Genomic DNA, 142,518 nt, shown 5'->3' with positions numbered 1-142,518 from the left:
GAGTTGAGAAACCTGCTGCTGCAGTCCACCTGGCTGCCATGACAGGTGCAAGGATGGGGGCACGCCAAAGAGCTTTGCCCTCCAAAGATGAGAAGACACAGAAGATGGAGCTCCTTCATCCTCAAGAATGACTGAAGAGAAAAACAAGCTCATCAGTCATCAATTTTTAGCATCAAATAGAGGCACTATATTGTGTTAATGTCGTGAAAAAAGTACTAGAGCAGGCCTATCTTATTTGTGTTTATGTTTATGTTTATGTTTATGTTTATGATGGGCTGTCTCAAAAGCTACAGTAACTCTGGATGCCGCAAACTATTCTTTGTAAATAGTTTAGAAATTGTGACTTACCGTCAGCGTTGTATGTCGTCCCTGTAGAGGCGTGTTGCTCTCGTCTGCTTCAAAGTGAGTGTGATGATGCCGGCTGGCCCTCACTGATAAAGACTTCCAACAGGATGCGTGCTGTGCACTATCTCACTTTATTTTCGCGCTAGTTCATCTCCTAATAAGCTGTTGGACATTATTTTATGACCACAAAAAATGTTTAAGTCAACATATTTAGAGGTTATTCATTCGGGAACAAACATGTTTGTCAACATTAGATTATGCAAATATTGTGGTTAGAGTGTGTATTAGTAGGATAACAAATTATCTTTAAAAAAATAAATAAATTTGCATTTGGAGTGGATCTCATTTTTTACACCAAGCACAACCTAAAAAAATGACTAACATTAAAATACAGTAGCATAGTAGCACAGTAACATGACCGGCAGATAAAATTTTAATTAAAAAATTGTATCAAATGATTCTTAAAGAGCAAAAGTTTCATAAATACAAGTGAAATGTGCTTTCGCAGTTATTATTATTATTATTATTATTTACCATGCCACTAGAGGGAGCCAACCATACTAAAAAATTAAAACAGGCAAATCATTAAAAAAAAAATATATAAGGTATGTCTTTTAAACAAGTAAAATCTCACATCTAATTAAAATTAAATTTTCACATTTTTCAAGACTTACAGACATTATTATGTGTGCCTAGTTTGTCAGGAAGAAGGAAGGATGGTTGCTAGAGATAATGATTCAGAAAATAATATCCCCACAAACTCCGTGACAGCCGGAAAGAATGGACAACTTCTTCCCAGGAACCATTTACAGAATGACAAGAAAACGTTTATTATTTGTCATGTTGTACAGAAGGAAGATGCATTTTTCCTCTGCTTGCACTCATTCACACACTGCTCTTCTTCATGGGCACAATTCACACTTCCAATTTAAAAACAAAACAAAACAAAAACAAAAAAAAAGACAGAAGCATCAACGCTACAAGTATTTGCTCCCTCACAAAAGCGAGAAAAAAAGTCAGATAAAGTTTTGATACAGGCGTAAAATGTCAGCTGTGAATCAGTGGAGCGTGTCAAGCAGATACAAGTAGCGGCAGCATGCTTATGCAAGAACCCTGTCATCATAATTATTATTTTTTATCATATTTTTTATCATTGTTATTTCGTGCATTCACAGTTAACATTTGACGAATGATAATAAGTGCAGTTTTAAACCAGCCAACCAATGACAAAAAAAAAAAGAAGCTGTTCACATCCTGAATTAATATAAATAATGCATTCATTATAATCATCAGATGAATTTAAATAAATGGAAAGCAATTGTGCATTGTGACCATTTGGAATATTATGGACACCAGAAGAGGATTAATGACACAAATACACTCCCTCACACGCTGAATAAAAAACACCATTCAAATGTAGATACCCTGACATAACATTATATATATAAAAAAAAGTTCAGCACTGTCTTTATAAATTAGGTACACTGATTAGTGATTTAAATTAGTATTTTATATTGTTTAACAACAGTTGGGGGGAAGTGGTGGGCGTCGTAGTTTGAGTTGGGGGGTGGATTTGGGCAAAACAAGCATCCAGGCAGACGAGCTATACAAAAGCACCAAACTGAACTTAAATGTGCACTGAACAGCAAAATCAAATCGATGCTGCGTTGTCGTCGTTAGTCCTTTTCGTGCATCTGCTGCTGCATTTTGGTCAGCATCTCCTGCATCCGCTTCAGCTGGAGAAGAAGTTCAAAGAAAAAGGTTTCAACAAATAGAGTCAGAACATGACAGTTCAAAATTTCAATTAATTATTATTATTATTATTATTTTTTGTTATTATGCAATGCCACCGTGAGGCAAATTCCTTGGCATTAAATGTGATTCTGATCATCACTGTCACATTACAATAACTGCCCATTGTATCGTTTCTAATGGAACATCATCACCAGTTGTCATCATCTTACCTCCTCATCTTTCATTTTGATCAGTTTTTCCGTGTCCACATCGGGAGTGGACAGCGGCAGGATGGGGATGGGACTCTCCATGCGGTTGTCCTGTGCCAGTTTACTTAAGAGAGAAAGAACAGAGAAGGTGAAGCGGGCAAATCAGAACTGAAATCCAAAAAATATCAGCAGTTATGTGACTAGGAGGTTTGTGTACAAAACATGCGTACCCGTATGAGGGGACAACAGGAACATCTTACACGATTACCTCTCAAACATTACTGAAACACTCTCATTGAAGCAGGATCATGAGAAGAAAGTACGACATTTTTTGCTCATACTTACTACTGAAATGCTTTTTTATACACACCACTGAGCAGTCTTTAATACAACTGAATTTTACGCTCATATACACTACTGAAATACACTCATATGCATTACTGAAATGCTCTCATATTCACTACTCAAACACTCATATATACTAATAAAATACTCTCATACACACGATGGAAACACTCTCATATATACTTACTGAATGTTCTCATACATGCTACTGAATTCTTCCCCCCTCATACTGCCTTTTTTTTTTTTTACTCATTAACATTACTGTAATGCTCTCATATAGTACTGAAACACTCGTGAAAAAAAAATACTGTCACATAGATAGTATGCTGAATTTTAATTTCAATTAAATCCAGGAAAAAATGGGGAAATCCAAAATATATTAAAAAACAAACTGAAAAAGAAAAGGGAAAAAAATCTAATATGCAAATACACAAGCATCAACTATAGTTTTGAGTTGTAATATCACCATTAACCACTAGAGGGCAGACATCAGCTCATGTAATGTCCTGTACTACAATATGAGTAGGCCTACTTACTACTTTTTTGCCGATTTGGAATGATTTCCAGGACAAACATGGTACCTCAATATTTTAATTTTGAGTGAGTTGATTTCTGTTAAGAAAAAATGTTGAAAATGAGTTCTTGCATTTAATGTTGTTGTTTTTTTTTTGTTTTTTTTTCAACAGTTTTGTGCCATTATGAATTATACTTTTCATGTGAGAGCACTGGAAAATAAATTACAATAGTTGGTTATTTTGTTGTTTGCTTTAAACCCTTTCTTGTTGGATGAGATAAATTAATCGTTTACACATACATTGGAAAATGTATTATGAAAAATAACATGTCCATATTTAAAATAGCATTTTTTTGTGATACATCTGGTTCGAAAATGTGTGGTACTATTTGCAGTAGCACTGATGAAAAACTGTTGCCCATCCAACATTTCATCTGCTCATCCCTGCAGTCGGGTGTATGATGAGAGCATTTCACTAGTGCATATAAGTGAAATAAATCCGAGGTGTGTATTCTGCACCTTGTCATCTCCTGTATGCACTGCGCTCTGTAGTTCTCATAGTGGACGTCGCAGGTGACGTCTTTGAGGTCGTGCATGTGCGAGCGGATCAGCATGTTCCTCAGCTTCACAAAGTCACAGTGGGATTGGTTTTCCACTGCAAAGCACCATCACATTTCACATTAGTCATTCAGCTTTTCAGAAGCGGCATCCAGATGTAAAAAAATAAATAAAAATGATGAAGGCACCTTCAACAATTCCCCATGGGTACAGTCGCCCTCGCACCCGCTGCCCTCGAGCTTCCACCACTGTGTTACTTCCAATCACCGCGAACGGGATGCACTCCTGCACACACGTACACGAACAGCTTTGGATTTGCTTTGCACCAACCCGTTTGATTCTATTATACTGTCAAACCTCTGGATTCATATTACTTTATTGATCCCGAAAAGAGTTACAACCCATCCAAGAAAAATGAAAACAACAATGGCCCACAGGGGGAGACAGAACAGGAAGTGTGGCGGATTTCCTTTCAGCGCCTCAAGTTTGATAGATGGGGAAAAAAGAAAAACATGAGGAGGAGGGGGGTGGACATGGCTCAAGCTGTGCTCCTTTAAAGGGGGGCACAGTATGAACCTGGAAAAAAACTCAGCACATAAAGCCACATACGATACAGTCCGATACAATCCATTCCACGCCCAATTTATTTGGATTTCAATATATATATATATATATATATATATATATATATATATATATATATATATATATATATATATATTAGGGGTGTGAATTGCCTAGTACCTGACGATTCGATTCGTATCACGATTCACAGGTCACGATTCGATTCGATACCGATTAATCCCGATACGAATGGTCACGATTCGATACCGATTAATCCCGATACGAATTTATAAGTCGATTGTTGCGATTTTTTTCCATTCAAATTTAGAAAATACTATCAGTAAATTTGTACATGTACACATGTACACTGTAAGATTTGTATGAATATATTTATCTAAAACTTGAGGCTTATAACCGTGAGCCACTGTACACAAACAGTTTGCAATCTGTTTCACATTTGAACAGCATTAAAATAAAAATATTAAGGCTTAATGTGCGTTCATATAACATTCTTCCATGCTCAAGGTGTGAATCCTAAAAAAAAAAAAAAAATCAAAAAAAAAAATCGATTCTGCCGATTATTGAATCGATTCGAGAATCGCGCGATGTAGTATCGCGATATATCGCCGAATCGATTTTTTTTAGCACCCCTAATATATATATATATATATATATATATATATATATATATATATATATATATATATATATATATATATATATATATATATATATATATATATATATATATATATTTCTTTTTTTTTCCCATAGCAAATATCAGAAATAGAAAGTATTTTCTTTCTGTGTTGCCGTCATAAAACTTAACTGTACAGACAATGCTGTAAGTAGCGTTTTAAAATTCTTAAAAGTCATACAAGTGTTAAGCACTGTATTGGATAGCTGTTGTAAGTCATGTATGCCCATCTTGCTGCCTTAAAAAAAAAACAAGAAAAAAAAACAATTTTAACTATTAATACAAATGTATAAAATTTCCCCAAGGTGTGGATATTTGTGTGATTTTCACATTTTCATATTCAGCTCTTTAAATTCTGTACGTAGATAATATACTGCCCACAAACAAATAGTAACTTTTGGCTCTATCGTGACATGTTTTGGACATCTGAAAACTATGAATACCACATTTTTGTTAATCACATGATCAAATCATACAATTTGGATAAAATGGGTTTCATTCTAAAACTTAGAAGTTGCATTGTTTTATATTTTCTACCAGATGTCATCATGCATACATTTTTGGGCAATAGAGTAATTTCATGTAATATTTTTAGTTTCTGAAACAGGCATTTAATGTCTTACTTCTTTTTAATGACACAATTTTGATTTGATGAAGTAGAGATACCCTCTGCTGACCATGGAGAAATTACGTTGTACTATAAGAAGTGGATGCACCCTCTGTTGACAATAAAAATGTTTTCCAACCTGCATATTGTGCAAACAACCCGAAATTTAAAGGGTTAAAAATAAAATAAAGGCATCGATACCCACCTTCAACTCTTTATCCAGTTGCTTAAACTCTTCATCTTCATCTGAGTCGCATTCAGGGAACTGATAGACTTTAATGCCAAACTTGTCGATTTCCTCTCGTATCTGCACACACATGCACAACAAGCACACTTCAATCAGAACAAGTGTTAACCACGGCGTGAACATGTGCGTGCTTGCACTCACTCGGTCCTTCAGCTTCTTGATCTCGCTGGGGGTGAGGCAGTCGGCTTTGGCGATGAGCGGGATGATGTTCACCTTTTCGTGCAGAGCTTTCATGAACTCGACATCCACCGGGCGCAAGCCGTGACCGAACGGAGGGATGAAGTAGAGGCAGCAGTGGACCCTGTTGTCCTGGATGTTCTTCCTGTTGAGGCCGCTCTCGTCTCGGAAGTACTGCTCGAACTGCTGGTCGATGTAGTCTGTGATGGGCTTCCAGCTGCGCCCGCACACACGTACGTACGTCAGGCACGTTCGCCAGCTTTTTGAGGCGCTAGCAGAGGAAAGCTCACCACTCGTTGTTGTTGACGGCGTCTCCGAAGCCCGGCGTGTCCACGATGGTCAGCTTGAGCTTGACTCCTTTCTCCTCGATGTCAACCGTGTGTTTGATGATCTCCACCGTCTGGTTGATGCGCTCTGGTCGCCATGAGGACATGAAGAAATTAGGTTTCTTTATATTGTTTTAATTTTACATGTATGTTATTGTATAGGAATAATTCATTAGTATATACATATGATAGAAATAATAGGGAGTAGGACTAGATAAGTGTGATTCTTCCTAGTCCTTGAACATGTAAATTATGGAATTTATTGTTGACAAACTTTCTTTTCTTCCTACCCGTAGGCCATATTGTGACCCGTTTAGTGACCCGTTTTGGGCTTTTTGATGGTTCTGACCAAGTCATTTCAAAATAAGATATGGCCTACAGGTTAAATTTGTATTTTATTTTTAACTTGTTTTTTTGTTACACTTGTAATGTGTTTATGTTTGTATGTTCAATACCAATAAAACAAAACAAACCAAGGAAAAAGTGAGCGCCAGGACAATAAGGGAAGGAAATAAATATAAATATAAAACAAATGTAAAAATATGAAAACATAAATAAATATAAAACAAAATAAATAATACAAATAAATATTAAGCAGAGTGAATTACACATTATATATTAAGAACACAAGAAGAATCTACCCGAATCCACTAGCGTAATGCTAACACATAACGCAAAATGGTATAGGTGATGATACATTTATTTGGCTGTGTTCTAAGTTTTAAAACTGGCTCAAAAAGTGCATCAACAATGTATGTAGACAATACAAAATACTCGCAGTAATATATTATTTATCCTCTGTGAAATATGACTACAACAGTCATGACACTCATCCTTGTTTGTGCCTGCATGAGCTGTGCATGATACTACACTGCCCCCCGGTGGCCAAGTGACATACACCAGAAGGGGCCACAAACTGTTTGTTTACATTCAATTGGATGTTTTTTTTTTTTTTTCAAGTACAATATTAGTGAGTTATTTTCCTTATTAATTTAACTATTACATGTTTTTTTTTTTTTTTTTTTTTTTTGAGGGAGGATGGATCTGATTCATGGCACTTCTATTCATTTTAGTCGGGAATGATGAGTTACAAGCATAGTAAATAAAAAAAAACATAACAAAGGAATGATGTATTTCAACTCAAGGTGTCAGTTTGTGGAACAATCTGGATCATACAACTAAATCCTCTCAGCCCATTCATATTTTTCAAAAATTTATAAAAACTAAATTACTGGAAGAATATATATAGCGCAAGGCAATGCTCTTGCATCATTTCGTTTGTTAACAAAACAGCAACTTGACTGCTTAATGTCATTTATTTTGTGTTTATTATTATTATTATTATTATTATTGTTATTTTTCATTTTATTTTATTTTATTTTATTTTCTGAACAGGAGCAGATACAACTATACCAAGTTTTATTTCTTTCTGTCCCCTTTCATTTCTTTTTTTTAAGAATGCAATAAACATTTTTAATTGAATTGGTCACAGAACAAATTAAATTCATATCTCAAGGCACCTTAAAATGGCCTAAAATTGAAACAAGACTCATAAGTGTGTGCTGTTTTTCATAAATATTGATCAGTCAGACTGCTGTTGGCATCATGAATGTGTTAAATTATGTCATGACTGAACATGCGTGTGCGCCACTAAGTTTGACCTCCTCGTAATGAAAGCAGATAAGAGCGAGCCACAGCCTGCAGCCGTGTGACATGACAAACAAAAGTACAAGAGAAAGTCACTTATATAAATAGCAGACCTCCGAGCACATCCATCAAGCAGACAGCAGTGAAAATGTAGCTGATCATTACGAGACTCACCCTCAGCATTCAGCAACTTCCTGTCCTTGTAGAGGTCGGTGAGGAACAAGCTGTTGACCAGAGTGGACTTGCCCATGCCAGATTCGCCTGATCGGTAAATAAAATCATGAAATATTTCTCACTGTGTGTAGCGAAATCAAATAACATTTGACAATCTCTTCTTCAATTGAACTACTGAAATAAATGGAAAAAAATGTTCAATGATATTCTCATGCGGCTGTTTATTCTTTAACACTGTTATTTCTACTATTTTAACCAAAACTTAGTTATAGTCCTGAACATTACTGTACTGGATCGCTACGGATTACACAGGTGTATCAAAAGAAGCATACAGTTAGTGTATTTAATGACAAAACACTATTATATCAATATAATTTTATAGGTACTTCATTTGAAAACAGATCATTGTATTGATTGAACTTGGAGAGAAGCCAAACAGACCTGCCACCATGAGAGTGAAATCGAAGCCTTTCTTCACCGACTTCCTGTGGACTTGGTTGGGCAGAGTGGCGAAGCCCACATACTGCTTCTCCTAGCAAACACAAAACACATACGGTACATACAGTTCACCTTATATGGGAAACACAGGTACATCGAAAACAAAGAAAGCAGGAGGAAGTTTTTTTTTTTTTTGCCTCCATGAATAAAAGAGAGACAATTAAGAGGTATTGTTTTGATACAAAAATATTGTAGATCAGTTAATTATTTTTGCTGATGATCTGGGTAAAGGTTCAGTCAGATACAGGAATTTATTACACCATTTGAAAGTCACTACGCTGTCCATTGTGCCCAAAATATAAAATTGCACAAGCCATTTGCAAAGGTTAAATAGAGTCAACTGTTTGTTGAAGACATTTCACCTTGAATCCAAAATGCTTCTTCTATTCTAAATTTAACATGTCTACATATGTAATGTATCTCTGGAGAGTGTTTCCCCTGAGGCTGATCACAATAAAGTTGTTGTTGCTCAACATGGCTGGTGAACAACTGTACTGCATCTTCCTGGTGGCAAAACCACCCTTTCTGAGAAACGAGACAATATTCTGGGGAAGGGATGTCACCATATTGTCATAAGCAGACGATGGTTGATAATGCAAACTTCCCGCTCTGTTCAGTCAAGGCCTCTCAAGCTTCACTATAGAAGCTTTCTTTTAACAGCTCTTCAAACCAGCTTTCTGCCTATCCAGAATTAGGACATTATTGTCCTCAAAGGAATTCCCCTTCATTTCATTTTGCAAACTAGCTAATTCTGGCTCCAAAGAAGCTACTCTCCTATGTTGTGCCATGCGTTTTGTGTCAAGTCTGCTTGGTCTCTCCAACATAGAGCCAGTTGCACTACACTGCAATGAAAAAGCAACATAGCTTAGTTTTTATGTCTGGAATTTGCCAGTGGGGTGAAATAGCTTTTGTTTGAGTTAGGCACAAGTCACTCTGTTCAAAATTGACCCTCAAATAACCAGAATGTTACATAATCTGCTATATGTTAGCACATTAGTTTGTTTAGGACATTTAACAGCACATTAGCCTAGTTCGTAGTTAGCATGATTAGCTATATGTGAGTACATTAGTTAGTAGTTAGCATGGTCACGGACGGCACATTGGCGTAATTAGTATCCTTAGCTATACTTTACTACATTAGGTAGGTTGGCCAGGCTAGTTAGCTTTATCATTGGCAGCTAGCACATTAGCCTAGCTAGTAGTTAGCATGTCTACCACACAGTCGAGAGGGCCTATAGGTTCTTGAAATCAGCTCCAGCTTGCCCGTGATCCTTATGAAGACAAGCTCGAGAGAAATGGATGGATGGTTTGAGTCACACAATGGAAACCTCCATGTATGATGAATAAAAATAAAAAAAAATAAAAAAAATGACATAGGTTGTCCATTTGGTAATCATGACTGTCGACCATCTATCTTGAACTGGGAACAAAACCAAATAATCTCTATAATTTTTTCACATTTTCTGGATTAAATATTACATTTATCTTCTTCTGCCCGGAAACAAAGATGATACAATAAAGTCCTTTTACGTCATTCTCCATAAACCATGACAAAGCCGATACACTCGCTAACACACGAAGAGCAAAAACACATATTGTAAGACACTGCACTAGATTTCTTTTCCTTGTATTTAACAGTTTAACCTCGGTAACGGCCCATGCTCTAAAATAGAAAGCTGACATTATCACTGTAAGTGGTTCTCTGAGAACACAAGTTGGCACTGCACTCTGAAAAAGTACAGTTCATCAAATCTGTGGCAAGCAGAGAAACCAAGAATTACATCACAGGCACTTTATCCATCCAGCCATTCATTTTCTAACACGCTTGTCCTCATTGGGAAAAAAGGAAGAAACAAACCTTGCACAGAAGCAAGACCAAATGTGCCCCAACAGGACTGCTTGTCAACATGTAAAAAAGCAAAGGGGTCTCTGGGTTTTTTTCTCCTACTCTCTCTGGCAGAACATCACCACATAATTTTTTTGAGTGTAGATATAAATACACACTAGGACAGAGGTTGACATTCACACTCATGCAGACGCCACATTGACCAGAACCCAAAAAACTCTTACTCAGAAGAAGCAACTGTGCAAACACACATCCGGCATTTTTATATAGAACTTGTCATTGACATGTCAAAGCATAAAGACCACTGGTGAGGGGGCGAACAACACTGCACGGACAACACAAGTTGGTCCAAAAGTCAATAAATGAAGTAACAAAGCATACTTGTGGCAGTTTATTGCAATTGGGGCAGTGTCCAGCAGAGGGTACTGTGGTGAAAAAAGGCCCTAGAACAGACATCTCGGCTTGCCCTGCCCGGAATTGAAACTCAACTTGTGCAAAACTTGCATTGTTTTACCCAAAAAGCATTGGTGGTATAATGGTTAGCATAGCTGCCTTCCAGTAGCAAACCTGGGTTTGATTCCCAGCCAATGCAATTTGCTATGTATGATATGCGCAATGTTTTGCCCCTAGATGGCTGTGTTATGCCCAAACATATTTGCCAAATGCAAATATTTTGAGGTAAACGTTACTCAGTTTGTGTCAACTAAGTACTTCATAGCTTTTTAAGTAGGGCAGGCCTACTCTTCACTCAAATACAAGATTTAAATTCATCCAATTAAAATGGCTGTAAATTGTTACCCTACATTTATTGGGTAGATTCTATAGGTTGTTTTTTATTTAAAAATAAATAAATAAAATAAAATAAAATAAAAATAAAAATAAAATAAAATAAAATAAAATAAAATAAAATAAAATAAAATACAATAAAATAAATAAATAAATAAATAACTTCTTGAAAAAAGCCCATGTCCACCAAAAAAAAAAAAAACTGTAGCTTTTCAAATATACGTACACAAAATCGCTTGTCATGTCATGAAGTTCAAGTCTAAGTCAAGTCAAGTCTTTCAAGTTTGTGCCAAGCAGGTCACAAATCACAAAGTCAGTGACACAAGTCAACTCGAATCCAAGTCACATAAAAATGCACATTTTATAGTAACAATAATAATAGTAACAGAATGTTATGCGTCTTTCAAGGGACCCAAATAGAAGTACAGAACTTGTATGATACAAATTTCATAGTGGGTGTGCCCCAGACAGCGATTGCTGTAGGTTTTTTTTTTATTTTTTTTTTTATACTATATGTAACCAAAGTACATGCTCTCCCACAATTTTCTTTCCATATAAAATCTTTCATTAGTCCAGCTTTTTTTTTACCTTCTGTCTGGCCGTTCTCACTCGTGGGCACAGGAGTCGTTCAACGAGTTTCTCCTGCAGCATGATGGAATCCATGCTATAAGTGCACCAAAGCTGCTGGCCGACGTGTCCACCCAGTCAAAGAATAATCCAACGGGATCAGGACACGACAAACGGGACGCCTCAAAACACACAAAATAAACTCCCCCTTCCAAGTGATCTTCCCTGTTTCTTCCTTTTTCTTTAAACTCCTTTTCTTTCACCGCAGCGCTCCCTCCGTCTGCCCTTGTTCAGACAGGTACGCAGGAATTCACATTGCGCCGAGGAAAATAGAAAGCCAAGCGAAGCGGAGCCAGAGGTGCCAATTTGTGGGAGGAAACCAGAGAAAGGCCTCAAAGAAATTCATTCATTTGGCGTGTGTTCCCTCCCTCTCAGAAAGAGTCTCAACTTTGCTGAGCTCAGCCTGAAATAGAGAGAGTGATTGAGAGAGAACCTGTCCGAGCAGGAAGAGGAGCAAAGAGGACCTCTTAGGAACAACACGTGAATCCACTAACATCTCCTCAGGTTGCAAGTGTGGACTTGCAGTCATATCAATAATGATCAAATTGCGAAGGAAAGTCAACCTGTCCGTCCACATGCTCAGTGATGTCACAATTTCATATTATATGCCTCGTTGAGCTGCAGTAGCACCAGTTAAGCCGGTCCCATTGAGAAACGGGATCATTTGAGATTAAATTCTAAACAAAGAATAGAAATGCACGAGAAAAGTATTCGGTCTATGCACACTTCAGTAAAACGTAAAGTAAAAGTACGAAGATTCAGGACATCAGGAGCTTTTCTGAAACTATGGCAGAACATTCACCTCTAGAAAATGGAACAAAATATCATCCCTAGTTTGCCAACAACTGGTCATAAGACGAATGGAGCAAATGGACCACGGGCTACTGAGTGGATTCAAAAACAACTTCAAACTTAATATAAGTAAATTCAAACTGATAACCGTAAGTGCTATCGTAGCACTTTACTCTGTTTGATAACTATATACAATTTAAACTAACTTACATGCACAAAAAATATGTGTCCCTCTTTTGTTAAATTTAAGTCTTACAGAGAAAAAAAACAAAACAAATGTCCTATTCACATTGTATGCTATTGCTGTTTTTAACAATTACGGGCTAGCTCGCTATAGCTAGCTAGTTGGTTCGCCATTTATGCTTTCAGAATATTCCCACAGTTTTTTGCTAACTTTGTTAATTGAGTAACGCTAAAGAGTAATGCTAAATTAGCTAACAATAGGAACTTAAAAAATACATGTTAGGCTATTAGTGATATGTATTTAAGTCAGTTTTTAAGCCAGGAAAAGACTCAACACAGTTGCCATAAATCAGTTTTTGTATCTGACAATAACAACAACAACAAAAAACAAATCTACTTAAATACAACAACATTTGAAACATAAGGACTTGAACTACTAAAAGTTGCTCAACCACTTTCCATAATACAGAAACGTATGTAACTCTTTTTAATCTATGGATTTAAGAGCTGGATTTTGTGGCAATGAAGGCCGCAGGAGATTTCTTCCAGATGTGACAGTTTTGTGTGTGAGTGGGTGCGGGTGTGGGGCTGGGCGTGGCTGTGGTACATATGATGTGGGTCCTTGGAAAGAAGAAGAAGGAAAAAAAAGCTGATCTGTTACTTTCCCACCAAGTAGCAGGCACACCCTGTTAGTAAGTCAAGTCCAGTGAGTTGGACACTTGAACTCTACACTATGGAGAGACATCACACTTTAGTTCAGGTTATGGTGGGGGGACTGTAACGTGTGCTATTAAGTGTGTGTTTTGTCTTCATAAAAGAAAGGAGCAGATGTATCCTATAATAGCACCGCAGACAAAGCCCCAAGACCTTTTGTCTCAGAGGCCAGCTGTCTCGCACATGCACACAGACACACATCTTTACATTTCACAGAAAGCAAATGTTTATTTTTGAGCGCCTTAAATGATTAATGACTTCTGAAAATGTTGCATGTTAATGAATTAATGACTTCAGTACCAAACAGAAAGATGTATTGTCTTTCATTTGTGTGCACATTTAAATGAATGTGTCAATGTGTGTCCTCTTGGACAGTCAGACAGAAGCAAAGCTCCAAAGCTCAACATGCAGCCATCATCATGTTCCTCTTGTTCATTCAATGGCATGACATTACAGGAAGCGATGCTACAATAAAACCCAGCAGTTAGCGTTGATTCAAAAACACCCAATTCATATTGAACCCCTTTCAAATGGGCCAAGTCCAAGGAGGGTGCACTTGAAAATGGGTCAAAAATGCTTCAAGCAGCTCAGACCAAAATTTCTCTTTGCAGTCACAGAAAAACACTAGTCAGAAGTAGTGTGTGAGTTCTATCCTGATCTACTTAACAGGAAGCACAGGACTTGGTTTTAAAAATTACAATTGACAATAGCGTCCTCACATGGAGGTTTCAGGCACTGTAACATGAAATAAGAATTTTATGTAGCAGAAATTTATATTTATAAATTTATTTATTTATTTATTTTTTTTTTTTTTTAGAATAAAGACATTTTCGCAGGTGGTTACATTTGTTGTACTTTTAAAATAATAAAATCATATAAATACAATTTGCATGTTTATGAAAATAAAGTGATAGAATTACGTAAATAGTTGAAATATTACAAGAATACCTGCAATTTTAGTAGAAAGAAGTTGTAATTTTAGCGGGGAAAAGTTGCATTCCTATTACAATAAATCAATCCAAATTTATTTTCATTTATATTTCATGCACAAGACAAATCCTATGTGCAACCTAAAAACAATTACAATACAAACAATAATAACATCTGAAGTCATGCAGTGATAATATTACAAAACCAGAATAAAGTCATATAATAACAAGGAAAAAGTTGCAGTTTATGTAGAGGAAAAGCTGTACAAAAATAAAGACATTAAATTATGAAAATAGAGTCATACATTTCAATTTAAAAGTCATAGTGTCATGAAATAAAGTTCGTTTTTGGTTTCTCTATTGCTAAACTAGCGAATTAATAATAACTGATGATATGTCTGAATGTACAATAGGTGATAGAACCGACTAATGTGCTTCAACAATGTGATATTTCCCACTCTATGCTAGCATTAAGCTAGCAAAGGCTGTGTGGTTGTTTTAAACATACGATGTGTCGTTCTCTTTGTTTTATGCTTCCATTGCGAATGGTAATAAACAGCTTGAAGGCTTTTTGAGGAATATTTACACATTATTACTGTGAAATTTCTGCTTGTTGAGAAGCAATTTGAGTCGTCTGCCACAGTACAGCGTACACTCTCACAAGTCACTTGTATCTCAACAAGGCAACACTCTATATCTATGTCAGGGTTCCACGGCCTTGAGCTAAGGGAAAGGGATGTGTGTTAACTGTCCCAACCCACTTTTTTCAGCACTTAGTGATAAACAGGCCCATAAACACCAAACTGGCCGCTATGCTAATGCTAATCTGACAGCGTATAATTACTGCCTTTGAGCCCAGCCTCCCCATCCTCAGGCATAGGCCTACACCTCAAGTTGAATGAAACAGCTTGAAATGCTACGCTCCACTTTAGTGGTTAAAAACATCCCAGCACTGCTTCCATATTATATTGACTGTGTACACATTACAAAATGGCAGACTTTGCTTTTTAAGAGCTCTGAAGGGGGAAAGTTGAGCTCTTGACAAAATACGGCATCTACCCAAAATCACCTCTGTGTGCTTTAGACAAATATCCAAGATCCTGATAAATATTATGTAATAATCTTCATGTGTTTTTTGGGGGGGATTTACAGTACAGCTCAGACATTTTCACAGAGCTGTAATCCGAATCTTATCAAGCAGACCAAACACGTTGGTCACTTTGGATTTTGGTTTAGCGTATCGGAAAATGTGGGTCAGCCTCCAGCTAACTCCTCAAAGCTTTTTGGAACACTTGTGACTTGCTTTCGGTAGGAGAAACCAAACAAGGGGACTTTTTAATGGCTTTCTACAAATAATTGTGTCTCTTGACTGCTGCTCCACTCAATCGTAACACAACTGTATGGTTGCTAAAATACATTTTGCAAAACATTTCCTAGTCCGGTAATATTTTTCTCATTCACTACTACTACATACAAGTTTTTTTTACATGAATTGGTGAATAAGAGAATAAGTTCCGACTGTCTGCGAGGCCATGAAGGTATCGGAATGTGATTGGTTGAGCGAGTCAGGGGGCGGGGCCAGCACAACTGAGGAAAATGGAGAAAGTGAGCAAGTAAGCTTGTGTTTACTACCCTCACACTGAGTTTTTCCACCCATGACGTGATCACCTAGCTGGGTGAAGATCCAGAGTCACTTTCAAGCAATGGCCAGTCAACGCTCCCTAAGCTGCCCCACGAGTTTCCACTTTCCATTCTGTCAAAGCCAAAAGTTAAGCAGAGCTACATTGAATTCTGCTGGATGCACACATTATCATTCACCAGCAGCGTTAGCTTCTTAATAGCGGGTTCATCAATTCAGAATGGCACATCTACGTGGATTATGTACCCAATGTTTTGGCCCACGGGAGTAAGCGATCACACATGGAAAGTTGAACTTGTCAAATACACTTGAAGTGTAACCACCAGGTCTTCCTCTATTGCCTATTGAAGACTTGCACTTCACTTGCCACTCGCACACTCTCAATCTCCACTTTGATACGAGAGAGAGTCGACATGCACATAAACGTATCGCACTCAACATTTGTTCACTTCTCCTGTGGAGACAATCATTGTGATGAGAACAATTGAATACTTGATGCGCTTTCCTCAAACAATCAATTATTCATCCTTACTCCAACACACAGCTCATCCTCTCTGGAATAAACAATCAATCATTCACACTGTATGGTAAAGAACAAATATATTGGAAAAAGCATGTAAAAATGTCACAGTTTTTCATTAACCGGTTAAAAGATCCCACAAAGATATAAAATACATTTTGTGGAAGATTTGATATAAAAAGTCAACAAATTTAAATATGCTTAATTATTTTATTTGTTAAATATTTATTTTTGGTAATGTTTTTTTGTAATTGTTTTTATAAGAATAAGAATTAAACACAAAATTAAGAACATAAAAATACAAGTTGAAAAAAAAAATCAAATTTAATAAATAATTAAAATATAAAAAAAATTGTATTTAAAAAATAAAATATAATAAATACAATAAGAATATAAACAAATATAATTAAAATAAAAGTTACATGAAAGAAAAGTTGAATACAAATAACAAAATATACAATTCAAAATCATATTTACAATTAACGTTAAAATTAGATTAAAATTTTAAAATTAAAAACAAAATGAAATCCATCTATCCATTCTCTTATCCTCACTAAGGTCGCAGTCATGCTGGAGCCTATCCCAGCTGTTTTTGGGTGGTAGGCAGTGTGCATCCTGAACCTCGCCCACCAATCGCAGGACACAAAGAGACAAACAATCATTCACACTTACGGACAATTCAGAGTCTTCCAATCAACCTCCCATGCATATTTTTTGGAATGTGGGAGGAAACCGGAACTCACGCAGGCATGAGGAGAACATACAAACTTCACACAGGAAGGCCAGAGCCCAGATTCGAACCCATGACCTCTGATATGTGAGACAGATGTGAGACCAGTTGACCAAAAATAAAATACAACCGGAAAATAAAAACTCTCCATTCACTTCAATCACAAAAAGCCTGCATGTAACTGAAAACACATTATACTGTATCTTATGTAATGTTGCAAGTTTAATAGCAAATCTCGTACAAAGACCACTTGAGTACATCAGAATCCATTCTAACCAGTGATGGAAAGAGCCCAGTGAGTATTTGCCCACGCACACAACTCACACCACACAATCTTGTGGATGGGTCACGAAAGTGGCGTCCACAAAAAAACAAAAAAACAAAAAAAAAACACTGTTGCCTGGCAACACGTTCCCACAGCACACAGGAAGTGATGACAACATCCACCAAATGTGAGCGGCATTATTTTAAACGCTCTCCGGGGGGTGCACAGTCCAACGACAGCCCAGCTGGGTCGCATGGAGATGAGAATGCGATAAGCGGGAGTGACATGAGGAAGATAGAAAAAAGTAAAACACTTCATCAAAATGTTCAAATCGAGTCCAACAGTTGGATTGGATTGAATGCTAGCAGCCATCAGACTAATCCTGGTTTTCCAGCAAAATTCATAAGCTCGTCTATGTGTGTGTGTTTGTGTTAATACCACGTGACCACAAAATGATTTGTGGATGAACTGGATTTGGTCCAAGTGTGAATTTCAGTGAGAGAGAAAATCTGTCTGTGTGGCTTATCTGCCAGGAAAGGGGCTGCAGGGGGTCATAATTCAATCAGGAGTCTAAACAGCAGCCGGCAAAAAAAACAGGATGGGTACTCGCACCTGGACTCCAAAGATACTGACACATCAAGAAGAGGTTTCAATGTGGAACAACTACTGGAGTTTAGTGAACCAAACTCAAATGTCACAAAAAGTACAATACTGTATCCTGTAAAATGAATGAGGCCATCTCAATTGATACACAAAAGTCCAGAGACTTACCAGGGACTAGTACGAGCTGTGGTTCGGCTGATTCTTTTTTGTGTTGAGTTTTTGTGTTATAAAACCAAAGCACATAACATACAAAACTCAACTAGCTTGATGCTAATAGACAATATATACAAATAAAATACGCATGTGAGATGCAGGTATTATTTTTATATACTTGGGGTTGCCATCCTCATGATTTTTTTTTGATTTTTTTTTGAGTACTGCAGTACTAATTGTACTAGTTGTACTGATTGTGTACTAATTGTGACTGAACACGTGCGACTTTAGAAAGTGGAGCCTCATCTGTTGAGTGACGTCAAAATCAACAAATGAGAGTGTAGGCAATTAATTTTTATGTTATGTATTTAAAGGTGCATTGTACCGTTTAAAAATAGTAACATTAAAGATTTTTCTACATGTACGTCATGCATACGCCACCAATGCCCAGACGAGTACGAACAGCCCTGTTTTACTCTGACTGCATCTATCAGGTTTTATCTTCTATCGTGCACGTACTCACATGCACGCCATGAACGAGCCTGACACATATCCTGCAGTTACGATTTGGGCCAGAGGTGGCAGTTGTGAGTAAAAAGAAGTGACAAACAGCACAAAGATTCTTTAAATTGTGTCTTATTTGTATTATATACAGATATACTGTATACAATACTGTACTGTATATACTGTATATGTGTGGAAAGCTAGACAGCAGCTTAGAGGTCAAATGTCATAACAGGAAGTTACCTTGCACTCTGGTGCAACGCACACACGAACCGCTAACCACAACACTGCTACATTTTAACATCATTACAAATCCCTCGAGTCACATGACTCACAGAAGACAAGAGCGTGCATATTCATATTTGTGGATGTGACCTAAATGTGCGAGCATGTTCCTCTATATTATAGCTTGTGTTGTATAAAGGGCAAGGAAGTACATCTGGTACCTCAAGCCAATGGATACCTCAAGACTCCCAATAAGGCTGTAGGTAGAACCATGTGATCCCTCTTGGCCAATCAGCAAAGTATGTTGGAAAAAATATTTGAAAAAGCAAACTTTACAAATGTAATTGTAATTGTAACGACAATACTTTTGTGGTTTTAAAATTCAGATTCAGAGTATTTCAATGATCACATATAAAAGATTAAGCGGATTTGCCACTGTGAGACTGTCATTAAACAGTTAATAGCATCATGGCCTTACTTCACCCTCATCAGCCGTCCCATAATCCCATAATCATCTGCACATACAGCAGCTTGATTATGCTTATTGTTATAATAAGTAAAGTTGTATTTGTTTGAGGAAAAAGCGCTGACATAAGTGCAGCACTTCTTACTGGAATAAATTTGTTGTCTGCACAGATGGGTAAACAAAATATGTATTTTTAAGAAATTATATTTTTGACAACATTCTATGCAATTGCAATATCATAGTTGTGATGCAATGGTTGATGCTCTTTGCAAGAGTCACATGAGCTGAATGGAATAGCGTCACATTGGCATCAATTGTTATTTATTTGTCTTTTTTTTTTTTTTTTTACTTGACCCAATCTGATGATTAATTAATTCTGTGTCAACTTGAGCCTCCTAATAGTGAACTTAATAGTGATATATTATGAATGCCTGATCAGCCATTAAGCACACAGCATTTGCAAACGAGGGGGAGAAAGGACCTGGGGGTGGGGGTCGACCTGAGGTGAGGAAGGGTGGGGGTGCAGGGTCAACAGAACCCTGCAGGCTATATAACATGGCAGCTGTGCTTCTTTTCTAAATGGAAATAAAAAGGGAGTAGGGAAAAATGATAATGGCTAATGGAGGAGAGGATGGGCATAATGGTGCTGCTCCACTTCTAAAAATGAAACCTGGCCTCCCACTATTCACCCCTCCTCCTTTTCCTCCAGCATCATTTTCGCAATGCATATATAACGAAAAAAATCCTCCTCAAAAGTGAAATTCCATAGAAAATAATGAGAAAAAAAAAGACAATGAATGCTGTATCTTACCTCGGCGGTTTCCTCTGGGGGCCACGGCACACGATGGATTCGAGGATGGAAGAAGAGGAGGAGGAGCAGGTGCAAGGATGCACAGCGACGCCCAGAAAACACAAACACGAAGAGCTTGTAGTTAATGAAACCGCTTCCTAACAAGAGGATAGAAGAAGCGCGAAATGAGGCTCACCAGTCTTGACCGGAATCCGGCTCTTGTATCGGATGCTGGCCGTCATGTCGATCGCTCAACAAAATGCGACCCGTTCGGCTGCCACACACACGCAGGCAGCAAAAGAGGGAGGGGGGGGGGGGGGGTGGGGGGGGGGGGGTGGGGGGGTGACAGAAAAGGAGGCCGAGCAGCGAGGGATGCAAGCCGCGCCCATCGCCCTAGCTCAGCCAATCAGCTCACAGAGCTGTCTACGAGCAGGAAGTGGAGTTGACTACATTTTTTTGTTCGACGATATTCAAGATGTTTTAGCAGATAAAAGACAACAAAGATACGGGTTGCTTTGTAAAAAATGAAATCTAATATATTGACACTCAAACATTTTGTTTAAAAGAAAAACAGAATCAAAAGGATACACTCAACACTATATGGTTACTAATACAATGTTAACATTCTTTATTTAACCAATTTGTTATTGTTTATGTCACTTTTTTAAGCTTATTTATTTATTTATTTATTCATTTACTATAGACATTGAATTTATTTTGGTATTAATGGTCTTACTGTCAGTGCAAATTTACAGTATGTGGCCCACAGAGTCGTGTATTTGCCATTAAATTAGCAGACTGACAATAAAAACGGGTAAACTGGTATTTTTCTGACATTATTATTATTATTTTTACCGTTCATATCCAGCCTGTGAATATTGGCATTAATTCAGGTCATTGTACTCTTATGGCACTGAATCAATTGCAATTGGACTGTTCTGGTTGTCTTAACTAGTCAGTTAATATCCAGCATTTGTCTTTCTTTGTGAATCATATCCTGTTTTAATAGGTTGTACAGTGTTGAGAACGTTTTAAAGTTATATGCCATATCTGGCTTTTATTTGGAGCAGACTTTTAAATAACGGACTGTCTTCATTTTCATCACAACCATGTCAACATCTACTTTGTCAAACAGTGAATGATAAGACTGTATCAGAGAGTGAGAAACAATATTTTTGGACTGGTCTTAAATTGTAGAGAGTTGATATTTTGGGGCAATCGTGGAAGTGATTGCCCCATGATAGCTTTGGACTGGACTGGAGAAGGACCATGGAGAGTAACAGGAAGGACAGCCTTGAAAGTGTGGGGAAATATCTTTTGTTCAACCTTTGTTTGCCCCAAAGTGCACGTTATTTCATATGCGAATTCTGGTAAAAATGCAGGCAGCGGCGTTCTTGCCTACAGGGAGTTTATGTAAATGTTTAGGCTGGGGAAAGACCAGCAAGGAGAGAGTTACATAAGTACAGTTGTAATTTGACCAGGGCATGTTACTTCAGCAGTCATATGTCAAGAGTGCTAAATGAAAACGTTCATAACCAAGAAGTAGAAATGTTTTCTGGAAACAAACTTTTATTGCAGTGGAAGTACACCAGTCAAGGTTAATGACTTGCATGACGGTAAAAAATAGTCATGCAAATGGCACATTAGTGATGACATAAGAGTCCACAAAACAATATTTTTGACATTGAAAACCAGAAATGAATATTGCTCATGTGCTGCAAAAACTGGCCAGGACCAAAAGTCCATACAGTGGTGCCTTGACTTCAACATTTTAATGTGTTCCGTGACCGTTTACTACCATGACATCACTGCTAGTGTTGTTCGTGTTATTCTCATTTTTACTTTTAGTTTAACAGTAAACTTTAAACTTGGTATACTAACAAATATATTGTTAGCATTTTGTTGGAAGAACTGTCTGTGTCAAATTTTTGCCCTCAAAACAAAAAATAAACCAACCGAGGGCTTGCTTCTACAAAACTTTGTAAGTCAGGTCACGCTTAATCGAGGTACAGCTGCATTGTCAATAGGCTTTTGCTAAACATCATCTTTTGCTTAAACACCGTCATACACCTTATAAATACAAAAATACTTGCAACATGGCACTTAAACACCATCTTTAAGTGTATTAATTTTGTGATTATTTTTTCTAGTAGCCTTAGAAACGTTCATGGCCGGATAAGGTGACAAAAACAAAACGTTTGGCAGGAAAATGACACATCATACTGTAGTGTGTATGTGACTTGAACAGAAGCAAACAGTTCACTTTTCACATGTAAAAGTGCTCATAATAATCCCAACAACAGACTATTATTAAGACTGAACAGAAAACCTTTTGGTAAACTTGAGTGTGATATTATCAGGCAACTTGACACATCATACTGTATATATACACAGTATCAACCAACCAATAGGAATCCCCCAATGAATTGTAATTCACTGTAAAGAGACTATATAAAGATTAAAATAAAAACAAAGTAAAAAGTCACACATTTATGGCAAGTGTGAAGGAAACATGGAGGTGCAGACAACTGGGGATCCTAAAAGCACTTTTGTACCGGGTGACAGCATCGTGTGTGCGTCTGTGTTTTCACTCGTCAGATTTCATCTTCATCTGCGCCTGCATCTGAGCGATCATCTCTTGCATGCGTCTCAGCTACAGGAAAGGCAAAGCACAGTACAAAGTGTTGATGATGATGAGAGGCAGTGAGAGTAAAAATAACATTTGGGAAAATACTGGAGTAAGCAGGCTATTTACTGCCATCTTGTGAGGAGAAAGGAGAACTACACAAGGTACATGTAGGGTTTTACTTTTTTGCATTGGAATTTTTTTTTTAAATATATTTTTAAAAACTCATGAAAATTGAGCAGTTAAAATGGTTAATTCATCTTGATGTTATATTTTTTATTTTTATTTTATTTTTATTTTTATTGTATTCATTTATTAGTCACAGCTTTTCTGGGTTTGGTCATGTGACACTCACAATGTACTTTGACGTCAATTTCCGTTGACAGCAGAGGGCAGTAGAATGACAAAATGGCTGCCCCATGAGATGAATGAAAAGGGGTAGATTAATCTGTTGAAATTCTTATACTCAAATGATGTGTATTTATGGTTTGTATTGTTCTATTTTTCTTGCATTTCAACAACAACAACAAAAACTCTCAGAGCAACACAAAAACTAGACAAAATAACGTCATATTTCAAGAGGGCCATTGTCTGAGTTTTTTTTTTTTTTTTTTCAAATGGAGGTCATTCCCACGATAAAAGTGGGCCAGGACTTCCGGACAGGAAGTGAGGTCCTACACTGGCTGACATATATAATGTGTATTGTTTACAATCAGCTCTGATTGCAGCTGCCTTTGTAACACAAACAGATCATCAAGGATCATTAGGAAGCTGACCGTTGCCAAACAACATGCAAGTTGCATAGGCCAAATGTGTAAACAATACAGTCCATATAAAAGATAACAGACTCATTTGACTACTGGGCATGTGTGTGTGTGTGTGTACCTCCGCCTCTTTCTGCAGCAGTATCTGGTCCTTATCCATCACATCCTCATCCACAGCTCTACGGCAAACCAAACATTCCGGGATGAAACACGGAAACAAGCAGCTCCTCGGCAGTGTTATCTAACAGAAAAGCATCTTACCTTCCGGCTCTCTTCAGCCTCTCTGAGCGGAAGTTCTCGTAATGCAGGTCCTGAGTCACCTCCTGCAGGTCTTGCATGTGCGTCCTGCAACAGGCACAGCACACGTGTGGATTAGGTTTTCGGGGACAAATTTCTGAAGTTGCTGGAAGAACATCGGGGTCAATTTCTCAGCACTCACACGAGCATGGTGCGCAGTTTGAGGAAGTCGTTGTGTTCGGGGTTCTCCACCTCCACAACCCCCCACGGGTACAGGCGACCGCGGATCTTCTTGCCCTTCACCTCGATCAGCTGGTTAGAGCCGATCACAGCAAAGGGAATGCTGGCCTGCAATTCATTGCAATTCATTTAGACTGTTATGGGGATTTTCATTTCATTTAGTTTGGGAGATAGTAAACAATTCTTGGGGAAAAAAAAGAGGCTTCAATCTGTTTATTTCCATTCCCAGTTGCAGTTTAATATCAAACTAAACATAAAACTGAGAGTTCCATTTTGTGTATCTAAAGCAACCACATAACATTGATTCAGGAATGTCCGCTAGCTAAATGCTAACAGACAATGAAAACCACCATGGTTACGCTAACAAATAGCATTGGTGAGTGTGCAACAAATATCAGCACAAAATGTGCAGCAACATACGTAGAATAATATAACAATACTCGCAGGCATATATTCTTCATCCTCTGTGAAGAATGACTAATAATATTATTGCCTCTTACTAAGTCACTAACCAACTTTTCTCCATTTGTGTCTGTATGTTTGTAGTATACTGTACTACCCTTGGTGGCCAATGTGCGCACACCAAAAGGAGCACAATGTGCTACAGAGTAAAATATTTCATTACTTTAATTTTTTTTAGAATTTTTCTTATTATATAATAGCTAACTAAAAAAATCAAACATTCACTAGCTCAAGCAATTAGAACATTGCGTAACAATCCAGTTTTTAATAGGGATGGGCGTGTACCAACAGCAGCTATTGATATCGTGCCGATACCTCTTGTGACCATTCACAATCAATAATTAGAAATTAGAAACATAGAAAATTGTGATTCATTTCAATGCTATATTGGGATGTATAGGTTTTTGTTAAAAAAATTCTGCCATTGTTTTTTTTTTTTTGTGTGGAGGGGTGGTGGGTTATTTTATGTATCAAAAGTATTAGTGATATGGGCACTTGTTATCGGTGACTAATCAAGAAGGTCTGAAAAAAGTGGTATCAACGCAATTAAAATTAGGTAGGAATCCACAAATTTACTTTCCTGTGTTTCATGACTCTATAAGTTTCACTTTTTGAATTGAACTACGGGAAAAAAAAGAAGTTTTTGCCAACATATTTAAATTTACTGAGGTGCACTTTTGCACAAACATATATAGAAGTGTGTGAATGAAGCTGAATGTGGACTTTCTCACCAGCAGGCGGAGACAAAGTTATAGTGTAGACACGCACCTTGAGGACTCTGGTCTGTTCCTTGAACTCCTCATCCTCGTCCGAGTCGGCATCGGGGAGCTGATAGATTCGAATCCCGTGTTCTGCGATCTCGTCCAGGATCTGAAAGCCAGGAAAAAAAAAAAAAAAAAAGGGTGAGCCGGCCGGGGTCATGACCACGTTGCGAACACTCCCTTCTCCAAGCCTCTCTGATCCCGAGTCAGATCAGATGTGCAAACCCAAAAAAATAAAACTAATACTCGAAGGAGCACCTACACATCCACACTAAAACACAAGTCTTTGTTTCAAGCACGCTGGCGCTCGTGGTGAAAATAACAGCTGCGGATGAGAGCCGTAAACAGAGAAGAAGGAAGCCCCACACACCAACAGGTGGGTGGGAGCACGTATGCAAGTTGTTGCGGCAACACACTTAATTAAAACCCCCGCGGAGGACACGAGTGTGCACACACAAAAGGGGGTGGAAGGTGAAAAATAAGTCGCCTGTGTGTGTGTTTTCAAATCTAAAAACAGTCATAAAGAGTCAACTTCTCACAGGCTTCCATTCAAAGCTGCTGAGGGCCGAGACGTATGAAAACAAAGGGGGCTTTCTTTACCCTGACCATGGGACACATGTCAGTATTTATTATTCTAAACATCAAGGCAGCATTTTTCTTTTGTATTCCCGGGATTGTACTGTATTGTTATGTAACGGAGCCAAGAAACGTCAAGACTTGTTTTCCTGACTTTTGGGGGCCACTTTCATGTAGGGCCGAGTATAAAGGGACTGCGGTGAGTCAGCTCCGATCCCGGGAAGTGACAGCAGGTTTTCCAACGGAGAGCAGCTCCTGTTTGCACATTTGTTATGGCTAACGTTTGTTTTCTCAGTGAGGCATATGTGCATAACGTACGTGTCTGTGTGCGTGGGAGGTTGGGTCAGGTATTGTTGTGGTGCAGATGTAAAAACAAACATGCTTTGCACAAGAGCAAGGCTTCTTCTCAACGACTCCAACATGGTAGCGCGACTTTGGTTTTTTTTGGTGAGAAAATAAACATGCTTCACACAATGGCAGGAAACAAAGAAACAAACAACAAACCGACAGTACAGTAGTTGGATGGTGTGGATTTGATTGGCTTCATTAGTGTTCTTCTTGAGAATTTTATCTTAATTCCTAGACAGTGTTATTTTAGTCTAACAATGTGCCTACCAATTTACAATACTAATTACTTTGCCTGAAAGAAAAGAAAAGCAGAATTAGGCAACAGACAGGGAGCAGAGCCGAGCTTATCTTTACATTTAAAATACCAAGGAAGTCCTCGGTTCCAGTCATACAGCTGCGATTTACGGTAAACTGAATTTATACTCAGAAATTGAGTTGATAATGGCCTCATATGAAGCTTCGCCCACTTCCGCTGAATAAAAACAGTTTAAATTGACACATGATGTGGTATGCATTCCTTCTGTAATGTTTTGGTTTAATCTGACCCAAAAAAACATCAATATAAGACATTTTTTGTTTGTTTGTTCAAAAGGTTTATGCAAGACTCTCTTCCTCTTTAATTTGGATTTCAATTTCAGTGGCAGCGGTTGGGCGTGTATGCCAAATCCATTAATCCCCCTTTTACTTCAAACTAATAACACACATGCCTAGTGATAAGAAACATAGATCAAATTCAGTGTTCAGAAAAATGTTAATTTCTTCTTCCTAACAAATGCAATGAAAGAAAACAAAAAAAAAACACTATTCAGTTGGACATCGCTCTTCTTAATGTGATTTCCCACCCCACCGTCAAAAACAAGTTTGAGATAGGCTATTTGTGGTCCCTACTCAGCCAGGATTGTCGGCAACCACCGTGGTTTGCTCATTTGTCAAGCAAATTAATCATCATCTATCATCATTGAAGCCTTTGACAATAACTTTTTAATAATGACCAAAATAAACACACGTGCTAACATTAGCTTAGCAGCTAGCTGTTCTATTGCTCTCATCACTCCAGTACAGTCAACCACCACAGATTCACGAATAAAGAAGCACATTGAAGGATGGAATCCCCCTTGGCCATGTGGATTGTGGACAAAAGCGAGAATGAAGAAATTGATGTAAGATAAGCATGACATTTTATTAAAGTACTTTGGGATCGATGCAAAAATGGACACGTGGTGCACAAATCGGCACTGTGGTTGTTTCACCGGATAAAGATACGTGCTCAGCAACATGTGGCAAGTTGTAAGGCGTGACACCTATAATCATGAACAGGTGCCAGAATCAGGGCCTGCCTTCCTCCAAATCCTTGTTGTCTCCTGCAGTTTTGCTTAATCCCTCTTGCTTCACCGCACTCTCCTCCTAGGAGTTTTGTATTTTTGTTGGCGCACAAAAGTTGGCAGCGGGGGCCATCTTGATTTTATGACCATCCTGTGCAGCTACAAGACACCCCCACTCACTCCAAGCTGTTATGCTTGGCTATGCAACTCCACTCAGTGTCGTCAAGGCAGCGAACAATGCCCCTCGAGGGTCAACCTCAATATTAATTAGAAAAGGAAGCCTGAGCTTCTGGTTAACACTGTAGCTTAATAGGAAGCATTGTTTCTGGAAAAATATCAATGCCGACATTATAAAAAATATCAGGGTGGAGGCTGATGTTTTTAGATTTAGTTCAATTCCAGTAAGATGACGTAAAAAAAAAGGCTACCTGCTAAACATAAAGCAAGGAATGGGGTGGAGTGAACTCATCATTAAAGCGATCAACTATTAAATCCTGCTGACCTGCAGAAAGAATAATATTTACGTTTTCCTTCTCACAAGCTAAGCCACAAAAACACCATTAACACCTTCTGAGGGATTACAAAAAAAGTTGACAATATAACAAAGAAAAGAGAGCAACACAGGGTGTGACTGTCATAAACAGTGACCACACATACACATTACAAAGTTGAAATCACAGTTGTTGAAGACAGAGCCGAGCCTCCTCTGGTCTGGCTGACCACTGGGAACAATACTTGGAAGTAGAAATGAGCTCGGGAGCACTCTTAGGAAATCAACAACGTTGAGAGCGAGAGCGCAATCCAACCAGGAAAAAAAAAAAAAGAAAAAGAAAAAAGAGCGCACTTGAGGAGGCAGAACTCCATCAAGCTTCACTAATTACTTCTGTAAATGTACAGAAAAGCTCTCCATCTGCTTCCAAATGCACTTGCTCCTAAGGAATGTGCACCACAAAAGAGGAAAGAAGCAAGAAAAACATAGCCCGCTGAGAAAAGCGACTACAAGTAACATTTATGTAACCTCGCAGCTGCCTGCCAGCTTCTGCGGAGCCGCTGCGGGGATGAAAGCTTTGCATCACTTTAAGATGAACTTTATTAGCATGTACCATAACGAGAAAATCAACTCTTTTGAGTGGATGCAGAGGTTATCCAAGGGCAATAGTTGTGCGCCAGCTGGACAGTAATGTGTCAATATGGAGATTCTTGTAAACTACAAACTGAGATAAGAACACTCAGCAAAGCAAGAGAAAGAATGTTATATTTTTATATGAATCACATTTCATTTTTTTTAGTGGAGAGGCATTTGTACTGTAAGCTGTGCTGCCAATGAAAAATATGAATAAGAATAAGAAATGTCTTTGTGTTCGGTTTGCTATTTGCATTTTTTGTCTTTTCTTTAATGCTATAAAGGTGGCGGCAAATCCCTGAAAGTATAACATTGCTGTCAAGAAGGTTCTTGACAGTGAGGGAATACTGTACATTGCATTTGTCACGGGTGGTACGTTTCCTAATCCCTTGCGATTGGTGAATTGCCACAAATAGACAACTTTTTTTTAATTTAGGCCTCTAATAAGTCATTACGAAACACGAACCCCCCACATAGTTCCCACCCTTCTAAACACGTGTTACACTTAATAAATTTAATTTGACTCAACTTAAAACTGCAGATTGAGGAATACAGTAAATACTTTACGAGCACTATAAAACCTTGTGCTTCTGGCAAAGTTCTTGGTCTTCCAATTAGAAGACGAAGACGAAAAAGATGACGACAAAGACAACATTGAAGAGGAAGCTATGCAGATTTAGCCTCACTCATGACGCATTTCATATTTGTACTCTACATCCGTCGATTTTTCTATGCTGCTTTTCCTGTTCAGGGTTGTGGAGCGCTCAAGTCTATTCCAGCTGATTTAAGGTGAAAGGCAGATTATACCTTCGGCTGGTCGCCAGTAAATCCTACAGCGCATATAGAGACAACCATTCACTCGCATTTCACACAGACACTCAGTTAGCCCAAAAGGTCTTCAAAAAAGCATTTTTTTTTTTTAAATAAATAGTTTGAGGTGTCACAAAAGCAAAAATATTAGCATCGTGGTCATATTGCTCTGCTTACATTTTGTTTTCACAAAAAGCTTATTTTTTTTTTCCACATTTTGGTCAGAAAACTGTGTTTTTAGTGAAATCACATTCTATATTTGATTATTAAAAATTGAGGGAAAAGTTCCAAAATACCGTTGTTGTTTTTTTTCCTGGTGAAAGAATAGAATCTAGTAATTCTTTTACCATGTTAAGTGCTTAAATTGTCACACTACACAATATTTTTTGAGTCTTGGAACATCAATGAAAATGTTCTAAAACTGCTGGCAATATGAAATCTCTGCCAGTGAATATTAAGCAGAAAAATGCCGGTGCGTTCTTTCTTTCTTTCTTTCTTTCATCAATTAATTTGTGAGCCATTTATTTTTAATAGTAATACTGTAGAAGACTAAATTGTCCATTTGTGTGAATGTGAGTGTGACCGGTGGTTTGCCTAATGGTCAGTCCAGGGCCTACTAATGAGAACAATTGCTATAAAAAAAACAAAAAACAAAAAAAACAAAAACTAAACTAAACTAAAGTTGCGTTTTCAGTCTCCACTCAACATCAGTTGGCGTACAACCCTGTTTCACTTTAGATATAAATGATCTTGTGTAGTCAGCCCCTGAGATGTCTACATCCAGGAAACAATAATGAAGTTAACTGTTGTCCCCAGGGAGTCTTTCTGAGGACCAAGGCGCCTCAACAATACCTGATGATGAACAAGGGGCCGCGTCTCTCGCATATCTGGCCGCCACCTCACTTCTCTGATCTCGTGTAATCTGGCGTCAAGTCTTGGGAAAAACAGTCGAGGGGAGGAGCAGTACCATGAGTGATTTTTGTGTCTCCCACCCATCTGAGCTGCACAGACTCACAAAGTGGCACAGTAAGAAACAATACCACTGTGTGCACAGGATTAACGATTCTTTACGCACATTCCAACTAGATCCCATCAGGGTCTGAAGGACAGTTCAGACTGGAACGGACCGGACCATAACAGCTGGATTTGTTCTAATGGAAAGTACCGAGGAAGTCAGGGCAGCCTTGGTAACGTCGAGGCGTCACATGACTTCACAGTGATCAACGTCCTCACACACCTCCCTCCCTCCCATTGTCTTGCTGTAAGACTTTGCACATTTGAGACCACCCATTTTTCCCTGTGATCAAAGAGCATGGAGAGGAACAATTGAGCTATTCAAGTAATCTTGTGCCCCGCAACCCTTGTGAGGAATAAGCGGTCAAAAAAATGGATGGATGAAGTAATCTTGTGTTTAAGGCACATTTGGAAAGGGGACAAGTGCAAGGCACGCATTTTTCAAACACAAGTCACACTCTGCTGTTCAGCACCAAATCAAAAGGCTCTTGAGTGTATAAAGAGACCCTCTTGGTGATTCCACAGCAAGAAGAAAACGGATCATTGTGTTCTCAAGAGCAGCTTGCTTAATGAAGAAAAGTGCATATTTATTGTTTTAAACCGGGGAGATCGGAGCATGCCCTGGCACGACGACTATGGCAGGGCACAAAAATAAATATGTCCGCGTGTTTCAAACAGTGGCAGGAAAAAGTGGCCTCATACATTAAAACACACAAAGGGTGACATGACGACGTGCCGAGGATTGCTGCTAACACGAAGAATGAGACAGTTGAACTGAAAATAGAGAATTGTGTGTTGTTTTCCTTTGTATGAAAACAGCTTTAGACTAGAGATGGGCTTAGTAAATGACAAATTGGTTGTTACGAATTGTTGTTTTTTATAATCAAACCGATGTGAAATGGTGTGCACTACTTGGCTACAACCAGCAGAGGCGCTGTTGATTATGTCTCGACTAGTTTTGCGTCCAAAGAAGAACTACATTCACATCATCAGCTGAGAGAAGTTAAACTACACATACGCAATGGCACCTCCTCCAGGCACCGTTAGTCTTCTCAATACAACATTGGCAGAAAAGGAGTAGTTCATAACATTAAAGGGAAAGAAAAAATAATCACTAAATACTCTAAAATAAATTGACGGGTTATTTCCCCTCATCTTCAAGCAAGGAAATTTGCCAGTCCCAACATAAACATACAGTAAACTTTATTTCTCCCATAACTTGTCTGCAAGTGAAACATTTAAGAAACACAATACACCGTTCACCTTTAAATTTCCCTTTAAAAAAAAAAAACAAAAAAACAAAAACTCAGAAATCCCACCTGGCCTTTACTAGCTCAACACACCTCACTGCTGTTGAAACAGCTTTAAGGTTCTGTTTTTGTACTCGAAAAAAAACACAGGCTGGTACGATCATCCGGGACAAAAATGTGTCCCTGAGGGGCCGTAGGATTTGTTCACACAGCAGCGCATGCTCGAGTGCTTTGGGGAGACGACATTGAGGCAGACAATGAGGGGAAAACTGTGACTGCGCCCCGGCCGGGGGTGAAATACAGCAGCTGAGCGGCCAAACGTGAGGGTGGGAGGGAGCGAGAGTCCAGCGCGGGAGGGAGAGAGTCGGTGCAATAAGGATGGGGGAGAGACAAAAAAAAAAAAAAAAAAAAAAGAAAAGGTGGCTGAGAGAAGAAAGGAGAGGGGATGAGGACATGGAATGGGAAAAGCCAGGATAGAGGAAGCAGAAGGGAGCGGAGAGGAAAAAGTACACCACTATTGTCTATTGCCAAAATGCTCATGCAAGAAAAGAAGAGATGATTTGTTCTCTAACACATGTCAAACTTTGATTTTGTACAGTAATCTTCACGAAGACAAACACAAAAGATACAGCCAAGCTGAGGGTGACGCATGTCAAAAATGCAATCCATGCGAGATTCTGATAAACACTGAACGGGTGATTCAGAAATCTTGACTTTTTCCTCAAAAGCTTTAAACATGCAGTGCAGCCTTGCATAATTTCGGCTCCAGAGTCACTTAAAAAGCGTTTGATGTAAAGTAGGAAAGAACTCTAAAAGTTTGTCCTAACTGAATGAGTTGCAAAAGTTGAAAATGACAAGTGAACTGGCAAGTGATGAACGCAAGCACGATGAAATCCTTAATGACTGTGTAAAGTTTTATACGGCTGGAAGGAAGCCGACTTCCTGGATGAGCTGTCCACTGAATGCACTTGAAGCTGAAAGATGTGTCCTTCTGCTTCAATTGGCAAGATCACCCTGCAAAAAATAGTTGTTTTACTACACGTAAAAAAGGACAGCAGGGTTTTGTACCCCATCTAAACCAGATGTCCACTGTTTTCTCAGTTGAGACAAGAACAAAAAGCAGTAAAGCTGATTGAGACCCATGCCCCACACAGGATATGACTGTAAAGGCCCCAGACTGAGCGAGAGGATCAGCCTCTCAATATAGCCTCCTCTGGGCAATTTATGAGCAGGAGACCACCGCAACCCAGCCGAAGGAAATTGGCATTACAGCAGGCAGAAGGAAAAGGCAAGAGGTAGAAGAGGGGAAAGAGGAAACAAGTCGACTGAGCGAAAAACAGTCAGACAAAGAAAACATTTGCAAGACTAAATTTTTCTTCTCCCGCTTTGTCCGTGAATCTGAGTTGCTTGAGGCAACAGGTTTTCTCCTGACGTGAGTTGTGACACATTGCAGGAAATGTATTATTGTTCTGTACAAGCTGTTTCCCCTCGCTTTAACAAGAGAAAGTGCATACCAAGGTGGGAGGTCTCACTTACTGAGGGACAAATGCCCGACAAACCCCCCCTCACAACAAATAAATATTGTGGGAGAAATTCTGCAGGTTATGCATCATCACTCTTCAAGGCTGCTGGCACTGGAAGCAGCAGAGGAAGGCGTGTTGCGCCACTCTGCTCTACTGGACATTATGACAGGATGCGCACGTGTTCGCATAAGAACCACTTCAGCTAATCTGATCCAGGCAGCAAAATGCTATTTGATCAACTTAGGAGACATTATTATGAGCATGATTTTTCTTATAAAGTAACATTTTTTCTAAACAATTTTTCCAATACAAAATTGAATTGCAGTAATCTCCTGCTATATTACATGATGACATACTTGAAAAAGTGTGTTTTTATAAGTTTAAAAGGGGAATTCAACCCAAAAAGTTACTTTAGGACATTATGTTCAACGCTCCCCCACTAGTCTAAACACGGCATTCTGATTAATATTGTGTTTGTGGACTACGAGTTAAGCAGCAAACTACACCCGTTATTATCCATCTCAAGGGGCGTCCATTTTTTGCCTTGCTGTCGGCTGAAAAGGACATCACAGTTGCTCAGGTATCAGGTAACGACCAATCACGGCTACGCTTCAGAAAGCAGGTCAGTCAGTCCCCTACGCTGTAGTGAGACATCTGCACACACTGTTGCCCATCCATTTAATGGAACTGTCAGGCTGGTGTGAACTCAGTGGGATGACCAACTGATGTTGACACATACCGCAAATGGCAACAAGTCCCGGTAAATTGTGACAGTTTCCAGTAAATTGCAATTGGGATATTTTCCCCCCTCTAGCAAAAGACGTGTCAGTCAAAGCAATATGCATCACGCGAGGCCTGATACCTGACCCGACCCTGTGTATTTTCATACATCAGTGGCTTTTCTAGGAACCAACCACATTTGTCTGGTGTCAAGTATTTGTCAATACTTGTACACATTTTGTGATGTTTTCTGCAGTTTAGGACTGAGGTCAGCAGTGGCAGGAAACAAATGTTTTGCTCGATCCAAACTGCCACAGGAAGGGTTGATGGGAGGTTACAACACAAAGCGACCCGACCAAGTACGATTCGGTTGATAGGCCCCTTCTGGACAATTGTACACAATGGAGGAATTTCACATCTGACGTGAGAACCACTCACACCTCCATTCAAACTATTACTGCCCTCCAGACAGCAATAGTGGATGGAAATCTTCCTGGCTCAATTCAAAAGTTGACTTTGAACTAATCAGGTGCATGGAGAAAAGGAAAAAACAATGGTGTGACCTTTAAGTCCAAAACTGTCAAAACAACGAACAAATGACAACTCCCGAATGATTATGAAACTCAACTTTAATTTTCATATTGCAATTTTTGAAAGTCATTAATGTGCAGTGTAAATTGTTCCTATATTGATTTTGAACATTTGACATCAAATTGTTACTCCATCTCGACGACTGATGTAATCAAGTTTACAGTAAGCTAAATTCAACTGTTGTGTGACCAATTCCACAAAATGCCGCCTCAGTGATTTTTTTAAAGCAGCCTTGCTGTGCAAAACCTTCAGCAAACCAAATTTCCTGTGAATGTGAAAAGGCTCCTTTGAGCTGGTGCCCTGATGCCTGCCAGACCACCGGCTCCGGGGCCTGAATGAGGCACAGGAGGGGAGGTCTGAGCTTTGAAGGGGTAGCTGGGGTGACTTCCAATTAAAAAGCCCCCAGGTTGAAAAAGTAATTTATGTCGGAGCGCAATCAGAGGCAGGAAAAGCCTGCGATGAATGCGATCAGCTGTGACGTGTGTATTGTCCTACTGCGTCCTTCCACCTATCGTCAGCAGGAAACTTGGGAGCGTGCAAGCGGCCGGACACTTGGAGGTTCTCCAAAAGGAAATATGAAGGACGAGCTGAGACTGGATGAAATGAGCTCATCTACGTTGTAAACACCCGCTTTGCCATACTTTGATATTGTTCAACAAACACATAAATCAGTGAAGTCCCTCCAGGAAGGCACACATTTACTTCCTCACATAAACACAAGCCATTAAATATGTACATGTGATTGTTGGTAGTGCATTAGATCAACTTTGTGCCTGTGTATCATCAGCCTTACCCGCCTCTTCAAACGATCCCTCTCCCTCAGCGTCAGCGTATCAGCCTTAGCAATGACCGGGACGATATTAACTTTGCTGTGGATGGCCTTCATAAACTCCACATCCAAAGGCTTTAGGCTGGAGGGGGGTGAAAGATGACAATATGAAAAAAGATCTCAAGAACAAGAGGGCAGAGAGCGCTTACGTGATTACACTGAATAATCTAACACAAAAGAACTGACCTGAGGTATTTAATGACGTTCGTATAAATTAAAAACACAAATCAAGGGAAAACAATACTATAAAACTATAAAGCGTAATCTTAGTGTTGTATTAAGTCAGCAAGTATTTACATACCCATGTCCAAAAGGCGATATGAAGTAGAAGCAGCAGTGCACCCTGTTGTCCACAATGTGCCGTCGGTTGAGGCCGCTCTCGTCGTGGAGGTATCGCTCAAACTGATTGTCGATGTACTGAATGATGGTCTTGAAACTTCATGGCGCCATGCGGGATCGAAAAAGAAAAGGGCGTGAGCAGGGACGACCACCATCAACATGAAACCTTGAGATTCGAATGCCCCTAAAACCTGAAATTGGACAATTTGAACTAAAACGTACACCTTTGGCAGATTGTTGGATCTAGTGATTAGCACGTCTGCCTCAAAGATCTGAGGTTGGGGGTTCAAATCTGGACTCTGGCCTTCCTGTGTGGAATTAATTGTACATCTTACCTCCAGCTTCCTTCCACATTCCAAAAACGTGCAGGTTACTTTAATTACTGGTAAAGACTAAACTGTCATTGGTCTGGCCTGAGGCCTTTTCAGAGATTCAAACATAGACCCTCAGAACTGCTAACCACTAGTCTTCTGTACCGCCTGCCAAGTAGGCAATCAAAATAAATAAAAAAGAATGAAAAGAATGGAACATAAATTATCTGCACTTAGTATTAATATGAAGAGACCTTGCAAATAGCAGTTGTAATTGCCATTTGTGCGGGTCATAAAAACATCTCTTGTATGAGACTTAACAGTGTTAAGATGTTACTTAAAACATTGTCTGTACAGTTAATAAAGATATCATGATGATGACCATTTTAGCCCATGGGAAAAATATATTCTTAAGTCGGAAGTCAATTGGCAATCCTGAACAGATTGTGCTTGACCTTGGAAGGTTCCACTGTAGCCATTTAAAACAGGGCATATCCCGTCATTAAAATGAATCAAAATAACTTTTCACATTTAATTTCCTGAAAGCGATTAATGACATATTAACAGTTTTTTGGACACATTCACAATATGTTAGTGTAACACCACTGGCATGTCAGTCGTGTGGACACAGGGAGGGGGGGATGTAGCGAAAAGGGAGTCAAGGATGAAATTTAAGAAGGGAGTCGAGGACAGGAGGTAAGGATAAGAAAGCACACGTTTCCTGAGATGTTTTCACTCCTTCCTCCAAGGCAAACAAACACACCAGTCCTGGCTGTTGATGGCGTCGCCGTAGCCCGGCGTATCCACCACGGTGAGGCGGAGCTTCACTCCCCTCTCTTCGATCTCCACTGTCGATGCCTCGATCTGCACCGTCCTCTCGATCTTTTCTGTGGAGCGGGAGAGTGGTTGGCGGGTGTCGAAAACAGAGACAGCACCCTCGTGGTCTCACAATATTTGTAAATTCCACAACGGGTTGTGCAACGTTGTCTCAACCTTTGGCTACACGCAGGTTACGTGAAATGCTTTTGTCATATAAAAAGTTTGTACAGATTGACCCTGGGGATGGGGGAGTGGGTTTGGATCATTGTTTAAAGCCCAAGTAAGGCATTCCCAGCATTCCTGTCGAAATAATGCTCAGCTGGAGACACTGTAGCAGGCATTTTGCTATTATTACAGTGTGTGCGTGCGTGGAAACGCGCATGCGTCTGTGGGAGTTTACCTGCAGCGCCAGGAATGTAGCGCTCAGGGTAGAGATCAGTGAGGAACAAGCTGTTTATCAGTGTCGATTTGCCCAAACCAGACTCCCCTGAAATCAAAGAGAGGCAACACACAGTATCATTAAAGTGTCAGAACACCTCATGTCACACATGATGGCAGTTACAATGTTTAAAACTCCAAATAAAACACCCACCTACAACCATGAGGGTAAATTCAAATCCTTTTTTCACAGACTTTCTGTGAACTTGGTTTGGGAGGTTTGCAAAGCCCACATACCCAGTTGCATCAGGGAACTGTAGGAAACAATAATTTATGTTGGGGGCAATCAAAAATATTAACAACAATGACACATTTCACCACCAACATTTTGCTCGGGCATTTGCATGTATACGTGAGTCTAAACTCAGTGTGACTCACCTTTCCTTTTTCTCCAGACTGAGACATTGCTGATGTGTACAGGAGAGGCCTGTCAAACCTGCCAGTAAATAAAACACAAGAGATTCTGTTTAAATAAACTGCTTTCTTGAACAAGTATCTTACTTTAAATGTCTCACGCATTTTCAATTTATCTAATTATTTGTTTCTTAATTCAAGGAGACAACATAAGTACTGTTTGTAGAATAGATTATGCTAACCTTTGAATTACCATTAAAGAGTATAAGGGTACGAAAGTTTTGGAACACCTGGTCATTATACCTCCAGGAATTGAAAAAAAAAAATAGAGTAAGGCTCCACCTTTGTAGCTATGAACGGTTTTCCACTCACTCCTTGCAATCTGTGGGACATTTGTCCATTCATGCAGAAAAACAATTATGAGGTAAAAGGTCACTGATGTTGGATGTGAGAAAGGGACTGCTGGCTCACAATCTATGAGTAGTTCACCCTGAGTGGGCTAACGCCATGTTGTAATTTTTAAGGTACTGTAAATTCAAGTTCATCGATGAATAGAGAAAAGGCATACGATTCATATGAAAAGTGGTTGAAATTAATTTCAGTGGTTTAGTTCTAATTTTGATGCGGGAGCAGTCGATTAGTGCACTTCTCCTGATTCATCAGTGCAATAAATGGGCCAACTCTCATTTCCAAGATGGCCGCCCGCCCGCACTGGTTAAAAAATGCCCCCCCCTCAAAAAAAATGAATAAAAAACCCAGACCTTCAGTTCAGAGCTTGACAGAAGAACTTAAGTACTTCCTTAGTTTGGGCACCAAGTGCCTCTGTATGTTACTTTAAGAGACTGTTATTTAGCATTGCCCATGAAATATTGATAGTTTTGACAGATATTGGCAATAAACTAAAATCTTAAGAAAGTGATTTCTGTCAAAAAAAGTCTTCCACACCAAACACCTTTCCCCAAACGGTGCCCACAAAGTAGGAAGCAATTATCCAAATGCTCGATTTAGTCCGTCAAATTTCACACACCTTTTAGCATCTCAAGCAGGAAGCATTAGAACATGCAAGGCACCTTTCAGCAGCTTCATGCAAACACTTCCATCCATATTGAAGATCACATTCTTGATATGAATGTACTTCGGTACTAAAGAGCTCCCTGGGCGCCAAGTTTGTTCCAAAACCTCCATTAAACTGTTGTAGTGGTCCCTGTGTGTGCCCTCCCCACTCTATGACCCTGAACAGACGACAGGGCAACAAGCCGGCATGATAAATTAGCCACATAATGACCAAGCAGGAAAAACAGGCTCCATTTTATCATCAACACACTGGCCCTTGACATGTGGAGTGTGATAAGCATACGAAGGAGGCAGACGGCTGTACGATGCCAAACAGAGATGCACTCACAGGGGTGGTGGTGGCATGGGAACCTTAACTGACCTTTCTCCACTGGCATGTGACACATCGGTGGGCACTTAGTGGGCGCATTTCACACGGTTGAACTGAATTAGATGGTGGCAGCCCGCACATCAGCATGATAGTGAGGGGACTATCTATCAAACTGACAATGCGGTTTCAGCGCAGCTGCACGGGGAACAATGGTTGTTTATTCCTCTGCTTCCCAAAAAGTCTTCCTTTAGACATTGACGTGGCAACATTAACCTCAGTCCTGATTGTTAGGGAAAGGATTAAAGATGTCTTATACATTGATCCCATTTCAGTCCACAAAATTGACAATTATTTGTCTAGCTATGTTTCACGTACGGAACACTGTCATACGTACCACAATGGAGAGACGACAAAGAAAATTGAACAGGTTGCATTTGGTATTTTGGACAATAGAAATACAAGACGTTTCTCCATCCATTTTTTTTTTCATCACGGGTGAGCTGCAGCCCATCTCAGCTGATTTTATGCACTCTGGACAGGCTGCCAGCCAGAAACTACAAGACGTTGGGTACTGAAATAGCTACCAGTTGCCATAGTTCGCTATAGTACATGGAAGTCCATGCAGTGGAAATTGGAAAGAAGTCAAAGTGGACAAGATAAAGTGCAACGCCACATGCTAAAACTAAAATCCAGAGTACTTCATAATTAAAGAATTCCACCAAAAGTAGGTTGGTTAATATCAGTATTCGGTACTATCCTAATTTCAAACATGATTCTCTAGCAAGAATGCCTGGTCTAAGACAGAAATAGCATGCGATTTCAACAAACAATTTGTATCAAACCACCTTGGTACCCACACAAACAAGGCATAAATAGCTGAGTAAATTAGTACATTAACTTCATTATTTAATAAGCTAACGTCATTTTTAAGTAGGGTAAACGATATTGAGAACAGTATCAACAATAACATGTCAATGAATGATTGTGTTTCTTTGTTCGTGAACCGCAAACTTAATGAAGAGCCCGCACACTTGGGCACCCATACCCACTTACACAAAAGTGTTATTTCTCGACCAGCTCTGTGGGAACCGGCATTATTAATAACATTTCAATATCACAGTGGTAACATTACAAGGACATCACAACAGGGCGGACAAGCAGGAGGCACACTTCATTAATAATGGCCATTTAATCAGCCGGGTGGTTCAGCTGCTTACACACCCACACACAACTATTAAGAAGCCAGACGTGAGGAGGATTAAACTGTTTGAGCCAAAAGTGAAAAGGCCACCTTCAGTGAAGCCAAACATGTTGGCATGTAATGCATTTACAGTTTTGTTTTGTTTTTTTAATTGGTTGGAGGCAGCCCAAGCAGAACTACTTACCCTCCAAGCAAGTCGTGAAGGTCCTATTGTAGAGAATGGAGAAACACTAAAATAGTACGTGATACTTATTTCAGTAATACTACATACACTACAAAAGTATAAAAGACCAATGGTCTTTTATCTGGTAACACATCATGGGAACCCCGCAGACAGTCTATTAAACAATCATACAAAGAGATGTTTGGCTCAGGTAAAGACACAGTTGTTGACAGGGGGAGGGGGTGGATTATTAATAATTACTGTCTGGGGGGGGAGTTACCGTGGCGGACAGTAATAATAAAGACATGATATTAGTCTATAAGCCAAGGTTTCAGCAACAATTACAAATATGAGCCCAGTGGGCAGGAAAAGGTTCCACAATAGACGGCGGGATGGGAAAACCTTTCAAGCATGAAGAAAGTACTGGACCTCTTTAGAACACAAACACCGAGTTTAAAGTTCAGGATGGACCCTTTATGGTTCTGGGGGCATGATCGGAAATGACTGAAACAAGTGGAGTGGAGTCATATAGCAACAAAGTGATATCCTGACACGCTCGTCCACACAGCTGTTGTCGAGCACAATGAAGAATGCTAGCGGTGATTACATTTAATGCGAAACTAAAACTTCAGCTGCAGACGGACAAAACACTTTCGTAAATATATGCTTGATGAACCACTAATGATAATATAGTGTTTCAGAAAGGTTCCAGGACTAGTGTCACAAAAAAAAGTTATATGTCAAACCTCCTTCAATACACGATGAGCAACCAGGACATCTAAAGATTCTGCAGCATTTGCTTTGTTCAGTGTGTGAGAAGCGGTGAGCTAACAATGCCATGAGCATCTGACAATTCCTGGCCAAAAAAGGAAAGAAAACCTTCAAGATGAAGGCTCCTACTTTCGTGTACCGGGGATCAGGATCAAAGGAGTTGCCTCCTCAAACACAAGACCGGGATGATGACCTCGACGGGCCGTCAACAACGCGATGTTGTGTAATGCTTTGAAGGGTTTTTATTCACAAATAAGAAGTATAGTTTATTTTTAAAACATAGGTGCTATGACAGCATAAAAATTAGACATTGTCTATAAATGTGTTTTGCAGAATAAACAAAACTGGAAAAGTCACAAGTTAACAGGGGAAGTCTGGGGAGGTGCAGGTTTCGTGAGGTCCACAAAAACAGGCCTTTTTAGGAACTGAAAACGTTTGTAAGCACTAGATGTCTTATAACGCAACAGTCTGTCAAATCCAGCACAAACTGGCTGGGACACACTCACCCTCGTTTAGTCATGCTATGTTCAGCCTCCGAGGTTATAAATTAGCAGAGGTAAATGAAGCTCGTTGCAAAAAACAAAAGAGCAAAGCACCATCGACAGAGATGTGATTTTGGCTTTTTAACCCCCCCCCCCATATGCTAAATGAGGAAGCTCTTTTAACAATTAAGATATGAGTAATTTGTAGTTGACAAGTTGTTTTGATTGGTTGTTGGAAGATTATAGTTTTCCCATATTTTAATCAGTGTTATTAAATTAATAGCAGGGAGAGTAAATGGCCAGCTTCCTCAATTATCTTCTTTAAGCATTCTGTTTAGCTTAAAGTTAATTTGATTCAGGAGGTTCATCACAGATTAGCTACCTGTCATAACCACCCATCCAAGGAATAATTCTCTTTCAAAGCTTTTGCCCTTCTTTTCACTTTTTTGTATCTCTTCAATTGGTGATCTGGAATGAGGAGGAACAGATTGTGAGTACATGTGATTTGATCTGTTTTGAAATTATTGTGTGAATCATTAACTCTTGTCAGTAATCAAAATATATTCCATATTAAATGATTTTGCTTTGCGATTGGGTTGAATATTAATCAAGTAATAAATCAAGAAAGACAAAATGTGGTTTAGAGTTTTTATGTGTGTTGTCACCTTAATCATTGATTTTTTTAAATCCTACTTTCACTTTCCTGCTTTAAAACTTTATTCTTACTATTTGAGTCATACTTTGAAATACCTTAATGATCGCTTATCGAATAGATAACAATTTCAAATAAATGTTAGCTGTGCTCCAAAAATCCTATAAGGTTACTTCGGCTTACATAAATAAAATAATACAAGCCCTTGCAGTTCTAATAAGGACAGCTAAACATATTTAGGTCTCTACAAGTGCAAACGATCATAGGGAGGGAGCCGCTGTAAAAAGAGTGTGATTAGATTTATATCCTTAAATCATTAAAGGTTACTCTTTAAGGGTGTTAATCTAATGGAAGCTGGGGCTGACATTCTAAAACTGGGGCGGTGAGAACCTAAACGAATCCTTTTCGACGCCAGCTTAGAGAGTCCCCGTCACCTCTGTAAATTCCGTGTTACTACGGTTGGAGACAAAGGGAGACTTTAACCCTTTATAACGGAGAGTTGGCCAGGTAAGAGAGATCCGACACCGTGCTGGAGCAACATTTTGACCTTGGTCCGTGTTATATATATATATTTTTTTTACTCTTTCCTAAGATCAAGGGGACATCAAGGGGACTCTTAATGACATAGACGACATCAAGATGGCCGTGACAACTGAGCCGCAGTGGATCCTGGAAAAATTCTTCCAGATTACTTCCTTGAGGAAACTTGTAGTTTGAATTTGAAATTCATCTTTTGTAACACCAGTCCTGGAATGTTTCTAACACCTCATAAAACAAATACATTTCTCAATAAGACAACAACAAAATGCTCAAAATGGACACCTTTAGTCATTCCTTCACTTTGTGAATTAAATTCATAACAGGAATGAGCTGATATTAGCGACGTCATTTAGACATGTTATCTTCCTCAGTAAGAAGTCTGGAAAACGTATTACAAACTGACTTTAAAAGCGAGATTGCACCTGTAACCCGCGCCAATGTTTTCCTGCCCTATCTGCTCGTAAAAAGGGTCGGACTGACAATAGAAAATGTTAAACGTGTTCAATATTTATGGTCGCAAATCCCACAACATCCGCATTATGACAGACATCTGGTTCAGGGGAGGAGGCTGGTGATATAGTTATGTGCACACCAAGTGCGGTCATTTTTTTCTTGTCATAATGTGTGTGTTTTTTTCACGTTTTAAAAATCGTTAAATATGAACCTCGTGATGTTTCAGATAATTTCTTTCTTTTCAAATCACTTATTCGGGCTGGTTTGCCTAAAGAATAAGCCAGTCCTCCTGCCTTGTGCGCTACTTGGAACCTTGTAGAATGGGAGGAAAAGCGTCTTTAAAAAATGTGCCAGTCTTACCCAATGTGACGCCCAATGCGAGGTTATGTATGGCGCCGACCTCCATCACCAATTTAAATGCAACTTTTCTTTTAAGAAATCTGTCACCTTACTTTTAATAGCACCAAGGCCTCCTACTGTTTGGTATAATGTAGTAGAGGTTATTACAGATACGAAGTGGCACTGTCTATTTTATTTATTTTTTTAGTTTAGGCTTTATTTAAAAAAATTAAAAAAATACAGTCCACATGTATACTTATCACTGTTTCATGAAAAATGAAAAGTTGGACGTGATAAGGCCATAGATGTATTTGCAATGTTGTTGTAATCTGATTTATGATTTGCTGATTTATTTTTAAACTTTATGCCACACTTTTGGTAGAATTTTGTGAAATTGTCATGGTAAACGTTTAAAATATAGCAATTCATAGTTTTTAATAACATTAATTCATAGTTTAGTTCCCTTAGTTTTAGTGTAATCCTTATCTATAATAACAAAACATTATGTAAAAATAAATTTGCTATTGTTTTTTTAACACATCAAAGGAAGATTATTTTTTGATTGTCTTTGTTAAAATCACATTTGTGTAAAATCACAATTAAATTACTTTTCAAAACCGTTCTGCCCTAATTCACTTCTGGACAATTTAGGGATTTCAACTGTTCAAATGTTTTTGTTTTGTTTGTCTTGTTTCAATTTTGTAGGAAGCCAGAGTGCCCGCAGAAAACCTATGAAAGCATGCTGTGAACATTAAACTCCTCACTCTTGTGGGAATCAAACCCAGAACTTCAGACTCTGACTATGTGAGACAAACATGCTTACCACTACAGTACCGTGCTGTTCTTTTCCTCCCCTTCTTTCAGTATAATGGGGTCTACACAATACGTAGCGGTTTTTCAAAAAAAACAAAAACAAAAAACAAAACAAAACAAAACCCCCCCGAAAACGAGCAGATGAAAAATAGTGTTGAATTAAAATTGGAGTTATGTAACGAGAGCATTCACTAGCGCAAGAGTACTTATTATTGTCAATATGAATCACGTTGTTTGTCCATTCACACCACACTGCCAAGTAGGAGGACGCCTCCCCTGCGTAGCTTGTAACACCAGACAGATGTCTTACTTGGCGCTCCTGTGCCGCTCACTGTTTAGGTCGCAGGAAGGAGAAAGGTCAGAAAGCGGTGAAGGAGCTCGGAGCAGAGACTCAGGACGTCTTTCGCTATGCTATTGTCCTCGTGACGGTGCAACGATCTGTGTTAGGCTCCGTCAAAAGCTAAATTGTTGAGAAAAAAAAATAAGTCAGAGATTACATCTCAGTGAGAAAGAAAAGTAAATTTGCACGTTTCCACTGACTAAAAACACAAGATGAATGATAATTCCTCAATAGTGGCCCCCTGCCACATTTCAGACAATGAAAATACATGATTGTTTCCTCTGTTATAGTGGAGGAAGACATTTACATTTGCGCCACTTTACAATCAAAGGTCAAGGATTAATCAGATGTTAAGAGGAATGTTATACAAGAGGAGATTTGCGGGTAACGTGAATGTCGATGATTTGAATGGGCTGTAGATTAGGCTTTTATGTGGTACTGATTTAGGAGCACAATAAAATGCGGTTTCCCCACCGTTGTGTATGAAGCAGGACAATGGGAAAATAAATGAGCTCTATTGAAGCCCATTTTCAAATGAGACATTGGGTAATAGCTGGTTACAGTGAGGGCAGCTTGAAAAGTGTGCGAATGACACAGCACTGCTTGTACTCATGTGTAATTTATGTACAGTACTGCATTCTCGTCCCTTGGTAGGATACCGCACAGCTATGATTAATAACAATGCATTACTAGGGTTCATTGAGGGGTAGCACGGTGATCTCGTGGTAAGCACATCTGCCTCAAGGTTCTGAGGTTCAGTTCTTGGGCCTTCCTAAATGGGGTTTTCAATGTGTACTCCACTCCAAAAACATGCATGAGAAGGTTAATTGTAGACTCTAACGTGAATGTGTCGGTCTATATGAGCCCTGCGATTGGCTGGTGACCGCTCCTTGTTATTTAGGCAGCTTTATGAACTAATTCATAAAGTGTTTAATTAGATTCACAGCAGAGGCCCAGATTTTAGATTGCCGATGATCAGATTAATTTATGGCCGCCCAAATTGTAATTACAATTAAAATTCAATTAATTGTGCAGCCCTATGTGAGTATAATGACAATTTCATTCAATAAAATATTTGTTCTCTTATTTATTTATATAAATACCAGTATTTAAGATGTGTTTGTTAAATAGTTTACGCCTGTGTGGTGATGGCCTGTGGGACACTAGTGGGTGTACTAGTGTCACTAGGGTCCACCACACCCAGTTTGTCTCTCAGACAAACACGGACGTTCTAAACAACTGAATTGTCAATTTGTCATCATTACCATTCGCAATGCGCATGCAAGTGTCTTTTTAGTTTATTTCAACCAACTACGTTGGGAAGGACCGTCCAATAAACTTAAGTGTGTTAGCATAATGACTTTAGCCAGCAACAGTTGGTACTCCGACTGTTGTTGTCATGTTGCCAGCTAAGTTCGACTGAGAACCTCCCTGCTGCTTTTTTCCTCCCCTCTCTCTCTTTCGCACACTTGGTTAACAAAAACACACACACGAAACCACCCGCATTCACAACTTACCTGAACTTTGAGATAAAGTTTGTGAACAAGAGCCTTTCGTTTGAAGCCGCTGTCCCAGCCCAGGAAAGGAGACGCGGAAGCCGCTCGCCAAGAGACCGCCCTGAGCCCTCGTCCAGTCTGGGTTCGGTTCTCGCTGTTGACGCCATTACGGTTCAGCTGCCTGGAACCAAGCATAGTTTTGCTCCAAGATGGCGGCAGCAGTGTGACAGTTTCGTTGATGATTCTTCACTTGCTTTTAATGCGTGAAATAAAACCTTTCGTGAGCGTTAAACTCACATTTTTTATTACAGATATATAGCAAAGATTACTAGCTTGATGTGCATTATAACAGCTTGGTTTAAAGTTGACGTTTTTGCTTAATGTTTTATCCGTGATTTTTATTTTTTTTGCTTACCTGCCGCCCCCCTCCCCTTTATTGCATGTGTGTATTTCATTACAAGTGTTTTTTTTTTTTTTTTTTTTTTTTTTTAAAGCTGATTTGGATAAAAGGTTTCAAATAGTTGTTAAAATTACCCCAAGCCAATGAAAAATATTATGTGTGCTTCTGAAATCGTAAAAGAAAGTAATTCCAAAATACTGTCAAGTACTATATTTGTGAAATCGGTAGATATTTTCAATAGTTTTGGATTGGTCGATTTTGAGTTTTAACAGTCAAGTAAAAGTGACATTGCATTCGAAAATGTATTTGGTATATTTGGTTGTTTTTAAAAATGTAATGTCTGTGTAAAGTACGGTAATGGATTTTTATGGAGTCAAGGATAACTTTACTTTTTTTTGTTTGTGAGCGGCAACTGAGAATGGAAATTCCTTCAAAGATACAATTCACGCCCTGCAGGCCCTCCACGTCACACGGAATAATCCACAGACTCCTCTTTGCTCTTTCATATAATGCTCCTTTAGTCTTTGATCACTTACATCATGGAATTTCGCATTTCTTTCATCATTGAGAATGTCACATAATCGCAATATTTGAATCGGCCCACAGTTATCTAATATTACAGTATAGGTTGCTATGTCAAATCAGCGCCATCACATCCTTGTTGGGATAAATCCAAATTATTGTAGGTGGAAAAAAAATAGTTGTATTACTTTTTACTCATCCATCCACCCATTCTGAACGCTTTTGTTAAAACATAAATAAATAAAGTCCCTGGTGGTGCAAATCAATTTGTTTCAGCTGGAAGCCCCCCGCTCTGTCTTTTCTCCCCTCTATTAATTGTAAGTGTTCAAATGCACAAAGCGCGCTGGACCGCTTGATTCATCTTCACAACTTCCCTGCCCTCCCATTGGTTCTCAGGAGATGCGGCGTCAGCTTATTGGAAGAAAGTTTCTACACTCACACATCCCCGCCCCGCATTAAAAAAAAAAAAAAAAAACACTCATCGGTGGTCGGGTGTTTCTGGGAGTCCAGTTGTTTTTTCACACTTGCACAAAGGAACTGAGCGCTGCCGCTTCAAAGAGATGCGCAAGTAAGAGACGACTAAAGAGACTCGTTCGACTTGTGAGCGAAAGGAAACCAATTGAGGAGAGTTTGAAAAGCGTTTTTGGACCCATTACCTGATTGGAAAAACGGAAAACATGGTGTCCGCCGGGCTGGAGATTCTGGGACTGTCGCTGTGCGTGGTCGGCTCACTACTGGTGATGGTGGCGTGCGGTCTGCCCATGTGGAAGGTGACCGCTTTCATCGAGGCCAACATCGTGGTGGCCCAGACCATCTGGGACGGCCTTTGGATGTCGTGCGTGGTTCAGAGCACTGGCCAGATGCAGTGCAAGGTGCACGACTCGGTGCTCGCCCTCAGCCACGACCTGCAGGCGGCCCGTGCGCTCACCATCATCTCGTCGGTGATGGGCGTGCTGGGGCTGATGGTGGTGATCGCCGGAGCGCAGTGCACCAACTGCATCCGCAACGAGTACGTCAAGGCGCGGGTGGTGAACGCCGGCGGGGTGATCTACATCATCAGCGGGCTCTTCGTGCTGGTGCCGCTGTGCTGGATGGCCAACAACATCATCTCGGATTTCTACAACCCGCAAGTGCCCGGCTCCAAGAAGCGGGAGATCGGCGCCGCGCTGTACATCGGCTGGGCGGCCACCGCGCTGCTGTTGATCGGGGGGGCCGTGCTGTGCTGCTCTTGCCCATCCGGCGGGAACGCGGGATACTCGGTCAAATACGCGCCCACCAAGAGAGCCACGCCGAACGGGGACTATGATAAACGGAATTACGTGTAACTCCACTCGGACTTTTTTTTTTTTTTTTTTTTTTTGGCACCTGCTTTTATTTTCTCGTTCAATAAGCTGGACCATGTTTTTCCTATCAGGACTTTTTTTTTTTCCGTATTCTTTTGGAAACCTAAAACTACAACCGACAAAAAAGGAGTACAGTTAGGTACATGCTTTTGTAAGTTTTTCTATGATTGTTTTTTTGTAGAGGAACTCATGCCATTGACTACAACACATGCTTTACCTGCCAAACTGTACAGTAACTGATTAAAAAAAAAGATTGCACTCTGTAAATGCTGACACAAAAACATGTATGGGATGTGTCAGAATAGTTCTAGGACTGAAAGACATATTTCAAACCCAAACTAGGAGTTTTGCCTTTGATTGTGTGCCAAATGATCAACCACGGTGTTGTTTTCAATATTCAGTGCGCGACAAGAGGTTCCTTTTCACAATGCCCCGACCTTTGGATATATCTTGGCCGTGCTGGAGCACTGCCCGTATTTTCCTCTTTCCCAAGCTCAAGGGAACCAGTTGATGTAAATGATAAAAATGGCCGTGGCAATGGACGACACATGAAAGAAAGTGTATTGAGGTGTGGCAGAAAAAGAATGCTGACAGACTCCTGGGGGATTACTTTCAACAGGAGAACTTGTAGTTTGGGTTTGAAATCTCTTTTATGATGTGAAGTCCTGGAACTTTTTGGACACAAATTGAAATTCTCAAGAAATCTTGTATTGTTGACATGCTGGGATTGATGACTGGGACGTTTCTGTCTTGTTATTCCAAGCACCTGCTGGCATCGTGACCATCGCAGGAAGTGTCATTTCTCAAGTTCCTGGAATTGTTTGCCTTTGTTGTTTGTTGTAGTGAAACATGTATAAGATGATGCAATATTGTTTTTCTTTTTATTAAGATTAAACTCACTATTTGTCCGAAATCTTCATCAAGAGTGTTCTTATATAGCCAAAAAAAAAAAAAAGAGCACATCTCACTGTGCATGCATCAACCTCCCCCCTATGCAGGGTGGGAGAAAGTATTTTGGTGATCTATAGAAATCCAGATGACAATACCCATTCAGCTTGAGTGGGGCTCTGCTGTTCAGCTCACAATGCTCCACGACCCACACCATCCCCTTTTCAGAGCGCACCCCACCCACCCCGGGACCCCCTCCACGCTCACAATCAGTCAGTGAAAAGGCTTCAAATTAAGGCTGCAGAGAACTTGCTGGAAACACTCTTCCTGTAAGTCACCACATTCATTAGTCGGCCTGGCTGACACAAAAGAATACAGATGCACACATGCTCAAGATGTAAAAAAAAAAAAAAAAAAAAAAATCTGTAAAGTGTTAAATATATATTTATCCCCATGTTAAAAGTGTGACTGGATTCCAAAAGCTTATCCATACTTGTTGTGCTGCTCATTTAAGCGTCTTAGCAGGTCATATGCTCTCTTCAAAGTTGAAAAATATGGCAATGCATACAGTCAGCCGAGTGGGACGTGACTCAATGGCACAGCTGGGCTTTTCACAGAAGACAGAAGGTGTTTCGTAGCTAGGGCTGAACAATTTTGAAACATAATCAAATAGTATTTCTATTTAAAAAGTAAAAGTAATCTGTATTGCAGTAAACAGTATTAGATACATAAACGTTTTAGTTTTATGGACTTAAGCTAAAACAAAGGCAAATGAACCATGAATTAATATGAACTTTTTTTCCTTTTTTTAAATCTACTTCAATTAGAGTTAACTTACCGGGTACTATATACATGTCATAACTCACGCAGACTACAACAATAATGCAAACAAATTTGAGGCTTTATCACTTTAACTTTTCATGTTTCATGAAACAATGATATTTAAAGATTTGGACCTCACTTCTTCAGCACTGAACTTACATAGAAAATATATAAATTCTATATATTGGTTGCATCGGGCCAAAATCTTGTACCCCCAAAATCATCACTTTGACGTACCATGAACATGACATCATCAAAGAGCTCAAGCCATTTCCTACACTTTAGAATGATAGATTGTAAAAATAAGTCCCAATTCTAATCATAAACACAAGTTAATTTCATTTTAGGCTATTACGCATTCCCATTTACTCAATGAATGTAAATTGAAAAAAAAAAACTTGACGATGTCTTTTTAAACTTTGACGTTAACAGTTTATCAAAGAGAGGTGGTGGGGGAAACTAGACCGTTGTCACGGCGATGGATCTTTTACACTTTTACCATATCCTGTCAACACCGGTGTAAAAAGTTTAGCACAAACGTCAAATTTTGACCTCGGAAGCGCCAGTTTGCTGGAACAATAGCAACTTAATGTCCACTTACGCAAGTCGTTAAGTTTATTACGTTGGTAGGCCGCTTATGTCATGACTTTCATTTGTTTTTCACAACTTTCATCAAGTTGTGCAAAAGATGAAAGGCACTACAGGGCACTATTCTGGGTTAATTTAGAAAAGTTATTTCAATGAGTGCTTTATAAATTAAAGGTTAAACAAACATCCATCCATTCATCCTTTTTCTATAGCGTTTGTCTTCATTTGAGGAGCCTATCCCAGCTGACTTTGAACGACTGGTCACCAGCCAATCACAGGGCTGATAAACAACCAACCATTCACCCCCGCATTCACACTAAATGGCAATTTAATGTCTTCACTGAACCAAACAAGCATGTATTTTTTTTGAAAGTTGGAGGAAGCTGGAGACCACATGATGGAGAACATGTAAACTCCACATAAGAAGGCCCAAAATGAAATTCAAACCTGGAACGTCTAGACTGAAACATTAAATGAGTGGAATTCAGGTTTAAGTTAGTAGACCCAATCAGCTGCGATGTAAAGACTTCCTTGATTGGTCTGTTTTTGTCACATTGTTAGTACCACAGCTTTGGTCACTGGCTGATGAAGCGAATGCGGTGTGTGCAACTTCATTACACACACACAAAAAAAAAGCTTCATTCCAATGAGGAGGCAAGGCAAATAGGGCCGGCGACGTCACTCAATGGACATTCTCCATGGTAACTAAACAGAATCTGCTGTTGCTAGGCTACCGGAAGCTATAATGTGGTCGTATGGATGGTCCTAATAAAAAGGCCGGCCAGAGGACATTCCTGCCATGAGTGGGCACATACGCATTGAGGACAATGGCCGGAAATGTACTTAAACCTTATACTGACTTTAGTTGAGATGTTACATGTTGCCACCACTTCTCCAATGGATGACATCATCTCCTTATGTGCACACTTAAAGCTTACTTCTGAACTTGACCTCACCTACAGCCTGGTTGTCACACAGTCCAGTTTGTGGGACAGGGGCTGAGGTGTCTCATGACATGACCTTTGCCCTCAGGTCTGTTAAGTCACTTCCCGAATGACCGGCCGTGATCCAATCAAACACGAAGAAATCGCCTTACGTTTGACTCACGCTCGTGTTTATCTCATCAGTCACAGTACTAGGTACACATGCACCATCTAATGAGCTGCGTCAAAACAATAACTGCACATCACTCAGTGGAGTGACCTCCTCCAAGGCTGGACTGTTCACAAAAGTAAAATAAATTTAGTGGTTGTTTGGTTCCCACCCCCCATCATTTTGTTCGCTAGCAGGTTAATTCCTGACTGGACTGTACTTGTTGATTCTGCAGCTGGAAAAAGGGCTTTATTGTGACTTCAAAAGGCTAAAAGAGAAAACATATTGCGCAAGCAAATCGCAGGGAGCCATATTTGTGTTTGGCTGTCAATTTACAAGGCAAGGACTCTAATAAAAAAAAGAAGGTATTTTTGAAGGTACAAACCACGCACAAATAACTTTACCCTACTTTTAGGAGTTCAGGTAAGGAATTATTTTTTTGTTACCGTTTTTTTATTTATTTTAATTATAGGCAAGAATTTTCTTCCCTCTGAATATTTACTTTAGCTAGGACTTTACTATCGTAGAGACGGAAGGAACTCTGAAAGGAAATTCCTCCAATAAAACAAAACAAACAAAAAAATAATAATAAATAGATATGTAGTTCTGGATTTTTGTTTTTTTTGCTAGCAGCTAGCTGCTAATTGGTTCATGTTGGATGACTTAACATGTTACAATTAATGGATGGTGACATTTGGATGCAATATTGAGGGACTAAAATGGCCAAAAGTGGCATGTTTATACAGTGCTGCGTCACTAAATGAAAATTTCTTAACTCGCGTCAACATGCAGGAGGTCCTTGGCACCAAAATGCCACAAGATGGCGACAAAGCATTTGAAACTTCTCAATTCATGTCAACATAGTTCCTTGACCAAGATGCCAAAAAATGGTGCCAAATGGCATGCTTTGGCTTGACCACAAAAAATAGCAAATAGCGCAGTTTGAGTGAATAACAGAAAATGGGCTCCAAAAAAACAAACCATGCAAAATTAAACTGGCAAATGCTGACTCGTAAAATATGCAGGGAGTTTATTATCTATGATCTTTGTGAAGGCGTACTTAAAAAATAAAAAAATAAAAAAACTGGTGAGTATAGTGTTAAGACTAATCAAGTATCTGTGGCTGTGATGATTCATATGCTTGGGGAAATAAAAAATCTGATTAAGTTTTTACAGATGACCTCATGGGAGCTAGCAGGTGCACTAATGGCCTAAAGCTTACTCACAAATTGCAAAGCCAAGAGTCATCAGGTGGTTCAACATGGACGACAAATGTAGCATTGTCCGACAAGTTAAAAACCCCCCCATGATGTCTGAGAAACAATGTCTGAAAGGGGGGGTTAAAATCCCCTTCACAGGTTCGTAGCGATTTACTGCATGGTGACTCATGGATTGTGTCACGGCCCACTAACACCAGCACTTCCTGAGCAGCGGACAGTGCAACAGGAAACAGGAAGGGACGTGGGCGAGGGAATGGGAGAGGTGTAAGAGTGTATGTGTGTGTGTGTGTGTGTGCGCGTGAGGACAGACCGTCAGGCCTAATTACTTTGATTTGTCTGTTTTGACCACTCCTATTGCTATTTACAAACATATAAGTAGAGTGCTACCACTGATGTGGAATACAAACTGTTTCACATGGAATGTAAATGTTCAGTTCCAGGGTCAGACTGTGAACCATCATAAAACGTGTATTTACTCTTTAGGTCACTTTAAGTAGGCCTATTGCTATGAAATACTTTAAAATGGATCACTCTCCCGATTTTTCCACTTTGAAAGTGAAGTTTTGTTATGATTGTTGTCAAATTGGGATAGCAATCCACGTTTCACTGTGGCTTTGAGTGAGTGCATTTAAAAAAAAAATAAAAAAATTAAAGGTGTGTCTTGGCCTAGTGAGTGACGTGGGAGCCGCTCAAATTAGCGGCTTATCGTTAGCCAGGCTGCATGCTGCTGAATGAGGGCCTGCAGGCCATAGCAGCTCATGTATGAATGTGTTTCCATTTTTTTGTTTTATTTTTATTTTTCCTTTGTTCAATGAAGCGTTTAAGGACAAGGGTTGTTAAAATGGGTTTTAAAGAGTGGTGCTAAGCTATATTAAAATAGGTAACAATAAATACCTTGTTTTGGCGATCGTCAATGTGCTGTTGTGGTACACGATCGTTTCAAACTAATGATGATCTATATATTAATCATTTGTTTATTTGTTTCTATGCCAGACAGTCAAAGTAAATTTACGTGAAGCCGATCTGTGTTGTAAACAAAAATAGTTATGTGCTGGAAAATATCAATGACGTCATTGACTAATCGATTTCGACTCAACTTTCATCACGTTACAATCGACTACAAAAAAAAAAACAAAAAAAAAACTTTATCTTTAGTCGTCCAATCCCTGATGCCTGGTGATCATACTTTCATACATAATAAAAAGCAGAGACGGGAAACACGCGCAACATACATACCTGAAGCAAGAGCAGGCAGACATAAATTCAACCATAATCTTAGTTTGTCCTAATATTTATAAAGTGAATGCTAAGATATTCTGGGCAATATTTAAGAAACGGGACAAATCTGCACACGTTTCCTTCAACAGGTTGATATACGGACGGTTTCATCTGCAAAATATGAGAGTGGAGAGTTCAAATGTGTGGGGAGTGAACTCCTTTCCAGACGCACAGGTGCAAGCACGCACACATCAACACACACTTGAATGGCAGCTGCCTGCTGAGATGAAGAGGCCGCCTGTCTGAGATCTGGCTAGGATCATGCAGAATTGACAATTTGGCACGCTCAGCACAAATTGTTTCAACACAAATTGGCGCGGCAGCTCACCATGCCAACATCGCTGAAGATCGTCAAGGATGTTAGCACAGGCAGGCACACTTTTTTGGATCAGCGTCGGGGAAAAAAAAACCCAAAACAAAACATAAAACTTGCCTTTGCTATTATCCAGGTGGCGGGAGGACATTAGTGCATAAATTCTACTTACTAATCTGTTCTACAAATCTAATCATCGCGTCTCACTATACATCCAGAATATCCCAGCCTGTCTTTCCATCCATCTATAACAAATGTAAGACTCGTCTTTCAGCCGGCACAGATTTATTGCGACTCAAAGCAGACAATAGCTCATCTCAGGGAATGACACGACAACAGTGAGGGGTCTCGAGGGGTTAAAGTTCACAAAAGGGCATTTTGGGGGGCTGACAGGTTGATTGGAGCTGACAGCAGTGTTTCTCAAATGAAGCTTTGTCTCTAGGAAGGTGTCTCATGAGAAAGGCAAATGTTATAGTACAAGATTGTCTTGAGTTATAAGTTCCTATACGCACATAAGAAAAATGTTGCCTAATCCACTCACTGGTAAGCATTTGAGCAGATTGAGTTACTTTTAACCAACATTGGGTTAATTATTTTTGAACCAGCAAATTGGGGTGAAGATTGGACTTGGGCGGGCTGAAGAGTTGAAGCTGGTCACCATTTTTGACAGTTTTGTTGAACACTGAAGTTAAAGTCAATTTAATGTAAGAGTTTTAGAAAATGTTGGTGTGGTGACTGGATGGCTCTCTGAGGAACAACGGCGACAAATCCCGCTCTGGGTGGATGGCCCACCCATGGAAAAATGGGTGGGTTATGTCAGGAGGGGCATCCGGTATAAAAACTGCACCAAACACATCAGTGATTTGGGAGTGATTTGCTGTGGTGGCCCCATAGGGGAAAGTTGCCTTTTATTATTCTTACAAAATATTGGTCATAATTTTAACAGTCATACTGACAAAGTGGTAACCTATTTCTTGGTAGTGTGAACTCATCAGTATGGGTATTTTGTTCAAAATTTGAACATTTTTTTTTACCCAAATCCTCAACACTGGGTATAAATAACCAAGCAATGGCTCATTAGACCCAAATGAGGTACTTTTTACATAGCATTTGATTAGTGGGAGTTTTTTGTCCATTTTATTTGTACTCGTCAGGATCACCAAAAACGTGCCTTTGAGACTTCCCCATTTCACAAAATAAAAGCCGAGAGTTTTCCATTCAACTTCATGTTCATTGTATTAAACACGGTAAGCAAACTCCCCTCCCACTAAAAGCAACAGGACAGTCTTGCCCGGATCACTACATGGCTGCATGATCATGCCTTGTGAGGGTCTATTTCCCCCAAGTGTGTGTGCTGCATGCCACATTCCTCACATGCAGAGTGGCGGAAAGGGCAGCGGCCCCTCATCGGCAGAGGTGTATGGAAAAGGGGAGCGTGAGGAGGGAGGGTGTGTAGACGCAAAGTGATTGATGGCACAGTCTCAGACAGCCACATGACGAACCAAACAGCGGGATGTTGAATTACAGTATATGTTGTCGATTGTTTTTCATTTCTTATATTTTCATTTTGTTGGCATTTTGGCAAATTACTCTCTTCATGTGGTTGATTTTTACTGTCCCAAGATGGTTGTTCGTCTCTGTGTGCCCTGCGATTGGCTGGGGACCAGTTCAGGGTGTACCCCGCCTACTGCCCATAGCTAGCTGAGATAGGCTCCAGCAGCCCCTGCGACCCTTGTGAGGAGTAAGCGGTTCAGAAAATGGATGGATGGATACTGTCACAAGTATTTTACGGTGGTGTCGAGAAAGTATCCGTAATAAATCTAATTTTAGGCTGAACACTGTACATGAAAACGTCATGAATGGGAAGAACTAAAATTAGATACAAGACAGAAAGGGGGGGGGGGGGTGGACTAATGATCCATTCATGAGTAATTCCACATAATTATGTTGGTGGAGATAAACATTAAAATGTTTTACACTGGATAACATCACTCGTGAGCTTGTGTAAACAGAATCATTACACATGTAAACGGTGGTGGAATAGCTGACCAGTGAGTGAGTTGCAAAACACCCACTCACTGGCCATAAAATTACGTACACCTGGGTCATAAAACCTCAAGATTTACACACCAAGATAATTTGACCATCCACAACTATCATGAAAGTATAAAGAGAAGCTGAGGGTTGGAATGTATAATAAATTTAAGAAAAGAAATTACACTACTTATCATTTGAAGATGACTGACTAATGCTTAAGGGAGGCAACAGGAAGCAATTTCTTGGAAAGTTTGTATCCTTGTGACCTTAACGTTATCTTATTTAGCAGCATAAGGGAAAATATTAAAGGCCCAGTCTGCCGGTTTCACTCAGGAAAATGCACTTTTTAAATACAGGATTTAAACAAACAAACTACTTCTCAATTTAGAGATCTGGGCTTCTCTTAATTTCTGGTAGCGATTTTGTCCTAAAAAAAAAAAAAAAATCCATGCGTGCTTTCAAATTGCCGCGGGAGTGACGTCACGCAGCTGACAAATTCGCCCGGCCCTGTTTGCGACACACCGCCCCGCCGCTCTGCGATTGGCTGGAGGGGTGTAAACACTGTCTTTCCACAGAAACGTCCCGCTGTTTACAAAACAAACACAAAATGGCAAAATACAGGCTGAGGGGGGTGGGAGTTTAGGACAAAATCACCACCAGAAATTAAGAGAAGCCCAGATCTGTAAATTGAGAAGTAGTTTGTTTGTTTAAATCCTGTATTTAAAAACTGCATTTTCCTGAGTGAAACCGGCAGAGTGGACCTTTAAACCTGATGTCTCAGTTCCACACTATTTCACTACAAAAACAAGTATATTTAGCCAATACTTTTCTGACAGTGTCAAACCATTCGGTGAAAATACTTATTTTTGTAAATTCTGAATCTTGTATTGGCTTTCATGAGATTGATCTAGTGTCTGTCCAGTGATCATCACCATACAGCTCTTTCTCTGTCTCAACCATATAGACGAGCATTAAGCAATTATGAGTCTTGCAGTTGCAGGCTCTCACGCATCTTTCAAGTGGTGCTGTGGGCCGACAGCAAATCAGCGCCAGGACACCTGACCCGCATTCTCGCTCGAGTGTACACCAAAGATGCTGAGCTTTGATGAAGTTCTTTCCATTTCACTAACTCTTTGCCTATCGATGCAAAATATGAGATTCATGAAAGCATTTAGCTGTTAATGATTTTACATCGCTACACTGGTCAAGATGGACTACGGGTTTGTGTTTAAAAGGAATGTACATAGCTGATACAACCTAACTGAAATATTGAAGTGTGACATTGTTATTAAGACCTTTTAATTTATTAACATGAGTAAATTGCAACATTAATGAAAGTCTGAAACACAGACATGAATAAAAACAACTGACTTTAAAACAACACATTTACAAAGTACTGTACACGGAACACGGATTTAAAAACATCAATAATTAAAAAAAAAAGAAGAAGAAAAATAAGGAAAAACATGGATATAATACTCCAACTAGTACTGCCGGTAGGTGACCATCATTCATATACTGCATCTCATTTACACTCACATTCATTTAGAGCAGTGAGGCCTCAGGACAGAAGGGTTATGAGTGCATCAAGGAACTTGCTGCGGTCTTCTGTCTTCAGTTCAATAACTGCACAGGAACAAAATTGATAAGTGGACAGCTTGGTTTGTATATTTCTATTGGCCACTCGGTAATCTGCACAGTTATATGGTGGCTTGCAGCAAAAAGGTATGAAAACTCGCTGGGAGAGAAAAACAAGTCTGTTAGCCATAAAATTAGAACACGTTTGTAAAAATACAGCAAAATTCCAGTCATATTTGTATTAAGCTGCAAGGCTCAAAAACTGGAAGCATTTCACACCTCTTTGTTGCTATTTACTGTTGGTTTTCTACTTGAAATGAAGACAATGTTGCCCCCAAGTGGCCACTAAGAGATTACAGACATTGCACCTTAACCCTAACCCTTTAGCAATCAAACCGCAAATGAACTCACGCAGGAAATGATTCTTTCACTTACTGGATGTGTCAAAGTGGTCATGTAGAGTTCTGGAGCTGGTGCTCTCTGCAGCTTTCTCAAATGCTCTGCCAAAGAAACTAAGAACAAAGTGAAGTTTTTAATTGACGTAAAAAGCCCAAGGGCCTCAACTGGTATGTCCATAAGATCTGATAAAAGAAAAAAAAGCGCCTTTACAAAGATAATGGTCATTATTTGATTTTGTAACAAAATTTGTTAAATTGTCACTGTCAAAAGTAGGTAGAAGCCAAAATTGCACTCAGCAATAAAAATAAACTATTAAAAATTAGACCTTCAAATAATTAATGGTAACTATTAGAGACTATAGGAACGTGCACAATTTGATATTGCCAAACATTACAAAACACTCCCACGAATCAATTGGAACATACTTCTTTTTGTCTGACGTTTCAGACTCGGGTGGGATTCCCACGACGAGGACGGTCCCTTTCTCGACATCTTTGGGCGCAGCCATGATGAGCGGAAGCTGCCTGCACCGCTTGTTCCTTGTCTGGCAAACAAACAACAACATAAATGAAAAACATTTCACTAAACTCACAACGGAAACCCTGAATTCATTTTACATAATCTGGAATTTTCAACCTTTTATCTTTCATAAATCGTATATTTTTGGAGTCAAATTAAGTTTTACATTGATTCTTTATTTAAAAAAAAAATAGAAGGTCAATCAGCAGCAATTAGAGGTGCTTGCATTCATTTGTCATGGATAACAACGAGCTATACTCACCGATTGGACGAAAGCTTTTAGGAGGTACTTGGAGAGCAGAGTCAAGGCCATGGGCTTTGAAAACAGCTTAACATCGGGGGTTCCCTGTGCGAGAAGGATTATTTATTCAACTATGCAACATGTGCAGCTGGCAAACAAATCACAAGCATGATGGTGGGTCATGTGCACCTCCATCAAGTAGCAGTAAAGGAATGGCCCTTGGGACAAGATCAGGTTGGTGCAGATGCAGCTGGCGACAGTCTGCTGGATTGCAATCAGCTTCTTTTTCGCCAGGTCCATGCCTGAGTGTAGACGTTCCAGGTTGCTCCTTAAAAAGAAAGCAGGTGTCAGAGGTGGCCCAATAAACTTAAAGGTAAAGTTTACAGTGATTTATTAATATCACAATCGTTACATTGCCCAAGTTGTAACCTAGAAGGGGTTTTCATACAAATATTTACTGTAATTCCGACTTCCCTACTGTGTGTTGGTATATGTCAGTGACAGACTACATTGTGTTACGACTTGCGTACAAATTAAGGTTACGTCACCACCACCATAGTAACGGAAGTCCTTTGCAAAGTCCAACGTCACACCTTGAAAGAGAGTCCAGAGCCTTGAGGAAGTTGTCCGTCTCGTTCTCGTCTTTCTCGGTGCTCTCAAGTAGAGCGGTGGTAGCGTGCACCATGTCGTTGGCCAGGAACCGGTTCTTGAAGCCAAAGTGGACACCGAATGTCTGGATGCGGATGTCTTTCATTCTGTCAGAGGGTAAAATTGTCAGGGAATCTATCAATGAGTCGGTGACATCAACAGAATGTTTTAATCTTCACTGCATCCACACCCATATTTATTGGAAGACTCCTCGATGGCGTCTCGCAAGTTCTCTTTGATGGACATGTCCATCGAGGTGAACTTCTGACGCACTTGCTTGAGAGGCATCCTGGTACAAAAGACCATACTCAATACACCACCAATATTCCCTTTTCAAGCATATTTGCATTTCATAATGTACTCGTCTTACCCCATGTCAGCTAAGAACTCCTGTAGTCGCTTCTGTCCATTTAATGTCCACAGCTTGAAGTGGCAAGAGGTGTAAGATGAATTACGGATGCTCTCGTACAGAGACCAGTGCTGATAGAGGGTCAGACGCAGGCTGAAGCAGAAAGTTAAGGCAGTAGATGCTACAAAGAAAGGTTCCAGATATTGGGACAACGTGTCAGATGCCCTCAGATGACAAGGATACTCGTACTCGAAGGAGATCCTCATGCAGTCGATGGAAAGAGAGTTGTCCTCATCCTCGTTTCGATGGTTATGTCGGGAGACGTGCCGCTGCATGATGGCGATGTCGGTTACATACTTCATACTAACAGACAGAATGGAATATGTTAGAGCACAGCTACAGTACACTAATATGCACGTTTGTCAAAATTGGTGTTGACTGTGTTTCTATATTATTTTCATGCTTGAAATTAACTCATTTACAGTCTTTTTTGCCATGTAAAGCTAACAGAGAAGTGTAATTTTTGGGTGATTACTTAAGTTCTTTAATTTTGGATACAGTAGCTTATTATACTAGTTTTCCTTTTTTAATTACATAGACTATGTTCTCTTCCAATATTTTGCCTATCTCGTAGATTTTTTTTCAGTAGTTTACTTCAAAAAGTGAAATTCATATTAAAGATTCATGAAACACATCGGTGAATGTTTTCTAGAAGGACTGCCTAATTTCTATACTAAAATAATCTTGATCATTTCTTATGTATTATTCTACTTTCTTTAGACTGTAAATTTAGGGTTTTCATTACACTGTAATAAACAAAATTAAAAAAATAAAACCATTAAATATTTTGTGTGCATTTAATATATAGGAGTTGTATTTTATATTGAACTAGAGTAATCAAATAGTTTTCCCTCAAATTCAAGTTTATTGAGACACACCTGTATTCTGTAACATTTCTGCCATCTAATAAGCTATAAAAATAACTCAGATGCTATAGTAGCTGGTTAATGAAATAATGAGGATCATTTCTCACTGTGTGACTTTATCGTGAACCCACTGGTCTGTCAGCCCGATGACAGCCCACCTGTTTCAAAAATAATAACAAACATTAAATATCTCGACAGTATAGACTAGCATGAGTTTTAAAAAAAGAACTTACCAGAGCATGTCTTTAGTGTCTTTAGTCGACACCCAGGCAAGCTCGAAAAACATCATGGCTGCCTAACATATGAAAGATCATTCAAGATATCGTACAGTATTTTCCTAAATAGTTACCCCACTGCTGATAGATATTATATCCACCATCATCCACTCACAGATGTTCCATGGTATTCATACTGCTCATAGTCAAACAAGATTTCCCTCCTGTGATTAAAGCAAAACGTAAATGCAAATATCATACACCAAGAAACAAACACCGTCCAAAAGTGACTTAATAGTGATGGTTAACCTTCGTGCTTCCCACTCCCGCTTCTCACGTTGCCTCTCAATTCTCCTCTCAACATCACTCTGCATTAAAAAAACAAACAAACAAACAAACAAACAAAACAAAAAAATCACATGAAATGCACAGTTTGAGTTTGGCTTCGCATTTGGTCATCTTTTTATAAAATGCCATACTTCATCAAATCTCCTCCGCTTGCCAGACGGCTCGGAGCCTTCTTCGCTTTCATTTCCAGAGTCGCCTCCCTCCTCTTCCTCCTCCTCATCATCTCGAAATATTTCGTCATAGGACGGCACGCCCAAATCATCGTCTTGTTTTATCAGCAGTTTTATCTTCAGAGAATGAACAAAATACTGATAAGAACTTTTTGCAAATTTTTTGTTTGTTGGTGTGCCGTGAGAAAATAAAGGTCGAGACACACTGAACCTAAATAATCACCTGAGTGTTATTGTAGACATTAACCACATCAACAGGCCGGTGAGTATCGCAAATGAAGAAGATGGAGTCCTCATCCGGCTGCAGCATCTCAAGGAGGTCAACATTGGCGCCACAGTTGATGAGGACAAAGTATTTAAACTGCAACAACAACCAAAAATAAAAACAATTACGCTATACAAAACTATCTCAAGTCATTGACACATTTATTGCCTGAGGAATTTCATACTTGGTCTTTGTGTTCGAGGAAGGCAGTGCCAAGGTCCTGCCACCCCGCCACTGGTACAAGGGTATACTGAACCTGGTCGCAGTGGAACAAGGCCTGAGGAAGGGGGGGGGGGTAGACGAATTAATATTTAATAATACAGTTATTCTCAGGTGGTCAGTCGGGACCAAAAAGTGGGATGTAGACAACTAGCATTTAAACAGCCCCCCTTGAGCTCATGAGATGGAGCCAAAACAACAAATGCCAATACTGTATTAGTGTTTATAGAGCATAATAATTTACACCGTAACATTGCTTATTACCTAAAAAGACAAAAACTATAAATGTTGCACGCTCCCAAAATGAAAAGATACATGCTAAGAATTTTTTAGATTTAATTTTCATATAAATGTTGTTTATAATGGTGAAACTACAAATTCATAATTGCTGATGGTTTGTATATAGTACAAATCACTGTTTGCGAAGTTTCCTTGGTTCTAAGTTGTTGCCCATGTTTGTTTGTTTTTTCTATATGACTGTCAACTCGCTATCCAGTTCTAAAATGCATAAAACTGAAATACAGGGGTAATTGTATACATGTTGTAATTACACAATGTGATTAAACATTTTTTATGACTCAAACTTTTTTTATCCAGTACAGAGCATTTAGTAAGTACAGTTCAATTGTGCTTCACTTTAAATTGATAGTTTTATTTAATCTTTTACCCCTGTTTATTTTCAAACATTAACTGCGACGCTAAGTTTAATTTATGTGTAATAGATTTTAATGGAATCATTATTTAAGTCCTTTATTTTACAGAATTCAAGTGTAGCATGCACTGCTTAATGTTACAATGCATTCACATCATACTGTATTTGGAAATAAAGCCTCTTACTTGAACACCTCGGCCTACTACTACAGTATGTTTGTTTGTTGGTTATTTAGCGTGGTACTTATATGGTGGTATGTTAAGTGGTATTTAGTTGGTGTCAAAAGTTTGAGAACCATTGCCTCCGAATTAATGAGATTAGTTAACGGTACCACCGTCATTAAAAGCCTGCTAGGATGCAAGTAAACTCGCCAAAACAAAAAAAGAAAAAAAGAAAAAAAAGAAGAAAAAAACTCGCCAAAACAAACACATGGCGTTTGCTAACAGTCAACTTACCTGCAGGATCTTACAGGCGCAAAGAGCATCGATATCTGACGCCACCAGGAGCGCAACTCTCTGAAGAAGAGTTCGACAATGTTAACAAAGCACAGTGGATAGCTAGCTAACGAGCGAGCTCATGTTATGGTTCGCTCAACAACCTACCTGGTTGGCAACAACTTCGTAAAATTCTTTCCGAATGTCTGTGACAAACATTTTGAAGGGCGACAAAAGTCGCTAGCGTCGAGTCCTCGAGGGGTAAACGACAGGCCAAAGTGGAGCATATGTCACAAAAACAGCATAAAGATAGACTTTCTGAGGTTTGCGTCAAGAGTCGGACGACAGACAGCTGCTGTACTGTTGGAAATGTGGCGCCAAATGGTCGCGTCACACCGAGCCAATCAGGAAAGGGGACGCGTGTGTACGTCACTGCGCAAGACGCAGCAACGCTCACCAAAACCCGGAAAACTAGACCACTGCCAAAAACGTCTACCGAAAAGAAGCAGAGAAAAACAATCTGCAAAATAAAATAATAAACTTAAAAAAAGAGCGGAGATAAGTCCATGGTTTACCGACATAAACGTTTCGACGTTACGAATGGAGCACAATGAACGACATTGGTGCTTGATAGTTACACTACAGCTTCACTACAGTAAAATACTTTTCAGGAGCCAAATTCCTATTTTCTCTACTAAAATCATTTTTTACTGACTACGTTAAGTTTTTCCACCATGGTCTAATTTCTGAAGATATGCATGTAGCTACATAGAGTCGAAAGACTTGACAACTATCCACATGCTATGTGATTTTAAAAGCTGTCAGTCCACATTTTTGCAAAATGTGGGCTGAAGGAAATTTTATCGCCTGTTCCTATACACATGATCTGAAGAAAGTGTCCATATTACAGAAAATATAACATTAACACAGGCTAATGTGACGTGACAGTGTATACATATATTGCATGTAAAATATTGGACCAAAAGTTGAAAAATATATATATTTTTTAATTTGCTTTTGCTAGCCTCACAACTACAAAGCTATTTACCACCCAAGTGAACTGACACAAAAGACAGTGCACAGCTTATGTAGAAACATTTTTTAGTGTGACCAAATGACATCACAGCATAATACAAATCAGGAGAGTGTATGAGCATTAAGTGGCTGCTAAATGGTCCTTACAAGGCAAAATCTGCCTTACCACAAAAAAATAATAATGGTACTTGACAAAACTATCAGAAGACATCATCAACAACCAGATTAGATTAAAAAAAAACAAAAAAACAAAAAACCCAGGAATGCTTACATTTTAATATCCTGCTTACAAAATCAGAAGAGGGGTGTGGAGACAAGTGTCTTTCTCTAGATAGATGGAGAAACATGCAGGATTTTAAGTGCCTACTGTATTTGTTAAACAAGTTAAAGGACCCGTGCTTCTAACACAATCACATTTTGGGCAAACAAACACTGAAAACTCAAGTCAAACTCTTACATGCCCCAAGGAACATTTGCTTATACAGTACACCATATAAAAAAAAAAAAAAAAAAAAACTACTATAATGGAATTCTGAATGTACATATACGTACATGATAAATAACTTTCCATTAAGACAACTCAAATCCTCAAATGAGGATTAAAAAAAAAAATCTAAATGAGATTTTTTTTCCTATAAGAAAAGCATCATATCACATTTCAGTAATCATTTGTTATTGTCAAAACCAGCTAAGCCTGAAGTTACAGAACAAAAATGGAATGAAAGCAGCATACATTTCACAAACAGGAAGGAGAATGTTGAAAATAAAAAGGCACAAAATCCTGGCCAAGTTTGGTCTGAAAGCCTCTGTGATCAGCTGATTTGAGCTGGATTCACAGCGACCAGCAAAAGTGCTTATACCCTGCAAAACTTTGGCTGATTTCACATAAAAACACAAGAGAGGTTTGTCTTGATTCTTTTGTCCTCACCACCAACATAGATGCCAACCCCCCACACCTAACCGCTCCAAAACAAAAAACAATTGTACATCACTCTCTATAAGTGGTGTCAAATATGAAGAGGAATAAAACCCTGACCAGCAGGAGCAGCATCACCTGACAAGGTCACATTGATGTTTCATCATTGTGACAAAAGTCGTAGCTGGACCATCTAATTGGTGACTGCTAAAGGAATACATGTGACTATTGCACTCCTTAAAAAAAATACACACACAACTGAGGTTATTACAGCAGGTCATGTACAAGAAACAGAGTTTATGAGTGACCCTGTTTTATCATTATAGTACATGTACAGATTATCTTTCAATAAAATCAGTCCGTAACAATGACTGTAATTATGACTGAAAGCAGGTGATGCCATGTTACTGTGTGAAAACAATGAGTGGGAAATGTGAATAAATATCTTCTGTTACAGCGCTGGGCAACCAAAGGTAAAGAATTCCTACAGGCCTTTTTAAATGCAGTTATTCTCTCCAACTGAACGTGTCCTTTTAGTAAACAGCCCATGTAACAGGCTTACCTATAATACAGTTTCCATAACAGCCATTTCCAAGCCCCAGGAGTCATGATATGCCAACAGCAGCACAAATGATCCAGTGCGAGCGACTCTTTTACATTGGCAGGATGTAGTTGGAGTTGGCCAGCTTGCGTTGCTGTGCAGCGGGGACGAGGTGTCCGTGACTCAGAGGGCGGTGGCAGTTGTCATCGTGAAGCGCCGGGTAGTGCTGCCTGTAGCACAGCCAGGCGAAGACCAGGCCTAGCAGGGAGCCCACCAACACATCTACAAGCAGGACAACAATGTCAATGACTCATTGGGGGTAGCCTCGAAGCCGCGGACTGACCTTGCCAGTGGTGTTTGTAGTCGCAGGTTCTGGAGAGGGCAATGGTCAGTGCTACAATTAAAGGGGTGAGGAAGGCGCAGAGCCGCCACGCCCTGCCTTTGCCGGCTGCATTGAAGCATTGCAGCTTCCCGCCGATGTAAAAGGCTGTGAAGCCCAACCCTGCAAAAGCAACTAGGAAGAGGATATCAAAAGAACAAAAAATAAATAAAATACACTCGTGTTAAAATAACACTAAAGAAAAATATAGTGTTGACTTAAAGGTGACATGACAGTGCGCAGTTGATTTAAATTTGATTAACATCCACACTAAAAGCATTTGGTAAATTAAAAACAAAACAAAAAAACAATTATGGATCATAAATGGACAGACCCAACTTCTGAGTCAAAAGTTGGGTCATTTTCTATAAAACAATCCAGAAAATTCGATTATATACTTGGGTCAGTTTGACCCACCTTTGGGTAAAAAATTGGGTCATTTTCAATAAAACAACTCAGATTCTCTACTTGGGTCAATTTGACCCAAATTTCTTTGATTTGTATTAAAAAACAAAAACAAAAAGACAAAAGAGGGGAGAAAAAAAAAAGAAAAAGAAAAAAAGAGGGTCATTTTGTATAGAAGAACCCAGAAAGTTTGGTCAGATCTTCTATTTGGGTTAATTCGACAACTTTGGGTCAAAAATTGGGCCATTTTCAATAAAAAAAAACTCAAAGAAAGTTGGGTCAGATTCTCTATTTGGGTCAATTAGACCCAACTTTTTTTTATTTGTACAAAAAAAAAAAAAGAAAAATGAAACAAAATGGGGGAAAAAAATATGGTAATTTTGTATAAAACAACCCAGAATGTTTGGTCAGATCTTCTATTTGGATTAATTTGACAACTTTGGGTCAAAAATTGGGCCATTTTCAATAAAACAACTCGGAAAGTTGGGTCAGATTCTCTACTTGGGTCAATTTGACCCATCTTAACTTGATTTGTATGAAAAGAAACAAAAAAAAACAAAAAAAACCAAAAAGAGTGTAATTTTGTATAAAACAACCTAGAATGTTTGGTCAGATCTTCTATTTGGGTTAATTTGACAACTTTGGGTCAAAAATTGGGCCATTTTCAATAAAACAACTCAAAGAAATTTGGGTCAGATTCTCTACTTGGGTCAATTTGACCCAACTTTCTTTTGTACAAAAAAGAAAAAGAGAGAAAAAAGTGGTAATTCTGTATAAAACATCCCAGGTCGGATCCTCTAATTGGGTTAATTTGACCCAATTTTAGGTTAAAAAAAAATTGGATCATTTTGTGTAAAACAACGCATAAAGTTGGGTCGAATCCTCTACTTGGGTCATTCTGACCCAACTTTGGGTCAATTATTTTCTGGGTTTTATACAAAATGACCCAATTTATGACCCAAAGTTGTGTCAAAATGACACATAAAGTGGATCAGTCAATTTTTGATCCATAATTGGTTACTTTTTTTGGAGTCCACAGCAAAAACAACATCAAAATCTATGTCTTACATGAAGAGTGTCCGCTTGGAAAACTCTTTCTTCCCTCCATGACCACGTCTGGGTCACCACTGCAGCGTAGCTCCAGGTTCATCTGACCGTCGGGGAAACAGCGGTAGAAGAAGTCGGGCCTGGGCCTGATGTAGGAACAAATGTTATTTTTGGTTCTGGTTTGCTAACAGCATTGTCATCCGCACTGTTTTACCTGCCGACAGCAAGTTTGATGACGTTGGTAAAAACGCCGTTCAGCACCAGCGTCAAAGTCACAGCTGGATAACAAAAGGAAACAATGATTTAAAAAAAAAAAAAAGGAGTTGCTAAACAGGTACATTGCTACCTTGACTTACAAGTGTCCCAGTTTAGCAGTTTTTTTCCAGCTGTAAGCATTCGCTCGGTTGATATTTGCTTTATATAGCTAGATAAATTTAATATCGCTGTGTTTCAAGCTTCAGATAGAGAAAATTGAGCAAATTTTAATGCCTGCCCTCATATGTGGGACAGTGAAAGAGAGAAATAAAATTTGAGGACACACATTAGAAACTGTTGGTCACCAAATAAAGTAAACTCATTAGTGGTGCCACTGTATTGTGATGAGTCGTATGTTTCTCACCCAGTGATGCTTCCTTGGCGTCGCCTCGCTCTGGCCTTGCCAAAACAGTGAAGGCCATGATGACAATTACTGGCGTGAAGACAGCGATGCTCTGATGTGGCAAAAGAATATAAATTTAAGTCAGGTCAGATGGAAGGATACAACTTTTATGCTACTTACAAACATAAGCGATGTAGGGACGTGATCATTGTCCACCCGGTGGAATTTATACAACCACATCTCCTCTGGCTGGATCTCGCGGTAGAAAGGCGGAAGCTGCTCTGTCACGCTGAGAAAGTGAAACACAAGTTGTTCAATACAGATGCTACTCTACGTACAATTAAGATTCCAGTGACGAGTATGAGATGCTTCCCGTCACACTACAGTACGCCTCTATGTTCTGTTACCACAAAGACAAGCATCGTACTATAAAGCATCTTGCTTTAGGGATACAAAATGACTCGGTGGACTTACAGGAAAATCACGAAGAGTGCCAAGCGGATGCAGACTTCGGACAGGAAGCCACGAAGCAGCCTCCTCTTCATTTCGTCGCTTGGTGTGGACTTTAGTCAATGCAGCACATCACCTCCCGGCTTATATCACCCTAATAGCTACATGGTAACATACAGGACAAAATGTATCATAAAACAATGTTTCAGAACCTTTATTCTACCAAAGTACATATTTTATTTAAGGTAGGAAAATGTCACAGCACACCACCCCCCAAAAAAAGAAGACAAAAACAGGGGTGCCTTGTCTCACGAGTGTAATGAAAACACTTGCCATACAAAATACTTTGGCCCCATGCCAAGTAGGTCTAACGAGACTTTCTACATTTTTTTCACACAGCATCACAAGGACAAAGGTTAAAATTGAAGCCATCGGATCAAGACTTCGCAGTAGGTAAATTGACGAAGAAGCGGAAACAGCATTATTGATCACTATTTTCAGAGTTTTAACACATTTAAGGGAAAAAATGTGTCTATATTTGTCAAGATATCGATTAACCACCGTAATGTAGCCGTGTCTAAATACACCTCCAGATGCCACGACACTATTACATATCATATGAGCGAAAGTCGGAGTTAAAAAGCGACCTATGCCAGCCATCCTTGTAAAATATGACATTTAGCATCGCCTGTCTCGGCCAATGGAAACGAGATGATGGCAGCCGTGGCTAAGCTAGCTGGCATCTGTCAAACAAAATGACTGTCACGCTGTCGTCAAAATTCCAATTAACGGTTCTCAACTCACCTTTAAAAAGTCGTTTTTTATCTCGCAATTTTGATGACACCGCCGGTTGTTATGTAGAAAAAGGCCGCAGGCATCTTCACTCATTTGAGAGTCAAGAGACGCTCCATACGGTGAAGCCAATAAGCGCTTCAATGACACTAAGCTTGCACAAAACACATCCGTTTTGCGCATTTCAAAAGTAAAGAATTGTCTGACTTGGCTTCGATAATCATAGAAAATTTAATATTAAAATAAAGTCAGTGAAACAGTGACTATTCACTGCGTTAAATGCTCCATAGCGCTTAAATCTCAAAGTATTTATTATGCATGTTTGTATCGCTATCCAGAAAAGCTTTTATTTTGAAAGACGGAAGTTGTATTTAAATAACTGCTGGTCTTGACACGTGGTTGAAGCACGCCACGTCACGTAAAGTGTAATTAAACTGTTATGTCTAGTTTATCTCTTTATAAATCCACATCCTTTATTAAAATTAGGAAAGTATATGTCTTTTTTTCTTTAAAAAACAATATATATATATATATATATATATATATATATATATATATATATATATATATATATATATATATATATATATATATATATATATATATATATATATATATATATATATATATAATTTTGTAGTAGGCGATCTGCCTAACATTCATGGTACTTTAGCTTGTCATTCTTTCATTGTTTGCATGATGTATTCTATATTCAATAATAATTCATTCAACATATCGCAAATGAAATTGTGTTGATCATTGTATTTCCTCTCATTTTATTTTACGGTATTTGTTACATCTCGTTTTATATTGTTTTGTACAATATTTAAATTAGGTTTAAATTGATAGTGTGGATACTTCGCTCATTTAGCCATTTCAGCAGTAAGAAATTACTATTTTTAAGTTGATGTGAGGAGTAAGCGATTAAGAAAATGGATGGATGTTTTTATTATTTTTCATGTACAATCAATACGTTTAAAAACAAAAATGAGTTATCAAATTAATTATAGACAAAATCTTACTGCTGAAAATGGCTAAATGAGGTAAGTCGACTATCCCTTTCAGTATGTCACTACAGTAATTTGGGATCCCTTTGTACGACAAGCTCTTTTTTTTAATGAAGAAAAACTTAACCGTACAAAAGGCTCTAAAATGGCTTGCAGCAATTCAACAGCTGTCCACTGCAATAACTGCAATGCATTATGTCACTTTTGGGACAAATTTGCAAAGACGACACAATCTAGTGCTTCACTGAGACAGAGTACAGCTTTATTAAAGTCAAACTTCAGGCATGTCTGAACTCTTCCAACTCAACTTTTGAATGAAAAAAGGACAGAAGTCATATTTTCAAATAAAAAGACGGTCATGTACAAAAAGAGTGTCTTCCCAACAGTCACGCACAATTAGAAGCAGAATTGTACAAGCAAAAAAATAAAAATAAAAAATAAAATAAAATAAAATATCACACGCCACAGTAACATGATTCTATGCAAATACAATGCAAGACTATTTACAGGTTTGCCAACAATATGCAGTAACACAGGTTGAACAGTAATCAACATGGTGGTCGTGTTCATCCACGTTTTTCATTGAAGCAACACCAATAGAGATAGATATGACCTCAGTTAGTAACGCAAAGTAATTCTACGACAAAAACAATTGAGTGCTTTGCAGGTGAGGTTGTATTCAGCACAACACCAATTTTTTGACTGCCTGTCAACCAAAAACTCAACAGTCAGCGAAATTGCACAAAAAGATGTTACAGTGAACGGAAACTTTGAAGCACTAGAGGGGTGGCTGGTTCTAATCGTAAGAATAGATATTAAAAAAAAAAAAAAAAAAAAAGAAAGAAAGAAAAAGAAAAAAAAGAATTGCTTTGAAAAGTCATTCTGAGGGTTTAAGGGTCACTTACAAGGGCACAAACATGCTTGGGGGGATTTTTCACAAAATAATGGCACTAATAAACAAAACTTTTTTTTTAAAGCAAATGAAATGATGCAACACAAAAATGAAGCATTCCAACACTGCCACTGTATCAGCAGAGAGGACAAATGGCACTGAGCGACATTGTCATCATGTCATGCAATCCGCATGTGCAAAAAATAAAAATAAAAAAAAATAAAGGCTGCTGCCTTTATTATTATAAAGTATAATAAAGGAACAGAAATTGTGAAGTGATGAGGCATTTTAAGACTCAAATGTATGCAGTTCAGCTTAACAGTGACTTTAAAAAGACAAAGACCAGTCATGCCATTATGATTCACCAAAAAAAAAAAAAAAAAAATGCCTGTGGTCCACACTTAAAATAAACACATGAATAAATAATAACATTCAAGTTTGGGTGCGTGAGTGTGAAAATAAAAGTGCCTTGACGACTGATGACTAAGTTGAGAGTAAAGAATTGGGAGTGGGGAAATAATTCATGTACAGTGCCATCAAAATGTATTTACCCTCTTTTCAATTTTGTTTTTAAAATCTTTGATTTAAGGTCTTTGAAACATTTTCAAAACAACTTAACTTTGTTTTTTTAGCTTCTTTACTTTGCTTTTAAATACCTTTAAATCTTTTGTAAATGTGTTTAAATTGTGTTGATATAAGTTGTTTTAATCATTTTAATTAGCTACTTTTGTTCTCTATAATTGCTTTTAGATGCCGTGCTTGCGTTCACGAGTTGCCTTGTGTATGAAATGTGATACTTAAACTTATTTGCCTTCCTTAAACATTACAATGGGGCAACTGCAAAAAAGAAAAGAAAAGAAAATGAGAATTTGACAAGAGGGTGAATACTTTTTGACAACACTGTATATCAGAGGGAAAATGCTAACAAATGAGACGTTACGTACTACATACAACTGAGCGCCAAAATGATTCAAATATTAAGTTCAACCCCCCTCCCCCCTTTTTTAAAAAAAAATCCTTTTACACAAAACTTCATTAGTCAACTGTTTTGCATTGACATTAACTTAAGTTTCCTTTAACGCTGATCACCTTGCAAATTTAAAAGAAACAAATACCCTAGTTACCCGGGGAGCAAGACAATGGCTGAGGCATGATAACAAACATTCCAATACTGAACTGCTTTTTACAGCAAATACAGTGACGAGTCACTACACATGAGCAGCGGCTAATGTGGAATCATTACACCTATGTATATAACAAAAATAAGTATGCGCTAATTACAGGTATAAGTGAACCCTTCTGATTTTTTTTTCTTTTCTTTTTAAATGTCACACGGTGGTAACAGGGAGTACTGCACTGGTGTTCGACAAAGCAATTGGTATAAAATGTGGTGCAATAAATACAAAAGATTCGACAGATGAGCAATTTAAAAACACTGTACAGGTTGTCTTTTGTACACTATACTGGACTGTGTGTCATTATACTGATTCATGATGTCTTCAACACGAAGCTGGCAGTCATTCAAATTTTGCCCCCTTCCCACAAAAAAAAATGTTTTTTTTTTGTTTTTTTTGTCACAGCACATTTTAAATTCTTATGTTACTACCAGAAGAAGAGGTATCCATTTTCAAAACACTTATGTTCCGTTAATATACATTTCTGTATGTGTGACCTAACTAAATAGTGTAATGACAAGGTGTGTGAAAGTGCTTTTCAGAGAAGTTTTGGCAAAAAACATCAAAATAAAAAAAGGTCACAGTACACAAACGTTACTGAAACACATCTGGGCAGTAGTTCCTACAGCCACAATGGAACTCAAGTCATCCCTTAAGGCTGATTAACAGATAGCAGAATGCTCACTGGCTGGGCCCTCCTACCTCCCTCGAGCAAGACAACGGCTCAGAGAAAATGTGGAACAAACTTTATACTTAAAAAAATAATAATAATCTGTTGTGAAAAATCAAGTGTGGAGGCTGGGCGCCGTGCCTCCCTGTTGGTATGTACTTTACGAATAGCATGAGCCAATTATGTACACGTGAACGAGCAAACCAAAAAAAATCACAAGTACTTGTGTAATGTTATACGAGTACGCTATATATCATTATACAGTATTTCACCTTAATAGGACGATTTTCACAAGGAGGTCTGCGCAACACCTAAACAAAGAAATACACCACTCACCGAGATGAAGTGAGAAAAATCTGCCTGTAAACATTAACAAACATAGATACGTATATAATTATATTCATCTATAGCCGTAAGTATATCAAAAACATGGTTAAAGGAACGTTGGAATGTAGTGTGGGCCTTAAAAAAAATTGCACAAAAGTGTTGCCCCTCCTGTTCGTCAAAGAGAGGAGGAGCTCGATACGATGACGTGTCACGTGAGGAGTGGCATCGGGGCAAGTGGGAGTGTGTGAGAGACGCCAGCCGCGGCGTACAGCAGGTAAACAAGAGGAGGAGCGGCGTGGCGTCCCCTCCCTCCGCCTCGCTTCTTTCAAAGAGCCGGCAAACTGACAACACTCGGGATTATCCGGAGGGAGAGCAAAACCAGGTGTTGGTCCGGGATCTCGTCGCTGTTGTGTGTTCGTGGTGTTTTACAGCCAGAAAAGCGCGAATCCTCGTCCCCATCCTGCTCCAATTTCACTGCGTTTGCCATTAAAGGAGTTCTTCAACATGTCTCGGCTCTGAAGGTCCGACCCCCCCAAAAAAAAAAAAAAAAAAATTATATTCCCTTTCATGAGCACAGGTGGGTGGAGCTCCAGGAGTGCACTTCACAGGGAACGAGGTAACGAGGGCGCCACGTCGTCTCCCTGCGGTTCCTCTTTGACCGTGACGGGGCTCAGAGACGAAGTGGGCGGCGGCTTCGTTGAGCCGGGGCTGGAGCTCAGGGGACTGAGGGGGTTGTGGCTGGAGCAACAGGGGCGGCCCTCCAGCGAGGAGGCGGTGAGCGCGCCCGTCTCGTGGTCCTGGCAGAAGGAGCGAGGGCAGAAGTCGCAGAGGGACGAGGCCGGCGAGCCGCAGACGCTGCAGTCGTGCCAGGGACACTCCCAACGACCTGTGGGCGGGAATGCGGTTAAGATTGCATCACTTCTACAAAATGAATGGGCCATCTACACCTACTCAAAAAAGTGTCAGGATGAACCTAAAGCCCGCACCAAGCGATAGGGCCCAACGTGACCAAACTAGACTAAGCAATATGATTGGCTGCTTGCAGAGTTGAGTAAACCGGCCACCTCTGAAGTTAATTGTCTCCAATTAACTTTTTTTCCCCTCCTTCTCAGCGAGAGGAAACAGAAGGCGTGAGCAGTTACTTATAGAGAAGGGGGAGCTAAATGTGAATTGGTGCCAGTAGTTACTATTTACAACCAAGGATAACACGAGTATACTCTAAAAACTGCGGGGTCAAAAATAACCCAAATTGGGTCAAGAATGGACAAACCCAACCTTTTTAGTTATTTAATCCAACCCCAAAACTGGGTTATTTTGTGGGTTATTCAATTGCTCCAACTTTCTGACGCATTAAGCCCCAAAAGTCGGGTCAAGTTAAATTAACAACCCACAAATAAACTCAATTTTTGGTTTGCTTTCTGGGTTATTCATTTGACCTTGGGTTGTTTTTGGGTTGCTTTGTGAGTGTCATGACTAGGGTCATGCAAGGGTTATGTTTACTCTCATGACTAGGGTCATGGAAGGGTTATGTTTGGGTCATGACCGTGTAGTCAAGTGTCTGTTTTGAACTGATGTAGCAAGCATCTAGTTTCAACTAGTAAGACGCTATGTGATGTCAGAAGCTATGTGATGTCAGGAAAATTTAATCTCTTTATCTAGCCAACAGCCAATCAGATAATTCCATGTCAGTCCTGTTACCCACATGTCTAACCACAACCAATCAGATCGATTCGCTGTCTATATAAGCCTGTCTGAGAAGTGTGTGCTTTTTGTCAGATTATTACCTCTGTTCCTCTGTGCAACCCCACGGCCCAAGTTAGCTTGATTCTTGATACATTCTCGTTGTTTCTCGTCTAGTCAAGTTTGTTCTACGCCTCTCGATGTTATGCGAATAAAGAGTTAAAATCTTATTTGTGTCTGCATGTTTGGGATCCAACCTCAGAACATAACAGTGAGTTATTCGTTTGACCCAAATTTTTGGGTTCGTTGAATAACCCAATTGAATTGGGTCAAAAATGAACCAATGCAGCTTTTTGAGTTATTTAGCCCCAAATGTTGGGTTAATAACCCACAAATAAAACCAATTTTTGGTTTGCTTTGTGGGTTATTCATTTGACCTTGCGTTGGTTTGTAGCTTACAGTGTTCCCTCGCTATAACGCGTTCACTTTTTATTGCTGAAAATAGCTAAATGAATCAAGCATCCCTTTAAATTGCCATATTTGGAGATCTTTACCATATGGCGGCTTGGTGAGGTTGAGACACAGCAGGTGGTACGCCTTGGGACACTCCTTCCTGTCGCACATCACCAGCTCTCCTCCCTCTCCGCAGTAAAAGCAGAAGTACTCGTGCGTGTGCTTGCCCTCCAGCCGCAGTTTACGCTTTTTTTGCCTCAGCTTGGCGTTCCTGGCCTTCTCCTCTTTCTCCTGCACCACAGCACTCTGGAGGGAAAAGTCACAAGACAATGAAAAGAGGCTCAAAACGACGTTGTGCTCTAATTGGGACAAGAATGCAGGCTTACAGTTGGCTGCACGCCGAGGAAACCCGAGCAGTTGTCTGATCCGCAGTGGCAAGATGTTCTCCTGTTGCCCACGCAGTGCAGGTTATAATTGAATGTCATCTCAGTGCCTGCACATAGAGGGGAAGGATTTCATTAAATTCATCTGACCCGGATCTCAAGTCAGCTACCGTAAATTATTTTCCCCAGCCTAACCAATTCTGCTTCAACAATAATATCGCCTACTTAGGGATTCTCCAGAATTTTCCTTAACTCACCAGCCTCTATATCGCAGAGAGCGAAGAGTCCAATGCGGACATCGCCGTTGACCGTCCACTTTTGGGTTTCACAGTTGGGGCTGCAGCTGTGGTTAATGAACCGGGAAGAATTCCCTTTTGGACCGGCGTCGATCACACGATCCTGAAGTGTGCAAAGGTGGGCACTAAGACAACGTAGATTGAGGAGAACGTGTGTTTTTTCCACAAGGTCGTTTACCTTGGTGAGAGTTAGCATGTAGAAGTTGGTGACGTGGTTTTCATGGGCACGTTTAATTCGCTGCTGGCACTCCTCCGAGTCGATGACTTCTCCAACATACTCAGTCACAAAGTCACCCTGCAGAAAACATGTTTATACTTGAGTAATTTGTATCGCTATAGTGTAAGGTACTTTTACACGACAGTGCATTCAGGATTAGAATTGGGCATTTGAAACAATACCATATCCATATCATACAATTTTAATGAAAAATGCTACATTGAGATACATATATAGGTCTTTATTATTTTATTTTCTTGATTTTTTTCTGTTGATTCTATGTATGAATTTTACTTGTTAAAACTATGTATTTTTTTTCTTTATTAGGATCTCCTTTAGCTTCCACAAAGTGATGGCTAGTCTTCCTGGGGTCTTCAAACAATTCAACAAAAACATACAAAATTTACACTTACTCTATATTGTAAAAAATGAGAACACTAAACAAAAACAAAACAAAACAGTATTCACCAGATAAAGTTGAAACACTAATAGTAATAGTGATATCCGTGACCACTCAAAAGTTAAGTACTCATATTGGTCTGGAAAGAAAAACAAAAACAAACAAAAAACAAAAAACAAAAAAAAAAACAAAAAAAAACAAACAAAAAAAACAAAAACAAAAAAAACAGCCATATCGGACATCCCTAATTTTTACAATTAAGGCCTTGCTGAAATATGAAAAATAATCAAACAATTTCCAACTTTTTTTTTATAATACTACAACTTTATTCATTTCCTAAAATTGACAGATTTTATGTAAAATCAAAACTTCAAACAATGAATCTCCATGAAAAACATCTTCAAAATAAAAGTAAACTGTTTAAAAATTATCTTATTATAGATATTATTAAAGATTGTTGTTGAGAAATATGAAGATTGCCACCATGATCATGACAAGACATCCATAATCACATGAAACCCACGAGAAAAAAAAAATAGATATCGTGTTTGCAATCTATGTTCATTGTATTCCAATTACCACCACACAAGGAGTGTAGCATCAAACTTCATGCTTTGTTTACTTCATGTTTCTATGTATGTATGTAAAAATAAAACGATAAACACATTATCAAACTTCCCCAAAGACTACATTAAGACCAAAGATTTCACAATTCCCATTGAAATCTGATTGAGAAAATGAGAGTTGGGACAGTCCACCTGACACTTACCTTCCTCAGAGCCTGTTTGGTTCGGAGGCCCCATCCACGGCCCTCGGTCTTTATCACCTCCGTCTCCGCATACAGGCGCTTGGAGAAACACTGGTTCTCGCAGTTGTCTCCTGCAGGACATACCTGTGCCACGACGGTAAGAGGTTAACACAGACTCACTCCAAAATGTCTCGAATGACAAATAGTTCAACAAACCTGAGGGTGACACTCGTACTGCAGCATGCGGTTGAGACACTGAGAGTCCAGGCTGCACGGGTGCTCGTCTGCAGGTCGGCAGTTGCAGCGTGGGATTTCAGACAAGTCGGCAACGTGCATGTGGACTTTTCCTACCGGTTTGTTGGACTAAAACAGAAAATGACAACACTAATTTAGAAAGAACTAGAAATGCAGTGCCTTAATACAGTAGAAGGCAAAATGCATAGTTTTTACCAAGCAGTACAGAACAGTTTTACCAAGGATACCAAAACCATTCAGCTATTTACTACATTGTGTGTGTTGCTTAGGGTTGGAGGTAGGTCAGAGACAATTAAATAAACGAATGGGTGATTCAGATCAATTAATTACATAACTTCAAACATTTAATTACAAAAAAGTGGACGCAAACTCTCCCCGGATAATTTTTCCACACAGACTGTTGTGTCACACTTTACTCTCATGTGTTGGCACCAAGTCACTCACCAGGCCTGAAAAAAACACATTTTCAGGTCAAATACACTAAGCTACATTAGGAGTGTGACGATATATCGATATTGCGAAAAATCGTGATACTTTGCCTCCCAATAGATTATCGATACGTCTATGCAAATATCGCAACATTTGTAGTTAATTTACAGCCACTATAATGGCTCCATTGTTCATGACTTATTGAGCAATTACCTGGCGTGCCACTAGGGAAAGCACCTCATAATAGTGGCGGGGAAATGGATGCAAGTCTTCAGGCGAAGTTCTCTATTATTATTATTTTAAATTTGTATATATTTATATATTATATTTGTGTTTATATTATTTTTTAATTAAAATATGATTTATTCTATTTTTTTAAAAATTTTATTATAATTATTTATTTATTCTGTAATTATTATTATTATTATTATTATTGTTTATTGATATGTATTTTATTATTAATAATAATAATTATTATTATGGCATCGTCATATCGTGAGATAATCGGTATCGTGAGCCTTGTATCGCATATCGTATCATATCGTGAAGTACCCAGACGTTCCCACCCCTAAGCCACGTATAATATACAGTGTAGACTGAACTGCTTGGTAAACTGAGCCAAATAGACCTTATGGAGAAATTTTGCATGTTATTATTGTATCTAACTGACATGACATTACCTTGATGAATTTGTAGGGTGGCGGTTTGCGAGAGTTGCGCTCCTGTTCTAAAGCCTCCCTGCTCTCCCTCTGGGCCTTGAGCTCCTGAAACCTGCGGGCTGCTTCTTCCAGAGCTGAAACACCCCAGCAACATGTTAGAAACCTATTTTGTGGTCTGCCTTTTTAAAGAAGGTTCCAGAACCTTCAGTGGATTACCTTTCTTGAACGTCTTGTTGATGTTGATCTGACCCGTCACAAAGTTTTTGTCATTCTCAACGTAAGGGAAGACACGGCCCTGATTGATCCAGTAGTAGTCATGGGAACCAAAGAAAAAGACGGGGAAGTCGCCAATGTCGTGACGAAGGCTTTGGATGTTCGACGGCACCAAGCGAGGGTTGCAGATCTCTGCCGGCCACCACCTGCAAGTAAAGACATTTTGTCGGAGAGAGAATATGCGGCATATTTTTTAAGTGAATTCAGCACTTATTCATACACCTGGCAAATCATTCAGATGATTATTAAAAATAAGATTTTCCTTATTTTAGAAAACAAAACTTTTTTTTTTAACACATTCATCATTAATGAACAAATAAATTATTATTATTTTTTAATTAAAGAAAAGAGCGGGTTGTATGTGACCCATTGACACAGGTGGGCAGTAGAGCAACATTTACTCCATTCAAGTGTTTTCATATATATATATATATATATATATATATATATATATATATATATATATATATATATATTTATTTTTTATCAGTCAAGACCAGCTTTAATGTACCATGCATACAGAGACGAGAATGTGCGTAGCTGAAAGGTGCACAAGCCACAAGAACAGGAGAATATGGCCCTTGTCCTTAATCTGTACATACCTGTAGTTTCCCAGTTTGACCCAGACAATTTGCTTGTAGTGAGGTTTCTTGCCAGCCCTACAATCGCTGCAGGACCACGACCCCTCAGGCATCTCCATCTCCAAACACTCCGGGTGGAAGGAAGCCGGGCATGAGTCGCAGCACAGCAACTTGCCTCCTACATTTGTATGTATATGGATGGACACGGGTTTGAGAGTGTGTGCATGCATGCGTGTTTGTGTGTTTGATGTGGGAAATGAGAATGCAAAGAGAGGAGGAGGAGGAGGAGGAGGAGGAGGAGGAGGGTGTCATTAGGCTTAGAGTATTTACAAGATGGACAAACTCTGAATCTCATTTGCAGACAAGTCTAAGAACATTGTGAACGTAATCAAAAATGTGACCAAGTGTCAGGTTAACAGGTATAGTGGAACCTTCCAAAGTTGAACAGCCCCAAAGTGGTGGAATGTTAAGTTGGGCTAACAATTTCTGGGAAATCTCATTAGACTTGAGTTTGGTGAAAATCTAAATGATTAACTTTTTTTTGTGTTATCACCACAGAAGAGTATTAGAAATGGCACAGAGGAAAAGAGTTACAACCGTAGAACCAGAAATGGCGCTTGTGACAGGCCTGACAACTCAGTAAAATATTGGCACACTACCATAACAATGGCCTAGGTCTGTTTTTCCAGTTTTTTTCCCGTCATAGAACAAAAAAACAAACCCACTACTGGATATTTTATATTTACCAATTTCATATTAGAGGTAGACTTGCATGATCTGTTCAACAGAGGATAGAGGTGATTAAGCATTGGCATGGTTTAGACAAAAAATAAAAATAATGTGGTAATAGTACTACTGTACTTGTGTTATGTGGGCTGCTCGAGTGGTCCACACACACAAAAAGGTAGTGCACTTTTCCCGAAAAAAGCTTCACAGTCCAACAAATGAAATATTCAATTTTTTATTTTTCTATTGGGTTTTTTTCTTAAGAGAAGTCCAATTTAATCAAAATATGAAATGATAAATGGGGTGTACTTAAATAGCGCTTCATATTGATCATTTGTTTACAAAGCCTTTTTCACTCCTATTTCATTCAAATGTATTGAGTGTGTAAACCATCCTTTGACGTACTAAGCCCCAGAAAGGTTTCCAAATAACTTAACCTGCAGGACATTGGCCAATGGGAGAAACAATGTGTTGTTTTATCTTTGGTTCCATTTTAAATCCATCCGTTTCGTGTGTGCTAGCTTAGTGTGGCTTTGTCCGAGCTAATGCTAAGCTACTTAGTCTCTTAGGTCCTTTTAGGGTCCTTTGCGGCCTGCGCACATGCCAATTACAGCTCAAAACGGGAATGGTACAGGCTGGTGGTACAGTAGTTTTACTTTGTTTTAATTTTATTTCATTAGTTTGTTTTATTTCATTTTATTATACCTCCTAGCCTGTGGGGAAATTATAACAACTTCAACATCATTTATTAGTTTGTGTTCAACGTTAGCGGTTCCACTGTACACACAAATCAAACTGAAGCTACTTTTGTAACATACGATCTCTGTTTGGAAGTAGGAAAAGGCTTCTGTTGGAGCTCCTTAATGACAAACATGTGCCATGAAGGTGGCTGAAAAAGGCAGGCCACCCCTGCTTGAGGCCGTCAACTTGGATAGCACTTTAAATACATTAGTACCGCATGTCTGACAATCAGATTCAGAGCACTGTACCAGGGGCTGGTCAATTGGATACACATGCAGCAGCAACAACGGACTCCAATCAGCCAGTGATCAAGGGGGTTTAAATTAAAAATCATAAAAAACAAAGACTGGCAAAAAAAAGAAAAAAGAAAAAAAAAAAGAAAAAAGAAAACGCAGGCATGCAATCCTGCCAATAAAGCAAAATGTTTCCCATCACACATACAGCACCTTGCATAGACCAGCTTGTATGGAATTCTCAGAACCAATTTTGTGCCAATCCCGCATAATTTAAGTTTCACTATATTTACTTTCAACTTATGCTGTACTCATTTCCTAATTGTGATTTCATTCCATCCAAGGTAGGTCAAGGGTGTAGAAATAGGAGATGTTCCCAAAATGTCACTTCATATGACAATATCAGTCGAAAAATAAAACGTACAATTGGGGTCAGGGTTGAAGCAAAGGGAAGCTGGACATGGCCTTTTGCATAAATAAAATAAGCCCACAGTGCTGAAGCAGAGAAGCAGTACACCTCCACAAACCACAGACAGAGCATGAACCAACGCAGAGCATCCAGCATCATAGCGCTATACTGCCGTCGATGTTCTTAAGCTGACCATACGCTAGTCGCACAATGGGCCCCATGCAAAAGCCAGAGTTCATTGATGGTGCACTTGAGGACAACCTGTTGCATTCACCAACAAATTATGTATTCATCAGAATAAAAATGGATCAATTATTGTATGAGTTAACAGTGAGGAAATATCTCACTCCTCGACTCTTGTATGTGTGTACTGTTTTCCTCTAATAATAGCCAGGAGCACTTCTTTACTTTAACTACAGAGTTACAGGTGGTTATTAAACATGAGGGAATTCATGTTAAAAGGTAAATAAATAAAATAATATATTATCTAATTTTATTTTGTTATTTTGTAGCATTTTCTTTAAAAAACTATTAAACTATAATATATTTAAATGAAGTGTAAAATAATTCTATATTTTCCAAAGTTGCTAACATCTGCTAGCTTAATACTAACACATGATTAAAAAATGGATAGCATCAACATTGTCGTACCTTCACATAACGCAACATATAAAGAAGGATGAATGAATATTCATAGTCACATATATTTTCTACGCTGTAAATAAATTATAATACTGCATCTTTGGCAACATTCTTTCTTGTGTCTTTTCGCCAAATCCACTTGTGTTATCCACATGAGTGCACCATACTGCCCCCTGGAGTACAGCATACAGCATAAATGCTAACACATACATAACAAGTGTTATATTTGAATGAAATGTATTGTTGTGTTACATGTTCAATAAGTTTTTTTTTTTTTTAAATAATATTTGTGTGTGTAAAAAGTGTTACATTTGAGTGTTCAGTAACAGTTGTGTGTAGTAAAAGGGATAAAAAGAGTCAAGCCTATGCTATGCTCAGTAAAAGTTTGTGTTTTGGAATTAAATTGAAAGTTTTAATATGGTTTTCCTCCCACTGTAATGGCATCATAAATTATTGATACTATCAGTGAATACGCAAATTTAAGTGGCATCAGTACATCCATAGAGGCACTGCATATTTTAGAGCATAAATAAGTCACTATTTTAGGGACTGTATAATGATGAGGGTTAAATGTCGATGAAAGAAGATTTTGTTTTCCTTTGGTGAATCCAACAGGGACTTTTCAAACTGAATTAAACAAAAGAACTAAATTTGTTTTGCATGCGACCCAGAGGTTAATTAAAAGGGATTCAGGCTGAGGTTATTTATTCAATGCACACCTCTGCATGGCAATTAACTGCAAATTGAACCAGTCAATTAAAGTGGCACCTGAAGGCTTTGAAATGAAAGTGGCATTCAAAAAAGGAGAAACTGATCGGAATGGGAGCAGGCACAATACACACACAAACCAGTGGGGACAAAAGGAGAAAGAGAAAAACTGTTCAGTTACCTTTCCCAACATTCTTTTTGGTAGCTGACGAAGGAGAGGGAATCATAGGTAATTTCAACTCAGCACGATTTGACTCAGTCAGAAGGTAGTGGGACTTATAGGCATATGAACTTAATATGGTGTCAGTAAGGTCTTGCACTAACAGCCCTACACAAGACACACAGGAAGAGACGGGGGTGAGCCGCAGTCAAACTAAAATAAATAAATAAATAAATAAATAAATAAAAAATACCCAAAAAAGAGAAAGAACAAACACTGTCTTTCACACATACTCACAACACAAGTAAGAAACATGTAAAACAGTTCTGGCCCAACAGAAAGTGGCCGGACAGTACACAGGACTTATTGTTTAAAAAGGAAAAGGGCCATCAACATTTTTTTAACATCGACATCCGGGACATATGACAATCTTTCAAGTGGAGTGCAAAGTAACAAGCGTGGCTCTTTGTAATAGAAAACAAACAACAAATTACATTTAGCAGCCCTGCTAGTCATGTAAAACGGTGGCAAACAGGAAACACGCAATTATCACAAGTCCTGGTTCCACTGTGTAGTAGAGTTCAGTTCGATAAATTGTCTAATTTCTTTGTCATTATCCAAAATGGGAAACTGTACCAAAATGGACCGTAACATAATGTTAAAAAGACTGAAGCTAAACTGCAGTCAGTATATTGTGTTATCACACTCTCTACATACTACATGGTAAAAACACATGCCAGATCACAATTTACTGATCTAATCCATACAAAATGAGAGCAAAACTGAACTGCACCACTTGGTGGAATCACAGCTTAAGTATGTAAGGTTTACCAAAAGAAACAGGCTTCCCCAAAATGAAAAAAACGAAAAATACAAAACTATGTCTTGTTTTACATGTCATAGTAGAACTGCTAAGGCTGATTATTTTAAAATCAGCAAAAACAAAAACTTCCTCTGCGCCACCTCTTCAGAGCGCCCGCTCGACTGTGTGTTTGTAGGAGCTCGTGTGTGGGCTAATTTTAAGACGGGGGGGCGGAGCTTACCTCTGGCGCACAGGAAGCACCAGCCCACGTTGATGGGGGAAGTGAGGAGGCCGTTCTTCTTGGTGCTGCCGTGGCTGCTGCAGATCATGATTTGATGTGTGAGGATGGCGCTGCCCGCCGCCACACAGCTGTCGCCTGTGTGATACGCCACCGGGCAGCGGATACAACGCATCAGGCGACCTAGACAGTGGACAATAAAGATTGAACAGAGGTCCGACATTAAGCCTTATTGTGTGGTAGCCAGACAGGGCATCCATGTTAGGGTTCCTCCGTTTTAAAGGCGAAGTCAACGTTAAACATTTCTTGACAATAACGTGTTATGTGACCTCACTAGTCTGTACATGATATTCTAATATTACATTTGTGGAATATGAGTTATGCAGCAAAAATCCAGCCGTTTTTATCCATCTCAGGCGGCGGCCATTTTGCCACTTGCTGTCAACTGATGATGGCATCACAGTTGCTCAGGGTTCAGGCAACAACCAATCACAGCTCACCTGTTTACTCAAGCTGAGCTGTGATTGGTTGCTACCTGAGACCTGAGCAACTGAGATGTCATTTTCACTCAACAGCAAGTCACAAAATGGCCGCCTTATATTGATTAAAAACTGCTGGATTTTGCTGCTTAACTCATATTCCACTAACGTAATGTTAACCAGAATACCGTATTTAGGCTAGTGAGGTTGCATATAACATATTTTCAATTTCTTTTTGGGTTGACTTCTCCTTTAAAAAAAAATGTTCACACGTGTTAAATTGTATGTTATGATTGTAACTAGTCTCAAACCTCAAAATAAATTACCATTCCTAAAAAAGCTTTGCGAACCAACACAATTGTGATGTGGTTTTAGCTGTAATTCATAAGAGGCGATACATGTTATTTATGTATTGTTGCAACTTTGGACACCACGGAACATTGGGTACATCAGTAATTTAATTTTAATCAGAATTAAAAAGACTTGACAAATTTTGAATTTAACTTGCCTTAAAGAGGAAGTCCAAAAAAAACATCATGACAATATGTTGTATGCAGTTAGTCTAAATGGTATTTTGGTTAATATTGTGTTAGTGGAATATGAGTTAAACAGCAAAATCCAGCAGTTTTTATCAATATCGAAGGCGGCCATTTTGTTACTTGCTGTCGAGTGAAGATGACATCACAGTTGCTCAGGTCTCAGATAAGTCAGCAAATCACAGTTCAGCTTGAGAAAACAGGTGAGCTGTGATTGGTTGTTTCCGGAACCCTGAGCAACATGTCAATCTTAAGTCGACAGCAAGTGGCAAAATGGCCGGCCCCTCATTGAATAAAAATGGCTGGATTTTGCTGCACAAATGTAATATTAATCAGAATTCCATGTTTAAACTAATGAGGTCACAGATAACATATTATTGTCAAGAAATGTTTAATGTTGACGTCCCCTATAAAGGACCCATGGGAACCTTGCCAGAACCGCCACTGGCCATTTATATTCATATTATACACAAGTTTCAATGATTATTTAATATTTAGAGACTTTAAGAAAATATTACTTCTGTGTAGTTACTTTATTTGTATGTTGAGGTTTTTTTTTTGCACATATAAAATCTTACTGAATATTTAACATTTGACATTTTCTGGCCTTTATAAGGTATTCCTTATGGAAGGACTTAATGATGCGCAAAAGAAAAAAAATAAAGGTGTGCAGGACTGTAATAAAGATGACGTTTGATCAATGTAAGTGGATAAAACTCAAAATATTGAAAATGAAATATTAAAAGAAGCAACATGTTGATTTCATTGCAATTCAAGTGTATTGTAATGCACTGTTAAATGCACTTTTGACAATAACGTCCCCTCAGGATGTTTTTTTTTTTTTTAAGTATATATATATATATATATATATATATATATATATATATATATATATATATATATATATATATATATATTTTTTTTTTTTTTTTTTTTTTTTACTTTTAGCTTTGTACGGAATCATAAATAAGTACCTAAAACAATCAAAGAAAAGGTACAGTGGTATCTTTCACCTTTGGTAGCTCGCTGCAGGTCTCGCTCCAGACAACAGGTGGCGCAGCTGTGCTGAGGGCAGCTGAAGCCTCCGCCAGTGCTGCTTGTCGTGCCTGGGAGTTTACGTACACAATCCTCATGGTAGTAACATCCGCATCCGGTCACCGAACAACGTGTCACCTCCTGGCTTGCTTTCTTACAGCTGAAACACTGGTGATTGCCTAGAAAAATGGTTACAGAGAGATTGAGAATGCAGAATGCGAGGACGCAGAGGTCGCCGAAGGTCAACGATCCACTTACCATTTCGACATTCCAGGCACGTGAACCTTCCTTCAGGTAGGGACGTTAGACCGAGACACTCGAGGTGGAACTGCCTGTTGCAGTCACCTTCGCACACCACCAAATTCTCACCGTACACCTCGCAAATCTACACAAAAATATCACACAGGTTAGTACATAAACGTTTGCAAGAGAGTAAAAGCACACGTGGATTAGTGTTGACCTGGCAGACGGTGTCCCTCTTCCCGGTGTTACTATCCTGACGAGACAAGCCAGAGTCCACGGACTGAGTGTCTGAGGCATCTGCATCTGCAGCTGCTGGACTATCAAGACTCTTCCCAAATAAACCCTGAGAGAAGAATAAAGACTTAACATGATCATGCTTTTATAAAAACATAAAGAAACATGCTGATCGTCTCCAACCCTACCTGTGGATCGTTGAGGCCTCTGGAGTCTGAATCGGACGTGTCTCGATACTGAGAGGACGCCATCTCCACGTCAGTGGACGCTCGACTCCGTTTCTTCAGCGGTTTACAGGCATCAGATATCTCACTGGCTCCTGAACAATGGCACATGAATGGAAATCAGTAAAAGGAAGACAGTACGAAATGGAGGCAAAGTGTAAGGGAGCATGATCACCAACCTTTCTGGGAACCTGCCCTTGGTGTGGCCTCAGGCGCCATCTCCGCCTGAAACGATATGGTGAAATTTGCGATACGATAGCACGATATTGTGGGGAGGTTGGTGGTTTATTTGCTGGTATGACTGGTATGATTTATGGGAGTGATAACCACTACAGTGGCCAAAATATTCCTAATTATAATTAAACTGCACTAATAAACTAACCACCATTCTTCATACCAGGTGGAGTAGAAGCCATATCAGCCGTGTGGAAATACTTTAAAGGGATACTTGACACAAACAATTTTCAGCAGTGAAAAGTTAATACTTTGTCCAGAATAAATTCAATAACTTCATTATTTTTCATGTACAATTAATACCTCTAAAAAGTATTTTTTTTCTACTTGCTGTCGACTGTTGATGACATCACCTGTTCTGAGGAAGTAGGTAATGTTCAATCATGGCTCACCTGTTTTTTGTGTTTGGTCAGTAAACTGAGCCACGGTTGATCGTTACCTACTTCCTCAGCACAGGTGATGTCATCATCAGTCGACAGCAAGTAGAAAAATAACTTTTTAAAGGTATTAATTGTAAATGGAAAACAATGACGTTACCTCATTAATTATAGACAAAATATTAACTTTTTACTACTGAAAATGGTTCAATGAGTCAAGTATCCCTTTAAAGTAAACACAGATGACGACACTTAGCCAACCGAAACACAGGCGGTGCTAAATGGAACTCTGGAAAGTGGAAACTGTGTTTTATACAAGATCCACTCTTCACTGCTTGGCTTTAACAAAGACAGACACACTCCCTCAACAAAACCAAGGCTGTTGCTATTCTGCTTTTTTTTTTCATAGCCGTTTCATTTTGTAACAGAAATGTCTTGTGACATTTGCTACAGTTGAGTGAAATGTATGGTATTGGTAAGGCTGTACCATTTTCAAGAAAGGTTTGAGTTTTGTGTTCCTGAACAATATTGTAGCCGGTATGAGCGAGAACTTGAATTTAGGTGCTTGTACTCGTTCTGGGGGGGAAAATGTGGAATTGGATCATCACTATTAAATATAATTCTGTGAATTATGATTTGAGCCGTGGTCATTAGCATTACAACTAACATTGCAAAGCAATATGGTTGGTACACTGCACACTGAATTTTCATTTTAGTCTGCCTACTGGAATAATCAAAAAGAAGCTGACGGATGAAAAGACTGTGTGGTCTATTTATAAACCATCTTATCGCATATTTAGAAGTCTGTGTCCTCGGTTTTAGTTTGCATTTTAAAAAGTTTCCCATACACATGAGAAGTTGTTAAAAATGCTGGAATATGCAAGCCAGGCCAGTACTTGTTTCTACAGAAACACTGGCTGCATTCTGCTGTTGTTTTCAAAGACCTCCCCTTTTTTAAAATGTTTGTCATGTAAATGGGCAAAACAGACTGTTTTTGAAACCTTATCAACATAATCCATTGTAAACAGCACCTCTTATCTTGATACCTGTTCCTTTTTGGTTTTCTTTTTCGGGACGGGGTCGTTGCCTCTCTCGGACTCAGACCTGCTCCTGACTGACCGCCGCTGCAGCTTCCTCTCTTGAGAACCTGAAGAACGGTGAAATAATTGAGCTCCCTTGTGCCCGCAAAAAATCTCGCTGGTGTTCTACATACCATGTGGGCTGCTGTGGTGAGAGCCAGGAGAGGAGGCGGGCTGCGTTCCGCCTTCTTCGCTCCTCCGACTGGCGGGAGATTCTCTCCTCTCCTCTCCTTCTTCCTCCATATCGTCCACATCTTCGTCTTCTTCGGGACTGGGCTCGGGTTTAGCTCTGTTTTCCTGCTGACATTAAAAAATAATAATAATAATTAAAAAACTGTGTATTAGAACTCCCAGCATACAGTATTCCTTCACTAAACTGGAGTTCATCGTTCATGCCCCACCTGTTCACAGCTTTTTAAGTGATTGTTTATTTTATGGTATTTTACAGAAAACATTGTTGGAATTTATAGTTGCGTGTCTTCCCTGTTGTGCAACATTGGGTTGCAACATGTCGGACGGCTCTGAGGTATGCTGGAAGAGATTCAGCGTAATTGTGAGCCATAAGATTATGGTAAACTTCAGTATGTCTTTGTTCCCTCAAAGTATTGCTGTGCAGTTGAATTTGTCCCTTGTCCACACTTGTGACTGCTAACTCGTATCTGAAGTCATCTTTCCCCAGTGAAATAAATGGAAATGCCATTAGTTGGTTCCAGGCTCTTCCCACTCAAAAAAAATAAAAAATCCAACAATTTTTTTGTGTATCCTTTTAATGATAAAAAATAAAATTCTATACATTTAAAATTCATTAAAACATATTGTAAGAACAATTAAATAGAATTAAAATGAAACAATTTTTTCCTTCTATACACATTGTGCTGCTCTTCCTGGTGTGCCAGACTTGGCCACCAGAGGGCAATATAAGACAGATTTACAGTTCTGTATTGGAGACAGTTAATGTATGGCACTTAAAATGAGTCTTTCCTTGCATGTTGGATTTCTACATGTTTCACAGCAGTGCTTGTGTTCAGATATTTGTTGCTTAAAGGGTAACAACACCACTGAAAGAGATACATGCTAACTGTTAACCTTTGAGGCTATGGAGCTATTTTTTTGTGTGTGTGGAATTGAGAAAATAAAAATCAAAAATACAATTAAATAGCACAATTTACCAGCTGCATCCAACTTTTTTTTGCTGCTATTCTTCTTTTAAAATCAAAATTTCATTGGGTGCAAATTTGGAAGTTTGAGTTTATGTTGAAAAGTATATAGTCTATATTGTTCAAAGTGTAGTTAAGATACTTGACTCATTGAGCCATTTTCAGCAGTAAAAACTTAACATTTTGTCTATAATTAATGTAGTAACGTCGTTATTTTTCTTCATGTACAACTAGTACCTTTAAAAAGTAATTTTTTAACTTGCTTTCGACTGATGATGACATCACCTGTGCTGAGGAAATATGTAACAACCAATCACGGCTCACCTGTTTTCTGGGTTTGGTCAGTAAACTGAGCCATGATTGGTCATTACCTACTTCTTCAGCATGGGTGATGTCATCATCAGTCGACAGCAAGTATAAAAATTACTTTTTAAAGGTACTAATTGTACATGAAAAATAATGACGTTTTACTGCTGAAAATGGCTCAACGGGTCAAGTATCCCTTTAATAGCATAGTTCAACGGTCACTATTGTAGAGCATGACCAAACCATAGCATTTGTCGAGACAAGCTAGCAGTGTCCAAGACAACAACAAGATTAACCCTCAATTAAGTTGAGCAAATTTATTTCACAATGGTGGATCAAACTGGTCGCCCTTCCAACGAATCAATGCCCATGTCGTTCTCAGTTTCAAAAAGGTTGCTGCTCTCTATTGTGGATTTTCACTTATTGCAGGTGCGTCTGAAACATATCCCTCTCGATAAACAGGAGTTCACTGTACATCATATCTGAATACTTGTGCTCCACCCACCTCAGGTGAACAGTAGCCCAGATCAGACTGCTTGCCTTCTCCCTCCACTCGCTCCTCCTCCGCCTCCTCCTCCTCTTCGGTCTTCTCCTCTTCTTTCTTCGGCGAGGGAGCGATTTTCTTCTGCAGGAGCGGCCAGTCACACTTTGTGATCTCCACGTTCAGCCTCTTCATGGTAATGGAGAGAGGCAGCAGCTTTCTCGCTGCCGCAGTTTTCCACGCCCTGACTGGCGCTGGAGAATCCTGCTTGGCTCCCGTATCCGAACCGGCGTCCTGTTTAGGGGAGTCAGACTTACTCTGGTCACCCCTCAGGTTCTTCTTCTCATTTGAGCTACTGTTGTCGTCCGCGTTGGAAATACTACACTGCCGACGTGGCAGCTGCCTCCTTGGTGGCGGCTCTCTTTCGGGCGACTTCACTCCTCCGTCGTCCTTTTTATTGGCCGAGCCACTGGAGCGCCGGTTCCGCTTCTCGGGCCGGCCAACTGGTTTCTTGGCAATCGGGGCCTCGTTGGGGACCGGGTCGACGTAAATGAAAGTGTAGTTGTCGATGCGTTCCTGACGGGTCATCAGGAAGGCGTCCTCCGCGTGGCCCACGCCGACTTCCCACTGAGCGCGCTCCCGCTGAGGGATAGGCTTCAGAAGCTGGAAAAGATAACGGACAGTTGATTATGTTTTGTTTTTTTGTTTTTTATGACACTAATTTGACATTTGGTTTGACATCTGCATTTAATCTAAAAGGTTTCCGCAATACAGTATAAACCTATGTTAATACATGCTAAATAATTATTTTGTCATAACATCTGCAAAGCTGAGTCCATTTTGATCGTTTTGTTCCACAGTTGTAGTATACAGTAGAACTTAAAAAAAAGATTTTACATTAATTCCAAGATTTTAATCAAGTAAATATCTTTTATAAGCTTTGTAGAAAAAAAGTAGAAGCAATAAAAAGACGATTGATTGCGATTAATTGCAGAAAATTGTCCGATTATAAAAAAAATGAACGGCTTGACAACACTATCGATTTTTAACTCACTTGCTCCCAAAAACATATAAATACGTTCCATTTTAAATGTTTTAATTGTCCCAAAGACGTATTTATATGGGTTTTTTTGTTTTTTTATTATGCTAGAGCATACAGAAGGCTTTGATGCAGCCTCTGAACTGCAAAGAACGGCTGAAGAAATGTTAGTTATTACACAAACGGCCAGCAGGTGGCAGCAGAGCAAAGGAGATCAACCAGGGACATGTTGAAAAAAAGCCCAATTACTCACAATTCTAAATAGATTTGTGAATAATGATAAAACGTAGCGATATTCAAATGCTACTTACTGCAAAACAGAAAAAGATAGAAATATACTTTCTTTTCCTGATGAAAGACGAGACTTCAATTTCAATTTCTTTTGGTAGGTTCCATGTTTTTGTTTTGTTTTTTTGTTTTTGTTTTTTTTATAGCAATGGAACACAATATTCTGTGGGCCTTTCAAAATCAGTCAAAATCCAGTAAAACAGCCGGAAGTGAAGGGGGTTGTGTCTGTGAAAATGGCTGGGAGTGAATAAGTTAAAAGTCCACAAACAAACAAAAAAAGCCTCACATAAATTACATTGTTCACGTACTTTGTGTTTTTCCACAGTGTTTGTGGTCTTGCGCAGCGTGTCCGCCTGGAGCTCGTCAAACTGTTGCTTGCCCTGGTATATAACAATCCTCTTCTCGTGGATCCACGCTCGCTCTGCTACGCTGCCAAAAAACTGGACGTGGTACTCCCTATGACCTGCATCCAATTGGAGTTGAGCGTTAATTCTCATGTTCATCCTTGAAACGTGGTCTTAAAAGCCGGGTGCGCTTACCTCTAGTGTTGATGCGCGTGTGGACCTTCATCTGTGGGTCGGATGAAACCATGCAAGGCCACCATGGGTAGGTGCCCACCTTGGACCACACGAGATCTCCAATGACAAATTCTTTGCAGAATCCTGTCTCTTGGATCACCGAAGGTTGATTGACTTTCGGAACCTGAGAACAAAATGTCGGTTCAAAACTCAAAGCACTTTGCTTGAATTAACAGGGGATAAACAATGTGAGCTCTTGCCTTTGGTTCAGTTTGGATAACGGTCTTCTGAGGGTTTTCCGTCTGGTCCGGCGGAGGCTCTCTTGGCTGCGGCTGGACGTGGGTGTCCTCCGTCTGGCCCGTGGTACCTGCCTGGCTTTGGACAGGCTCCAAACTTTGCTCCTGGATGTGGAGCTGCAGCTTTGCGCTCTTTTTCCGCTTCTCTTTCTTTCTCTCGTGTCGGCGCTGCACCTGAGCCGCCTCGTTCTTCTGAGATTCCTTCTGAGGATGCAAATAAGACAGAAAGGAAAACAGTGGTGAAACGTAAGTTAACATCTGGGTTCATTTGAAGCCAAGGCAAATTTGGCTGCATGTCTGCAGATATCAAACTTGGCTCAGAGATGATTTGTGGCAAACAATTCAGTAGGAATTTTAAAGTGGTAAGTTTTTTTTTATTTATTTTTTTTAGTGCCACGTGGCCTACAATAACCAATCACCTTGGTTAATACAATCCGTTGACTCGTTTTGCACATTTTTCAAACTGAAACAAATAGAAATGCAATAAATCAGTTCCAGTCCCCTAATAAAGTTTTTCATTATTTTTTCCATCAGTGTGTGGTTAAAAATGGACTCTGTATAGAAATACCGGTAAGTAAAACACACATTATTATAAAGAAATGTATAAATGTCTTCGCTAACAAATCACTGTCTTATCGCAGCCAATGCTGTTTCACAATGGCAACAGCTAACTTAAAATGGCTGCCACATTCCCCAATGCAATGTGGCTTTCACGTTGAATTGCGGGATCATGTGGCGGCCATTTCATATGAGCTGCAGCTAAACAGTAAAAAAAACAAAAAAAAACTAACTAAATAAATAAGCATAACAATTATAATAAATATATAAAGTTTTTTATTGTGTTATATACGTATTTGGATGTTTATTTGTCTGAGTAACTAACAAAAAAAAACAAGCGTAAAAAAATTGCTTTTTTTGTTCTGTATTTCGATGTTAACTTGTCTGAGTAACTCACGAAAAAGATAAAGCATATAACAACTAAAAATAAGTTTTGATTACAATACCTGCAGTTCTTGCAACAAATCTCCACACAGTGCCGTTTCAAACAACTCTTTGCCATTCTGATACGTCTTGATGATCTTCAGCTTGATCTCAGGGGAGCTCGTTTTCTTCAACACTCCTGTGGGAGCGCTGGGAGAGGGCTGGACAGGCTGCGAGGAGGGTGTACTGTCCACCAGGGAGGGGGGAGGGCTGGATGAGGGCAGGTGCAAGGGTGGAGGAGGAGGCAGTGTGTGGGTCATGATGTGAGGCGTGTGGGGAAGGTGGTGCTGGGCGGGCAGGGGCAGCGGCGGGGGGCTCTGCGGGTGGCTTTGGATGTGGGGCGTGTTTGATAGGAAGTGATGAGCGTGGGGGAGGTGATGGTGATGATGGTGGTGGTGCAAGTGCGGGTGATGCGTGGGCAGAGGTGGTGAAACAGGAGAGCGGGGTCTTTCCTGGAGACCGGGGCCCCTTAGCACAGTGCTCTCCCCTGGCATGAGGAGGCCGTGCTCCGCGTAACTGCGTATGGGCCCGTAGCCGTTAGCCGAACCGTTGGGGAACTGCGAGTACATGGAGAATTTGGACTGTGGTTCGTACATGCCCAGACCCGGCGGGTAGCCGTTGGAGACGTGCGGCAGGTCCTCTGACGCTGAGGGCGGGTAGAAGTCTGCATCCAGGGCCGCATCGTAGGAGGGACCGCCATCCTCGCCCGGGTCACTGCCGGTGTCGCAGGTGCCGTCCTGTCTGATGTTGGCTGAGTCAATAAGCTGAGGGGGTTGCTGAATTGTATTTCCCATGATCCCTTGCATGAAAGAGAAGGAGAAATCCATTGTTGGGCTCCGGCATCCTTAACTGTCTTTTTCTTTGACTGGACCTGTTGAAAGTGAGACATAAAACTATAATTTTGTGCTTATGAAGGCATACGTTAATACCAACATAAGGTGCCTTTAAAATGCCTTTAAGTTGACACTTTCCATTAAACTTCATATTAATTGTTTGATTGTAAAGTAAATATTAGAAATGCATATTGGTCAAGTACTCCCACAATTATTTAGAAATTATCTTCAAGCACACGCTGTCAACAAAATATGAGAGCTGTTAGCTAATGTTAGTATTTCATGAACCCTTACTTTGCCACATGATTCAGTTATCAAGCCTGTACTGTACTGTTTAACAAATATATTTAGAATTTCTGAAAGGTTTTTATATCAGTTGATATTTCACTATGACGGGGTGGACATAATATGATGAGAATGATTAAGTATAAGTCAAGTGTAAATATTTTTTCTGCAACTATCCACAGTTCCCGCCTGCATTGAATAAAGACAAAATGATGATGGAATGTCACTGAAAACATCAGCATAAACATCATTATAATAATGTGGGTGGACAGCAAGTTTGAGAAGACACATGAATATAAAATATTGATAAAAAAATATATATATATATTTTAAAATTTATAAATTTATTACACACGCAGCAGTCAAGGAAGTCAGTGTGTGGAACATGCCAAAATCACATACATCCAAATGGGGGGAAATGGTTTAAAATGAAGGACACACATTTTATGTGACTTATTTAACTGGTAAGTGCGTAAATGTTCAGCCACCAAAGGACACAAAGGCACATATAGGAATATTGACCCAAAGGGAATTATAATGCTTAAACCAATGGTATTTTTTCCTAATTAATTAAACAAGCTGGCACACATCTTAAAAGCAAATTAAGTGCCTTTTAAATTCATAGATGTGTTCCTTTTTTTCCACTAGTTTATGAAGATTGCATGTGCACTTAGTAGTGATGCACAGTTTGCACAGTGCACACTCATTTAAAACACATCTATACACGAAATGTAATTGGAGAAACTGTATTTCTGTCCACAGCAGTTTAATTTCTACCAGTTTGCATAATAAAGTCCGAAATTATGAACTGTGATAATAATCGACAGCCTGTGTCGCAGGAAATGTCTCAATAAGTCCATCCCTATATTTTAATAGCAGACCAGTCTCACTTTCAGTTAATTAATTATACAGTAGCATAATTATAACGATACTCGTCATCAAAACAAACCCCATCAGCTTCTTGCTGTTGGGGATTTTCTGGTCAGCGATGCGCTTCCCATGGTGTTTTTTAGGCGGCCAACACAAAACACATGGCGGTCTGCTATCGCCAAACAAAACAAAGAGCAGTGTCCGGTATCCTTTTTCACACCAATTTGTTGACACTTTTATTGTGTTTAGTGCTGACAAGAGTGAGGAGGGTGACGCTGGTTGAACGTGTGAGCCAAGGCGGATAATTGTGATGTAAACATCCGTGTGGTGCCGTGCAGCAGTCACAAAAACACGAAAAGCATGTAAAGGGGTCATTTTTAATGATACATCGTGAGTAGACCGTAAAAGCTTGGTTACAGATGTGTGAGTGAAATCGGGGGAGAAACATCTGCGCAGACAATTGTCTCACTGGATGATCTTATAGCCTTGTGGGATGTTAGCTTCACAGCTACCTAGCCGCAAAATTATCTTCTTGGGCTATCTGCTGGGATTTGGGGTCGCTTAAAACACACACACGAAACCATGTTGACATGATTAATGTATCCACGCGCGCGTTTATTGTGCGCAACGTGTATGTTTGCGCACACGGCAAACGGAATAAGATGAAAAGGGGGGGGGGAGGCTAACGCTAGTTAAGCTAACGGTACATTGCCAATATGGCTGCCTGTCTGGCGTGATTATTCCTCCATCACTGGCGCTTTGGGGAGAATGTGCTTGGAAAAAGAAGCAAACAGCCACTGCAAAAGGGTTGCACCGGCGACGGATGGACGAGAGCATGCATCGGTAGCGGCGCTAAAACAAAAACATGCACAAAAAGAAGGAGGAGATGGCTTATGAGAAGCAGGATTTTTTTTTTTTTTTTTTTGACGGGGAGTCGCGAAATGCAGGCAAATAAAAATGTCCCTACCTTCAGCGTGTCCCATTCTAAACACATACACCAGCCAGCAACGCGTCCTCGTTTTATAAAGAAGTAAGGAAAATAAAAAAAAATAAAAACGTGTTCTATTATATTGATAAAGCGCAGGCCTATCCTTTTTCGTTTTAACGCAATTCTCCACAGAGAGGAGGAGGGGGATGTTACGCTATCTGCTCGCTACCCAATCCCAAAGCTGGGCTCTTCTTCAGCGGAGGAACTGGAGATTTTAATGACACCCTGCTAAAAACAAGAGGCTTTCGATACGGTGCACTTTTCTGAATTGAGCTCAAACTACAAGAGCGCTTTGGGAGACGGCCGAAGCGTTAAATCTGCAGGGGCCAGCAGCAGCAAGCGGCACCTCGGGACCTGTAGTTCACTGTTAATTTAATTTGATCAATGCAGCTGCCAGCACTTCAAGTCACGGTCACGCCTACACTGAAGTGAAAGAGGAAATGTGTGTCATGTGCAAAGGCACAGCACAGCAGTGTTCTTCCCAAGCTTTATTGAGCTTTTTTTTTTTAATTATAAACATTATAAAAATGTGACAAAGTCAATAGTACACGGGTTAATTATGCACTATACTATAATTGCACCCATCCAATTTTTTTTATCCAATTCGAGGAAAAATGTCAGTCAAAGACGCACACAAAGCGATTTCCCTCCTGAGCTGGGAAGGTGCGACAGTGCCTTGCTCAAGGGCACCTTAATCGTAGCCAGGAAGCAGTTTAACATCAAACAACTAGTTGTTGAACACCACTACATATTTCAGTATGGACCATTGCTCTGAATCTTCCATTAGCATCCCAAGGAGCTAAAATATGTAAATGCGTGATTAAATAATTTTCTTTTGTCTTAAACATCTCTTCAGGATGAGAGTGACGATATTTGATACATAAGCCTACAGTTTAAGAGATTATTTCCACAGAACTGAATACTGTAGGCTATCAGAAAAATAGTCATTGTTGTCTGTCGCTGTTGATTAAAATTAGACATTACCATGAAATATAATTAATACATTTTAAAAATGTTATCTCATTCTTGCTATTATTTCAGTTTAGTCTATTTTCTTAAAAATAAAAATCTCAATGCTCCACAGGAAGCTGCATCATTCTGATCCTATGCAGGCCAATGAAAGGCCAACAGAAAGTTGAGATCTTTGCACAGTCACCTATTGTATGCAATTTTTAAAAAGAAGTTTTTGTTGATTCTTTTGGAATGGATCAGTATCAACATACTATGAGCATAAATGCCGTATGGCTAATTTTCACGAGTTTGCTAATTACAATGCAAAACACACACTTCTGTTACTTTTAGTCCTGTAACGAGGCGTTTCAGTTCAATAAAAAAAATTATATAATTCCCTGACGTCACACTGACGATGTTGCGATCGTGGCACTTTTGCGCATGCGCAGTCAGCGCAGCAGGTTATCCTGCGTCTGTTGTTTTGGTGGAGTCGGTCAGTCGGAAAGAGGCACAGGCGGAGGAACCTCGACGATCTAGAAGCCGCTCCTAATTATTCTACCACTTTCAGTGGATTAATTAATCGCCATTTCGACCTCTGACATCGTCGTTCTTGTTTACAATGGCATCTTGTTGAGGATGGATCGTGCTTCTCACGTCGCACCGGAGAAGCATTTGAACGCCCAGTCAGCTGCGGTAGTTCGGTCATTGAAGTTGGAGGTGGGTAGGCTCGCCATTTCGCTCGCTAGCTTAGCGGGCTAGCATGACAAGCTAACCGGCTATAAACTGATAGTTGCGAGTATCAGATGAATGCAACATGACTTCTACTGTGTCTGTTATTAAGTACTAAAAATTTGTTTGACATGTGGTTTACGCTTTTACTCGATGTAGTCGCGATACCAGATTATTGTCCGACGCTCACGTGAGTGGAAAATAACCAAAATATTGCGAGTGTTGCTTGTTGACTTGCATGAGCGTGGAGTCCGAGTTACGTTGCGGCATCAAAGACTTACTTAATAAAGACTAGTTTAGTTTGAAATTATACGTGTATTCTAAACTGGCGACTATACGTTTATTGTAACATATATACTCATTTTAATGGCGATTTGAACCCATGGAATCCCGGATTTGACAAGTGGCAACTAATGTTATCCTAGTCACGTTTATTATTGTATAATGTTCAAGCCAACCAAGAAGCTCGCTTGGCATGTGCGAAATACATGCGCTTACTAATAAAGGTGTTCGATAATGGCGAGTTGTAATTGGATATCTTTCCTCCTCATGTTCCTGGCATCAAAGTGATCTACCCATGCAATGGCAGTTTTCAGCCACCAGGTGCTCTTTGCCGTTACAAGATCCAGGTAAGATCTTTCATTTAGTTCATTTACTATAACTCCTAATCCTCTGAAGCCACCTCTACACTGTAAAATGAAGTGGCGGATGTGCATTTTGTTTTGGGGACTGAAGCCACCTACCACCACTTCACAACATCACATTGCAGTTATAGGAACCATTGATACTATACAAAATTGTAATTATATTATGCTCAAACTGTCGCACATAAATCATCAATAATGTGACAAAAACAAAACATGTAAGTATAGTTGCTAGACAGGTTTTGTGTGTTGAACTTTTATTGTGCTGACCAAATAGTCAAAGGACACAACAATGCTTATGTTGTTGTGGGCCAGGTAGCTGACTGGCCCTGAGGCAAATTTGAAATTTCATTGGTTAAAGAGACAGTACCTAATGCTAATGTAGTTTAAGTTAAATCGGCCAGTATCAATATCACATATTTGCAATTTGGCACTCCTGGATGTGCATATTTACAGATTTCCCGGATTTGTAAGCACAATGTAGCCAAAATAGCCAAGAGTTACTTTAGCTTCTTTTATTACTCTGTATTTCCTGGTATCAGAAATGGAAGTATTGATTGATTAATTGATTATCAAATTAATCGCTAATTATTTTTGCAATTGATTAAATTGATTGAGACACTAGCCTCAGACTTAGACTTGACTTTATTGATCCCTTTGGGATGGCTCCCTCTGGGAAATTTACATGTCCAGCAGCAATGAGAACAGATAATAAAATAGAAAACAATTCAATCAATCAATAAATAAGGTTATTACACCAGAGATTGAATTAATAATGATAATAATAAAATAAAATAAAAAAAATAACAAAAAATTCAATCAATCTAAATGTTTGGGAATGTTTCACTTGTCATGGCAATGGAATTCATCCTCATTATTGCTTATAATCAATCTCATTGTATTAAAATGATTATTTTTTTGTTTAAATAATGCAGTGTTTCATTTTAAATTTTCCGATCTGCTGCACATTAACTCTGGTAATTATGTTTGAAGTAACTATGCTCAAGTTAAAAGTGAAAGGCGCTCACTCACGCAAGTTAATCATTTAAGTATATGAGACATGTAGGAAGATGTTACGTAAGCGTGTTGCTTGGTTTCAAGAATTCTGCTCAACTATATATAATTAAGATTCAATTGATTGTCTGAGGTTCAGTCCCCTCCAAAAGTATTGGAACGGCAAGGTGAATTCTTTTCTTTTTGTTGTATACTGAAGATTAGGGGTGTGAATTGCCTAGTACCTGACGATTCGATTCGTATCACGATTCACAGGTCACGATTCGATTCGATACCGATTAATCCCGACACGAATTTATAAGTCGATTGTTGCGATTTTTTTTCCTTCACATTTAGAAAATACTAATCAGTAAGCTTGTAGAGTGTAAGATTTATATGAAAATGTATTATTTATTTATCTGAAATTTCAGTCTTATAGAGGTTGTAATCTGTTTCATGTTTGAACAGCATTAAAATAAAATATTAAGGCTTAATGTTCCGTTCATATAGCATTCTTCCATGCTCAAGGTGCGACTCCTAACCCGAAGTCAGACGTTTTGTTGAATATTTTTCCATTAAAAATGGAAGTTTAAAAATCGATTCACACACACACACACACACACAAAAAAGGCAATGATGATAAGACGTTGAATCGGTAAGACTACCGAATGAACAATTCTGAGCTCTTAAAAAAAAAAAAAATCGATTTTTTTTTTAATTGATTCGAGAATCGCGCGATGTAGTATCGCGATATATCGCCGAATCGATTTTTTTTAACACCCCTACTGAAGATATTTGAGTTTCAGATCAAAAAATGAATATCAGACAAAAGTTATGAATTTCAACCAAATCCTTCAGTTTGGCGGCAAGTAAACGCATTTCCCACTTTGTCCACCATGTGAGTGTCAAAAGAGTCAATCCATTGAATGCCAAAGAACGCGGCAAGGCGTTTGAATAATCTGTTGCCATTATGCAACAAGAATTTTGAGTAGCTGCACCCTGCGAGTTTTGGCATTTTTCCATGAACTCAATTGCACCTGACACATAAGACCTAGCTGAGAAGTTCAATACTCTGCGTGTGTGCCCAGATGAAGTCAGATGAAATTTTCCAGTGCCTGCTTTGTCTTTGCTAGAATTCCAAATTACACGACTTTGCACCATATCTGACCAGTTTTCTCGTCGTTCGCCACAGGGGATCTTATTTGCTCTCTCAACGGCACAGCTGCTCCTCGCTGTCCTCCAGAGCCTACCTCCACATAGAACCTCCACGCAACATCTCCTCGTCAACAAACCCACTCAGGCACTCCCGCTACGGCCACCCCCGCTCTTACCGAGGCCGCGACCCGGGCTGCAGCCAAAGCTCCGCCCTGCTCGCCCGAGCTCTGCACACTTCCGTCGTTTGGCTCCAAGACATTCAAAACGGCGAGACTAAAACCTCAGCCCCTGCTCAGAATTCGCCGTCAGACGAGAAAAAGGACACTGCGGCCGCTGTCGCCCAACCGCATACGCCAGCGCCTCCGACGCCCGCCGCTGCCGCTCCTGTGCCCACAGCGCAGGAGAGGGTCGTGGTGAAGAAGGCTCTGTATCTCCGGATCGTCGACGAGCTGAAGCATTATTATAATGGCTTCCGGTTGCTTGGCATCGACACCACGGTTGCAGGCAGGATGGTGTGGAGTCTGCTGCACGGACAGATCCTCACACGCAGGGAAAGGAGACGGGTGAGAGGTTTTTGATTGATTCATGCATATATGCGCACCATAGTCTAAAGTTGAATTATTAATTTCAAAACACAATTTGTGTTGAGTTTGGTTAGTTAGCAAGTCTGCGTCTCAGTTTTGAAGTTAGGGGTCTGGTCTTCCTGTGTGCATCCTTGTGGGGTTTTTTCCTGGTACTCACATTCTAAAAACATTTAATTTTACAATATCACAGACAAAGTATTGCAAGTAGCTACCGCCCTGAAATGTATTTCCATTGCATTGGTAAACAAAAATGAAATTCATATTTTCTGAATAAAATTAAAATGTAGCATGACAGTAGCTGTATTTATTTCTAGAGATTATCTGATTATGGCCGGGCCGATTATCGGTAAATGCGATAAAGCTGGTAACTCACTGAACAATGCTTGCTTGCGAACGTAGCAAATTCAGGGTTTTCATCAGGATTTGTAGGGTGTTCACAGACATCAGGTTTTTACGTGTCGTAAAGACGTTTCAGACATATTCAGACAATTTTTCACCATCTGCAAAGATCTTTTGAAACCTTTTACCGACCCTGACAAAACCCCCAAATTAGCTACATTGGCATGCATTTGTCGCTCAGTGAGATACAAGAATCTTTTCATCAATCGAGTTTTAAATTTCCACTTTATAAAAATGCTGGAAACTCCCTACAGTTTTTATTTTTAAAAATTGGAAACCAAAATAAAATAAATTAAGAAATTCTGTTGAAATTTTGGAAAAGTATTTACAGTAGAAAACTTTAGGGAACTTTTAACTTGCTTAGTTTTTAATTTAGCTTAACACATACTGATGACCCTGGAAGTTCCCTGCAATTTTTGTTATAATTTTTAAATGAAGCTCCTTTTTTTTTTTTTTTTTTTTACTAATCTTTTCTCATTTACTACAAATGAATATGGGCTTAGTTGATTGGTTATCGGTTTTCTTGACTACTAATCTGTATTGCTATCACTACTTATTTCTCAAAATGAGTCACTACTTTTCCACTATTCTTCGCTTTATGAAGTAACGTCATAACTGAAACAAGCTAGCTAGTTAGCCATGTTACCTGCCTTATTTTCCCCTTTAAAATATTTTATTTGTTTAAATTAAGATGTATGTGTTTGAAGTCTCACTGCAGGTGTAAAAAGTTTCCATTTTTTTAATATGGGTCTCATTTATAGCACAAAACAAGTGGAATTAGAACTGCTGCATATTCTTTTTATATCCAGTCTGTTGAGTACTAAATTGCTCAATGAAGGACAGACCTGAGGTGAACTGTTTGACGTATGGCGTAAGCAGCACATGTATGCAGGAATGTGAGCGCAATCTGTATGGGTGGCATACTTGAACTATATTTGACCCATTGCACTTCCCAGAATTTGCATATATCAATGCACCTCAAGATGTGTGCCGAAAGGAAAAAGTACCATGATGTTTTGTTTTTGTGTTCACAGCTGATGAGGACGTGCGCCGACCTCTTTCGCCTGGTACCCTTCATGGTGTTCATTATCGTCCCCTTCATGGAGTTTCTCCTTCCCGTCTTCCTCAAGCTATTCCCAGACATGCTGCCCTCCACCTTCGAGACAGAGTCCAAAAAGGCATGTGGACATATATACACACACACACATGGCCTTAGCAGCCGGTTCACTCTGATGATTATGTAACTTCAGATATGGCTGCCGGTGCAAGTATGTCTGGCCGCAGAGTCAGCTTACTGATCTTATCAAAGCAGTTTTCTTTGGAAGTCATGGCACATTGTGCACGCCCACAAGCACTTTTAATCTCTTGTAAAGTAGTGTCACCCTGATGGTTGTTATTGAGCATGCCTCAGTGGCTCAGATATGCAACTGGCCTCTCTTGGAGAAGTCTGACCTCCACCACGGCCTGCTATGACCTCATGAGATGCATGCAAAGTTTCAAAAACAGACCTGGAGATGCTGACGACAGTGTAGGATGATGGTGTCAAACTCATGTTAGCTCAGGTGCCGCATGGAGGAAAATATATTACCAAGTGGGCCGCAACGGGAAAATAACAGTATATAACTTTAAAACAATTGCTGTCGTTTATACGCAGTTTTTGTGGACCAGCCCTAAATTACGGAGCTCAACTGTCATCATATTGTTCCGAAAAATTGCACGAATGCAAATGGAACACACACAACAATTTGCTGGTATACGTTCCGGACGTGTTAAATCTACCTGCTGTGCATATATATATATATATTGTTCCCAGAATGCATTGCGTGGCGCAGTTAATGACGTTCTAAGTGTAATTTGTGTCATATTTAACACGTTTATGTCGGTCTATTTAAAATAATAATAATGATAATAATAATAATTAAACAAACCGTAACTTTACGTTGTGTGTAAAATAATGACATCCAAGACGATTCCCCCGTACAAGTTGCATTGCTCATCTGAGGACTGCTTGTGAACGTACAAATTTATTGTTTTGATTGTGGACGGCTGATTAATTAGTCAGACTTTACAATTTTATTATATTTTATTTTACAAAATCATCTCGTGGGCCTGATCTGGCCCACGGGCCGTATGTTTGACACCCCTGGTGTAAAGTTCCTAATCTCGTGGTTGGTGGCATCATTACACGTAGGTGCATAGCAATTGATTAATTTGAATTTATTAATTCATTTTTGTACTTGAAAAAGTGAAGCTGTTATACAGATTTAAAATTCATTCCTAATTTCCATAATACAAAAAATTTTGCCTGTGTGTAATAAAATGTTTTTTTTTTTTTTTTTTTTTTTTTTTTTTTTTTTTTTTAAGCTGTAAACTGTAATTATCAAAATTTCACTGTGTGTAAGTGAATATAAATAAGCCTTTATCGGAGTGGATGTTGCGTGCTGCAATGAATTGGTCCTGAAGCTACCCTGGAAACAATCAAACAAAAGAAAATCAGCTACCGTAATATTTCCACCATCTCCTGTTGTGCAGGAGGAGAAGCAGAAGAAGGGCCTGGCTGCAAAGTTGGAACTTGCCAAGTTTCTGCAAGAAACCATTGCTGAAATGGCTCGAAGGAACAAGGCCACAGCTCAGAGTGAGGACGAGACTCAGCGCTTCTCCACATACGTTCAGCAGGTACATTATAGAGTAGTATTAGTATGTTCGCTTGTCTTGTTGCATATGAGTTTGAAGTCACCGTCATTCATTTGTTTGTGAAGCCGTTTCATGTTTTTGAATTGCTACAGTACTAAAACCAAAACAAAATGGCGCCACAGTGTTGTTTTCTATCTGCTGACCAATCAACAGTCATCATATCGGAATCTGCTGGCCCATCTCGTTTCACACGAACGTCCATGTGTCCATGTCAGGTCCGGGGCACCGGCGAGCAGCCCACCACCAAGGACATAGTCCGCTTTTCCAAGCTGTTTGAGGACGAGCTGACGCTGGAGCACTTGGAGCGCCCCCAGCTGGTGGCCCTGTGCAAACTCCTGGAGCTGCAGCCCATCGGCACCAACAACTTGTTGCGATTCCAGCTGATGTTGCAACTCAGGACCATCAAGTCAGACGATGAGGTGAGAGGATGAACGACAGCCTCTTCCGTACATCCGAATGGGTATTTTAATTTTTTTGTGTGTTTTTGTACAGATGATTGCGGCAGAGGGTGTATCGGCAATGAGCGCGTCAGAGCTGCAGGCAGCTTGTCGCAGCCGTGGAATGAGATCTCTCGGTCTTACCACAGATCAGCTTCGTCTGCAACTGCAACAGGTAAGCAAGCAGAAACTGATGCAAATGAAAGTACTTGGACACAACCAGAATCTTTGTGCTTTAACATCCTGTGGCGATTTTTCATTTTTCTCATATCGTTTTCTCAAAAAGTGACAATGTAGATTCTTAAATTATTTTGTAAACTAATGCTTGACTCCCAAAATCCAGTGGCTGGACCTACACCTGAATGAGAATGTTCCTCCATCGCTGCTGCTGCTCTCAAGAGCCATGTACCTAACTGACATCAAACCCAAGGCCCCAGTCATCCCGCCTGTACCCAAACTTGAGGTTCGAACGCATGAAAAATTACATTTGCCGTTACCAAGCAAGATTTTCGCAACATTTTGTTCAAGTATTGATTTGTTCATACAAACCAAATGTAAGACACTGATGAATTTCTTGGCTGCTATCATCACAGAAAAGCACTCCAGTAGAGACTAACGGCACAAACAGGACCTCAGACCTGCTGTCGGACCCTGCGCTCATCATCAAAGACGGGCCGGTCCGTAACACGCATCACCACATAAGATCGGCTGGATTGAGTGCAGTTTCTTAAATCTGTTGCTACCCAAACAATTTTGTCTCATTTGTCTTTGTGCTACAGGCGGAGGAGATAAGGAACAAGACTCCTGTCATGCCAGACAAACCTTTAACTGCTGCTGAAGTCCTGCAGGTGATGCCTCCTTTTATTATGAAATCTCTTATACTCTAATATAATAGTGAGGTTTGTATCGACACTAATGTGATGTAAGACAAAGCAGTAAAGCAAGGATTAGCAGACTAGTTGCTCATCCAATTAAGCCTTCCTGGCTTTGGTCTTTCACACATAACATGCTAGCTAGCCCTCGTACTTAGAGCACATTTCTTATTTCGGATAATACGTCGCTCTTCATTAAAATAAAATGTAGAATTGTGAGGTTGTTGGGAGACGGAATGTTCAGTCTACTGGTCTAACAAATGCACAAGCACGCATGTAAAAGTTCAATCGTAACTTTGATCGGTGTGGGATCTCAAAATAGCATCTATTTATAGAGCCGTCGCGATCACCCACACTCGCTGTAAAGTTACTTTGTTTAACTCCACAGTCTCTAAAAGCTTTCCTAATGCTTTCAAAAAACCATTAAAGCTGCTCTGGAGATGATTAAGTGTGTTAAATACTTAATCCGTTTATCTATCAGCTTGTCTTCCTTTTTTATTTTGGGAAAGTGGTTTGTTGATTATGTAATGGAAATTTCATTGTCAGTTTATTCAAATGTTTCCATTCCATTTCTATCCACCGACCAGCCACACAATATTATGACTGCTAGCATGATATCCAATAATTAATTTTACATGCTAATGTTTGGTTTTAATTCCTGTTGTCAGTTTTTTTAAAAAGGTATTTAACACATTTTCGAAAGTATTTCTGTTCCAATAAATCTGGACAGAGCTTCTTGCGTGATCATTTATACGCCGACTACTCAAACTACCTGCCATGACACATTTTTAAAATGTGCCAGTTAACTTGTTTATATTGTAGCTAGCTACCATCTTGTATTTTATTTACCTTTTCTGTTAAGCTCCAGCGTTGAGACAGTCAAGGCAATGCATCTGGTTTCAAATAAACAAATTCTAGCTAGCTATCCCATACAGTAACCATTTCCTAAAAGGCTATCACTGTGACACTGATGCGATGGTTAGCATGGTTTGTTAGCATTAAGCTAAACACACTTATAAGGCACAACTGTGAGGTTGCTATAAAATGCCCAATATGAAGTTGTATTTATTTAAACTTCAACCATGCGTGGCAATAAACTTTAAGCTTTTTGTTGTTTCTCTGGCAGGCAAAAGCGGCAACCGAAGTGTCCCAGAAGAGCAAGATGAGCGCTAACGGTGTCTAAAGAAGAATGCAGGCGTCTGGACTTAAAAGGGGAGATGAATTTAGGCAGCCCAGAGCCTTTAACAAGGACGCCGCGCTCAATTTGTTTACACCTCCCGCAGCGGGTCGCTGAAGATGTTAACTGTAGATGATGCGATGGTGCTCTGGATTCCACGTTTCTGTACCCCATTACCGCTCTTTCCCGTAACAGCTTGACGTTTCACTTAGCTTATAGGTTCTTGACTCAGTTTAATCTAATGTATCCAAACCTCGTATGGTGCAGCCTGGCCACGGTGACTCCCTTTTCTTCCACATGGATTGCTCCTCCTGTAAATTTGTAAATGTGTATATTATGATTTGTGTCTTACGTTACGGCAGCAGCTCTGTACAGTTTGCTATGCAAACTCACGAAATGGTCGACGCTCCCGTTGTTAGCAATTTTCTCGCTCGTCGGTTGCTCCTGTTCAACACGTGAGACAGAGAAATACTTGACCCGTCCAACTCCGTCCTTTTCTCTGCCAACAGGACCATGTTGGCCATGTCGAGCCCTGTAAGTTCCATCAGTTGACTGGAACAGGTTCCATGGCGCATGGTGCTGTAGTTATCGCAAGACTGGTGTTTAGAGAGAGAGTTCACTCCTTTCACACAGACAAGACTGAGGCAAAGTCTAGTCTGCCTTATTTTAGTTGAATATACTGCAGTGTATTGTTTTAAGATAGCGATGCTTGGTTTTCATGAAGCTAAAGAGAATATACTTGATGTTATTCAGAAATTCTATTTATGAGAGATCTTAAAACTCAGAATAATAATGCATTATTTTTGTATGTGCTTTAAAAGGATGTATAAGTGTAATACAGTTTAGAGTGATTTAATCGTCCCTGCTCCTTCCTTTGTTGAACACGTGGATATCACTACAGGATCAATTTTCTGTTTATCCATAGTCACATGTCAGCAGTAGATAACTGATGATGCGACGCTCATCTGCTGCTAGTTTTCCCGATTTTAAACTCGTTAGTACTATGTACTGCTTCATTAAACTATATATGGCTATTGAAAGTAAATTTTACACTACTGTAATTGTATTTCGGTTATTTAGCAGCATTTCTGAACCACCACAGATGCCAGTTTGCTTGCTGTCGACTGTTGAGAGAGCATACGGCAAGGCACCAAGACTGCAAGTAATTTTCTGTCCAGCAGGTGGTGCCACATGCACGAAGGAAAATGCAAAGTCTGACAGTTTAGTATTTTACACGGACAAAAAAAAGATTACAAATAGACAGGTAAGCGAGGTAGCCGGTGTTACCTGGTTTGTTTAATTAGAGACCCTTCCAGCTGACGTCACTGCTTAGCTTCCGCTGCTCATCACGGAGGGCAAACATCCCATAACAAGTGAATGGAGAGAGCTTGATTTTCGGCGAGCATTTTCTTTAAAAGGTGGGAAATATGTCAAATGTCACAAAAAAAACGTCCCGAGTAGGACACTACATTACTGCGACTCATTGAAACCAGCCGTTTGGGGACGCTAGCTACAAAAAAAGACGTTTGTTGGAAAGCGAAGTGGAAGTGGAAGCTTTTAAGGGCCGTGCCTTACCACTGCAGGGGGCGCACTTAAACGTGACGTCACACTGGAAGGGTCTATAGCAGGCAGACCCGTCACCAGAAAGAAATTGTAGGGGGGGGGGGGCATTACCTTTTTTTGGGGGGGGGGGGGGGGGAGACACTATCAACCTAAATCTAATGTTCATCAGGTTGAACAGCGGCATTGTGACAACTGCAAAAGTGTTCAGAAATATTTTCTGTCACTTAAAAGCGGCAGTTCGTTCTGAAATCTAAAAGACAAACTGAAAAAAAAATGTGTAGTTCATTTTGCATTTATTCAACTCAAAAGTTCATTTGAAACAAATCCACTCTTCACTTCTGTAAACAACTATGTCCGAATGAATGACTCTGTGACCCAGCCCCTTCTATCTGGAATTGGCTAGCAGTTGCCTTCATTTGCGTGTTGATTAGGGCTGTACGATATGGACAAAATTTCCTTTCATTTTTGCCAGACATCTCTATTCTTTGATCTTTGACTCAGCATGAGACTTCACATCATTTTACTTTTTTTTTTATGGTGCCTTCTGTATTTTGTGTTATTTTATTTCTGTACTTGTACAGATTTTTTTTTTTTTTAGTATTTTATTTGCGTGTATACTTATCTACTTATATTTTCTCTAATTTTATTTTGTGTTATTTTATTTCACTTGTGTCTACTAAAAGACTAATTTCTATTCCATGCACAGCACTTTGTATGCAGCAATGGCTGTTTTAAAGTGATTTCGAAATAAGGTTGAGTTATGTCGATGATATACAGAAACAACATATGGGTTCAGTGAAAAACTTAGCAGAATATCAATCCAAAAGGATGCGCAAAGTGCTGTTTTTTTTTAATTAGAACTTAGTGACAGTCATCAACATGAACAAACTTGGCAATAAAAAAAGAGAATTCAACTCACATTGTACTGCAACTGCTTTAGTGATAAATAATTTTATGCTCCTTAGTTGTTGTGTATGTGTGACTGCTTGGGTCTGTGAACAGCATACTGCGTATTGCTACAATTCATCCGTGCTGTGTGGCTTGACTAATTAAAATAAAAGTTTGACACTCACTTGTAAACGTAACCAGTGGACTCAGGATTCCCATTGATGTCAACTGTGTGATCCCTCCTGATCCTGATTGTCATTGGCTTGCTTAGTTGTCAATCACAGCCAAACTTGAAAGGAGGTATGTGGTTGGCTGGCACGCCATGCTTGACTTAAAACAGAAGGCGCATGTTTACGTTACTGATAGGAAGAATAGTTGGTGAGTCATCTTGCTAGGGCGGGCACGGCTGACTGACAGGGCGGGCACGGACCCCCAAGGCCTGCCCATGGCGACGGGTCCGATAGCAGGGATGGCGCGATCCGGTCCTAGAGGGCCGCAGTCCTGCAAGTTTTGGATATCTATAAAATCTAGAGGACTCCAGCCCTCGAGGACCGCAGTTTGCCACCACTGGAGTATAAGTTAAATATTAGAGATGCTTCAATACTACTTTTTATGAGACTGCGTACATGTATGTACGTACTTGAGTGAAATGTTTTAACCAAAATATTGTAAAAACAAACATTTCTATATGATCACATTAGTTTGATTCAAGTCCAACAATTTTACTGTAAAGCAACAACAACAAAAATCTGAAGAGCTATTTTAAGTGAGCCGAGCCATAAGGTCCGGTTGTCCAAAAATAGCCGGAATTCCCATCACTACCCCAAATGCACCGCCGAACTGTGTGCCAGTGCGTCTTCCAAATATTCCTATGGATTGGGCCTGGATGACATCCTGGTGTCGCTTGTGTGCCATCTTTAGACCTTGGTGCAAGCTGACCTCTGCTCTGGGCGTCAGTGTGGCTAAGATGAGCACACACATGGCTCCCGTCACTTTCAGCAGTCTGGACATGTCGGTTAACCTTTAAGGGCAAATTTTGAGGAACAGTTCTCAGTATGATACAATGCACCGCTGGACACAATGAGGACGACAATAACAAATATTTAGTACAGTTCTCATGTGTAATCCAGTTAATGTATGATGTTGCTCTCACCTTTTCGCTCGCTTCAAGCAGCTCGTTGGTGTAGTAAGTAGTAATCTGCTGTATCCCTGACCATAACTCTTAAGTACCCCTTCTCATGTTGACTGAACAATGTTTGGGAATAATATTTATTGTTCCCATGGTTGATTTTTGGATTATTAGTGTGTTTGAGTAAGCTGTTAAGATGCAAATTTCCCCATTGTGCGACAAATAAAACTCTTCTCAATTGTATTCCTGGCGCGGGGCCAAATTGTCACTTTTCAGGAGGCCTCAAAAACGGCATGTTTGTTCAACCATTATCATTGCATCATCAAAGAGAGCCATTTTCAGCACATTAGATTGGTCAATAATTCGTAAGAATAACACCTCATTGTAAAAATAAATTACAAAAAAAAACAAAAAACTGCTGTTTTTACAGAAGGAAAAAACAAACAAACAGCAATGGTTACCGAAAAAAATCTATTTAAAAAAAAAAAAAAAAAAGACATGTTGCAATTTGCAAATCTAAACAATTTACCAATATAATGCAAGCTAAAGGTGACAAAATGTTGCTTTTATTTTCAGAATAAGCTGATTTACAAAGGGTGCTCCATTCACATTCAACTTCAATGCAATTGTCAAATGTCAAATTTAGGTCTGTCATTGGAAAGAAAGGGCAGTTTGATGAGATCACCATTTTTTTTTCTACCCTGGTTAGTTGAAGCAAAACTTGCTACTATCAAAGCATTTCTGTAACAATCTGCATACATCAATACATTTTATTAATCAGCATCTCGGTGAATATGATGCAGTTTATTTGAATGTGCACACTAAAAACGGTTGGGTTAAAAATATATATATATTTTTTTGCATTATTCAATTAACCCAAAAAGTTGGGCCAAATAAAGAACCAACAAACAACTCAAAAACATGGCTTGCTTTGTGGGTTATTGAATTTGAACCAACTTTTTGGGTTAAATAGCTCAAAACGTTGGTTTGAATCAATTTGTTGCAATTCAATTGGGTTATTCAATTCACCCCAAAAGTTGGGTGAAATGAATAACCCACACACAACCTTTAAAAATGTGTCACTTTGAGGGTTATTTATTTAATTTGACCCAACTTTTTGGGTTAAATCATGTGGACAAATCAGTGGCAAAAATTCAAAGTGTTATCTTATTATTATTATTTTTTTAATTTTGTATTTATTATTTATTTATTTTTGTTGGGGGGGGGGTATTTTTGGCAAAATTGCCCTAGTGATAAGGGTTTTAAAAAATTGGGTGAAATTACATGAATAACCCACAAATCAACCCAGTTTGTTGGGGTTGCTTTGTGGGTTATTAATTGGACCCAACTTTTTGCTTTGACTAAATAACTCAAATGAATTGAGCCAACCCAATTTTTTTTTAGTTATTTATTTGTGTGTTGTTTTGTTGTAAAATAACTCAAAAAGTTGGGTTGGCCCATTCTTGACTTGACCCAATTTGGGTTATTTTTGACCCAATTGTTTTTAAAGTGTATTTTTTTCTCATGTTATTGGATAAATGTTGATTCCAAACTCGTATAGCTGGCACATTTGCAAAATATTTATGTAATCATGCGAATGAAATGTTAATCTTTCCTCAGTTATTTTTTTAAATACTAATATACTGTATTTCATAGTTTTGCAAGTGACAGTGACCTTGATTCCTGTACATGACATGCAGGGTGACACAATTCCACTCCAGTTCTCTGAGATTGTTCAGCCACGGTGGCGATTTTGTAAGACTGAAATATCTTCATGGAGAAGAATAAATATTTGAGGGATGAAGAACATGGCTCAACCGGTTGCTTGATCAAACACATTAATCTTCCATTAGTCTTCCTAAATTAGATGTAGAACAGCACATTTTGACCATTTTCAAACAGTTTTAAGTCACCAGAGGGCATTTAAGTGTTACAATCGGTGGTACAACTTCTCACACCAACACAAACGAGCTGCTGTATTTCCAAATTCTCACAGGGGCCCTGAGAGAATGCCAAAAAAAGCCACTTGATGGTTAAGGTTCTCCTTTTTAAAATGGGAGGGGGTACATATAGACCCTTCCAGTGTGACGTCACATTTAAGTGCACCCCTTGCGATGGAGGGCAGGACATTAATTTGTTTGTTAGCAGCTAGCAAGCTAAGATAGCTTGAAAACTTCAATATACAGCAAGACAAATATATTCGGACACAAACGATTTAATGAATGACAATTTACACCATGAAAGTAGTGATCGACTTACTATTTCATGCAAAAACAAGATACCTTAAGCTTCCGCTTCCACTTTGCCTTCCAACAAACTCCTTTTTTTGTAGCTAGCGTCCCCAAACGGCTGGTTTCAATGAGTCGCAGTAATGTAGTGTCCTACTCGGGATGTTTTTTTGTGACACTTGACATATTTCCCACCTTTTAATGAAAACGCTTGCCGAAAATCAAGCTCTGTACATTCATTTCTTATGAGATGTTTGCCCTCCTTGAGGCGCAGCGGAAGCTAAGCAATGACGTCAGCTGGAAGGGTCTGTACATCTTGTACCACTACCGCTGATAACCGCCGTTTCTGAACCACTGGTGTTTTGGACCAATCACAGAGTGACATTGTGCTTGGGGGCGGGATATGTAACTGTGACGAAACCAGGAAGCCAGTGCCGCAGCTAACAAACAAACCTAACATGGACGAATGGACGCTATACAATTAATTCTGTTCTCGCAGAAATACTCACCGTTTCCTTGTTTGAATGTTGAACAGCGAGAGGCGCTTCGTTCATTTCTAGCTGGTAAGATGTCCGTGCTTTTTCACCCTTCGGCAAGAAGGAACACGAAATTTTCACCCGTGGCCGTGATTGGTTAAAACAAAGGCGTAGAATGTCGCATCGTCCAATCAGCTCGAATTATTGTACAGAATGTCCCGCCTGTTCCCGACAAAATTACAATTACTGTGGAGAGGTACCAGATAGATTTATCATTATCCATCTGGCTTTGCCAGAATCCACCAAAACTCTCTCTCTCTCTCTCTCTCTCTCTCTCTCTCTCTCTCTCTCTCTCTCTCTCTCTCTCTCTCTCTCTCTCTCTGTCATGTTACTTTGTCATGTTGTCAATGGTTAACCTCTATGGACAAACTATTAGGAACAGAAGTGCAAATTACTGTATTAGCAACAGAACTCAGTTTGACACAGTACATTATTGGACATAAATAGTAAATATTCTCCACCAATTCTGATGTAGAATCCAGTTCATCTCACCTTTTTGTTCTGTGGGTGAAAAAAACCCCTGCTCATTGATATTTGAGTGGCAAGTCATCTACTGCATCACTGACGGTAACACTTCAAATATCTCGTCTCTTGTTGATTTAGCAGTCTGTTTGTCCATTGATGGAATACAATGTGTTTATTCCAGGATGATTCATGGAATATTAAAGTATTTGATCAAGCAGCCGGTTGAGATGTGTTCATCTTTCTTTGTGTTTTATTTTTGTTTTTAAAGACTAAGTAAGTAAGATATGTTATAGCTTTGTGAAAGGACAATGACCACTGTGGCTAAATACCACGAATTACCTGCAAATGCTTGTCCTCAAAGTCCGGTTCATCAATTCAATAAATGTGTCAGTCGTATCAAGATGACAAGTCTATGTATCATTGTTTAAAGAGAAAACAGTCAAAATGCTTATAGTCATGTTGTCAATATAACACTAGTCTGGAGGGATGTAAACCTCACACGAGTTTGAGTTGTTTCTTAAGATACAAATGTCAAGGAAGACAAATTTAAGCGCCAGCTCCTAATTTCAATATTTTGTAAAAATGTAATTCATGTTTGTAAATGAATTGTTTAGAACCTTGGAAATTGTTGCTGTTAATCTCAGGGGGCGGCTCTTTTGTCACTTGCTGTAAACTAAAAATGACATCACAGTAGCTCTGGGATCAGGTAGCGACCATGAAAACCACATTTCTTGATTCTTGCAATAGAATCCCGACATGCAGAGTGTTACAATTCCACTCCAGTCCTGTAGAATTGTTCAGCCAAGGTGGCCATTGTCCTCTTTGCAAAACTATGACATATCTTCAGGGAGAAAGAGAAAATACTTGAGGGAAGATAAAACATCTCATCCGGTTGCTTCAATAATATTCCATGAATCATCCTAAACAATAAGATATAATTGGAAAAACAGACGGTTAAATCAACAAGAGAAGATGTATTTAAAGCGTTCGTGTCAGTGGTGCAATACTTCTCACTCCAACACCAACGAGCTGTTTCAGCTTCAACCTGTGGGGCGAAAAGGTAAGAAGAATATCATACGTTAAATTCCACACCAGAATTGTTACTAAATAGTTCTTTCTAGTGGTGTAATGTCTCATACTGAAATCCGTTCCTAAAATTTTGCCCTTAGAGGTTAACCAACATGTCCAGACTGCTGAAGTTCACCCTGACAGTGGCCATGTGTGTGCTCATCTTAGCCACGCTGACGTCCGGCAGAGATGCCCAATTCAGTGGCAGTGGCAGTGGTGTGGTAAAGCATCCACGACTTCAAGGCGTCATCCAAGCCCGATCCAGTGGAATTGTCAGACTCGCAGGGAAAGGAGACAGATCAGGATGAATGCGGTCAAATACAGCAAAACAAGAGAGAACAAGTTGTTCAAGTGCAAATGAAATGTCCTGCAATGTAACTGCATCAATTCTGTTCTCCTCTACATGAAAAATAAAATGAATTTTACAGCGCATCACACAAGTTTGAGGAATTCCTTCTGAATGGCATGCACAAGTTGCAAAATTAACAAAAAGAAAGCTGTTTAAGTGCCAGCTCTTATTGATTTAATTTTATTACAATGAAATATCTTAACTCATTCACTGCCAATGACAACTATAGACGTCAAAAATGCAAGCAAACAGCCAGTGTTAATTTTGGAGAAAAAAAAAAAAAAAAGAAAGAAAATTAAAAATTAAAATTTTAATTAAAAAATTAATACATTTTAATTTAGTTTTAGTTATAGTCTTCTGACTAAATTTAATTAAAGCCTTAGTCATAACTCAGTCGCCTGATTGTATTTTAGTTTTAATCCAATTTTAGTCAACAAAAATAAAGAGCAATTTTAGTCGACTAAAATTGGCTTTTGGAGGCCGGGACCCAGTATGTGGTCTCAGTAAGACCAAGACCGATCACAAGAACGTCAACGCCCGTGTTGTAGGGTAACAGGAATCCGTTCTACGCACGATGGTAGCACTTAGCAATGAAATTGTTGTCATTGTTGTTATTAATAACAACAATGATTAATAACTATGAATGAAAACAATGAAAAAGTAAAACTAAATTCAAATTTCTTGTCAAAATTTGCACTGGCTGTTTGCTTGGATTTTTGGCGTCTATAGTCGTCATTGGCAGTGAATGAGTTAAGGGGGAAAAAACAAACTAGCCTACTTGAGGAAAGATAAATATATCATCTGGTTGCTTTATCAGACACATTAATATTGCATGAATCATCCTTGGAACAATAACATTTTATTAGACCAATTGACAAACAGTGTTCGGTCAACATGAGAAGGAGTATTTAAAACCGTCAGATTATTTCTCACATCAACACCAACCAGCTGCCTCAGCTTCAACCTGTGAAGCGAAAAGGTGAGAGGAACATCATACATTAACTGGTCCACACTAGAACTGTACTTGATACATTAATCTTAATTCAGTCCTGGTTGTGGCCGGTGGTGTACAAAATGTTCGGCCACCTCATTTGTGGGAGACCACAAGGTTTGCTTGTTCTTTAAAGAGAGCACTATGTGTTGAGTTTTCTGGTTTACAGAACATCAAATGATAGGATTTATAATGGGAGTCAATGGGCCAAAAAATGGCATTTTTTCCTCCAGCGTAGTGTAAATTTTCCTCTCCCGTTTGCAATAATTTAGAAACTACACCACGGTGCAATTTCATTTTATGACTATTTGGCTGAAATTTCAGCTTCCTCGTGTTTAAAAAGATGCTTTGACTGTGGCGTAACACATGCATAAAAAAAAAAGCCAAAACACTAACAAATACCAGCCATTTTTCATGGTTTTCTTGATAGTAACAAAACAAAAACAAAACATCAAAAACTATGGCATCGTTCTCTCGTCTTTTTAGGCATTCCATGTTTTCTGTGTCATCACGTTGCACATTTAATGGCATTAAAATGCACATGCCGATTAGTGTATTGTTTCATACTGAAATCTGTCCCTAATATTTTGCCCTTTGAGGTCAACCAACATGTCCCAACTGCTGACAGTGGCCATATGTGCGCTCTTCTTAGCCACACTGACACCCAGTGCAGAGGCTTGCCGACCACAGAAATTCCGAAATGCCCAACCCGGTGAAGGACCATCAGTCAGACTCAGACAATCAACGAGACTTGCAGGGAAAGCTGACAGATTGGGATGGGATGAAAGGTCAAACACGGCACAAGAAGTGAGAACAAGTAGCCTACAAATAAAGTATGAATGAACATCACATAAGTTTGTGGATTTTTTTTCTGAACAGCATGTGAAAGTTGCAAAAAAATTAGAAAGAATAAAAACAAGTTCATCAGAAGAAAAACTGCTTCACTTGACCCAAAGTGGAAACCAAATTTCATGATCTGGAAAATTATTAAAGAGTTTGTATAGTTGTCCTCTAAATATTAACAATTATCTTCTGCTTCTATGAATGCCTTTTAAAAAAATCTGTTATGCATACCATTTCTATTCAGAAATTTGCATAAAAAACGTGAGAAATTTTTCCCCTCCGTGTTGTTCTTATGTGGGAAAAAAAAAAAAAAAAAAAAAAAAAAAGAGTTAAAATCAGCAATAAATAAATAAATAAAAATGCCCGGCAAAAAATGGTCTGAAGTGATTAAAATGCAAAATTCTACACACTGTCGATTTAACAGATGTGTCATGCTGTTACACAAATAGAAACATATCACGAAGCGAAGCCGTTTAATTTAAATAAAAAAAAAAAAAAGTGTGACAATTTTGTACTGAATGTGTACAGTGTGTTCTAAGTTCTGCACTGGATTTTATTTTTCAGGAAAAACAAACAAACAAACATCCAACTTCACATTTTATAATGCCGTTTATTTTTTCATGCCAAAGAGAACTTTGTTGCCATTCATTTTGCTGTTAACGTTTACAAATTGTTGTCTTTGTCATTATGTATTTTATCATTCATCCCCATTTGTTGCTTTCCGTGCGAATTCTGGCCCCCCTGGCACTGATGATCGTTGTTATCGTTGTGATCGTTGTGGTCGCGTATACGGAAGCGCATCAAGGCTTCTGCTCTGGGCATCAGTGTGGCTAAGATGAACACACACATGGCCACGGTCAGGGTGGCTTTCAGCAGTTTGGACATCTTGGTTCACCTATAAGGGGAACATGTTAGGAACATGCTACACAATTTGGATTGAAATAAGAAAAAACTTCGCACAGTTCTGGTTTGGAATCCAGTTCATGTGTGATGGTTGTAGTAACAGCAAGTTGCCTCAAGAGGGCGTAAAGTGTCCTTATAAAGGACTGTTCATTTTATGAGAACCGGGCACATCCGAACAACTTATTATGCACACAACATGCATTCTAGGTCTTACCTTTTCACTCCACAAGTTGAAGATGAAGCAGCTCGTTGGTGTTGAAGTGAGAAGTGATCTGCTGTACGGCGTAACACTTAAATACTCCTTCTCTTGTTGATTTAACACTCTGTTTGTCCACTGATGGAATAAAATGTTATTGTTCCAAGGATGATTCATGGAATATTGTGTTAGATCAAGTATCCGGCTGAGATGTTTAGCTTAATTTCCTTAAAGTGACAGTGTGTAATAAGTGACCACTAGATGCCGCTATATCGTAGAATGCAGCTGAAGCGCATGCATTTGGAAGCAGCACACTATGGTGGCTTTTTGAGAGACCACACTTTGCAAGCCGATTCAATTCTTATTTTGCGTGAGCGAACGTGACGGCAATTTGGCAGCAAGTGGGAAGCCCGGCGAGCGACGCCGAAAAATCGAGTAGCTAACAACGGCTAGCGGGAGCAATCAGCAACGGACACCTGCAGATCCTTTTGCGAAGTTGTCCTTTGGGCATCCATAGCAAGAAGATGGCAGCAAAACATAGCCTCTTGTAGTAAACAAACACACACACACCACTACACGTTGGTTAACTTCAAATTAGGGACATATCTACTCAGTATGATACAATATACATGTGCATTTTTAAGCTATTAAATGTGTATCGTGATGACACAGAAAACGTGCCTCAAAAGACAGTTGCTGATGTAAGAACTTTAGTGATTTTGGTTACTATTAAGAAAACCATGCCAAATGGCTGGTATTTGTCAATGTTTTGGCTTTTTTTATGCTTTTGATGTGTTACATTGTAGACAAAACATAACAAAAAAAAATCTGGCTGAAATTTCAGCCAGATATAGTAATAACATTAAATTGTACCATGCTGCAAGTTCTAAATTACTCCAAATAGGAGAGGAAAATTTACACTTACGCTGAAGGATAAAATGCAATTTTTTGGCCCATTGACTCCCATTATAAATCCTAACTTTTGATGCTCTGTAAACGGTAAACCTGATGTGTTATGCATTAGGAAGACAGACCGCTCGCAACATGGCGCTCTCTTTAAAAACTATTTTTTTAAAAGTAGTTCAATGTTAGTGGTTCGGTATTCATTTTTTTTCCAGCAGTTGTTGGTTGTGTACCTTGCTTGTTTGATTTGTTCATAAACTCTCATGTCATCAACATCAATGTTGTGACTTAGTGACCTTTTCAAGGTGGGGTTTATGGATGGTCATTAACAATTTACACCCCTCTCATTGGGTGCTTCCAGAAAAGTTTTGGTTGACAATAAATGTGTCAGTGAAGATGCCAGTGCCATCAGGGTGACTCGTCATTGTGTACAGAGACAGTCACCTTGCTTAGTCATGTTGTCAATATTAACTGTACTCTGGAGGGATGTTGCAAACTTCACACAAGTTTGAGCTGTTTTTTTTTTTTCTGAAAGTATGCAGAAGTTGCAAAGAAGAAAAAGGAAGACAAATTTAAGTGTTAGCTCTTAATTTTTAAGAGTGTCACACCTCACTTGCTGCGATGCAGGGACATAACAGTATTTTTAAACTAGAATAAGGGTTTAAAATAAAGGTTACAATTTTGAGATAGGGCTATCGTTTCAAGTAGTTTTAAAAAATAGAAATACTAAAATAGATTCAATTGGCAACATTGAAATAAGAGGATATTGAGATGAAGCTGTATTACGAATGCAGTTGTAATCAAGAACACTGCTTCGGACAATAAATCAGGAAACAGACGGAATTTGGTTTGGATTTAATGAATGGACTGCAAAGCCAAAACCTGGAAGGTCTCGGCCCATCAACGGCACACGAACATCAACCAAGTCAAGTCTGACACAAAAGAAACAGTAAGGTTGCCATATATATAAAAAAAAAAAAAAAAAAAAAAAAAAAACCTTACAATGTCAAACACATTTTTTAATAAAATCCAATCTTATACCACAACTGTAATAAAGCTATAGTGACAAGCATTTATTTATTTTTTTTAATTAGCAACATTGTGGGTGTGGACCCTCACAGTGCAGCTACCAATGTGTGGTTCCATGTCAACAAAAGTGTACCTTTTAGTCAGATACATTTCTTTTCAGCATTTACACTCTAAATGTAGACCTTTAGAATCGATTGCTTCCATACATTTTCATAAGCTTGTATTCTGAAGGCGGAGGGCAGTTGGGCCTGCATGTTTTGTGTATAAAATATAGCCAGGTTGGGGGGGGTGGACATACCATTAAATAGTAAACTCTTTATTAATAAATGTTCACATAATGTCAAATCCTGGTTTTAATCCTAGAGATAAGAAAGTGATTTAATTGTATTTAACAAATTATTTTCACCAAACAAAAGATACGAATAAAAAGGTGTATTTCAATGGAGGACAAAATTAGGACACCCTCTTCTTTGCAATCAGTTGCCCATGTTCTATCTGGCAAATTTCAATGTGTTACTCCCCCAGAAAGTCAAACTTGTGTAGCCTCTGGTGAATTATTCTCTGTGGTTGAACTTGCTTGGATGGCTTGTTTTGAATGTCCTCCATTTGTTAACACATTTTCATATGGAGGAATGGCTGACGTCAAATTCCCTTGATATCTTTTAAAATCCCTGACTAGACTCATATCTATGCAACCCTAATGTTCTTTCTGAGAGCCTCAGACAGGTTTTTGGACCTTCACCATGGTGCTCCCTCACTTCAACTATCAGGGGAACACCAAATTAAAGCCCCACAAAGCAAGTTTCAGTTTTCGTTGACTATGGCTGCACCATATGGACAAAAATGCTATTGTTTTTCCTTGAATGAAGACCACATTTCCCATGAAGATCAGTGTATATTGAGAAATCCGGATGACCCAGGGGCCCGCAGTTGGACTGAATTACATTGTTTTCTAGTAGCTATTCTCTTTTTTTCCTTTTCTTTATACAGCACTAACGTTTCTGAATTATGTTAACAGCAGTCGTTGGTGCGAGAGCAGTACAAAATGTAATCTGCGGAGTTTGTGAACTCACAAATACCGCAAGAATTCCGCTTGCTGGTAAAGTTAATCCATGGCAGCTAGAGCACAACACTTCCTGATCCATCAGCTGACTAACACTAACCAATCAGAAGCTAGCATACTTTAGGTAAATGCAAGGGAATGACAGAGAGCAGCAAATTCAGCACAGAAACTTAGCTACTTGAAAAAAATACCAAAATGTATGAATGTGTAAATAGTTCTGGAAACATAAACGTACAAGTAAATACTGTATACATTTTAACAAATTAACTTAAATGCTTGATACTCAGGGTGTGGACCTTACCAAAGCGAGGGTGTCAAATTGTCTCTGGCCAGACCCAACGCTTCAAAGAGCGAATGCTTATGGTTAATCAGTATTGGCTCAGACATCTGAGTAGTACACTACCGTACGTGTATTTCTTGTAAGTTTCTGAGGTTTTTTCTTCCTCACAAATTTGCCACTTTATAAAGTCACAAATTTGTTGGTTTTTTTTTCTCTTTATAAAGTGGCAAATTTGCGACTTTATAAAGTGGCCAAATTGCAAGGTTTTTTTCTCGGAATATTACCCCCCAAGGAAAAAAATAATATTTATAGGGGTAGATGCCACGGACTTCCGAGTTGCGGGTTTCCACACATCAGCGCCGTTTCCTGCCACTGTTGGCAGCGTTCCAACACTCGCACCCCCAACCGTGTGCTGCCGCTGATGTGCTTCGGACAGCTACAAACTCGCACCCGTTGACGGGAACGCACAACCGAGGGGCACAAAGTTGGAAGCGCAAGTATTGGGACGCGGCCCACATGTCGCAAACCGGAAGCGGAAATCAAAGCTGATGTGTGAACAGCCGGAAGTCCCGCCTCCTCCGTGGCAAACACCCCATACGCCGTCATAGTAAAGCAGTCTGCGTGTTTGCAGGTTTTTTGGGGATTTTTTTTGTGTGTGTTCCCGCCATCCTCTAAGTTGTTTAGTGCCAGTAAAAATAATATCAGGCCATGACAACCCTCCTATTGTGCACCTGATCTGATAAGTGATACACCTGTGTGTGATTACAGCCATTTTACCTAGGACATGGGATGTCGTTATTGATTCCTATTCAGAAATTGCACTTTTTAAAGTATGTTTAAATAAGTTTTAAAAATACTTTTCTTAATTTTTGATTGCTTAGTTATATAACTCAGATCCCTAAGAATTGGTCAAATTAAATCGATATTACAACTCCATATGTCCAACTAAGTTTTTTTTTTTTTTTTTAAAAGACACTTATAGGGTGTCCTAATTTTCTCACATGACTGTAGGTGGAGCAGCAGTGTCTTAAAATGAAATAATGATCCTCAAATATATACACATATACACAGAGAAAGCTGTTTGTTGGCGACTTTTAAAGCAGATTTGGAAATGGGCTTTGTGGGCATCAGTGCAAAGGACAAATCATGTTTAAAACATTTAAATAAAAGCCTTAAAAGAAAACAAAAACATGGCCAGGTAAAAGTTACGTTTGTTTCACCATTGAAACATCAATATAAATAGAGATCAAGAAATTAAGCAAGCGCATGTCCAACAGTTTCAGGACTCTACAAAATGAATAGAATCAATATTGCATGCTTTCATTGGCCAGACCAAAATCATGTTAGCTTACCATTTCTCCAGATTTATAAAATTTAGTTAAAAAAAAAAAAAATCCTGATTGCATGTCCCTGTTAAAATGAAAATTAAAAAAAAACCTCTGAAGAGGGGAAAACAACTTAAAAAAAGGCCCAAGATGGCTTCAAGTCAAGGCGTCCTGGCTTTAAATGGGCTCCTTCCTGTCAGTCCGACAGTCCTTGTTCAGACTGACAGGCTTTTGTGGGGCGGGGGCGCCATCTGCCTGGACACAAGTCGAACCTCAAGGGGGTCTGTGTGGCCACTGCTCACTCCACCGGGCTCTTCCTGTGACTGGGGCGAACCAAATTGCGGGCAGCTAAACTGCCTGAACCACATGCAAGAGAAGATATTTTTAAAAACACTGTTCAAAACTAAAGCCAGAGACCCTGTAAGACAAACGTCTGTTCAAGTTTGACTTATTTCAGTCACATTCAACAGTGAATCTAAACACGTGGTATAAGATTACAGAGCGATGATGTGAAAAATCTGCACAAATTTCCAATGAGGTCCTTGAAAGTAATTGGGAGTAATCACAGAAATATGCCAGCATGCTGTAGCAGGCCAGCTAACCGCTGTGCCTACATGGCGGACATGTTGGGACGGGCGACTTTTCCTTCAAAGGCAATTCTTGCTCAACTTGCTCATTTCTCAAGCGATTTTCATGAGGTTTACTTTTGTGTCAATGCCAAAGCATGTACTATTGATATACGGTATACCATTTAAAAAAAAAAAAAAAAAAAAGGTGACTTTGACCTTATGCATAGTTGAGATCATTCTGTTTTTTGATTATGCCAAAACGTAATTTTTGGCTCACAGTCACACACAACTTAAACTACTGAATTTGAGAGGAACAACTAAATAACAGACTCTCATTGATCCGCTCCCTCTTCAAAGTTTCTGCAGGGATCGATCTTTGCTTCGTTTCTAGCATTTTACAAATCAAATTAATCCTCTGATCAGTTTACGTCACACATGACAGGAGACAATTCAACCTGCAAGTTTAATAGTACAGTGTTCTCTCATTAATCGCAGGTGTTATGTTCCAAAATCTACCCGCGATAATAAAAAAAAAAAAAAAAAAAAAAAAAAAAAAAAAAATATCCTGTTAATTTTATGTATTTTTTCGTTTTGTTATGATTTTTACTTTTTTATAAATGCTTTTTCATTCGTATGTTCTTTTTCATTTAATTTTTTTTTCCATTAAAAGTATGTTTTTTTTAATTTACTTATTACAGTACAGTATATATTTTTTTTCATTTATTATATATACTTTTTCGTTTTGGTATGATTTTTAGTTTATTAGGAATGCTTTCATTCATATGTTTCTTTTTCATTTCCATTAAAGGTATGGTTTTTTTTTTTATTTACTTATTAGTGTGTATATATATATATATATATATATATATATATATATATATATATATATATATATATATATATATATATATATATATATATTTTTTTTTCATTTATTATATATACTTTTTCGTTTTGGTATGATTTTTAGTTTATTCATCTTTTTTTTTTTTTCATTTACAGTCATTTTTTTTTCCATCAAAAGTCCGTTTTTTTTTTGTACTTGTTAAACAGCACAGAATATATTTTCTATTTCCGGAATGCAATGTCCGGGGAGCGACAGGACAAACACCGTTGGAAAGGTCTCGTCGAGACGAATCAGCGGATGCCCATAAAAGTGTGTAAGATTTAAAAAAAAAAAAAAAAAGCACGCTGAAAAAAGCCGCGAAACAGCGAGGCCGCGAGAGATGAACCTGCGATAAACGAGGGAACACTGTATAGTTTTATAGTTTTCTACCGATAATGTTGATGTCATTCAGGATTAGAAATACTGCAGTCATACCTGCTTGTGGACTTAGCATCACACGGTGATGCCGTTTGTTCTCATCTTTTAACGGTGAACCCTGGAGAAACGAAATTCAACAGATCCGTGAAAACAATCATCAAAAAACATGTACATCTCATTTACTGACTTCAAACTCAATTCTTACTTGTTTCTCTCTGAAATTCCTCAAGAGCCCTGATGAGGGTAAAGGGAAGTTTTCCATTTTCAGATTTCCTGTCAGACAAGATTGAAAAAAAGTGAAGGCTCTCCAATGGCAATAGTTAAGGATGGGGATGTACCGGTAACTAATATTTTTAGAGTCAAGTTTTCTTATTAAACAATAACATGAAAGTGAGTTGCTAGTATTATGTTTGTCTACTTGAGAAATAAAAAAAAAATTAATCAAAACAAACTATTTCAGACTCAAAGTAGGTCCATAAAATAACATGAAAAAAAACAATACAGTATCCGTGAAAAAGGAAAAACAAAATGTAGCAAACCTGCAGGACCTCTGTAGAGCTGACAGTCCTTCTTGATGTGAGCGCTGGATCCACACAGGAAGCAGCAGCGTGGCTCCGGAGCGTCCCACCTCCTCCAGTGTTCACTTTTGTGTCTGGACGACTGCTCCTCCCCCATGTCCACTCGCTCATGCATGCCGTCCAGCCTTCTCTCAGAGTCGTGCCTGTGCCTGGACCTGCACGACGCAACACAACAATTGTGTACTGGTTGTTTCACTTTCCAGCCCGTGACTGATGACACTCACTTCCTGCGCATGGGGCAGTCTTTCATGAAGTGACCTATCTTGCCACAGATGCGGCAGCAGCGGTCGTTGGGCGCCACTTCTCCCTCGGTGAGGACTTGGGGGTCAAAAAAGTACTCCTGGGGAATGTGGAGACAAATTCAAGTTAGCTGGTGGGCAAATCTATGCGGTAAAACTTCTTACACATTTCCTCTAACTAATAAACAATAAATAATAAAATAAACTTTCTTCAGGCTTTAACAAAGATTACTGACTGTGCTAAATGCTAGGACTAATAGTAAAAGTGGAAGTCAACCTTAAACTTTCTTGACAATGTTATATGTAACCTCACTAATCTAAACATGACATTCTGATTAATGTGCTATTAATTATATTTGTGAAAGATGAGTTATGCAGCAAAATCTAGCCGTTCTTAATCCATCTCAGGGGGGCGGCCATTTTGCTACTTGTTGTCAACTGAAGATGACATCACAGTTACTCAGGGCTCAGGCAACGACCAATCATGGTTCACCTGTTTTCTGTAGTTGCGTTGTGATTGGTTGTTACCTGACACCTGAGCAACTATGACGTCATTTTCACTCGACAGCAAGTGGCAAAATGGCCGCCTTCTGATATTGACAGAAAACTGCTTAACTCATATTCACGCACTCACGCAATATTAACCAGAATGCCGTATTTAGACTAGAGGGACTTCATAGAATATATTGTCAAACATTTTTAGGGGGGTCAACTTCCCCTTTAACTCATTCAAACCCAAAAACGTGTAAATATGTTTTTTAATATTTTGTCCTTCACTCCCAAAAACGGATTTACACAATTTTTAATTATTATTATTATTTTTTATTTAAATGCAAGTGCATACAGACTGCGTTGATGCCGTTTCTGATGAAGAGGTGGCTTAAAGTAATGGTAGTTATTACAGAAAACAGCCAGCAGAGTGGCAGCAGAGTATAAGAGATCAGCCAGGGCCATGTTGCAACAAGCTCTTTCTGTCAGTGTTTTCACCAGGAATGTGAATAATGATTAAACTTAGCTATATTCTAATATTAATTGCTGCAAAACGGAAACAACTAAAAATATACTTTTTCCCCCTGATGAACGAAGAGACTCTAAGCTTTCTTTTGGTAAACGCAATATTCTGTGTGCCTTGCAATATCAGTCAAAATCCAGTAAAATAGCTGGGAGCTAAGGGGGGTTGCTTCAGTGAAAATGGCTGGGAGTGAATGAGTTAAGAATGCAGACTCACATTACATTCAGATTTTTTTTAATATTATTTGACTCTACCAACACATGATGAAGAATATAAGATTGAATTGGCAAATACCAACCATCTGACAGGGGTACTCGGGAGGAAACACCTTCAGGGGTGTGCCAAACACAGTTCTGCCATTGATGAAAGCCTTCATGATGAAATTGGTCACTGCGTTCGTGAAAATAAACAACAGACACGTTTGAGAGACAACATAAACAAAACATGATGATCAGCAAAAGAGTCTTACTTTTCCTGGACAGACCAGCACCCAGATTGTGATTGAGGTCAAATGGATCTAAACGAGTCAACAAAAAAACAAATTCACCATTGAGGTAAATGACATATTTATACAAATATTTGTTCAATGCGAGCGACTCCTTCACTACCAAAGGTATCTTCTATTACTTTTGTAAATATAGTAAAGTACAAATGCAAACTACTGTGGCACCTTCAATGACGATGTATTTAGACGTCCACTGCTTGTTGAAGGTGGTGAGACGGGCTTTCTGGCGGGTGCACACCACATGCTCTTTAAAGTCAAACTCCTCCGTGTAGAAGCGGAGGAGACCGAGCCACAGTTCTCCCACCGTCTCCGTGTTCTTTCCGTACTGCGGCCACCGACTGGGCTGCGGGTCGAGCAATAATGAAATTAGCCACATAGAATGCAGACAAAACCGAATGTACACAAGATACTGACCAGTGCTTTTAAATCGTCAAAGAAATACACATTCCAGCCATCCGCTAACACCTCAGGTTTCTTGTCGCCGTCATAAAGCTGCAAAAACACAAGAGGTAGAGTCCCCCCAACCCAGTTTTGTTATTAGCTGCCAAACAGGGAATTTAAGTTATGTGTTAACTGTGGTGGCAGAAAAAGGATTACAAGTGGTACGTTTAACTCATTTACTGCCACAGGTCATCCAAAAAAATAACCCCCGACAGTGCCAGCCGATTTCGAGCATTTTAACTCATCTTTCATGGCAAACAGAATATTGTGCCAGTATGCTATTACTACATACACATGGTGGATACCACATGAAAGATCGTGTTCGATTATTTCATTAGAAAAAAAAAAAGAAAAAAAAGTATGTTTCTACCTTATTCCGTTCTTTAGCAATTACCATTTGAAAATAGGTAGGCCTAATTTGACAATCAAGCGAAAATAGAAAAATAAGGAGAAAAGCTTTTTTGAAGATACATTTTGTGCTCAACAGTAACTTTGACACTAATATTTTTCTGTTTATTGACGCTCTGTGCATGAGATTTAATGTGACAAAAACTTTGATCATTCACGTCATCCTTGAAAATGTTCGAGTTTATCAGATTTGTCATGTTTCATTGTAATTTCATTCACCGGCAGCCCATTGAAAAGAGATACAATGCTGCCATCTGCTGGCCATAGTTAGTGGGTGTGTTATTGATTTCACAACCCCATTGACCAGGCAGTGCTCCATTAGACTTTGCACTGCCCATTGCTTTAAAATAAATAAATAAATAAATAAATAAATAAATAAATAAATAAAAAAATAAAAAAATAAAAAATAAAAAAAAATAAAAAAACAATTAGTTGACGTGATTTAACGTTTATGGCGGCATACATCGTGATTTTAGTCATCCTTATTAAACGTTTTTGGCGGTAAAAAGAATTAACCAAACCATATGAACTGAAACCTGCTATCTTCATTGCTAGTTTGTTTAACAAAAGTTGCACAAACAACACACATATTTATTATTCTGAATTTTGTTGAAATGTACCTCCTGTAGCACAGGTATAAGAGGTGGTTCCCTCTGCTGGAGGAAGAAGAGAACCATGAGGGTGTAGGCGTAAGACGAGAGACTGCCACGCGAAGCATCTCCAATGTCACACATCTGGAATTAAATACCAGCACAATTATGCAAAACCAGCAACATTTCAATGACCGCTTGTGGTCTCTCTGCAGCATACAGACCTTGGCAAACACCTTCATGACATAGCAGAGGATCTTCACTCTCCTGTCAATGGCGGCGTATAACGCAAGTAGGCGTGTGTTGTGTAGAGCCTGTGGGTGAAACCAAACCTTTAATTTGGTGCAATTCGTATTTCAGCAGGAAACTAAATTGCCGTCAACGTCCTACCAGTCTATTGTACAGGCTTATGTCTCCCTCCAGACCAGTGCGGACATGGTAGAACTTCACAATGGGGACTTTGGCTGTAGTAATCGGCAGGATGTTCCTCAAATCTTTGAGGACAGACGACATGATGAGACGCTCAAAAAAGAGAAAAATAATACATTAGCACATACAACTTGAATGAGCATCAATTGCTTTTTACCAGGATGTTTCCTCAGAAGCTTTGCAAGACGCTCAATTATATTGATGCAGTCAGCGTCCTGACGAGACAAATTGGAAGTAAAAGTCATATTGTTGTAGTCTGGCATACATTAATAAGAGTGTGGGTGCAATTTGCCCATAACAGTAACATCAAAACATCAGTCATTTCATGACATTTTGTGCATAGTATTGCTGATATTACATTTTTTATGCTATAAGGATGTTTTTGTTTGTATTATTTTCAGCGATGAAGTGATCATTTTAATCGTGATTCGTGATGTGATTTTTTTTTTCTCATTTTGTTTCCTCTGTGGCCTCTATGTTTTACATGCACACCAAGCAAATATGACAACAAGATGGCATACATCCATGCTGTCCTGGCCCTCCCGCACCATACAGATGTCTAAGTCACTCTGCCTGAAGCCAAAACCATTTCTGGAAGATCCAAACAGTTGCAGCCGAGCACCTGCCCACAAAATACAGAAAAAAAAATAAAATAATTGAAGTCATCCTACAACGACTTCATGGACAGGTTTAAAGTACATGACAGAAATGTTTTCAAAATAAAATGCCGATTGTGGTTTACTTCACCAGGGAACTGTCGCCTGACAAAAGCCTCGAGATCTTGAAGGATGCATTCTCTGACAGCCACTTCCAAGTCATCTGGGGCAAAATCCACTGGAAAGAGGCACAGCACACCTTTTGCTCAAACTAAGTGGAAGCTTATTATATAAATAAATAAATAAATACATAAATAAATAAATACTTAACTAAAAAGACTCTCTTTTAGACAACTGCAGTGTATTTCATAATATATGTACATCATGACTAATATAAGTTGCAGGTATAAATGCTGTAAACAGAAAATTCAGGCCAAATTTTTGACCATCAAAGTCAGTAAAGACATGACATTAATATCGCAAATGGTAAACTTGTTTAATCAAGAACCACTCGAATGACAATTTCCTTCCACAAATTAGACCCCTGGATCATCATCAAATCAAATAGGTCTGTTTTTTTTAGTAGTATGGACATGAATGAATGTCTTGAAATTCAATATTAATGAGTGAACCTCCTTTGTACGTGGTCAATGGAGAGTTGGGCCCAGTCATCAACTCTGACTGTGATATGAAATGTCACGATAGGCAATGAGGGAAGCTCGCTGAAGGGGAAGTCAAGTCCAAAATGTCCTATGCGGCTCCACCTGTCTATAAAAACGGCATTCTGATTTACACTGCATTTGTGGCAGCTAAATCCACCCGTTTTTATCCTTCTCAGGGGGGCCATTTTGTCACTTCTGTCCACTGAAAATGATATCACAGTTACTCAGCGCTTCGGTAACAACCAATCATGGCTCAGCTTATCTAACTTAGAAAACAGGTAACCATGATTGGTTGCAAATCGTGATGTCATTTACAGTCGACAGCAAGTGGCAAAATGGCCGCCGTGAGATGGATAAGAAAAATTGTGGATTTTGCTGCTTAAGTCATATTCCACAAGCGCAATATTAAACAGAAAGCCTCATTTACACGATTGGAGGTGCATAGAACAATAGTGTAAAAAAATATTTGGATTTGACTTCCCTCTGAAGCTGATGCTGCTGCACGATACAAACAGAAGAGCAACTGCTTGTATTTCTCACGTCATTCACCAGAATATTATTGACAAGTGCAGAGTTTGCACTCACCAAAACACTGCTCACAGACTTGGTCAAGCACAATGAGAAAGTCCGGTGTCATTGGGGGCAAAGGTCGCAACTCCACCTTCTTGAAATCCTCTGGACAATCTTTCTTCAAGTGGCCATCACGCTTGCACAAGCTGCACACAACCAAGTGTGACTGGGTGGGATGAAAGAGACATATTAGTAAGATGCTCACATCAATAAACAGCTGAATTTTAATACAAGATAATCAGAGGTACTTTAAATGGTGGCAGGTGTGCGCCGACTCCCATTTGAGTTTGAATATGATTGTTTTTTAAAGAAAGTTGCCACATTCCCAGTTTTAAGAGGGTGTGTACACTTTTAGAACCACATCATCTGAGTTGTTTACTTTTACTTCCAATACTTGAAAATATTTTTTCACTTTTCTATCACAAAAACTGGCGTTTAAACAAGTGTTTTGACTTTACATCCACTCTATGTTTGAATTTCCGCTGATAATCAAAATGATGGTAAAAATAATGAACCTACCTTTCCTCTGGTGAAAGCATGCTTGCTGAATTGATATGACCTTGTGGTCTGCATGTGGGTTTTATTTTCCGTGAGCTCATTTTCAACAGCATCCTGTAAGCATGGAGGTGAGGAGACAACAGTTGCCAGTTCCTCCTCCTCTTCCTCATTTGAACCAGGTGTGTCCACATCTGGCGGTTCCTCATCAGACAAAAGCTCCTCCCCCGAGATCTCATCCACGGGGAAAATCTCCTCATCCTCAGTGGTGAAGCTGTCCAAGTGACGTCTGCCGTGCGCCTCAGCATCTTCGTCCTCCTCTTCCTCAGAGAAGCTACTTTTCCCCAAGTCCACCTTTTCTTTCTCCCCATCAGAGTCGCTGCCTTCCTCAATTTCCTCCTCTTCCTCAATGATGCAATCAGAGTCGTCGGGGCCGTTTTCTTCACATTTGCTTTGGGACTGAATGCTCAGCTGACTCAATTCTGATAGGTCCACCTTCCCCTCACATGACTGCTTTGCGCATGGAGCTGCCATCTTGGCTACCGGCATGTTGGGAGGCAGTGCAAAGTACTTGTATGTTGTTTTGAGGCAATGGATGATGTAGTCATACATCTGCTGGCTGTTAACAGTGCGGGCCACGTTTCTCTTGACAGCGAAAGGGTCTGTAACCCACAGAAACAGACATACGTGTTGGGTGCTCACACATACGCAATTCAAATCCAGCTTCCTGCTTACCCTCCACAGCTATGCGTTTCTTGGGCCAGTCTTTTAACTCCCGGGAGAGGACAGCACTGGTCCGTACGCTGACGACATTGTCGGACATGTTGAACTCTAGGGAATAGAAGCGGAGGATTTCGACCCAGAGAAGGCCGATTTCCACAGGGGAGCGGGGGCTCTGGAAAACCAGTGGGACCTAAAAGGTAATTAACAAGTTTAATTTTCAAAAGAAAGTCATCTAATTTTCAAAAGAAAGCTTCATACAGGGGGTTTTGCTGTTAACAAGTAACTGACATAATGTTTCAATGTTACAAACTGAGCAATAAACTATCTAGTACTTTAGTATTCAAGTATTTGGGTGTATTTTTATGCATTTTGTATATTATATTTTTGCTTGACTAAAGAGTAATTTTAAGTCCACAACAAAAAAAAAAAAGACAAAAAAGATATCACTTAATAATAATGAAAAACAAATTGGTTTCCTTTATATTTGTTTCTATTTTTTTTTAAATCAACAATTTTTTCAAGTTGTACATTTACATTATATGGGAGGGTAGTGGTTGTTGAAAAATTCTGAATTCAAATTTATTTTAAAAATATATATACTTTATTTCTTTATTTCTTTTAAATATAATTTTAAATCAACACTATTTTTTTCAAAATGCACACTTAAATTATACGGGAGAGTAGTGGTTGCGCAAAAATAATGAATTATTAATTTTTTAAGCGTACTTTTTAAAATATATATTTTTTTTAAATATAATATAATATAAATAAATAAAAAAATTTAACACCCCTAATGTTTACAATTTCTTGCAGACAGTCAGGAGTTGTAGACGAGCTGTTTAGTTTCACGTGACGTGAATTTTGAAGAATTGAACAGTTCCACAGTTGTACAATTTCGATGTAGCTATGACGAATCTGCAAACATGAAACACATTAGTGAAGTGACACTGCCCGAAATAAATGATTACTCGAGGCAGGAAAAAAGCCCTCCAGGATTTGTTGTACTCGATGTGCACGATTTACTCAAGTACTCGTTTCAACCCTACTGAGCACGATGAAGTAGTTTGGGCAGTGGCCTAAGACTATGACCTAAGACTCATGTGCACAAACAAAAAGGCAAAAGAAGGAACACTCAGTTACCGTCCGAGCAAAATTATTTTTTTTATTAACTATTCACAGCAGAGCTCACTTCCTTGCCTGTACTGTGTTACAAATAAAAACGAAAACTGCGGCCCTGAGTCGTTGTGAGTGATTCATAAATTTAACGTCCTTGATAGATTAAAGAATGATCAAATGTAAACATATTGATGAAATGATTATGCTGCGTTTATCATATATTTGTTGTAATGAATAATATGCTATTGAAGTGATTGTTTTGAGGAAGTATTTTGCAGATGACACACACACACACACACACTCACTAAATGGATAAAAGTACACAACGACCACATGGTGAAACCAGCACACGCACTATTGATTGCTAAAAGATCTTGCAAAACATGTAAACATAAATATTTCACAGTCATGTACACACGTGCTGTTTTTAAATGTGTTGGTCTAAGATAACATGGTAGTGCTCTGCCATCTTCACCCCTACCCTTTGAAGTGTACTTTCAGGGTCTCCCTAATCTCAATAAAAAGGGTTCGAAGAGTCTGTCTTTAGAACGTAGGATGAATTGTATTGAGGCAGTTCTCGCCGTTCTCCTTGCAAAGCTTTGAAAGGAACTTGGTCTTCTCTCCTTATTTGTGTGATAATTATTACAAATGTCTATTGCAATATATTTATATTGTATATTATCTGTTTAGTGAACCTGACAGTCATTCACAGTCATCCCGTGAATGGCTGGTGACCAGTCCAAGATGAAGTGAGCCTTTTGCCTAAAGTCACCAGGTTTAACGTGTATTAGGATAAACTGTACGGAACAATAATTCTATTGTGAACGTTACCTTTCCCTTCATGCTTGCGCCCTCTGCTGGCTGAGGTGCATCTTTGGCTGTCGTGGTGCAAGTCCAGTGCATGTATCCATCCTCTACACACTTGAGGTTGAAGTCTGAAAGCTTGCCCAGCGAAAAGGTCTTGATCTAAAAACACAACAGTCCACAATTATACTTAAGTGTGAAAAGATAATCAGTGGGAAAATGAACTACAAACCGCTTGATTCAGATACGTTGGCAAAAGGGGCTCTTTGCGCTGTTGTAAAAAGTAGATGACCATGAGGGCGAAGACGTATGGTGGTAGTCCACCCTCGTCCGCATGGTCGATTTGGCAGATCTACAGCAAATACAAAATGAAGACATCTACCATTTGTTTCTCTTATTTTGGAAAGAAATCACTTGTTACCTTAGCCCATTGTCGAAGTCCAAGAACCAGTGGTGGTAGGAGAGGCTCCTGCTTGGCTAGGGAAGCTAGATAAGAGGTGGTTTGGAACGCATTTTCATTCCCTGCACTCACTTTGCAGAGGAGACCACTGTGAGGATGGAGGGGACAATTCCTTTAATGACCTTATGGAGTCAGTTTGCACAATTCTCTCATTTTATTGCTCAAGTTCATGGAAAGAATTTTTAATTGCCTGACATTTGGTGACTAAACAACTTGCAGGGCTACACACCTCTTCTTTTCTTTGCACATGACAACCGGCACACGAGCATGAAAATCAGCTTCCAGGTCAACAAAAAGAGCTGAGGACAAACAAAATCATTAAATGGAATAAACCACACACATTTTTTTTACCCTCCCAAAAAGAGTTTGTGGTGGTCAAACATAGAAAAAGGTGACTCACGGCTCACAGAGAGGCACTCCTTAACCGACAACAAGACGTCTGGCTGATGCATCTGTGAATAGATTCAATTTCAAAGCCTTTAAACAACATAAATATAATATAAAAAGAGAGCATGTGAATAATGGCGCATTAAGCAAATGTCACATTCTTGGGTACACATAAGTATTGACGCTGCGCTACTCACGTGAGGTGGATACTGTATGTCGATGTTCACATCAGAATCCTTGAATCCAAACTTAGTACAAGATGATCCATACAAGCGAAGCCTGATCTCTACAGATTTGGCAGACAAGTGATACCGTTACCATCCATGCACCAAGAGCGTGTTGTACATAAGTTACATTTAAAGTATGCTTATTTGTGGATCATCATTCACAATATACAGATTCGCTTTTGTGTTTTGTGGAACATAACTAACCTATTCACAGCTACTGCTGTATTTGTGTAGTCTTCTGCTGCCAAATTAACACTGGCCAATAGGAAAGTAGTAATTAGCACTGTTAAAGCTTGCAAAGGGGATATAAGCCAGCGTCAATGTACTCCCAGTTTTTAAATCAATCATCCGCATGCCATTTATTTGTAAGGGTAATGTTATAAGTTTGAAATGAGAAGGTGTTTTGGGAACACATCATAGTTTGTGGCATTGTCACAGTTTAAACTATTCATATAGGGAATAATTTTTAGTGTGTCAAATAATTTTTTTTTCACTATTTGCTGCCATTTTTGGCACTAATTAATATGGTCGTCAACAACTTGTGAGGTGGCTCACCAGGCAGGACGGTCAGGAGCAGATCTTGCATTAGAGACACAACACACCGTCTCCTCTCGACATCGCAGTCATCCATTCCGTGCTCGCGGGCGACAGCCTCTAAAGCGGCAGTCAATGCATGAACATGCTCGGGGCCAGGAGGCAGGATCTCAGTCATCATCGCATGCTCTTTCTTCTCCTGCAGACACAAACACAACACTGTCCACAGTCAGTTTTGCAACCCACAAAAGGCTGATGCGCTGTCCAGTCTTTAATGTAACCAAACGCTGGCTATTCTTCCTCACCCTGACCCTCCGCTTGTGACGCTTGTCTCGGACGTGCCTGTTGGCATCAGATATGGAGTCCAGGAGAACGTCGCAGAGGGCACAGTTGTAAAGTGCATTAGGCTTGCTGTTGGACTTCTGGTTAATACAAGAGCAGAGATTTTTGAAAATACTGAATCCAAAACAAGAATTTCCAACAATTACAAGACCGCGAAAGAAAGAGTATAGTTTTAACTACTATTTCGAAGTTGTTGGTGTGGTACCTTCTTGAGAGAGTGTATGTCATCTTTACTTAAACGCATCTCGGCCTGTCGCAGAACATGCAGATCTTTGGCTGAGAGTGAGGACTCTTCACTTGCAAGGTCCCGGTCCTCTTCAGCAAAATTTCTGCCCTTGTTTCTTCGCCTACGTCTCTTTCCTTTTGGAACAAAAGAACAATGACAATGAGATGAAAAAATGGTAGTGTATCACATTTTTTAAGTCCAGGAAAGGAACGCTTCAAGCCTAAAAAAAAAATGGTCTAAAGAAGAGTGAGCAAATTAGGGCTCAGGGGCCACATAAACAGAAAAAACGTAAATAGAAAAACATCCATCCATCCATTTTCTTGACCGCTTATTCCTCACAAGGGTCGCGGGGGCTGCTGGAGCCTATCTCAGCTGGCTCTGGGCAGTAGGCGGGGTACACCCTGGACTGGTTGCCAGCCAATCGCAGTAGAAAAACATCAAAACAATTTTTACGCAATAGTACAACATAAATAAAATAGTAGTCGACTAGTTTACAGTGTTCGTGTTTTAGCAGGTATTTAAAATAAACTGCCTTCTCGTGAATAACGCCCTAAAATGTAAAGATTTTAAGTTATGATGCTACATACGGCGTTAACACTACACCGTTGCTATTTGCAAATGTGCATGATCAAAAAATGACACGTTTGACTGCTGTTTTGATCCGGTAGCTGCACTGCTTAGTTAGTAGGGATGCTGCTCAGGCTGTGTCAAAACAGCTTCATCTTTGGAGGATAACACAAACGTCTGCTGCGCATCAATTTGGCTCACTCTGATTGGCTGCTCTCACAAACATTTCCGCGACGTTTGACGGAGTAAATATTGTCACAGATGATCACAGTAATCAACATTAAATTTATCACGACGACTATTTGCGATCATATATTCGCCCAGCCCTAGTTCATATTTAATTCCCCCCACCCCCCCAACACCTGGCCCATCATTTGTATTAAAAATCAAAGTGTCCCTTGAGCACAAAAGTTTACAAATCCCTGGTCTACAAGAAATCAGACAAACGTCATTCCAAATGCATCCCTAAATGTACATTTTAAAAACGACCTCCGAAATCCCACCTGCATTAAGAACATTTCCATCAGTATCCCGCCTCCATATATCCCTGTCCTCATGTGGACCTCCATCACGGACACTCTTGCCCCATTGTTGTAGCATATGCTCTCTCCAGTTCTCTTCTCGAGTCCCGCCACTACTTTCCGGACTCCAGAACCGATGTAAATCATCCCTCTGCAAGGGGCTGTGTCTACCTCGGAAGGCACCTGGGGGAAAAGCCAAGGGGCCGAGTCCCCCCCTTTTGGGGCTGGCCCAGTATGGACCTCCCTGGTTCTTCTTGCCTTGATGTCCTCCATCCGATCTGAAGGGATATCCTCTACTCTGGTCCTGGCTCCTCCAGCCATCTGCAGCTGCTCCCCAGCTACCTGGCCTTGCCCAGTTGTGCCTGTCCGAGTTCTCCATGGGGCGCTAAAAGCTAAAACTACAAAAGCAGTCAAAGGTTCAATCAACGCGTACATGATTATGTGGTTTAGCAATGCGATGACAACATGTTTGACACCAGTATCTTAAAACTCTTTGACTGCCAGGCGTTATAAAAACAAAACAAAAAAATGCACAGTGCCAGCCGCTTTTGAGCATTTTAACTCATCTTTCAAGGCAAAAAGGATATTGTTTGCCTTTACTACATATATAATGTGGCTACGAAATGAAAGATCTCATTCCATTCATTGGAATTTTACTAATCATCATGAAACGTCTTTGGCAGTCAAAGAGTTAAAATATGCAGCGTGTTGTAGGCTATTTTTACTAAAACTAACCTTGTGTTTAACTCTTATCTTTTTGACATCTCACAATAAGACGATGACGTTTGAGAAATAAATGCAGCCCTAGCCAACAGTCCCAAGCTTCCTTACAGACTTCTTACAAGAGATTATGTCATGATGTTAGCGTGGACTAGCATGCTAGCATGCGCGACCTACTTCTGCTTCTGACTTTCGCTTCTTCTTCCATGAGTTGAAGGTTCACAATCTCATTAAACGGGCACGAAAGCACCCATTGCAAATAGCCGATATATGGGTAATCACGGTTAACGCTGCTTTAAGCCATGTAGCATCTTAAGCTAAGCTACCTAGCTAACCCTTAGCAACTAATGCTAGTTATGTTTTGCCCTGTTTTTGTTGTTGTTGTTGTGTGTGTGTGAAGTAATTCAGCTCTTCAGTACGCCAACGACAGTACAATGCAATACGATACTACTTCATAGTTAAAATGGTTACTTCCGTACCTTTAAAATGTGGATAAAGGACATGCTTGACGCTTGGTTCTGGGCCAGGCGTTTTTCCAACGCCGCTCTCGCATTGAGTTTCGAAAGTGTACGGTCTGTTTTGTTGCGGTGGGAGCTTTCATGTGCAGCTTACATGTTCCGCCCACTACAGCAAAAAGCAACACACGGTTTCGTTTCCAAATAAACATGACGTCATATTTTAAAAATAACGATTAAATTTGGAAAATAATATTCATAAAAGCAATTTTATCTTTTTTTCCAAAATTATTTTTAACATTTTTATCGTGACAAATTATTTTGATTTATTTTAACTTTGTTACTTTTTTTTTTTTACATTTTTTTTTTTTATCTTTCCTCCCCCAGTCAGTTGGTATATATTAAGTGGTTTAAGTGTTTGACATATGGTGGCCATGTGTGAACAAGTAATTGCGACAGACAGGTTCAATTGTTTTTGGCCTGGTTCTCGTCGCCATGGTAACGAGGAGAGTGAAGCGGGGAAGACCCCGGGAAAGGGCGACTGCCTCGACTCCCCCTTCACCTTTCACTGGGTACACTAAACTCCGGCCTCGTTCGGGGCTGAGGTCCATTTGACGCACGCCGGAGATGGTGCTCGTGAAGCGGGGCGGGGGTGGCTCCGTACGGGTCCGGGTCGAGCGGTACCGGAAGCAGAAACTTGTGTCCAGATTGAGTGACTCCGGCTTCGAGGAGGACTTGGCAGGTTCTCCCACGCCTCATAGACGGGAAGCTTCATCACCTCTGCGTGTGGACGAACCGGTCGGTGACCCGTCAGGGCAAGCTTCCAACTGGTACCTCCAGTACGGTGACGTCGGCTACAGGATTCAAAAGGAGAGGGAAGCGCTGTTTTACCCGTGCAAAAGTCTTGCTCTCCAGCCACAAGTACGTTGCAAATGCAGTGGTGGGTTTTGTGCTCAAATAAAAAGTGCATGTTTCTATATTTTATGTGGATTATTTCAAATTCCATAAAGTCAATCAATTGATATAGGTCACGGCCGAGGCGCGGTGCAAGCTGGTCAGCTGGCTCATCCCGCTTCATAAGCACTTCCGCCTGTCCTTTGAGTGCTGCTGCCTGACCGTCAACATCATGGACAGGTTCTTGGCTTGCACGCCGGTGGCCACTGACTGCTTCCAGCTTCTGGGCGTCACGGCACTGCTCCTTGCCAGTAAAAAGGTATATGTAGGAAGTTGGAATACATACGCCACCGTTATGGACTATCTATCTATCTATCTATCTATCTATCTATCTATCTGTCTATCTGTCTATCTGTCTATCTGTCTATCTGTCTGTCTGTCTATCTATCTATCTATCTATCTATCTATCTATCTATCTATCTATCTATCTATCTATCTATCTATCTATCTATCTATCTATCTATCTATCTATCTATCTATCTATCTATCTATCTATCCATCCGTCCATCCATCCATCCTAAATTGGCACACACCAAAAACAGGAGGCATGATTCACGTATGCTCTCTAAAGAGAGCCCCTAATGTTGGTCATTGTGTGTGAAGAACCACTGCTTTAGAAAATGGAAGGGTAGTTTAATGTGTCTTTCCCAGGTGGAGGTGTGCTCTCCCAGCATCAGCCACCTCCTGTCCCTGTGCTGCGACACCTTCACCAGGGAGCAGCTCTGCAACCTGGAGTGTCTCATCCTGCTGCGGCTCCACTACCGCCTGGGCGCGCCCACCCTGGCCTTCTTCTTGGACTACCACGCCAACCGCACGGAGGCCGCAAACGGGCCCGTGAAGCATTACGGCAGCCTGGCCCGAAAGGTGTGCGAACTGAGCCTGGCCGACTACGCTTTCAATAAGTATGTTCCGTCTCTAACCGCTAGCTGCGCGCTGAGCCTCGCGCAGGAGTTACTCCAAACTGAACACGTCAGCTGCCATCCGGAGGAGGGATTACAGGACAGCATGATGGAGGATGAGTGCGGGAGCGACAACGACAAAGAAGGCAGCGGTTTGGCTCGGGAGTGCAGAGACAATCTGAAGCTGCTGGCCGCACTTAACCGGGAGTCACTGAGTCAGGATATATGTTTAATGTAAACATTTTGAGAGGGCGAGTGGCGGGATGATTTAGAAAATTGTTGTTGATATTTAAGACAGAAGGCTCGATGTCCCCCTTCTGTAATGCAGATGGCACACAGAACACTTTTGTGAATAAGGGGACGGGTTACTGCCCCCTTAGGTTCCCCACTTTGTACGCCACTGCTGTTGAGCAGTGATTCTAAAAGTGGCTCAACAATGTGAAAATGATTATTTACAGCAATTATTGTTTGTGTAACTATGTAGGCCAGTGAAGTAGTGTCAGGCAGAACAATTAAATGCTCCTCCCAGAAGGTACGATTAACCTGTGTATCCACTTGTTGCCTGTCAGAATAATACCTTTTGTGCTCAACTAAACAGACTCACATTTCACACTGAGTATAGTGAGTAAAATGAGATGAGATTATCATTATTTCAGTATTCATACTTTTGGTGACATTTTGTTTGTGTGAGATTTTCAAATGTGAAATATATGTTTTTTTTTTAATTATTATTATTTCAGTATTTTCAATTCAAGTCACTGTTTATCATTATGATGTGCTGGGATCTGCAATGAAAGAAGCAGATCTAAATATGCATTAAAACGTTCCTTGAAAATGTGAAATAATATTTTGGAGTAAAAGTTGTTTGTCTGAGTACATTTGAACATTATTTCTGGGATTATTATGACCCAAATGTGTCACCAGTTTCATGCAAGAAACATGATGCTTTTAAACTTTAATTTCTGAAATTGGAACGTCATTAAAATGCACATTCAAGCAGAAGAAAATTATATTCTCACTAACTAGATCAGATAATAAACCATCAAGGCATCTATGGACTTTCCTCTAAAAATATTTGAGGTCCGTCTGGACACATTTTATTTATTACCA

At 39.4% G+C, this 142,518-nt stretch overlaps 10 protein-coding genes and 1 long non-coding RNA gene across 18 annotated transcripts in view; 3 read left to right on the top strand and 8 right to left on the bottom strand.

The window, feature by feature from the left end:
- gp1bb (glycoprotein Ib platelet subunit beta) overlaps positions 1-391 on the bottom strand; it is a 952-nt gene extending 561 nt beyond the window's left edge. The window contains exons 1-2 of the mRNA XM_077522077.1: positions 349-391; positions 1-131 (exon numbers count right to left, since the gene is read on the bottom strand). The exon at positions 1-131 is cut by the window's left edge and continues 561 nt beyond it. Of these exons, the coding sequence (XP_077378203.1) occupies positions 1-119 (119 nt within the window). The 5' untranslated portion in view covers positions 120-131; positions 349-391. The remainder of the gene's footprint in view (positions 132-348) is intronic.
- A 756-nt stretch (positions 392-1,147) lies between these two features.
- septin5a (septin 5a) lies at positions 1,148-20,722 on the bottom strand. Of its 3 annotated transcripts, none has more exons than XM_077522076.1 (11): positions 20,611-20,722; positions 20,436-20,449; positions 8,586-8,676; positions 8,145-8,231; positions 6,288-6,411; positions 5,962-6,214; positions 5,779-5,880; positions 3,894-3,990; positions 3,667-3,802; positions 2,310-2,412; positions 1,148-2,081 (listed from the first exon to the last, which is right to left on the bottom strand). In XM_077522076.1, exons 1-11 carry the CDS (start codon positions 20,654-20,656, stop codon positions 2,022-2,024), a joined length of 1,113 nt encoding a protein of 370 aa, XP_077378202.1. In that variant the 5' UTR covers positions 20,657-20,722; the 3' UTR covers positions 1,148-2,021. The 3 variants fall into 3 exon arrangements, with proteins under 3 accessions (XP_077378202.1, XP_077378200.1, XP_077378201.1); XM_077522074.1 differs by having other exon boundaries at positions 20,436-20,530; positions 20,614-20,711; XM_077522075.1 differs by lacking the exons at positions 20,436-20,449; positions 20,611-20,722 and adding an exon at positions 11,863-12,177.
- A 1,241-nt stretch (positions 20,723-21,963) lies between these two features.
- On the bottom strand, positions 21,964-46,793 carry LOC144018438 (septin-2). 2 transcript variants are annotated; one of them, XM_077520563.1, is made up of 13 exons: positions 46,527-46,670; positions 44,980-45,129; positions 37,896-37,953; positions 37,672-37,771; positions 37,480-37,566; positions 37,024-37,147; positions 35,912-36,046; positions 35,575-35,692; positions 25,512-25,613; positions 24,244-24,389; positions 24,066-24,149; positions 23,926-23,983; positions 21,964-23,067 (listed from the first exon to the last, which is right to left on the bottom strand). In XM_077520563.1, the coding sequence occupies exons 3-13, from the start codon at positions 37,920-37,922 to the stop codon at positions 23,002-23,004; spliced, it is 1,047 nt and encodes a 348-aa protein (XP_077376689.1). In that variant the 5' UTR covers positions 37,923-37,953; positions 44,980-45,129; positions 46,527-46,670; the 3' UTR covers positions 21,964-23,001. The 2 variants fall into 2 exon arrangements, with proteins under 2 accessions (XP_077376689.1, XP_077376688.1); XM_077520562.1 differs by lacking the exon at positions 44,980-45,129 and having other exon boundaries at positions 46,527-46,793.
- A 1,106-nt stretch (positions 46,794-47,899) lies between these two features.
- On the top strand, positions 47,900-49,683 carry cldn5a (claudin 5a). Its single transcript, XM_077520564.1, has one exon. It carries the CDS (start codon positions 48,105-48,107, stop codon positions 48,750-48,752), a length of 648 nt encoding a protein of 215 aa, XP_077376690.1. The 5' UTR covers positions 47,900-48,104; the 3' UTR covers positions 48,753-49,683.
- Positions 49,684-58,298: 8,615 nt separating this feature from the next.
- On the bottom strand, positions 58,299-64,347 carry cdc45 (CDC45 cell division cycle 45 homolog (S. cerevisiae)). Its single transcript, XM_077522187.1, has 18 exons — positions 64,140-64,347; positions 63,993-64,052; positions 62,851-62,943; positions 62,625-62,762; positions 62,363-62,518; positions 62,193-62,251; positions 62,059-62,107; positions 61,902-61,963; positions 61,776-61,826; positions 60,986-61,105; positions 60,764-60,895; positions 60,584-60,682; positions 60,339-60,500; positions 59,935-60,073; positions 59,767-59,850; positions 59,411-59,529; positions 59,022-59,098; positions 58,299-58,634 (listed from the first exon to the last, which is right to left on the bottom strand). The coding sequence occupies exons 1-18, from the start codon at positions 64,188-64,190 to the stop codon at positions 58,570-58,572; spliced, it is 1,716 nt and encodes a 571-aa protein (XP_077378313.1). The 5' UTR covers positions 64,191-64,347; the 3' UTR covers positions 58,299-58,569.
- A 708-nt stretch (positions 64,348-65,055) lies between these two features.
- Positions 65,056-70,301, bottom strand: plpp5 (phospholipid phosphatase 5). The gene is made up of 8 exons (XM_077522842.1): positions 70,147-70,301; positions 69,367-69,503; positions 69,073-69,181; positions 68,914-69,004; positions 68,509-68,572; positions 68,316-68,440; positions 66,807-66,977; positions 65,056-66,745 (listed from the first exon to the last, which is right to left on the bottom strand). The coding sequence occupies exons 2-8, from the start codon at positions 69,435-69,437 to the stop codon at positions 66,576-66,578; spliced, it is 801 nt and encodes a 266-aa protein (XP_077378968.1). The 5' UTR covers positions 69,438-69,503; positions 70,147-70,301; the 3' UTR covers positions 65,056-66,575.
- A 1,080-nt stretch (positions 70,302-71,381) lies between these two features.
- Positions 71,382-98,125, bottom strand: nsd3 (nuclear receptor binding SET domain protein 3). 4 transcript variants are annotated; one of them, XM_077522204.1, is made up of 25 exons: positions 97,701-98,125; positions 94,769-95,616; positions 93,729-93,968; positions 93,490-93,652; positions 93,259-93,413; positions 91,648-92,286; positions 89,814-89,979; positions 89,647-89,747; positions 88,169-88,214; positions 87,954-88,084; positions 87,749-87,874; positions 87,547-87,673; positions 87,267-87,467; positions 85,242-85,421; positions 84,220-84,366; positions 80,601-80,757; positions 79,942-80,144; positions 79,747-79,859; positions 78,599-78,745; positions 78,404-78,526; positions 77,196-77,312; positions 76,979-77,120; positions 76,725-76,831; positions 76,440-76,644; positions 71,382-75,091 (listed from the first exon to the last, which is right to left on the bottom strand). In XM_077522204.1, the coding sequence occupies exons 2-25, from the start codon at positions 95,570-95,572 to the stop codon at positions 74,808-74,810; spliced, it is 4,824 nt and encodes a 1,607-aa protein (XP_077378330.1). In that variant the 5' UTR covers positions 95,573-95,616; positions 97,701-98,125; the 3' UTR covers positions 71,382-74,807. The 4 variants fall into 4 exon arrangements, with proteins under 4 accessions (XP_077378330.1, XP_077378332.1, XP_077378331.1 ...); XM_077522206.1 differs by having other exon boundaries at positions 84,220-84,243; XM_077522205.1 differs by having other exon boundaries at positions 89,814-89,976.
- Positions 98,126-99,119: 994 nt separating this feature from the next.
- On the top strand, positions 99,120-109,207 carry letm2 (leucine zipper-EF-hand containing transmembrane protein 2). Its single transcript, XM_077522712.1, has 11 exons — positions 99,120-99,389; positions 99,969-100,030; positions 102,231-102,756; positions 104,211-104,354; positions 105,709-105,852; positions 106,086-106,289; positions 106,363-106,482; positions 106,651-106,770; positions 106,901-106,984; positions 107,087-107,155; positions 108,306-109,207. Exons 2-11 carry the CDS (start codon positions 99,984-99,986, stop codon positions 108,360-108,362), a joined length of 1,515 nt encoding a protein of 504 aa, XP_077378838.1. The 5' UTR covers positions 99,120-99,389; positions 99,969-99,983; the 3' UTR covers positions 108,363-109,207.
- A 9,799-nt stretch (positions 109,208-119,006) lies between these two features.
- LOC144019784 (uncharacterized) lies at positions 119,007-119,876 on the bottom strand. The gene is made up of 2 exons (XR_013283780.1): positions 119,534-119,876; positions 119,007-119,311 (listed from the first exon to the last, which is right to left on the bottom strand). It is a non-coding gene; the product is annotated as an uncharacterized LOC144019784 (long non-coding RNA).
- A 1,381-nt stretch (positions 119,877-121,257) lies between these two features.
- tut7 (terminal uridylyl transferase 7) lies at positions 121,258-139,741 on the bottom strand. Its single transcript, XM_077521602.1, has 29 exons — positions 139,580-139,741; positions 138,363-138,778; positions 137,272-137,426; positions 137,030-137,146; positions 136,746-136,923; positions 136,161-136,249; positions 135,977-136,028; positions 135,806-135,875; positions 135,538-135,664; positions 135,349-135,468; positions 135,144-135,278; positions 133,209-133,386; positions 132,498-133,135; positions 131,994-132,144; positions 130,898-130,984; positions 130,672-130,772; positions 130,308-130,365; positions 130,112-130,215; positions 129,946-130,035; positions 129,752-129,865; positions 128,697-128,774; positions 128,448-128,625; positions 128,247-128,294; positions 128,076-128,167; positions 126,751-126,866; positions 126,488-126,681; positions 126,154-126,221; positions 126,006-126,066; positions 121,258-124,472 (listed from the first exon to the last, which is right to left on the bottom strand). Exons 2-29 carry the CDS (start codon positions 138,757-138,759, stop codon positions 124,414-124,416), a joined length of 3,855 nt encoding a protein of 1,284 aa, XP_077377728.1. The 5' UTR covers positions 138,760-138,778; positions 139,580-139,741; the 3' UTR covers positions 121,258-124,413.
- Positions 139,742-139,833: 92 nt separating this feature from the next.
- ccno (cyclin O) lies at positions 139,834-142,255 on the top strand. 2 transcript variants are annotated; one of them, XM_077521604.1, is made up of 4 exons: positions 139,834-140,476; positions 140,583-140,768; positions 141,161-141,373; positions 141,458-142,255. In XM_077521604.1, exons 1-4 carry the CDS (start codon positions 140,183-140,185, stop codon positions 141,644-141,646), a joined length of 882 nt encoding a protein of 293 aa, XP_077377730.1. In that variant the 5' UTR covers positions 139,834-140,182; the 3' UTR covers positions 141,647-142,255. The 2 variants fall into 2 exon arrangements, with proteins under 2 accessions (XP_077377730.1, XP_077377729.1); XM_077521603.1 differs by having other exon boundaries at positions 139,842-140,476; positions 141,161-142,255.
- The last annotated feature ends 263 nt before the right edge of the window (positions 142,256-142,518 follow it).

This window comes from Festucalex cinctus, chromosome 5, assembly GCF_051991245.1.
Source record: "Festucalex cinctus isolate MCC-2025b chromosome 5, RoL_Fcin_1.0, whole genome shotgun sequence".
Taxonomy (NCBI): domain Eukaryota; kingdom Metazoa; phylum Chordata; class Actinopteri; order Syngnathiformes; family Syngnathidae; genus Festucalex; species Festucalex cinctus.
The sequence above is the reverse complement of the archived record's forward strand: the minus strand, read 5'-3'. Positions and strand labels throughout refer to the sequence as shown.

Bases quoted from the DNA above. Each gene is read 5' to 3' on its own strand.
- tut7 (XM_077521602.1), bottom strand. From the start codon at position 138,759: ATGGAGAACTCGGACAGGCACAACTGGGCAAGGCCAGGTAGCTGGGGA. The intron at 130,366-130,671 runs GTATGCCATCTT...TTGTCTCGTCAG, and splicing joins AGGGCCAGGACAGCATGGAT to GACGCTGACTGCATCAATAT. The intron at 128,626-128,696 runs GTCAGTATCTTG...CTCGACCCGCAG, and splicing joins TTGACGATTTAAAAGCACTG to CCCAGTCGGTGGCCGCAGTA.
- cldn5a (XM_077520564.1), top strand. From the start codon at position 48,105: ATGGTGTCCGCCGGGCTGGAGATTCTGGGACTGTCGCTGTGCGTGGTC.
- plpp5 (XM_077522842.1), bottom strand. From the start codon at position 69,437: ATGAAGAGGAGGCTGCTTCGTGGCTTCCTGTCCGAAGTCTGCATCCGC. The intron at 69,182-69,366 runs GTAAGTCCACCG...TCACTTTCTCAG, and splicing joins GCACTCTTCGTGATTTTCCT to CGTGACAGAGCAGCTTCCGC. The intron at 68,573-68,913 runs GTGAGAAACATA...TTTGTTATCCAG, and splicing joins CGCCAAGGAAGCATCACTGG to CTGTGACTTTGACGCTGGTG.
- letm2 (XM_077522712.1), top strand. From the start codon at position 99,984: ATGGCAGTTTTCAGCCACCAGGTGCTCTTTGCCGTTACAAGATCCAG. The intron at 100,031-102,230 runs GTAAGATCTTTC...CGTTCGCCACAG, and splicing joins TTTGCCGTTACAAGATCCAG to GGGATCTTATTTGCTCTCTC. The intron at 104,355-105,708 runs GCATGTGGACAT...CCTGTTGTGCAG, and splicing joins TCGAGACAGAGTCCAAAAAG to GAGGAGAAGCAGAAGAAGGG.
- LOC144018438 (XM_077520562.1), bottom strand. From the start codon at position 46,672: ATGGCGTCAACAGCGAGAACCGAACCCAGACTGGACGAGGGCTCAGGG. The intron at 36,047-37,023 runs GTGTGTTTGTTT...GGCGCCATGAAG, and splicing joins GCCATCAACAGCCAGGACTG to TTTCAAGACCATCATTCAGT. The intron at 35,693-35,911 runs GTATGTAAATAC...ACCCCCCTCCAG, and splicing joins ATATCGCCTTTTGGACATGG to CCTAAAGCCTTTGGATGTGG.
- nsd3 (XM_077522204.1), bottom strand. From the start codon at position 95,572: ATGGATTTCTCCTTCTCTTTCATGCAAGGGATCATGGGAAATACAATT. The intron at 88,215-89,646 runs GTATCAAGATAA...ATATCGTTTCAG, and splicing joins AGAAAACCAAAAAGGAACAG to GCGGAGATGGCGCCTGAGGC. The intron at 88,085-88,168 runs GTTGGTGATCAT...GCCATTGTTCAG, and splicing joins AAGGGCAGGTTCCCAGAAAG to GAGCCAGTGAGATATCTGAT.
- septin5a (XM_077522074.1), bottom strand. From the start codon at position 20,656: ATGACGGCCAGCATCCGATACAAGAGCCGGATTCCGGTCAAGA. The intron at 6,412-8,144 runs GTGAGTCTCGTA...CATGGCGACCAG, and splicing joins GAAGTTGCTGAATGCTGAGG to AGCGCATCAACCAGACGGTG. The intron at 6,215-6,287 runs GTGAGCTTTCCT...GTGCGGGCGCAG, and splicing joins GCCGTCAACAACAACGAGTG to CTGGAAGCCCATCACAGACT.
- ccno (XM_077521603.1), top strand. From the start codon at position 140,183: ATGGTGCTCGTGAAGCGGGGCGGGGGTGGCTCCGTACGGGTCCGGGTC. The intron at 140,477-140,582 runs GTACGTTGCAAA...CAATTGATATAG, and splicing joins GTCTTGCTCTCCAGCCACAA to GTCACGGCCGAGGCGCGGTG. The intron at 140,769-141,160 runs GTATATGTAGGA...TGTCTTTCCCAG, and splicing joins TGCTCCTTGCCAGTAAAAAG to GTGGAGGTGTGCTCTCCCAG.
- cdc45 (XM_077522187.1), bottom strand. From the start codon at position 64,190: ATGTTTGTCACAGACATTCGGAAAGAATTTTACGAAGTTGTTGCCAAC. The intron at 61,827-61,901 runs GTAAGTTCTTTT...TTTTTGAAACAG, and splicing joins GACACTAAAGACATGCTCTG to GTGGGCTGTCATCGGGCTGA. The intron at 59,851-59,934 runs GTGCACATGACC...CTTCTCGCACAG, and splicing joins TTTACTGCTACTTGATGGAG to GGAACCCCCGATGTTAAGCT.